The 142,899-nt window shown below is 44.5% G+C and overlaps 4 protein-coding genes across 4 annotated transcripts; 3 read left to right on the plus strand and 1 right to left on the minus strand.

Annotated features, from left to right (window-relative positions):
• Positions 1-7,565: 7,565 nt before the first annotated feature.
• EGLN1 (egl-9 family hypoxia inducible factor 1) lies at positions 7,566-44,903 on the plus strand. Its single transcript, XM_082049237.1, has 5 exons — positions 7,566-8,987; positions 36,191-36,310; positions 38,597-38,733; positions 40,184-40,251; positions 42,215-44,903. Exons 1-5 carry the CDS (start codon positions 8,052-8,054, stop codon positions 42,277-42,279), a joined length of 1,326 nt encoding a protein of 441 aa, XP_081905363.1. The 5' UTR covers positions 7,566-8,051; the 3' UTR covers positions 42,280-44,903.
• Positions 44,904-54,443: 9,540 nt separating this feature from the next.
• On the minus strand, positions 54,444-63,659 carry SPRTN (SprT-like N-terminal domain). Its single transcript, XM_082047326.1, has 5 exons — positions 63,324-63,659; positions 61,782-61,881; positions 60,880-61,008; positions 59,813-60,080; positions 54,444-59,523 (listed from the first exon to the last, which is right to left on the minus strand). The coding sequence occupies exons 1-5, from the start codon at positions 63,584-63,586 to the stop codon at positions 58,793-58,795; spliced, it is 1,491 nt and encodes a 496-aa protein (XP_081903452.1). The 5' UTR covers positions 63,587-63,659; the 3' UTR covers positions 54,444-58,792.
• Positions 63,660-63,872: 213 nt separating this feature from the next.
• Positions 63,873-69,774, plus strand: EXOC8 (exocyst complex component 8). The gene is made up of 2 exons (XM_082049668.1): positions 63,873-65,458; positions 66,062-69,774. Exons 1-2 carry the CDS (start codon positions 63,938-63,940, stop codon positions 66,668-66,670), a joined length of 2,130 nt encoding a protein of 709 aa, XP_081905794.1. The 5' UTR covers positions 63,873-63,937; the 3' UTR covers positions 66,671-69,774.
• A 23,767-nt stretch (positions 69,775-93,541) lies between these two features.
• RHOU (ras homolog family member U) lies at positions 93,542-101,110 on the plus strand. The gene is made up of 3 exons (XM_082048167.1): positions 93,542-94,077; positions 94,850-94,908; positions 97,999-101,110. Exons 1-3 carry the CDS (start codon positions 93,744-93,746, stop codon positions 98,452-98,454), a joined length of 849 nt encoding a protein of 282 aa, XP_081904293.1. The 5' UTR covers positions 93,542-93,743; the 3' UTR covers positions 98,455-101,110.
• Positions 101,111-142,899: the final 41,789 nt, after the last annotated feature.

Consider the following 142,899-nt stretch of genomic DNA (forward strand, 5'->3'; position numbering starts at 1 on the left):
ACTAACTAGCTACCTGGGTGAGCAAGGAACAGGTTCGGGGTAGCAATTCTAACAGCAACAAACTGATGCAGCATGATAGCAAGACTCAGATGCAACCCAGTCCTAATTACAGCTCTGTAGCACGTACTATCACTCCAAGAACAAACCAAAGATGTCAATAATTCATATTCAGCTGCGTGCTTGCATGAACTCCTGGTAAGTTTAATTTTCCGAGACCTAATATTTAGGTACTGCCTTCTAAAAGGTGTTCAGCATACAACTCCAGCATTATGTTTTATTGGATTCATTAACAGCGTTGCACCATCTGAATGTCTGTTGAAAGAGAGAAAATGAATAGTGTCAGTTTAGACCATGTAGGGGGAAAACAGCAATTCATACTAATATAGGAATTTAAATTACTATGTAACCACTACTTGCATTCCTGGTTTAGTAAGTATCTGGCCTTGGTATATGTTACTTGGGAAGTGCTTTAAAACATGCTGAAATGTCTTACTCTGGTACTAGACTATTCGCACAGAGGATTGTGCTTGTTAGCAGAGGAAACAAGAAGACACACAACACCACCATAATGACTGTGCATCAATATCACAATTTTTAATACCACATTTGTTTGGTTCTAAAATCTCAAGAACTATTTTAATAAACAGGCAGAACCTCTCAACTGCTGGAAATGGGAAAACAAAACAAACAAACAAAAATGTACAAAACTCGCAAAATATGAGTCCCTGTCATGCTGTTCACAGAATGAATAGCCTGGAGCATCTCTCCCTAGATTCTTAGACAGAATCAGCTGATGCCAGCCATCATCCTGTCTTGGTACAGAATCCTGCACTTTGGATCTGCTGATTCTCCAAACAGAGTTTCAAAGGGAAAGGCTTCTCTCTCCATTGAGGAGAAAGTAGAAATGGGTCAAGTTATGTAATACGAAGCAAATAAGGTTGAAGTTACATGACATGACTGAGTCAGCTCACCATTCTGACTTGGGTGGTCCTGCCTAACTCCCGGTCTTACTGGTCCACACCCTCTCTTGCACCACATCAAACTGCTGGGTAAGCTGATCCATCTTGTTAAGCCTATAGAGAACTCTTCTCTTGAACTGACTCACCAAAGGGCTTGACAAATGTGGTGCTGAGGAGCGTGCTGCTGGACGGAGCAGAACCACCCCTTTTGGTGGGCAGCAACTCAACACTGTGGCTTAAAAGTAGCACAAGTGGAGAAAGCATTGCAGAAAGGCCCAAGAGGAGCACTGAAGGCAAACGGAAGGACATGGGAGTAAAAGCCTGTGTCTTCAGGAAGGATGGAAATGAAAGAAAAGGCATCATGAAGCCCTCGGGAGTAACAGAACACTGCATCCTGACGTACATCAGAGTGGTGCACAGGGAGGCACCGGCACTGTCCTGGCAGAAGGGGAGTCGGGGGTGCAGGGGAAGATGAAGCTCAGCTGTACTAAGTCCATTGAGGTAGCAATGGCTCTGCAGGTTTTAGGCTCACGATGCTCACGTACGTGCCTGTAGCCAGCTGTGGCAAAGGTGAGCTGTTCAGGACAGATGTGTTATCTTGATATTATAATTTAACAGAATGTGAGCTATAATATTTTATCCCCATTGTTCAAGAAAAGGGGGAGGACACCATTGTTCACTTGGAAAACAAACAAAAATGAAGCATGTCCCCATGCTTCTTGAGAAATCACCTCATCAAAAAAAATCAAAGCCCTAAGTCTTATTGAGGAATAACACCTAGTCAGTCTTATCAGGTCAAAAACACTTTCCTTCCTCTCTTAAATTACTGAGACAGGTTTCTCCTTTCATAGCAGCAGATGTTTTAAGCCTGCTATTTTCTTAGAATCTATCTTCCTGGCACAACTGCCTCAATAAGAAAAATAATTTAGAGATAACAGAAATTGTGCTAGCCAGCTGCAGAAAAAGAAACTGTATCTCCACCCAAAACGTCCAGTCTTTTAACAAATACAACTTAATGGTTTCAGGAGCAGTTCTTGAATTCCTCTCTTGAGCTTTGGGTAACGGTTTCTAGGACATCGGGAAAAAAAACATGAGACTGTGGCCCATTAAACAGCAGGATATATTGTAATGCTTGAGATGAGGCACTCTCAAGCTTCCCAAACCAAGGGGCACAGAGCAAACTGCCCACACCCCAGGGCAACCCTGTTCTCTTTTCCAAATGCAAGGCCAGGCACTGGCAGAAGACAGAACTACGTGCCTGGCAGCTGAAAGACGAGGAAAGAGAAAATATGATGTGCAATAAATCAGGTACGTGCAAAATAATCGTGGCAGGCCACACCATCTTAACACTGCTCGGCATTGTTTCCACCTTGATGATCTTTCAGCATGTCACGATGCTGAATCATGATGACACAGGGGCAGGAAGCACATATCAGATGGAAAGTGAAAAGGTCATGTTATGATTGCGGACCTACGGAGTGCTGGAGAGACTTTCTTTACATTGGAGTCCCTTGTTCATATGCTGGAAGACTTATCTGCATTGAAAGCAAGAAAAACTTCCGGAGCAGTTCAGATAAATTTGACTTACATATAGATAAACCAGGATTTTTATTCTTTTTTTCCCCCCAAAACTGCTTATGGCTGTATCAGTGTATGGATTTCACACAGTGCTTCAAAAATGTTCTTTAAAAGTAACTTTCTGTCCTTAACTAGACTTCAAGCACCCTGAGGGCCTGCTGGCTTGCTTAAGTTAGAGGCCAAAAATGTACGTAATTGTCAATCTTTAGCAAGACAGGGAGTTCTTTTCTAACCAAAGCCAGAAATACTCCCTCTGGAAAAACCTCACAAACAATGTGGAAAAAGCTTTTGAACTTTCCATGGTACAAAGTTTAAAATGGGGACAAAACTGGAATGAGTCAGTCTTGAGCATTTTCAAAGCTCTGCTGAATTTCCATAGCTTTACAGATACTGACATCTGGTAGCAGTATTTTCAGTTTAAAAAAAAAAAAAAAGACATTGTCTTGTACTTCCTTAGCATAATTCATTTTTCTTTAAATAAGAATAAAATTATTAAAACAGTCCAATATTTTTGTCTGCATAAATCTCTCTGGATCAACCCCAACCATATTTTTTATGCAATAAAAAGAGGCTATGTTCCCAGAGAAGCAAATTTCAGACAGATTCAGGGACAGCAAAAAAAATTTCAGTTTAAGAGCCCAGAGGAATCCTGCAATATTAAATGCAATATTAAACATAAGTTTACACAAAGTAATTGAGAATGCTTCTCCTTATAATTTAGCCCAACACTTATAAGCTCAGGGTATAATGGAAGGTTTTCCCTTTAAACATTACACCATTATGTTATCCAGTGATAAAGCACTAAATTCTGTTACTTTAATTTCAGCAAAAACTTTTAGGGAAACTATACAATGGCATCAATAAGCACTAAGCAGGATGAGAGATGGTTCAGGGTGCTGTGGATTATTTTCAGGGCTCTAAGCCAAACTCTCCATTGTCTCAAAGCTCTGTGCCACTTCATATTGTGACAGAATAGCCAGCTCTTGGCGTATCAGAAAGCTGAAGCCTGGATCTTGAAAGCTGCTGAGACCCCTTTGGCTGTGCTGGCCACAACGACTTGACAGGTCCACACGGTTGCAGAATGAAACCGAGTGTGCTCCTCTGTGAGCAGCAGCACAGCCAGTCAATAACCCCACACCTTCCTCATCACCTCTGATGGGCGACCCCTCCTGCTCTGCCGGAACAGGGGGCAGGAGAGGTATTTGGGAGATGAGTAAACCAAGCTAACCCTTTGAGCACCTCAGGAAAAGAGCGTGCATTCAACAAAGGAACACTTGCATAGCCTTGTGGATGTACTCTGTACAGTTTGTCCTGATTAGAAAGGAAGTGAGTTTAACGGAGAATCCAACTCAGACAAACAGTTCTCTAGTTTTATTTGGAAAAGCTGCAAACCCGTTACAGTTCACTTGCTAGTATGAAAAGCAAGCTTGAAAAATGCCACTGTTGAGATCAGTGAATAATGGTTTAAGTGAAATAAGGGCAGTCAGGCTGAAGAACATGGCGGACTGGTCTGAGGGGGAAGAGAGCAAATGCTACAAGCTCCCAAGTTCTGAATTTTAATCATGACACTCTCGTGGACACACTTCTGTCCGGCTCACGCCTTACACTACAACCAGCCTTGGGAGCACGTGTAGCTTTCCCAGTGGCCTTCTGGTAGCAGTGAAAAACAACCTGGAATCTCAGGGACTTTCTTCCTGTTCACAGCAAAACTGAGGAAGATATTACTTCTTATTTAAACTTCATTTCTAAGCCAATTCTGTTCTGAGAATTAGACTTCTCTAATCTTGTTATTCTGCATTCCTCTCTCTTGTGGTGCTTCAAAGATTCTTTTTTGGTTGCTTATACAACCTTACCACTGCAGTACTCAAAATATATAAAGCATGGTAGAAATACAGCTATTATTACTACTTAAAGAAAACAGAAAAGTTATTAACTGACCAACCTTTGTTTTTTATTTCTAATAAACATATCAGATCCATATCTAAATGGTGACAAAAACCTGTGACCTTGCATTAAGTTTATCCCACAACATCCTCATCATGACTGGTATTACTTTAAGGACTTTTCATCTGCATTCTCTGCAAAGCAATGTCTCATCACTAGCACCAGTCAAGTTCTTTTCCAACACTCACTGACACAGACAAGATATTAGCTATCTCAGAAACGCGATGCTCAGGGAGCAAGTGAAGAGTAACCTGCAGAAAAGAAAGAAGTCCCTTCCCCCTCAGTTTTGGCAACCATCATGTTGGTCATTTTGCTTTGTACACCATATGTTGCTTTTCGCTGTTCTTTGTCCTTATGCTGTCTTTTAAGGAACAAGCTCTTTGGTAATGAATAGAGTCTTTATATGCTTGGAAAACATTTCTAGCATGTTGTAGACACTATTGTAATATAAATACTCATTGTCTTCCAGAGTATCCTTACCACTACCACAACTCTTTTCTGCAGCTTTTTCACTGGACAACAACCTTCATTAACTTGTTTTGTGCTGCTGGTAAAGTGCTGTAATCATAAAATATGGCAAATGCTTCATATACCCGAAGATGGATTTTGCTGAACTTGTTATTTCTGTTGATCACACTGGGGAACAGTATGTCAAGACAAACTGAAGTAGCTCAGTACATTAGCAAAAGTTAAAACAAAACCCAAGACATTTAATTACATCCCAAAAGATGTGTGGGAGAGGGAAAGAACAAAAGACTTTTGAAGCCAAATTAGCCCATGAATTAATAACTATCATTAGGTTTTAGTCACACACCATATTCTTACCTTGGTCCTTTTATTATTTGTTTCATAGTTGGACTATTGAGTTTTGAGTCTGTGACTTTCGTTTCCCTTATGTTTGCTGAAGGAGTACGCAAAAAATGCAAAAGGTCTTTAACTCTTCAGTTTCTTTCTGGCAGAACATCATTGTTTGCATTTCTGAAGTTTTTGAAAATAAGAGTCTTGACTCCCTTCTCATTCTCATTTGGCCCAGTTTAACAATGCTGCAAGTCCATGGAATTCAGTTGCATTCATCTCAGTTTAAAGAGTGAGAGGAATGTCTAGCCTAGTATTGCTGACATAACTCATACTCCTTTAGTTAAAGAACAACTCTCATTAAACCTAGATTAAAAATTTGTGCCCTTTATGCTCTGGATTTAAAACGCATTTTTAGACCACTTCCTTCTGCCTCCACTGCTGTATTTTCCTCCCTTTAAGAGCAATGAACAAATAGATTACTAATCTGCAACTCTGTTTTTAGTTCTCAGCTTTTCCAGTTCATTTGGCTTTTTTTTTTTTTTTTTTAAATCAGCCTTGGATCTTGCTGATCACGTTGTTCACCTTGAAATCTCATCCTTTGGGCTTCCATGACCTTGTCCTCTCAGTACTCCTTTTGCCTTTCTAATAACTCACACTGTTTTGCTCTCTCATTTTCTGTGTACGTACCACAGGCATCTGTAGCCTTGGCACATTTTGTTTCTCCTTTTACATCCCTCACATAGTACATGCAGTGCCTAACATTCCTCCAACTCCCACTGCGACATCAGTTAATTTTAAATCCAGTTCTATAGAGAGAAGAACCAAATAATTTTAATTGTGTACATAAAGCTACTTCACTATCATAAACTATATTGCAGTCTAGGGCCTCACAACAGCCTGTGAGGAACAAAAGTATTACTAATCCTTTTCTAGTGGCAAAGAGAAACTCATTTATCCAAAATCACAGAAAAACTTGTGGCAGCATATGATTTACCAACCAGAGGAATTCATTTCACCTTTCTATCTCCAGATCTGTATAATGGCTAATGCATCTGATACTTCTTGGACTTCAGAAAGGATTTTCTTAACTTACAAGCACTGCACACCAACGGCAGGTGCTGCCCCTCACCAGCCCAGCCCCTGAACTGAATGCTTGCTGTCTTCTCACCAAATGGTCCACCGAGGGGGTGGGAAGGAGAACCCCCAGCACAAGAGGAGCCCTTGCTCTGGCTTACCATGAGGCTCTGAGGCACCGACCACCATGTTGGGCTGTGTAACAGGAAATTACAGAATACACTCCACTTTCCTAGCATCTACTACAAGCAAGTAAGCAAGGCCACGGTTAAGCCAGATCAATTGGAGTTTTCACATCAACTCAGAGAAGCCCAGATCCTCATGTGGCTTCTGACAGCTGCTGTGACTGTCTCAGGACCTTCGCCCCTCCACCAACACTGCTTTGCCAAAAGTTTCCTTTTTCCTGTCAGGGGCTTTGCCATGTTGATCACAGCACTAGGCCCAACTCCTCCTTTTGGAGGCCACATCATCTGCTCTTTCTTCTTGCATTCTGCTTTTTTTCTTAATGGGGCGAACTCCAGCCTTCCTTACCACCTGGTTAGGTGGGACACAAGCCACACGTTATTTATGAAGGAGCCAGCACAAATCCAACTCTCCCAGCTATCCGGCGAAGATATTTTAGGGCCTACGGGAGTGACAAGACCTGGCCCTCCACCGCGGCTGGGTGCCGCAGCCGCCACACTCCCTGTCACTCAGGGCCACAGTGCCAGGTGCCCATGTCAGCCCGGCTCCCCTCCTGCTCCTCGGGGTTCCCGCCCCACCTGCCACGGGCCTGCACGCCCTCCCTCAACCCGAAAGATGCATCTCGCTGCTGCAGACAAGGACAGGGGCACCCACAGATTAGTCACCCACCGCCTGTCCAGGGTCGGCCGGGGCGCCTCAGGCAGCCCAGATCAGCGGCAGCCCAGATCAGTGACACCCCCCGAGCTGGGTCTCCCCCATTCCCTGGCGGCCGCATTCCTCGGGAAGCCGCTTTCGCCCGGCCGCCCCATCGCCGCCACGGGGCCACGCCGGCCGAGCCCGCCCGGCGCGAGGCCCATCCGTGCGCTCGGCGCCGGTGCTAGGCCGAGGCCCAGGCCCCGGCCCCGGCCCCGCGGCTGCGCCGGTGCGGTGCGGCGCGGCCGATCAGCCCTTCCGCGCGCCGCGGCCTGCTGCGGCCCGGCCCCGCCCGCCTGGCGTCGCGGCCCCGCCCGCCTGACGCGCCGGCGGCGCTGGCGGGCTGGAAGTGGCGTACGTGCAAAGCGGGCCGGGAGAGTGGCGCCTCCTCCTCGCCCCGACACAGCGGCGGAGGCGCGGCGGGGAGAGGCGGCGGCTGCGCCGGCCCGCGCACTGGGCAGAGAGGCCGGCGGGGAGCGGAAGGCAGCCCCCCCACCGCGCCAGCCGGCTGCCCCCCGCCGCCGCTCTCCTCCTCGGCCGCGCCGCCGGCGGGGCGGCGATGAGGCAGCGCTAGCGGCATTAGCAGCGCAGGGAGGGCGGCGCGGGCCCCCGCGGCAGCTCCGCGCCCGGCCGCCCCGAAGGAGGCCGCAGGCCGGCGGAGGCGGAGGGCGGCGGGGGCCGCGGCGGAGCTGGGCGGCCATGATGCAGTGAGCGCTCCCTCCCCGCGCGGCCGGGCGGGGGCCCGTGTTAGCGCCGCTCCCGCCCGCCTCCTTACATAACCCCTCGGCAGCGGAGCGGGGCTGCGGCGGCACCACCAGCGCCATGGCGAATGACAGCGGCGGCGGAGCCGGCCAGGGCGGCGGTGAGAGCAGCGGCAGCGGCGGTAGTAGTAGTAGCAGCAGCAGCAGCAGCAGCGAGCGGGATCGGCAGTACTGCGAGCTGTGCGGGAAGATGGAGAACCTGCTGCGGTGCGGGCGCTGCCGCAGCTCCTTCTACTGCAGCAAGGAGCACCAGCGCCAGGACTGGAAGAAGCACAAGCTCATCTGCCGCGGCGGAGGCACGGCGGCAGCGGCCGCAGCAGGGGGCGCTGCCGAGCCCCGCGGTGGGCACCCCCCGCAGACCCGCGCCCACAGCGCCGGGGCCGCGGCGGGAGGCGGCAGCCGGGCGGCGGGGGTGGCCGGGGCTACGGCGGCGAAGGGCGCAGCGACACCGCCCCCGGAGGCCTCCGCCGAGGCCGCCCCGCTGACCAACAACCACATCGCCGCCGCAGCCGCCGGCGGTAAGGCGGAGGCCCCAGCCGCGGCCCAGTCCCCGTCCCCCTCCGGGGAGGCGGTGCTGCTGTACCGGGACAAGTCGAACCTGTACCCGGGCGGCGTGCAGGCGGGGCCCGGCGGGGCCGCGCTGCGCCCCAACGGGCAGACGAAGTCGCTAGTGCCGCAGCGGCTGGCGCTGGAGTACATCGTGCCCTGCATGAACAAGCATGGCATCTGCGTGGTCGACGACTTTCTCGGCAAGGAGCTGGGCGGGCTGGTGGCCCAGGAGGTGCGAGCCCTCCACCACACCGGCCGCTTCACCGACGGGCAGCTCGTCAGCCAGAAGAGCGACTCCTCCAAGGACATCCGCGGCGACAAGATCACCTGGGTGGAGGGCAAGGAGCCGGGCTGCCAGACCATCCGGCTCCTCATGAACTGCATGGACGATCTCATCCGACACTGCAACGGCAAGCTGGGCAACTACAAGATCAACGGCAGGACGAAAGTGAGTGTGGGAGCCGGGACCCCCGGTAAACCCCTCCCTGCAGCCAGGGGGGGCTTTGGGGCGGGAATGGGGCGGCGGAGCCGGCATTTCCCCGGGCAGAGGCGGGTGTGCGTGCGTGTGTGCACGTCCGTGTCAGTGCGTCTGTCTGTGCGTGCGCTCGCTGCCGCCCCGCTCCCCGGAGCGGCCTCCGGCCCGGCCGTGCCGGGACCCTCAACCACGGGCCCGGGCCGGCTTGACCGCAGCCTCGGCGGCGGGTGGGTGTTGTCCGCTGTCAGCGCCCGGGCATTGCTCTCGACCGAGGAGGTGTGAAAGGGTTTATTTGCCTCTTTACTTTTCCAGAGCAATTATAAAAGATACATATATATATATGTACAAAAAAACCCGGCGATCTCATTTATAGCTCTGCATTTTGTTAAAACCTTGACCTGGAAGCTTACTGTTGGGCGATGAATATAGGAATGAGAGTTCTCTCGTGGTCTCCCAAAAAATGCTGAATGCAATATACTCATGGGCTCCTGAAAACGGGGCTTAGCATGTGCTGGGCACCAGCTGTGATGCCTTCCTGAGAGGAGCAACAGCGCACACCTTACCTCGAGCAGCACTTGGCTGAGTAGTGTGAAAAATTCTGTGCATAACTTTTGCAGGCTCGCATGAATGGGCTGGGTTTTGGTAAGTCCCGGCTCAGAATGTGGCCTGCCAAGTACTGGGCTTAAAAACTGGGATAGGAGACTAACATTGGTGGGCGAGAGCTCTAGTGGCACTGTACATCTGTGGGTTACAGTGTGACCCACACTCTGCCAGTTGATGCTATAGTGGGCAGGGGAGTCACAGCCGTGAGAGGAGCAGGGTGGCTTTGGGGAGCATTTATTTTTTTTAATAATGATCAAGTCTCTCTTCTCCAAAAACCTTATTTTGAGATCAGGGAACTGAGTCAAACTCTCCCATTGTATTAGCCTAATTTGCAATTCCTTTCTAGGCCTTTAAATAAAATTCACGCTCTTGGTGAAGGACTAGCAATGAATATTCATCAGTATCTTTTCAATTTAAAAAAAAAGAGAGGAGAGGGAAGCCCTTCACAATTTGCTACCTCTGTTAAAACAGAAGGAAGCTAGTGAATTGGTAGGAACCATCCTGCCGTGGTGGTTGCACTCTCACAGACAGACTCTTGTTGCTGCAGCTGCAGAATCTCAGCTGGTAGGAAGCGGGAGGAGGGGAGAACTGGAAGGCAAAAAACAGCCTTGGATTTGTTTGAGGCACGGGAAATTCAAACTCCTCTGATAAAGAAAAGTGGGTGGGATTTTTTTTTTTATGTGGTTTTTGCTTACCTTTAGTTGAAACAGTACTGTGCTAAAACATTTTAGAGGGAATATGGTCTGGATTCCTACTAGATTCCTGCTAGCTTGGACTTTTTTAAGCCAACTTATCTTTCAGACAGTCCTAAATCTCTTTAAGTCCCCAGTACTTCAAATTTGCACTCTAAAAATATCTGTGGCTTTGCTGGGTTTCAGTTTTATGCAGTGAGGAGGAATACTGCTTCTGTTTTTATGTGCAGTGGTGTGCTTCTGTAAATAATATGTGCCAGGGCTTTAGAAAAAGACTTTTAGAACTGTAATCCTGAATCACATGTGTGGTTCCTGGACTACTGTATCTTATGTTTGTAACTTTTGCTAATTGTGAAAGACAGAAAAAAATCTCTTAATACTGCACATTTTTGTGGAGGAGCAGTAAAGCAGTGCAGATTGTTTAGCCCTACTGGTTTTCAGTCACTGCTGCAATTCCTCTGTATTTGGGGGATCAGAACAGGTAGAGGGATCAACAGAAAAGCATTAGTCTTCTTGCATTCCCTTGCTTATCGCCCCACAAAAGCCAGTGCTTGTAGTGCTGCAGGAAAGCTTCGTTCACTAAAATTTCAGCAAGAACAGAATGAAAACTGTCAATCACTCTTACAGATTCACAGAATGAACAGAAGCAGTTCGTGAGAAGAGATGGACAAGCCAGTGGAAGACTTTGATCTGTTAAAACATGGGGTTTGTCGGTGTTTGGGAGTGGTGATTTGTAAAGTCAGTAGGGATAGGAGCAAACACTTCTCTCTACTTTTGTGTCTGTGGAGAACTGCAGCTTTCCTCTGTCGTTAATGTTACTAAGTTGAATTGAAGGGCCGTGGTGGGGTCACAGTCTCACAGTGGAAACTTCTATATGTTCCTTCAGGGCTCCTGGGTGTTTAGAGAGGAGTGGGAGAAAGATGTAAAATAAACATGGAAGCATCTCTTGGTTATCTGAAGTCTTTTTTTCTTCACTTGCACATGGTTTTTCTGAGTCGAGGTTTGATTGTGTTGCTGTAGGAATCCTGGTATACTTTTTGTTCTTGCCAGCATAGGTGAGTTTGCAGTGGTCTGTAATAGCTACAGCAAGTCAGCTCTGGAGCTTTTCTGTTTAGTGCACTTTGTATGTTGACAGCTGCTTAGTTCATTTAGTCAAATACAGTCCACTTTCAAATCTTGATGGGTATGTTGGATTTGCATTCACAGCAAAGACTTAAGAGGAATGATCCATGTCTATTATTTATTTTTACTGGTTTCATTTCAAGTAATAGGACCAAAATGCGTGGAAATGGAGCACACGTTGACCAACTGAGCTCTTACAGAATAATTTTATTACTCTCCTGTGTGTATGTTGCAATACTGTGGTTTGCGTAGTTGGTATGTGGAGAACTTAGTGTACCTTTTTACCAAACGTGCTAAATAAACCAATTTGCAGTGTCACTGGTGAGATTTGTAATTCCCCAGCATCAGAACCAGCAAAATAATTCCAGCCCTTGGGGGATCTCTCTGCCTGCCCTCTCACAATATGATGGGTTTGCCCAGTATTAAATGGTTGTGGTTTGGTATGGCACCTCATGCAATAGGGGACCTGCTAGAGTTGGGCTGTGTTCATAAATGTCAGGGATGTAGCTGTGCTGAGGAGATCTGGGGTGGTGAAGTCTAGGAGTTTGTGTTTCCTCAAAAAGTCATTGACTAAGAAATCAAAGGTGTGGTGTTGTAGCTTTGAGGGAGAAGGTGATTTTATATTAAGAGTTCTAAAGGTGTGTTGGTTTGGGTTTTTTAAGCCTATTTTTTTTATTAGACCTTTACACAAAAAACAAGCAAAAAGCCCACCCCAAACCGCCTGCAGCCAGTTATTTAAAATATTGTTGTTGGATTCACTGCCGTGTCTTCTTAGAAAACCGGCTATGTTTTTGAATGTTGAGCAATGGTTGGCATTATGTCACAGGAGTCACAGGAGCTTTTATTGAATCTTTAACCTTTACCAGATCTAGTTCAAGCTCTGTAAACAAGCATATCCTATTAGAGGGAATGAATCATAAATAAACCTGTTACATAGTGTACTGAAATTCCTACACTCTTTCTATTACTGAGTCTTCAAAAACATTTTTGTTGGTTAAATACGCCTTTAAAAATCTTAAGAGTTTTATTCTCTGTGCTCTAACTAGCATCTGGGTACTTTTATGGAAGTGAATGGATTATTGATTGAAGGTTTTAATGATGCTCTTGATCAAGGCTAATTGTTTTTGGTGTTGGGGGTAAATACCTGTAGATAAAATGGAAGAGATGATACCTAGATTATCACTTCAAATTTAGTTAAGGTGGAACTTGTATACCTGTTGGTGTTATCAACCTGGAATCTGCTATCGCTTCTACAAAGTGTCTAGAAGCAGTACATGAAAAGGGGAAAGGAAATGGGTCTTGAGAGATATATATACTCTGCATCTCTTAGCCAGTAAAACTACCTATCAGGGAAAAAAACTAAATTGTTTTAATGGAATCTCTTTTAAACTGATTGACATTCACCAGGACTTGTCTCTTAAGGTAAAGGACGTGAAAGAAGGTAAAATGCTAAGCGAGAAACCCAAGATTTTACATTTTTAAAGTCTCTGTTAGGGGTTTCCTCTGGACTAACTGGGCTACCTAAAATTGGTCTACTCAAACTGATGTGGTTCTGGTTAGACCTGATCATCAGTAGATTACTCTCCAGCCTGAAAGGTATCTATATAGCAGTAGATATAAACTAGACAGCTACCTTTGAGGTGGATTGACAGTACAGCAGCAGGTATAAGAGAATGGCTAACAATTTACTCAGCTCAGAAGTCCTGACTTACTGCATTCCTTGCTTTTGTTCTTTTAGTCTTTTTACAGACTTTGCTTCCGTCTTTAGCAGTTGATGGCACATGCTTGCGTACAGGAGCTATAGCGTCTTTCTCTTACTTTTTGTTATTTTCTAGGTTTTTTCTTCTTCCATCTCCTCCCAAAATATTAATTCTCTTTTTTCTTTCGTCTTATCAGTTGCCACACCTGTAGATGCATGTATTTCTGTTTCCTGTCTTAGATAGCTGGTGGAGTTATAAACCTGCTCATTGAAGTCAGGGACTGAAACACTCCTGAATCTCAGCCAGGTGAGAAGGTTTTTCCTCCATCCCCACACAGCAGCTGAAAAGGAGGCAAGGGAGGGGGCAGCTTTATGATTTTTCTGCTGGGTTTCTTTTTCCCCTATTGTGGACTCTACTGATCATTTACAATTTCATATAAATCCAAAGTTTGCATCTTTTACTGGTATTGGAAAAAATTTGGGAGATCCCAGTCATGGACTGGGTTCCTAATAGCTGTATAAATGGACGTCTCATCTATCAGCCATTTCTGCTTTGCTTCCATCACACCAGGTGCCACCCATCTCCTAACCCTATCCTGTGCCTCTTTGTGGTAGGAGATTGAACAGACAGTTTGACAGTCCCTGTTACATCCCTTTGTTTTTTGCTTCATTCCCACTCCTTTGTAACAGAAGAGATACAGTTCAAATTGCTCCATTTTAATGCTCTCCCATCTCTACCAGTAGGCCAGTGGCACCTGCTGCTTCTCAGCCACCTGTGGCTTAAAAATTTGCTCTGTTGGCACCACATTGTGCAAGCCTGCTTTTGTACTTTTTCGTAGATTTGCTGAATTACACAATTGCTCGTTTCTTACTCTCTCCCTGCCTCTAGTCTCAAAATAAATTGTTTAGCTGCTGCTTATAATTGCCTGGATGCTCATCAGTTATCAATATGATGCTGTGTGCTAAAGTATCCTGGAGTTTTCTGAAGACCTAGAGTGCTCTGGATTCAGACTAGTCCAACTATGCCCAATTAAATTAGCTTGTTTCAAAGTCAGTAATGCTCCTTTAGAGAATAATCCTCTAAGAGTGAGTGGATTTCTCGTGCTCTGCCGTTAGCTTTTCTGGAAACTGGAAAGAAGAGGCTCTCTGCTCTGGCCATTTATTTATGTAGCAGTTTTTCTACAAACGTGTTGGATTAACGTTGCCAACAAAAGAGGAATATAATTAAGGAGCAGTAATCTGCTGATAGAGCTAAAGCTGTCAGCAGCCATGTAGCACTGAGAGGGGGTAGAGGGAGCATGCGAAGAGGGTAGGTCATTCTGAGTTTTGCAGCTGCTGTTTAAAATAATATACAGGAGACCCAAACAAGATTTCTGGATGTTCTGTTATATCTTAATCTGCAAAATATAACCATGAGTGTGCGTGCAGCAATAAAACGACAGATAAGAGGTAGAGAATAAGGGCTTGGCAACCAAGTGGGTACTGGCAAGTGATGATGGTGGCAAAACACTGGTGGAGGGGAAATGAACATGGAGGTGGATGTGAGGGTCTGCTGCAGCTCAGGTGAGTCCTGTTCTCCTTGGAGGGGCCCAGAGATGAGGTGAGGGATCTAGGGTGAGGAATGTTGGTGATGCAGGGGATTTCCTCTCAATTTTTGCTTGTGCCATGCCCAGTTACAGAGATCCTTCTCTATCACCCAGTGTTTGGTTTTTTTCACTATCACACCCTGAATTATTTTTTGGTTGAAAACCTGCTGATCTAATTGGTTCCTAATGGGTGACTGTATGGGTTTGAATTTGTCACTGAGTTGTGAGAAGGCATGGCTAGGTCTTCTCACTTGAGTTGCTTGACCTTGATATGACTGATATCCTTACCAATTCTTTTCCTGACAGCAGCATTTCTGCTGGCAATGACATTTTCTTCTAGATGAGTGTTCTGGTCAGTGAAGGATTGTATGGTGATTCATGGATACTCAGTGGCCCAGAGTTCTTATATCCCTGTTGGGCTAGAGCCCTGACACATGATGAATAGTTTCATTTGTTGTTCCTCACGTACAAGCATTTTGGGTTTCAAACAGAACAGGTGATCAAAAGGCTGTCTGGTTTCTCCAATGCAAATGATCTTTCACACAGAATCACAGATCGGGAAGCACAGCATCCAGAAAATACACTTGTTTATGGCTACTGAAAATGAAAATGCGAACATTGCTGAGATTCTGGCAGGTTCTTCTACCAGAGAGAATTACAAAGATATACTAGTTTCTGAGGGCAGCTGTGTGGTGATTGTAACTTTGAAGCATGTTATGAATACAGCGTTTCTGAGGGTGAGAAGCACTGCATGTGGCTGCTGAGAACTTTTCCATGCCCCTGTGTCTTAGCCTGTAGTTAGTGAACACTTGGCTGGTGCTGTCAGAGAAGTAGTCACTCTTCTTTGCCAGCACAAGTATTTACATGGCCATCCTGTGAACTGGTTTGGGGAACCGATCCATCTGAAAAATAAACTGGCAAAAGAAGTGCTCCTGGTTCAGTGTTCGGATGTTTGTGCTGGCACAGAGGACTGGCAGATGGTGAGACTTACTTTCAGCAGCAATGCAAATTTATGCCAGCTTAAAGTGTTTGCCAATCTGCAGCCTTAGTCTAACACTTAGGGACTGATTATTCCAAAATTTGCTTGTGAAAGTTTGAGTACAGTTTATGGAATCTTGGATAGCTATGTATATTTTCTTCCATAACATATCTTTTCTTTGTTCTTCCATGTTCAGTGTGAGACTCAATTCTTGCCATCAGAAATGCATTCTTATGTCCTTCAAGGATCTTCCTTATGATAGTTTTACACAGAAGCTTTGCTGGTCTACGCACCATGTGATCCCATGTAACATGCCCAAGGAAAACAGTATTTTCTCCAAATGAGGACTTTTTTTCTTTCATCTCTGCACCAGCCCAACCCTTCTCAAGCTTCAAAACCAACCTAATAGCTAGATTTCTTGTGTGTGTTTGCTGTCCCTGTCCATTATTCTAGAGTTTTATTAGCACCAAAGATGTTACTGATTTCTCAGTTTCAAGACAGAGCTGGCCTGGTGTCCTCTGTGCTGAACGCTGTGCTGCAGTTTGCTGCTGGCTGTTGCTGGTAAGGAAGGTCCCTGTTCAGCCGCATCCCCTTGTGCTGGGTTCCAACAGTTGTCTTGCTTCAGGGACTCTATCTGAAATGGGCAATTTAAGTACAATTTCATTTTTCTTCTCCTGTCTTGTTTCCTGGTGCATTAGGACAGCCCTGTGAAATTCTGGGTTGGTTTGTGTGTGTTTGTTTGTTTTTTCCAGTTGACTGTGCAACTGCAGTTCGTTTTTGAGTTGTTGCTGTTCTGGAGATTAGGAACCCATAGCCTTGTGGTTTGTGCACGTCAGTGATTTCAGTACACTGTGGGTAATTAATTTCATTTTCCCTGTTGGTGGTATCAGTGATTTTTCTGTCTGTGTTGTTGCTTTGATGGATGTGCTATGCTGTCTCGCCTGTGCAGGACGGGCTTGATTCAATACCGCCTAAAAATCAAGATGATCCGCTTCGTAACTGTACAGCTCAAGAGGAAGAGCTGTCTTCCCCTTGCCAGTGGCCTCTTGGACTGAAATTCCTTGGAAGTGATGTCCTGCCAAGTCATAGGACTGTCTGAACAGCATTCTCAAATCTCTGGGTTATTTGTATCAGTAACCTTGACTGGGTGTTTGAGAGATGTTTTCCCTTTTACTTGGTGATGCTTAATTTCTGAATAGGTTGCTAGCGATTTTCTGCAAGTAAATGAACAGCGTATTGTTCTGGTTTGTGATGTTTACCTGCTTTCATGATGTTTGTAATTCAGTTGTGGTGTTTAGACTGTCCTTGTTAGTATCTGACAGCTTTTGACTTGAACAGGCTAGGTTGCTATTGAAAGTTTGCAAAACGCTGTCTTACAGTTCCATGTCCTGCGCTGAGTGCTAGTATGTATGTATGTATCTGTGGTATGTACATCATATACTTGTAGCTAGTAAGCTACATTTAACCTGGTAGTTTAAATTAAGGCTTTCTGCCACAGCCCAAAGGAAACTTGTTTTATAGAAGGGAAACAGATACTCTGTATAGAGCAAAATTTTCTTCTTGCCCATCCAGAAACTAAATTGATTTTCTTTAGGCTCCTTGGAGAGCTCTTGTACAAAGATAGCACTTTTTTTAGTTCAAAATGAAGTTTGGGACTGTTGTGAGTGGGTTGCTTAGTTAATTCTTCAATGGGACACTTGTGGGGCTCCCCGTCTCTTGAGCTGCTGCATTTTTTTACTTGACACTGTTGGAGTGGTGATGGGCAGTACAAGGACTGCGCAGGTGTTTTTTGAAATAAACTTACTCAAAATATATCAATACAAGATCTTTAATCATTGCTACATTTTTTACACTACACTAAGGAAATAATATTTTGAAAACAGTATTTTCATTGAGCAGGGCAGTAAAATTATTTAAATCTGCAGCTACTACTGAAGGGAATATTGTTATTTATTTACACCCTTTTTGTCTTCCATGTTGTGACTTGCTACTGAGACCCCATCAAAAGTAGGACTAATGCTGGGCTTTGTTGCCTTTTGAAAAAGTCGTTTGGTACTCCTTAAATCCTTGTAAACTTCTTTCAGTTTCTGAAGATTGTTTATGAATGATAGCTGATCAAGCATATTTTCAGTGCAGGCTTTTGTCAGAATTAGCGGGTAAGCAGCGGTCATAAGCTTCAGGTTGAAAGCAAATTCACTTGCTGTTCCAGGGCAGTGTCTCTCAAAACCAGAGCAATGCTTTTATGCACATAACAGCTGCGTACACTTGAAGACTTGTTCTTTGGTATTTAACTTAAAACTACTTGAGTATTTTTGTTAACATGCAATGTTATAAATAGGAACAGGGTAGTAATGTGCATGCCTGCACGTCTGTGTGGACACTGAGTGTGAAGGTGGGGTGGTTGTGTGTATGTTGCATGCATAGTGCTCTAATGAAGAGATGTAAGGTAGTTAATGGGGCCTAATGTAAAAGACTATTTTATATCCAAGGATTAATATTATACATTCTTTAGGGTCAGACCAGCTCAGAGCACATAGTTTTACCATAAAGGCATGGACAGCTTTGAGGAGATTCTGCTCATGCTGCTGAGCAGCGAGCAGAGCCTGGGACTGCCTTGCCTTGTTTCAACAAAAACAGGGATTTTTTTGCAAGTGATACAAGGTGAACACAGTGAAGGAGTTCAGGAAGCTGCTCGCCTTTTGATCCTGACAGGATGGAGGAATTGTTGCGTTGGTTGTCAGACGACTAAAGTTTTAAAATGCAGTAAACTGGCTGAAGGCTTGAGGGGTTTGTAAGTATTTGCTTGGTTTGTGTGGTGTTTTGTTTTTTTCTGTATATGTAAAGATATTTTAAACCTATTTACAGGAGGAGTTTATATTGTCAATTCACACCGCACTGTTGATAGCTCAAAATTCCTGGTGAAGTGGTGGAGGCTGTAGGCTTCTCTGCTGGGCATGCTCTTGCTGTGGCTTTCTGACCTTCTGGTGTGCCAGGGTCTGTTATCTTCCTGCTTGCGTAGTTTGGAAGGCTGCAGCTATGTCGTTAGAGCAGTCCTGATGTTACTAGTCAAATGAAACCAAGAAGTTACGAAGGTAGACTAGCCTGACTGTTGTGATAATGTGGAACTTAAATTGCTATATCTCAAAAATTTGGTCTATACTAATTTTGAGGCAGAAATCCTTATATGTTTAAGTTCTCTGCACTGTGTAAAAGACCAGGCATGCACATGTGGAAGGCTTCCAAAGCAGTTTATAGTTGCTTAATAGCAAGTCTCTTATTGCCACTCTTTGTCCTGTTGCAGCATCTGTTCCAGCAGGTAACCCTCACCATGGATGCCAAGCTCTGCAAACAGTTTCTGCTGTATTGAGCAGCGTGTGGTCTCTGCTCAGCTGCAGGCATCAGGCCTGTCCAGTTCCAGTGGTTGCTGTGTTGTTGTTTGGGCAGCTGGCACACAGCCTTCTGCTGTGAGAAAGGAAACTGTGGCCAGCCGATAAGGGCATCTTGAACTGACTTTGTTTCAGCTGGCATATTATATGATGCCCAGTGAAATAGATGCTGCTGATTGTATCTCTTTGTGGCTTATTTGTGTCTCCTTTGGGCTCTATATGATAGAGCATCAGTCAGTAGCACTCTTCTTCACAATAGTGGATTCACTTTTTCAGGTCATACAGGGAGAGGCTGAGAGAGCTGGGGCTGTTTATACTGGAGAGAAGCAGCTTTGGGCAGACTATGCCAGTTTGTGCAGGTATCTGATATGGGGAATGAAGAAGGAGGAGCCAGGCTCTTCTCAGTGGTGGCCAGTAACAAGGCAATGGACACACACCAAAATGTAAGAAATTCCATTTGAATGTAAGAAATGCTTTTTCCACTGTGAGGGTCATCAGAGCGCGGTTGCCAGAGAGGTTGTGGAGACTCCATCCTTGGAGATATTCAAGCCCAACTGCTGGTCACCCAGCCTGCTGTGGGTGACCCGGTTATGAGCAAGTGGCTGGACCGGGTGATTTCCCCCTCTCCATCTGCCTGCCAACCTCAGCCTTCCTGTGGAAAACAAGTACTGCATTTTTGGAGTGTAGGAGGTACAAAACAAGCCAATTTTTGAAGTCTCTCAAAATAGATTTTTTTTTTTTTTTTCCAGCAGTGATGTAGTCGGTAGTAAGTCCTGCTTATTGAACTTCTGAGTGAAGTGACCAGAAGTCTGTGTTGCTATTATCAGTGATTTGCTTCTTAAAGGAACATTGTGGTGAGATACGTAAGTAGTGTAAAAGTCTAAAATACTTCTGGCTTGGATCCCTTTGGTGGATTTAAGTGGACACTTATACACTTGGTCATCCAGGTGTTCACTTGTACTAAAATTTGTGCTGCTGCCTCTTCACTGTTTTCTCCCATGTTGCCTATTTTACAGTTCATTTATGTTTAATGCCTATTATGCAGTTCTGTCCTAGCATAGCTTGCTGATTTAAAGCATGTGTATGCTTAGCAAGGCTGATTTAACCAAAAGCTTAGGGAAGTTAAAGTCAATTCTTTATTGATAAGGGAGTTTCTACTTTCTCTCCAAAATTATTTTACAGTTCATATGATTTTCGGACCTCTCCTATAGTGAGAAGGCATAGTACAGCAGGGATAGCCATCTTTTCTTTGCTAGAGAGACAGGTGAAACATGCTGTTCCAAAGCCACAGACTACCGAAAAGTGCTTTACTTTAATATTTTCTGTATTTTTACTTGATGCAACAAATTTGTAACAACCATCTGGACAAAAATATTTGTGGTATGTTTTAGTTTTATTTTACTTAAGAAAAATGCCACCTGCATGACATTCAAAACAGTCACGGAGAAGCATGAGAAAGGAACCTTTGAACAAGTAAGAGACAGGCTCATATATTTTGTCAGGCTGTTGTATAAATCAAAAACTGGCAGCTCTCAAATTACAGTTCTCACCCCCTGTTTAACTCCTAGTTGTTCTTCTTCCATCTGTATTTCCCACATGTGCTTGCTTCTCCTGCCCACTTTCCTCCTGCCTGTGCTTCCCTGGAGACCTCGGTCTGGAGAGGTGGGTTCCTTTGCTGTTGGGAGAGGGAGCAGGCACCGAGTGAGACGGGCTGCCCCTGGCCGGGGTGCAGGAGACTGGGTTTGCCTGGGTTGCTGCTCTCTGCCAGGTATTCAGCAGTTGCAGGCAGCCTGTCAATGGACAATCAATCCTCTGCAAGGACTGTGTTTGAAAGATGAGAGCCGCATGCTTCTTGGGAGATGCCAGTTTGAGCATCCATGCCCTGTATCTGGTCACAAATTGAAGCCAGATGGAGTTGTGCTCATCTGAAGTGACCTTCTGCATGAACTAGATGCTAGACCATCCCTGAATTGTAGGTTAAAGGTGTGTGGTTTTGAAAAGTATCCAGTCTTACTGTAAAAAGAAATTTAAGAATTCAGTGGAACAAAGTATAAACCAGCTGTTGTTACTGTTCAAATGCTGATGACCCACTCTGCTCAAGACTTATCAAGTTTTTGTACACTGGCTAATTAGATTTAGATTCCGGCAAGTTGCCTTCTCATATTTGCTAGATGAGAGTTCTTCCTTATCAGATGTCTCCATTCCGCAAAAGTATTTGTCATCTATGTTCATACTGTTACGTATTTGTTGTAAAATAATCAATAATTGGTGTGTGTATGAAGCTTCAAAATGAGTATAAACTGATGCTGTTATATACCATCCACCTGCTGGCGATTCAGGAACTCTGAACCAGAGGTTGCATCTGGACCACTGCTCATAATACACACAGGTGGACGGACATATTTGCCATTAATTTGTGTAATCTTGTTTCAAAAGCCATTTGTACTTTTGACTTATACAGTATCGTGTAACGAGTCGCGCAGTTTGATTAGATGCGAAAGGAACTTCCTTTTGTTTAAAACCTTCTGCATGGTGATTTCAGTGTCTTCTAGATTCTCTCTTGTGAATACTTGTTTCCCACTAGTTTTACTTCTAGTGGCTTTAAAAGACTAGCATTTGCTTCTATGTATTTTTTTTAGCTGATACTCTTTCTTAAACTGAAGAATTGTAGTCTTTTCAGTATGTCTTCGGATGAGTGCTGTGCCAGGTTTCTGGTCATTCTTGGTGCCCTTCTGTGCAGCTCCTCTGATTCTGCTAAACTCTCTTCCAGGTAAGGCAACCAGAATTGCAGTATTTAATGAACAAGTACATAATGAATATGTATGCTGGCACAGTGATCTAGTCCGTGTCAGCTTTCCCTGTCTGGTGCTTTATGACACTTTAGTTGCCTCTTCGCTGCGCTGAGATGATATTATTAGGAGATATTATTCAGTGTTTTTCTAAAATAATGCTATCCAGTTTAGAAGACATCACTGTGTATAATGAGGCTTTTTTTTCCCCCAGAGGGTATTCCTTTGCACTTACTCTTTCCTGAATTTCACTTGCCATTTTATTGTCCAAGCACTTGGTATCATTTTACCCTTGTGCGCACCTTCTGCAGTCAGGGCTAGGATGGCTTATGCAGCATATTTCAGTATTGCATGGGAACACACTCACTCTGCTGCTCACCCCCTTTTCCCAGGTCACGTATGAAAAGTACAGGGGGTCCTCCTGATAACTCCTCATTTTTCATTGAAAGGAGCTTAGTTTGCTGTAGTGAAATTCCTGTTGCAATTTCCTATTGTGTTGCTCTTGGCCTGTTCCAGTACTTTGGAATACCTTGGATGTAAGGTCCATGCTTAAAATGCTTTATACTTAAAAGTTCCTAATTTTTGCATAAAAATTAATGCCTACAGTAAATATTTATTAAATCTCCATTATAGCTTGGAGCAAATGACATGTAGTGGCTCCTCAAGGCCTCCTAACACCTGGCACAGATTCAAGAACAACACAGGAGTTCCTAGGCTGGGGTCCTGACTTTGTCATTTTCCTTAGTGAAAATAGAAAATGGGAGTGGCCTTTCTCATGAGCCAAAGGCTACACCACAATTACATTGTAATCTATATAGGTAATAAGTGAAACATATTATTTTTACCTATTTAGTCCTATAACTTTATGAAGACCTTGTAAACATGAAAAATAATATTCCTCTGCAGGACAAGAAATGTAGATGAAGATACTGTCAACTAGCTTTATTCTCAGTTTAGTCTTTTCACATAGCAACTTGAGTGTTGCAGAGGCGGTGTTTCTGACTTGCACTGTGCATTTTTCTACACTTGCATCCTACTACTTTGAAGTTACACACCCACTGAAGGACAAAGGTTGTAACAAATGATCCTTCCTCACCATTGAGGCTTCAGCTTCTACAGTTCAACTAGTAATAGCTCCAGAGAAAAACTGCCTTTGAGTGAGTGAAAATTCCAAACAACTTTTTTTTTCTTCCCCACCCCCCCAGTTTGAATACAGCTTTCTGGAGAGAGCAATGGTATTCTTCAGGGACTCAGTGGGGAACAGAATTTGCCAAGGATGGGAAAATGGAGTCCCTTTGAGATTTCTCCCTTTGAAAAATCTGTTATGCTTTTGTTTATCATCTGTCCTTCATTTGCAAGGAAGGGTTATCTTGGCTTGGGAACCCTTAATTAAGGTTGCCTTTACAGAGGAAGTAAATTCTTGTTTTCTGGAGTAATTTTCAGTCATCTTGCTGGTAGCTGCATAGCATTGCTTGTATTGATCCTAGGAATAAAACATATTGCAGTCTTTTTTCTGGCACTTCAGAGTTTGTGTGTGCCAAGCTGAGGGACCAGCCGATGCACTTGAGGACAGAGGTGCCATTCAGAGAGATACAGACAGGCTGGAGGGAGGTAGCTTTTTGCAAGGCTGCTCCATGTGAACATTTTATCTGGGAGACAGATTATGTGAAGAGCCCTCTGCACATAGTGGGTGGATGCGAGTATGATAGTACTGTGCTGTGCATGGAGTGGTGGCTTTTTTCTTATTTTCAGTTGCAATTTTGTGTGCTAAGAGTAAGTTATGATGTCTGAGATGTTTTGTAGTGCAGTTGATTAAGGGACTGGAGGACACAGAAGAGCAATTATAGCTGAGGCCTGATGGGATATTTCAGTCATTAGTGCTTTTAGCTTGATTTCATGGGGTTAGTAGCAGGGCAGTTGCAATTAAAACCCGTGCTGTGGAACTTGCTCCCTTCATTATCACAACACATAATTGGCAAGTGCCTGCTCTGTTCATGGGTCCTTACAGACTCCTCCTCTTCCTCCTCCTTCCCTTCAGCCTTTTTCTGACTTCAAAATCGGTTTTCCTCTTCTTTGGTTGCACATCTCAGATCTGGTGAAGACTTAAGAGAAAAAGTGAGTTCTGGGTTCTGTAGTATCATTGGCGTATTAGTGTATCATCATTGTATTATGTGTAATGACACACATAATACAAGTTAGTAAATCAGCTGGCTGCCCACACTTGATTTCCTGAAATTCTGTCTCCTATTCAGAAACTACTAGCCACTGTTCATATACAATAATAGGTACATGTTTTAGAAGATCCATTGTTTATCTTCAGTAATGATGTAGAAATATAATTTTAAAGTATCGCTGAAAAAATACACTTCTGCCAACCCTGAAATCTAAAGTGATTGCCTGCAGACTTGAAGAGGAAGTTGATTTCTTGTACAGAAATCTGGAATCCAGTATTTTGCAAAATTCGTTGCTGTTCCACTTGTTCTGTAGTTCTCAGGGTACTCAGCATTATTTTCCCTTTACAGTAATGCAGTCTGCTGCCAGTGCTGCTGTTCCTTTTGGTGCCTCCTTCTCTTTCTTCATCTTCCTTTCATTTCACTGTATATCATCTATCCATTAGTAATTTTCACTCCTGTTGTTTAAGATGATGATTTTATGTCCTTGGGTTATTTCAGGGTGTTTGCAGACTGAGGCAAATGGTTTTTCATCAATTATGTTTTTGCATGTATTTTTTTATTTTATCTTTATGAGTTTTTGGCCATAACTTAAAGCTGGGAACAAGCTTTGAAAAGTAAAACTTAAGCTCTGCAGATCTTGCATGTAAGTTGCACCTAAGTATGTCCTGTGGAACAGTCCTTGTGGTCTGACATGACACCTCTGATCTAGGCTACTATTGCTAATGCCTGCAATCTCTACCCAGTGGGTATGGTAGATTGTAAACATCTAGCTGCCCTTTTGTTTACCAGAAAAGTTCCTGCTGATTTGATTTTTAGGGACATACAGAAAAACCTTTCTACAGAAACATGAGAGAGTGAGGTGTGCGTGTCCTGTCTTGAAATCCATCGTGTCTGGGGGGAAATGTGGAGCAGTATACTTTCTTTTTTACTAAACACGGTGCTTTTAAGAAGGTTTTAAGAGTATGCATGCTAACCCAGCCAGTGTTAGGATTTCTTACTCCCGTGTGAGCATTTGGGGAGGGAGGTCCTGGTTCTGTTCTCTTCTGAATGCCTTGAAAGAGGAAAAAAAAAATCTCAGTGACAAATTGTTTCAGAGAGGCTTTCTTCTTGCACCTGTCAGGTTTTGTACACTATGGCTTTTCTGCCTATGTCATCGCTTTGTGTGGCGTTTGGGTTCTGCCACCTTCTGATTTTTAGAGTGGGAAAATTGGATTCTGAGATTAGCATCCTATTTCTAGCCACAACACTTGTCAAGTTACAGGCAGTCATAGCAATGCTGATTGACAGGACCTTCGACAGATACCATCAACAGGTTTTTTCTTTAGTTGTTGTTCATGGAAAAGGGCTGATCTGTGGAGAAGCCTACATGCCTTTTAGGAAGGGTGAATAATTTGATGAATATATGAAATATAATTTTTGTTATTGAAGCAGAGGTAAGGAGGAAAGTAGGTAACTTTTTTGCCTGGATTAGTTGCTTTCATAGCAGTTTCCTAATGCCAAGTATAAATGGACTTGAAACAAACCAGATGGGTTACTTTTAATCAATTGATAGGTAATGGAGCATGTTTTTTCCCAAGACATGAGGGTGATTTTTTTTTTCCATCATACTGGTCACTTGGAGCATGAGTGGTTGGGACCAATGGGGAAAGTGGGAGAAGCACTAGTTGGAGCAGCACTAGGGAGTTAGTTCTGCTCTACATAGAGGTCCTAACCTAAAGATGAGCTTGTTGCTGCCATGAGCATAAATTTGTTGCGGAGTCAGTTGAATTGGTGTTTAAGAAGATTGTGGGGCTTTTGCATCAGCTGGGTGAGGACGGGCAGTTTCCTGAGGTGTTTCTCGCTGCCTGGAATCAGTATTGGGTACATTCAGATCTTTCTTGTGCTCACAAAGCCACGTACTTCTAGAGCAAATACATTGCATTCCTGAGCCGCCCTCCTCTGGGAGTTTCACCAAGCTGACACAGCAGAATGTGTCCTTAACCTGAAATACGTGGCTGGCTCTGCTGGGACATACACGGACAGAGGTTTGGGTTTTGGAGTCATGTTTTCTTAGTCTCATGCCAGCATCAGCAGTCTTGCTCCTGGTGTTTATGGCCAGCCTTTAGCTCTGCATGGCCACAGCTCTTCCTCAAGGCTTTCCCCAAGCGCTGGTGGGAGGCAGTGGATTTATGCAATGCCTGCTTACATTGGATCTGGATGCACTGGGTGATCTGTTTAAAACCAAAAAAACCCCAAGCGTTGTTTATACCAGCTGGGAGAGAGGCCCTAGTACAGTGCAATGGTGAGGTTATAAAGAAGGGCTTGGACGGAGACAGTTTATATGTGAAAGCCCTCAAAAAGCAGTATGGGCACAGTCAGCAATTTTTTATTTAAATTGTAGGTGACTTGAAAGTGTATTACAGGCTGTTTGTTGCTATTCGGCTTTAAACCTTAGTCAGACTTCTGTGCAGTATTAATATAAATTAAAGCAGTGCTTCGTCTATTAGCATTTCAGTGCCTAGTTATTCGTTTTTTTTAATTTATAAATAATTTCAAAGAATTGTCTGGACTCTTAATAGTAGGAGTGAATGCTATAGTGTATGGTGTCAAGTGTGGAATGCTGTGGGCACGCCGAATCATGTTTGCCCACTTGCAAATACCATTAAAAACTATTTTAAAAATCATTTTTCTCAGTGTGCTCTTTATGGTAGTAAATCCTCCTGTGGTTAAAAGTCTAGAGGTAGTAGCTGAGACCTTAACTTGGACACTTGAGTAAATGTTCATCTAGATGCAGTAAGCTTAAAATACTTAAAAACACAAGTACTTAAGGTATCTGGCTAACCAGAGTACTAAACATGCAATCCTATTACCATGCAGTTTCACAACATTCTTATATAAAAAAAATCTTTCCTGCCAACTAAATTTCAGTTATGTGGTTATTTTTTGCCTTAAAGCTGAAACAAAATGGTAGTTTTTAAGTAAGTAATGAAATAACTAAAATAATCCTTTTGTCTGTCTGTCTATCTATCTATCTGTCTATCTATCTATCTGTCTATCTATCTGTCTATCTATCTGTCTATCTATCTGTCTATCTATCTGTCTATCTATCGGTCTATCTATCGGTCTATCTATCGGTCTATCTATCGGTCTATCTATCGGTCTGTCTATCTATCGGTCTGTCTATCGGTCTGTCTATCTATCGGTCTGTCTATCTATCGGTCTGTCTATCTATCGGTCTGTCTATCTATCGGTCTGTCTATCTATCGGTCTGTCTATCTATCGGTCTGTCTATCTATCGGTCTATCTCCTAGTATTTAGCAAAACTATCATGCACTGTTTCTTATCTTCTATAGGGAAGAAGGTCCAGGCTTCTCAAGTATGTGTAGTTTTGGGGGGAGAATGGTAGTGGTGATGGATGGTATTCTTTAAATGGCAAATCTCTCAGCCATTACTTTCACAGATACTACAGTAAGGTTTTGTTTAAAAATAAATAAAAGAAACAACCCCCCTTTGCCCACCCTTCATCCTTAGGGTTTCTTCCTCCCACCCTCTCCTGGTTTTAAGCAGCATAAGAGATCTCCAGTTTTGAAGTTTGGGCTAACGTGCATGCTTTATTTTGAAGGTAATGTAAGTTCAGTTTATCCAGTAGGTCTCCAACAACTAAACAAATTGCCTGATCATATGTAGTGATCTTAAAATAGATAACTATGCTTTTTCATGTGTCATCCATCAGTGTGTCTGCTGATGTCATGTGGCTGGCTCTGGAAATCTGGTGTGCACAAACTACTGTCAGAATATATTTTAAGTTATGTAGCTGAATGAGATTTAACTTCTTACTATTTTAGTGCACTGTTGTAATTTTAGTGTTTTGTTATTTTTATTTCTTAAAGATGTTGCTGCTTTGTGCTCTTTCTGAATGGTTAGTTATGAAACTAGTAAGTTGACTAGTCTCATGCGAGAGCAGAACATTCTGCCCCGTCCTGGGGAAAAAAAGTTTCAAAGTACTTGGTTTCTAAAAGGTATTATTCATTTCAAAGAATTTATGATGTTAAATTAAAACCAGACTGTTAAAATTTGTGTTGATTGACTTACTTCTCTGTCAAATTTTTTTACAGTGCCAGAACACTGAGTCACCAGGCTGCTTCTCTTGGAGGGAATGGGGAATTATCCATGGAAGGCAGCCAGTTCTACAAACACATTTTACATTTTTCAACGGTTGTTTGAATCTGAAGTGCATTAGTCAACTTATTTAATCATAATGTAGACAGATTGAGGCTGACACAAATCGAAGTATGTTTTAAATCCTTCTCAGCTGTGAAGCTAAGTGTTGTGTTTGTTCTGAGGCACTTGAGAGAGAACTTTCTGCCCCTGGTGACAGTGGTTTTTATCTACCTTCTTTGGGAAGCCTTGATCAGGTATATGGGGGGGGGGGCAGCAGGATTTGTTTGTTTGTTCTAGGTCGTTGCCTTTTCTTTTTCTTTTTTAAGCTTGTATTAGACTTTGATATCACAACTATCAGAGGATGTCATGTTGAGGTTTAGAGGAGCTATTAGTGCTTTGAAGCAGTAACATAGCATGGATGTACTCATTAATTTTTTTTGGGGGGAGGGGGTGCAGGTGGTTAGGCTTGAACACATCGTTTATTTTCAGAGATGTATCAGGTGAACTTTACTTGTTTGTTTTTTTTTTTTTTTAATATCCTGTTTTAGCCAGTGCATAACTTTCTATATATTTCTTTAGACTTTAACCCAGTTTTATTTTCCTAATAAGCAGTTAGATTAAGTTAAAGGAAGCTAGGCCGTTGTAAGATTGAAGGACTGCAGTTTTACTGGTTCAGTTTTAAAACAGCACCTTTTGGTTAAACTGGCAGAATTTTTACAATAGGCATGTCCTACCTAACTTGGCTTGCAGCCTGAAAAATGCCAGTGTGTTAACTATTAAGGAAGATACAATTTTTATTTTTACCCCTGAAGCTTGTAAGCTGACTCAGCGATCTCTTTGCCTTTGGAGATTTGAGACTTGCAATTTTACAAGCCCAGGTACAGGAGAGCAGAGAGAACCTCATTAATGTTTAAATGTTGTTATCTCAGTTTAGTAGCAGTGGAGGCTGCAGGACATCAGCTGGGAGTTAGGAAGTGTATTTTAGGTCTTCCTGTTATGTCTGTCTATAACACTGTTTTCAGTCACTCATCAGCTCACCTTTTGAGATGTGTTTCTCCAGATTGCCCAGCTTTCCTCAAGGCTTTGTTAAAGCCTCAGTGTGGGAGATGTGCCTTCTGTCTCCAACCCCACAGGGAGAATCTCTACCATCTCCCCTAGGTTAATGGCTCTTGCTTGATGGTTTCATGGGAGCTTCTCTGTCCTACGTGAGGTTTTTATTTATTAGATGCATTCACCAAAGTGTGAGAACATCCCACATTCGCAGTGATTTCTGAGTATCAGCCATAAGCAATTGCAGTGCTGGGTTTTTTTCCTGTGCCATGTAGAACAGATGAATTATCCAAACTTGTATGTACATCTCTTCAGCAATTCAAGAGCTCATGGTCATTTCTTAGAGCGTGTATGCATGCATGAATTAAAGGAATGATACTTGGAAATCAGCTTCATGTGATCTTGCTGTTGAGCGCAATTAGAATTGAACAGTAAAGAGGGAGTACCAAACTTTATGTAGCTACAATGAACAATACCTGAGCTTGTTTGCTGAGCGGCACCGTGGTTATATTCAAGGCATTTGGATCGAAACTCCATGTGGATCTTCTGGCCCTGGAGTGCTGGGCTGAACGTGGCCACTGAACCAGCATGAAAGGTTCTGCCTTCTGATTTGTGTCAGTTTATCAGGATGTGTGAAGTGCATGTTGTCAGCAGGTAAACATCATGTAAAACTGAAGACCAGAGTAAAGCAGTGAGTTAATTTGAAGAGCCTGCTGCTGAACTGCTAGGTTGGCAAAGCTTTCTCTGAACTTCAGTTTGAGAACTCAACATATGATTGGCAAGTTAGAAATAAGCAATGTAGTGGAAGTATTAATCTGTTGTGCCAAACTTTTGATGATATGATCTGTTGCTTGATTTTTGTATGCATATGAAATGCAATTCTGTCAAAGCAAGTAGAAATCTTGTATCCACTGTTGCATTGGGTCAGGTTACCATTAGTTTCCAAACTCCTTAGAAGCTCATGGAAGATCTAATCCACATACATAGCCACGTGCTGATTTTATTTATAGTGTAAGCATCTATGTCAACTCTCAGTTTTTCCTCTGTCCCTTCCTATCTGAGTTCATTTTTCATCTCAGTTTTCAGTTCAGTTTGCCTTCCCTTTGCCAGCTCAAGAGCTGGCAGCTTTGCCAGCCCTGCTTGCCTGTTAAAACTTGTGCTGCTACCTTCAGCAGCCACAGGAGAGGGGTGGCCCATGCTTGTTGTCATTGCCTACAGTTGTGTTTTCCTAGAAGAGCAGCTTACTCTGTGCTTACCAGAAGATGACCCAAATAGCTGCTATCTAAAGTAGTGGTTGGTTTTTGTTGTTTTGTTGGTGTGAGGTTTCTTTTGTTTTTGTTTGGTGTTGATTATGTTGTTGTTTTTAATCTGAAGCTAGGTATTTTACCATATCTGCAGAGGAAAATACAACAGAAAATAATAGCTTAAACTCCTTTGCTAATAGATAAATTTAATTGCTGTAGAGGTAACTTAGGAGAGAGAGCTTAAAGAGAAATGATTAAAAGCTGCTGCAATGTTCTTTATGTTAGCTTCTAACTCAAAACTACAGGTTTTCCTTCTCTCTTGGGGACATGTGAGCTACTGCATTGTTCAATTTTTAAGCCCACAAGTAGAGGTTTGCTTTCCTTTTGCAGCTGCTCCAGTTGATGGTGATTGCAAGTAATGGATTTTTAATGAGGGAGTCTTTGCAGGGGCTGATATTTCCCTCCAGTGTGTCTAGTTTCACAGTGTTGACTTGTGTGAAAAGTTGGTGCTCTGGCCGTGTTTACTAGATCCTAGAGAATATCAGCATGAAATTTTAGTCAGATGAAAGTTTGTATGGAAATACTTGGATTAGCTGTGTCCCGAAGAGTTTATCTTACCTCTTTTGGCATCCTGTGTTTGGGGTAAGGATGATAGAAGTTTCTCCCTGTTGATATTTTCTTTCTGTTGCAAGTTTCTGTCTCTGCTTATTAAGAATTTGTAGAAGAGTTTTAAACCCAAGCCAAGTTTTACCATGTTAACATGTTTAAGTCAGTAATCTTGACACTGCTCACACAAGATAGTACCAACAAAGTCTTTTTTCCTTCAATTGGATTGTTATTTTGTACACCTTGTCAGAAATCTTACTGACATGCTTAAACTGGAATGTATTTTGTCAGGACTGTTGTTTGTCAGAGATGAACAAATTCTTGAACTGGAACATCAGAGACGAACCAAATAGGGACAGGTCAGATTTATTTTTTCTTTTCTTTGGTTCTTCATTGCAGTGTAGTGTTTGGGTTGTTTCTTTTTTTCTTTCTTTGAATCATCTGTCAGATGAGCCATGCCAAGGATTTCCAGTGACGTCGTTGTAAAAGCATCTGATAAATTTTCATAGGAAGTAATCGGTCTCGCATTTAGACATTTTGTTTTGCTCACTGAGATTTGCAGTTCCTTCAGCAAAGAGCAAAAGTGACATCTCATTGACTGATGCGGCTTTTTTTAATCTGAGCTAAACAAAGTTGTTTTACATTAACAAATATGACAGAACAAATGTCCTCTCTTCATTTTATGTTTGTGGTTTGGGTTTGTGATTTTTTTCCCCATCTTGAGGAATTTTACATTGTCATGTAACTGGTATTTTCCCTGTTTCCTCAGAGTTTGCTGTTATTGCTTATTTTTTTTTTTTTTTTTTTTTTTTCCTAAGGAACAATATCTAAACTTGCAGGTATCCAGCTGTGTGAGGAATGGAGAGGGTAGAGGAAAAACCTTCAGTCTTAACCTATATGTCTTCCTTTTTTGTATATGGGTGAGGTTGTCTTCCTTCTCTGTGAAAGGAGGTCGAGGCTGCTCCCATATGAAATCGTATTTTCAGCTGCACTGGTGTGCTGTGCCTCCTAGGGTTGAGTGTCTTTAGGTGGTCCCTCTTTACATAGTGAAGAAAACAGTATGGTTATGGACTATGGATTATTCACTCAGAATATGTTACCTTTGTGCATTTATTTGTTAATTAGAGTAGTGGCTGGCACGCTAAGGGTGTCCATGCTTAGCAAAAAATCTGTGGTTTCACTTACTTCTTCGGTTGCTTGTTTGGGCTGATGGCCTAGAGTTAGTTTTCCAGCATTAAACATTTTGCAAGTACAGCATCCGTATGTGAATGAGCAATTGACAGCTTCTTAAGTGTGTAAGTACTTGGTTTTGATAAACACAAGTTGGGTGGATTGCAGGGTGGCTGGGGCACTCTCGTGCTTTCTCAGTTACTCATGAATTCCAGAGGGTATCTTAGGACAGGGCTCATGTGCTAGGCATGAGTGCTCAGACTGAAAGAGAATGCTGTTGGGTTAAAGAAGGTTAACATTAAAAGTGTTTGCAAAGAAATCCAGTGGGTGAACAAATCCACTGTGTGACTTAAATATATTCTTTGCAAAAATTAAGATTACTGAATGCTTGAAAATTGTAATGCCAAAGAAGCACAAAAGGGGAGACCTCCTTGTCTATTAAGAAAATGCAAGTAATGCCTTGAATTGAATGAATTGATTACTTTTATGGGAGCACTGATGAGACAGGTAGCTCTTTGTTTTGGAGAGCTAACAACTTCATTGTTCATAGTCCAAACTGTTAAGGAATCTTGGACATTCTGGTCTCAAGTGCCTGGCTCTCTTGACTGCCATTAACAGTGGTGGGGGGTTTTTTGGTTGGTTTTGTTTTGTTTTGTTTTTGTTTTTTTTTTTGTTTGTTTGTTTGTTTTTGGTTTTTTTGTTTTTTTTTTTTTGGAAGGTAAGCCCCAAACCTAAAATGTTCTCTCTGCTTGGCATACGTGTGTTTGCTTGCTTATTTATACTGTAAAAGGTTATAACAACAACAACATCAAAAGTATGTGACTTCATTATTTACCTGAGTCACTTTCTTGTTCTTTCCATGTGGATAATCTTGCAGTACATGAGAGTTTGACACGAACTCACTTTGTGTTGTTTCACAAAGCAGTATATTTCCCGTGTCCTGTTAAGTTTCGTGACTTTCCTTATCATAGTTCAGTTGGGGAGAGGGAATTGTCACACTAACTGGCAAAAGCAATGTATATTATGCTACACTGTCTGATTTGCAAATTTGTTTGCTTTCCAATTTGCCGCTAAAGGCTGAGTCATTCTTACTGTTGTAACAAATACATATTAGATAAGTTATCGCAGCAAAACTGTTTCTCGTCTCTTGCAGTTGATGATAGCAGAATTTTCAGACTCTAAACTCAAAAACAAGGGCTTTTTTTTTTTGAACGCTGACTGTATTTTAGACCCAAATGATTGTATGAAACGCTTCTGATGTTGCATGTGGCTGTTTTTTATATGAAGTTTATGACAACTGGTGTTTCCCCAGACATTCCAAAAATGCTGCTGGTCCCCTTCTTCTTCAGCAACGTTGACGTTAAAGATTCCTTTCTTGATTTCCCTTCAGCAAAGAGAACAAGTACCCATTTCAGTACCTTACAAAGGAAACTATAGCAATAGGATGCAAATTTATGCTTCTCTAAAATTATCTTTTCGAGGAACAGACAGCAACCAAGTGTGCCCTCGGAAAAAGCCCTGTATTGACCAGAGAGACTTGGGAGCTCTCCTAAACTTTTAACACTTGTTTTTTTGGCTCAGTGGCAGATATTTAGGTCATTTATGTGCCTGAAGACCTTTTAATATCTGAGTCTTAACTCCTCATTATTTCAGGGAGAGTTGACATTGCTCTAGCTACTTGATACCAGTGTTTTCTTCCTTTTGAATGAATTTTAGTAGCTGTTTCACATAGATGTTGAGCAACAGTTAATGTCAGGGCTTAATTTGCATTATGCTTCTCAGCAAAACCCATTAAATTGAAACTTTATTAGCAACGCTGTTACAGGATTGGACCTGGATCTGGTTTCAGCACTGTTCAGGCTCTATGAGAGCTCGATAGGGTTTATGTGGTACGTTGGATTTTTTTTTTTCCAAGAGGGTTGGCTTTCAGCGGAAACCAAATATCTTCCTCTTCCAGCCCAGCTTTGCTTTTTTTGTTCCTTTTTTTTTTTCTGTAAGAAAGGAAATTACGGAACCCTTATTACATTATTTGGTATCTTTAACTCACTGTTTTGATTTTTGTGGGTTTATCTTCCTGCAGCAAAACTGATAAGTAATGACTTTGCCAAATATTAGGTCACATTATGTTTACATATTACATATCTCAAGTAGTGTGAGACCTGTAATGATGACTACACTATGATTACAGTAAAGGGATTGAGAAGCTGAAGTGTCTGATCTGAAAATTACAAGGGTATTTGAATTTTGTAGTTTTGACTACTTTTTATGCAGTATAGTCACTTCCATCTCATGTGAATGAAATTTGGCTTAATTTTTAGTTTTTTTTTATATTAACACAGTGCTGCTATTTGTCAAACACTGTGTTCTGATTTCTTCCTAGAAGGAGCTACCAAAAAATTGCTTCTTCCCTTAGTAAAGAGTAAAGATTTTAAAATGTTTGCTGCTATAGTGAAATCGATTCTGCTTATATGTGATATACAGTACTTTACTGATTGAACTGCAAGTACTTTAAACGATTTCTCAGCCTGCTCAAAGCACAGTTTCTTGCAAGTAATTCAAATTATGTAAAGCCTTATTTGTTAACATTTTAAAAAGAGGGAAATAAGTTAAAATTATCAGTATAAAGCCAAAAAAATACACTGAATCAGTTGATCTGAAGTACTGTTAATCTGATGGGTTACATTTTCACAGTTAACACTTTATTGGGAAAATTATTTTTGATGTTTTATGTAAGAGAGGTTTAAGAGTTTGCAATTCAGAGGTCTGACTTAAATTATTACTTAGTGGGGCTAAATGTAGACAGGAATTATGGCACTTAAAAGTTTTTAGGTTGTTGTTTTTTTAGACAGCAAACATTCATTGAGGTTAGGAGTATATTGGATTGTTGGTAGAAACTCTTTTGATTTTATTTTAATGTTATGACTTCTTGCAGATAGGATATTGTCACTGCAGACATCTGAGTGCTCTGGATGACTTGGCGTGGGAAACTTTGTTCTGATCTCTTTCAAAAACCTGAAATGATTACTGTTTCCAGCAAATGCATAAAGTTATGGGGATGTGTCATGCAACAAACATGGCACAGGAACTGATAGCTAATCAAGCTAATCAGGCCGTCCCTTAGCGAGGTGGCCAGTTTGTTTCACACACACATCCGCATGTCTGAAGACTCAGAAACTAAACCACCTTCCAGGGGGCTTTCAAGTCAGCTGAGCTAAGTGCAGCATGGGAAGTTAAATATACTACTGTACTGGGAATTGTTTGATGTCAGAAGGTTATTGCAGATTACTGCTCGGTGTCTGTTTTCAGTTTCTCACTTCTTGACTAAAAAGGATGTTTTTGTTGTACGTGTAGGCTTGTTTCAACAAAAGTTCAAAGACCTCCTATGTACAGGACAAAACACAAGCCCAAGAATGCACTTGGTGTGATTGAGTAAGATGGGCTGATGGTCTTGTCTAAAAAGTCTCCTAAAAATAAAGTTTAACACTACATTTTGAGGAAGAATTGGAAACACAAGGAGAAAAAAAAAAGATAAAAAGATAACTGTCTGTGAATTGAGTCTGGAAAACAAGGAGTCTTATCACAAGGAGAAGCACATGTTACTTAATTATACACAAGACATTTTCCTCTCTCCTATTTCATTCAACGGAGGGAAGTCTGAAGGATTAGTCACAACATGGGAGCAGCCCCACCTTCCATACCTTAATTAACAGTGTTCTTCTCAATGTGTTTCATGCCTTTGTAGACATCTGTTTGTATTCAAAACCAGTTTTTAACTAGAAAGAAAACACAGATTAAAAATTCTTTTCCCATTATTTCTAACTTACTTTTTTTTTTGCTATTGTATGAATTACTTAGGAATTAATACAGATAAAATGTAGACATTTTTTCCGTACACACAGTTAAAATTAATTACTATGTTTGATTCTTTGGCTCTAGGCTATGGTGGCTTGTTATCCAGGCAATGGAACAGGATACGTGCGCCATGTTGATAACCCAAATGGAGATGGAAGATGTGTTACGTGTATATATTATCTTAATAAAGACTGGGATGCTAAGGTATGCAATAATTTCTTTCTATAACTTTTTTACATATGCTTTTTAATTCACGTTTGCAACGGATCTTTGTTCCTGTACTTCTCTGCCCTAGTTGTGTTCTTACGATATGTTAACGGCAGGTATTTTTTGCACTCCTGATTCTGCTGTTAGCAAGAGCGGATAGAGATGAGGCATTTTTTTCAAGGTTTTGAATGATGCCAGCAAGACCTCCTTGACAGTGAGACTGAAGGAAAGTTGCGTGTTTTTTATGTATGTTTCTTAATTATACATGTATGTATTTGCTAGTATCCAGGTTTCATAAATACCTAATTATGCAATTTGTTGTACATTATTTGTATGGTAAGCACCCACACATACACAAAGAGTAAATAATATTTGAAAGATAATGGATATTAGGTTGCTCCTCCTTATATTCTTGTTGAATGTTGAGTTTACTGTTTGTGTAACTACTTTACTTACATGAATATGCTTATAAAAAGAAAGATGCTGTAGCTTGGGAGCAGTTTAAAATAAGCAAGCGTTATGGTTCAAAGCAGCACAAGTCTTTGTACCATTGTAAATACAGGGTGTAGGATAGATGAGGATTTATAACAGAGTTTAAGTGGTCTACAGTATTACTACCAGTGACTTGAAACTTTCCATAGATGTGGTGACTATGATAAAGTGATTTTTTTAATAAGGATTTTTGTAGTGATTCAGTGGGATTTGGTGGATTTGAAGAATGGAAGCAGCTAACTGGCTGTATTGAAAGCATGAGAGAGTAATGCGAAGATAGCTTTGTTTATTCCTTGATTGGTGTGCAGTTAGCTATGGAGAAGTTTATTCCCATTAAATATGGGGCGGGGGGGGGGGCGCGGCGCGGAAAGGAAGGTAAAACTACTGATATTTCTGTTGTACATAGAAAGTAGCATATGGAAGAGCATGTAAGCAGTAAGTTTCTGTGAACTGGGTGCACCAGAGGTGGATAACGCAGGTTGCAGCCGGGAGTTTGTTTGTTTGTTGTGTGGGGGGTTTTTTAATTTTTTTTTTTTATTTTATTTCCCCTTTTCCCTTTTTTGAGTGCTGTCCATTTCTTATAAGAACTGCATGAGACAATGACACTGATAACATACTCACATAAAACTGGTAGATAGGAAAGCTGAGTCAGAAATGGATGCACTTGAAGCTTTCTGTTTCTGCCTTGCTCTTTGAAATGTCAAATTTGATCCTTCCGTTAGAAAATAAGTTACTAGCCTTTTTTGCCGTTATAGCATCTACACATATAAGTGCACTGGTTGGACTGAATATCTTAAAATGAAGCTTTGGGGCATTTTCAGTTGCTTTACAGTTTTTCTCCTGGAAAAGAATGAATACATATCAGAGTGTAGAAGTCAAGCGATTTGCATTTTTAAAATAACTGTGAAAAATTTACTAGCTGGATATTTAATTTAGGAACCAAGTGTGTTTCATTACCTGCAATATCTATTTCAAGTTACAATTAGTACATTAGCAAGTATATTGTTTAGTAAAGAAAGAAGCTCAAACGTTCTTTAGGAGAACAAATTGATCTAAATTGTGACTTCTTGTCTACTGATTAAGATCACAATTAAAACAGTTTATGTCCATTTAGTTTGTTAGTACTTGCACTTTTCCATGAAGGCCTAAGTTGGCTGTCTGTAGTTAGATTTTAACAACATCAATACCATCAGTAGGAAGAAGTTAATGTGACTTAAAAATAATGAACCTCACCTACCTGTGCTGTTTTGTAGGCATGCATAGGTAGGTCCAGCTGTTTTTCAAAGCCTGGAAGAGATCTAAATTGACCAGGAGCAACACAGATTCAAGCTTCAGTTTAAAGTTTCCTGGTCTTTCCTCATCATAATTACAGAAATGTGACATAAACTTGTGCGGTTGTTAAATGAAACAATCTCCTAATTGAGAATGTTTCTCTCATCTGTATTGGCATATTTTAAGCCACCTGTGTAATATCAGTCAGTCTTGTCTATTTTTTGCAAATAGGTAATGCAGCTAAGAAACAACCAGTTGAAACCACAGTTTTTTACTTCAACATGAATGGAGGTTTAAAATTTGCAAACATTCTGAAATTACCCATGAAAAATGTGTAAAAGGTTTTGTTAAATGAAAGCAAAATGAAAAAGCCATAGATGCATAATTTCTGTAGTATCCCTTAAAGGCTTTTATTTCAGTTCCAAATCTATGAAATATTTTCAAATGTGATATATTCAGTACTTCGAAATACAATCAGGTGTTGTTTTCAAGCACTGGCTTTAAATATTTAATTTGTAGGTAAGCGGAGGCATCCTTCGGATATTTCCAGAAGGTAAAGCCCAATTCGCTGATATTGAACCCAAATTCGATAGACTGCTATTCTTCTGGTCTGATCGCCGCAACCCTCATGAAGTACAGCCAGCATTTGCTACAAGGTAGGACTGATGGAATTTTTATATTGCGTGATGCCTCTATTGTCAATAAATGAGCAAATCCTAATGAGAAATGAGTGATGCTGTGAGTTATGACATGATCCCAGGTCTTTCCATGTACAGTTTCCATGTGCACTTGCACTATGATAAGAGGTTCTTTTCTAGATCGATTAGGCTTCTGCCGTGCTGCTGGGTTTTTTACTGATGTCTGCTCTCATATTTTGGAGACAACATCCTCCCAGGTGGATAGGAAGGACTGGAAACACCAGAAGTTTCTGGGCGTGTACTTGGCAGAGCTGGGTAGGAGCACTCAGAGCCATAGCAGCCCCCACCTTAGCCCAGGGGTGTTGTCTTCCTTATTTCTCTGTAATGGCTTTATGTTCCCCTCCTTTCCCTTTGTCCTCAGCACCTTACAGTGTTGCTGGAAGATTGGCTAGGTACTTCAATTTTATGTCACCTCTTGTTGGGAGGGTGTTGTTAGAAAATAGTCTTCTTCAAACCAAGCCCCACCACATTCTAGTTTGGGAATTAGGAGAGCGCCATGGGGCAAAAATGATGGCTGATACACGAATCTTTCCCTTCTCTGGGGAGTCCCAGTCTGAGTCACAGGGGGAACTTGATATCTCTTTTGTCCCTCAGTGTAGTGCAGTGGGTGATGCTGAAGGTACCTGCATTCACTGCCCCCAGTCTTGAGTAGCATTTCCAGAGAGTGTTAATAGGTAAATCATTGGAGTTATTGATCCAGACTTCCTGTTGCCCCTGTCACAACACGTTTGGATGGCCAGAGTACTGAAGGTTGACTGGAGCTGTGAGTTAATACATGTACCTTTGCAAGAAGTAACTTGAAACTACCATCAGCTGCATCCTCTTGCAGCCTTTCTGGAGGCTGTACTGCTCTCCCCTCCCACTTTGTGCTCCAAGCAGAGTCAAAGGATGAAATTCTGTTTACTAAAGCTCCTTAAAGTCTTTCCTCAATAGCTGGCATTTCATATTTAAATCTGCGACAGGCAGTGGAAAACCAGAGGAGCTGCATAAGAAGGGGTAGTAAAATTCCCTTATGGCAAGTGTCCAAAAAGAGAGGTTCTTGCAGTGTGACTCAGTGATGGACTTGACCGAGTACAGTAAAAGATGAGGTCACAGGGCTAGGTGATAGGGACAGAAACTATATTATTACAGGTTCTGGACAAGAACCGTAATAGGAACTCATCAGGACAAATAAGCATAAACTTAAAACCTCAGTGTCACCCTTTCACTGACTGTTCAGACAATACCTTCTAATATTAAAAAAACCCAACCAACCAACCAAAAGCACCAAATCTGTTTGCTTTGTGTTTTATTAAGTCTTTTGTCAGACTGCAGAAGTATAATTTCGTTTAGGTTGTGTTTCATGTCAAGTGCTTCATTTTGTTTTTTCTTCATAGTTCAGGAGTTCTTTTTCCATCTATTTCCTTAGGTACGCAATAACAGTGTGGTATTTTGATGCAGATGAAAGAGCACGAGCTAAAGTAAAATATCTAACAGGTAATCTCTTGTTAATGTCTACTGTATTACTATTTTTTTTTTTTTAAGAATAGCTATGTAGTCCAGCCTCATGTCCTTGGCCCACCCTGTGCACAAAAAGGGGGAGAGAGTCAGGTTTTACAGGGAAGGTGACCCAGTAGTTGAGCTGCTGGGCAGTGACTTGGGAAATCCAGGTCAGAGCCTTGTCCTGCTCACACTTCCTCTGAGACGGCTCAGTATTTCTTTATGGGGGATGCAGCTTCTCCCTAGTAGGGGAGGAGAATAAGTACACCAGAGACTGTGAGGCACTGCAGAACGGAGAGCCCTGGAAATAGTTTTGGTTGAATATAGTGATTCGACAAGTGAATACAACTTAACTTGACTACAGTCTCTATACTGGAAAAACAAAAGCCTAAAATTAAAATCTGAAATCAAAGAATGGAGTTACTTCCTCAATTTCCAATTCCACATATCTAGCATCTGTTTTCCTTTTCTGGCTTCTCCCTCAAGAGGAAGTTGATCTAATTTTCCTGTTCAAATTAGCATTATAAGGAGAAATGGCCTAGGACTTCTGTCATGCTTTTAACTGCCATCATGATTTTGTGTTTTTTACAGTAGTTTAAACCAAAATCAGGTGTACGAGAAGAGCATGCATGCACAGGGCCAGTTTCTCCACAGTTTCTTAACGAGCTCTGAAACTGATGATGCTGAAGACGTGTGCCACTCATTTCAAATGAAGTTTCCACTCATTGCTATTAGGCATCCAAAGCTCATAAGTAGCCCCAGAACTAATTAGCTGCAAAAGCTGCCGTTTGGCTGAGTCTGCCTTGGTGCAGCCGATAACTGTGCATTTTGGGAGTGATAAGAGCAATGTAGCTCCTGCCTGACTCACAGGGAAGCACAGGGAGCCCTTGAGCTCTGGCCGGGCAGGCCGTCCTGCTGCTCGCTGACTTCCCAGGTGGGCAGGAATGCTGGATAACGCCCAGCTAGCCTCTGCAGGAAGCCTGTCTGTGTGTCTGTCTGTAAGCCGGGCAGCTCCTGGAGCCAGCCTTGCTGGATCAGAGCTGTTCTGGTTGTCTCCATGCAGCTTTGGCAGGGAAGTGTTTAGGGTGGGCTTGTGCTCCCTCTGACTCCCCTCCTTCTCCAGGGTCATCCTAAACTGCAGGCACTTGAGGAATAAAGGCTGGGTTGGAAGGATTTTGGTATCGGTTTGCCCTGTAATTGATTTATGTTATCATATTGTTGTGAGTCCAGATTCATTTGCAATTAGAACTGCCACCTTTGCTCTGTATCTACAGCAAGAGTTGTGCAAGATGCTCTTTATTTTCCATTGATGCCAAAATATGAAATTATAGAATAAAATGTCAGAAATAGAACACTGTTCATTTTGGCTTAATGTCAATCTAACTAAAACTATGCAGAATATGTGTGAATATTTCCTGAATATGGGTTACTGTGTCTGAAATGTTAATAGTCAAACTTTTGTGGGGGTATCTGAAGGTCATTTTTCAGAGAGAAGTGCAGAAGAGGTGTGAGCTTGGTGTATTTTTTAGCAGCAAGTCAAATTGAATGTTCAATTTTAAAAATCCCTCAGTTTTTTTTTTACAAAGGTAAATACCAAGAACCTCTGGATATTCTGATCCAGAATAACGGACAATACGGTCAGATTCTTAACTGGCCATTCTTAAAGCTTACCTTTACATGTAAAGGCTCAAATGATGAATTTCAAAACTGTACATATGTGAAGTACCCAGTTTTCTACTTGGGCAGCAAAGTAAACACCTGTTTTTAGAGATCATGACTAACCATGGCTCATTAACTTTACAGAGCATGTGTACAAAAACATGTATCTTGCTAGGTCGTATGTGCTAGGCAATCTTCAAAGTACTCTCTTAAAAGTAATCTAGAAAGTGATGTAGCAATTATATAGACTATACTTTGATAAATGCTGAAAAATAATAATTTCCTTTTCGTATTTCTGCAGGTGAAAAAGGTGTGAGGGTTGAACTTAATAAACCTTCTGACTCAGTTGGGAAAGACGTTTTATAAGCCTTTGATTTAGCAACTCCCCTTGGCTATTCTCCCTGGTAAATCTTGATGCTATCTATTAACTTTTGAATGTGAATAACAAGATAAAGGAAAATCAACAACAAACCAACATTTTAATAAAGAAGCAGTGTTTCAATGTTGCATCAAATAGAAGATTCTTTGACGGCTGAAGCATTGTACTATGTGATTGTGACTCCAGGCCTGTGACTGCTTATGTGAAGAAGATAAGCAATCAGTAAGAAACAGCATATGCATCTGGACATAAGTGCCCTACATAGAATTTGTCCATCCTTATATTTTGCCAGACCTGCCATCCAGCTGAATCCAATTCATCTCTCCCTTTTTTTATATGGTAAAAGTTTGAATTTTGGGTAATTTTTGTATGACCAGGTACAGTTTATCAAAATTGAGTCTTAAAAAAAAAAAAAGAAAAACTGAAAAAAAAAAAAAAAAAGAAAAAAATTTACAGTATTCTCCAAAATAACATGGATCTATTTTTGTAAAACCGTTCATACTGTTCTCCTCTGCCATGAAAGACCTAATTTAATGTAAGGGTTGCCAGTAACTGATAATCACTTTAATTTTCTTTACACCTTAAGTCATAAAAGGAGCACTTTAATTACCAGCTAAAAACCTGATTGTTTTATATCATATCTCACACTAATCTTAACTTTTAAAGATTGCTGCTGTACTGTTTTTTTACTATGTCCTCTTGAACCTTATTAACAGAAGCAAATCAGTATCTTGCTATTAGTAACATTCAGTTTGTGGTTTTGTGTTGAATCCACAGAGGGGAAGTTTCTGTCTCTTCTTTGGTTTTTTTTGGTTTATTTTTTTCTTTATTTTTTTCTTTTTTTTTAAGTGACTGGCACTAAGTGAATTTGACACTATCGGTTGCTGTCATTGGCTTTGGGGACCTGGTGAATACCATCAAGTTACAAGAATATACAAGGGCTTTCCTAGGCTATTAGAGGTACCCAGAACCTCCTTACGTACTTGACAGAAAATTTTGAGCTTTCTCCCTTTTCTAAAGAATACTTGCCACCCCCTTTTCCTTTGTATATAAGTTAATAGAATATGTAAAATTTACTTTTTTTTTATTTCCAAGTGTTGGTGTCCCATACGGCCTGTAAGTTGACACCTTGATCTATTATATAGTATCAAGGAGATGGTCGGCACACTGAAGCTGAAGTGCATCACTGTAGGCTCCTTGTGCAATACATCTTTAGGTTTTCACTGTGCTGAAGGATTTCCCCAAAAAAGGCACTGCCCTTTGGTCAATACTGAGGTATATATTGAGTAAGAAAAGCTTTATTTTCTTTTACATTGTTTTCATATTATCAAGGAGAGGGGACATCACAGGATAAAAGTGATACATGCAGAAACTTTGATATTCTTATTTTTAAGAAACTGATGTTTAGGACACTGATTATTTTCTTCTTCTTTTTTATTTTTTTAATTTTTATTTTCCTGAGCTTTAAAAGCTTGAGAAAACAAACCTATAAAGGACAGCATTCATATTTACAGGAGTTTGGGGGTTGATCAACTTACCCACTGCAGTTTTCTATCTGTCCCTTATTTCCTTACTTAGCCAAAACAATGTGAGTGTACAGAAATATTTCTGTATATATTACAACCTGTGACAATTTTAGCATCTGTATAGTTTGTATTCAATTAGAGACCTTTTCTATGGAAAGCTCAGTAATTTTTTATTAAAAAGATTACTATTGTTCATGTAAAACATGAAAAAGCTAATTGTTTAGTAACAAACTGACAGAAAGGGGAAAAAATTCAGTATTGGTGTATCATTTAGGAGAACCAACAGAAATCCCAGTTTTGTTTTGATTTCGCTTTTCCTTTTGTTTAGTAAGTTCTTGCCCTTTGCAGTTTTCTTCCTCTTTCCTACTTTCTTCCCAGACAAACAGACAGGATACCTTTACTGTAAGTGCCTCTGCCAACCTGGCCAAGGAGTGCAAATCGTCATTACTGTCTGGTCTGCAGTGCATTTAGGCTACCGATGAAACAAGCAAAAAAGCCACCTCTTCTACTTCACCTTCTTTAGTACTACCTTAACAGAGGTTTGGTTGGTTTTGTTTTCAAAATGTAAGCATAAGCCTTTAAACTCATTTCAGTCCCTCTGTAATTCAAACTTCTGCAGTTACATGGGGCGTATCAAATTCTAATCACACTGTAGGTTTGTGCTTGCCAGACAGGTTTAAAAAGTGCTTAATTTTTCACTCCATGTAAGTCATTACAATAGAGTCAACAAATCAGGTCAGCCATTTCTTCAATGTCCTTTAGACTAAACTGTTCATTTCATGTCGGTTGAATATTCAGTCTTGAGCATCACCAAGCAGGTCCTTGTTTTAAAACTATTTTTTAAACTGTCTTATGATCTGTATGTGTCTAGTCCTGGTTAAAGATAAAGCTTCATAATGCTATTTTTATTCATGATGTTAGCCAGCTGTAAAATATGAGACCTTTATCTATAGCAGGCAAAGAAATTCAGGATTCATTTACAGGTTGCCTATAAAGTTGTGTAATTTGAAAAGCAGTGTTTCATTATGAAAGAGCTCTCAAGTTGCTTGTAAAGCTAATCTAATTAAAAAAAAATGATGTATAAAGGTTCTTGAAAACGATGTGGTTATTTGTGATCTTTGTAACTTGTAAAACTACTCCATAGCAAGTCATTTATAAATGCCCCCTGATAAAGGAGGCATGTGGATTTGAGGGAGAAAGGAGAGCGGGGTGGGGAGAGGAGTTATTTTGTTCTCTTATGTGGTTTATTTTATTTTTCTTGTATTATTAAAATCAGAGCTATTTCTGCTCTGGAGAAGAATCTGGGCTTTGTTTGTTTGTTTGTTGGTTTTTTTTTTGAAGACTGCCTATGGTTACCTGGGTGTGGTGATCATTTTCATGATTATTTTCTCCCTCAGAAACAGGACCAAGTTTATGCTGACCAGAAAGTGATGACAGACACAGAGGCAGCTCTAGTTTTTTCGCCACTTTCTGACAGGTATGCGAGTTGCAAATCCAAAGTCCTTTTCAAACAGGATTGTAAATGTTTAGTGGAAGCTCTTTAGGTTTACATGGCTCCAAATAAATTATGAGCCCTTTGAAGATGGCAGAAGAATGTCTACAGATGCCAACCCATATGAGATGCCACACAATTTCCCTAAGCTTTTTGATGAGCTTCGTAATGACTGTACCGTAATCAAAGAAACATCTGTCTGGCTTTGCTTCTGCCATGGCTCTAACTCTTGTGAAGCCCACCTGTGTGTGCTTGTCTGCCTGGTGCTGGTTCAGGATGAGTCTGCCAGCCTTAGGGCACCTTTCATGGCACTTGGGTAACTGTTGTGTTCAGTTGTGCTGTAAGGTGATGGTTCTTGTCCTTGTGTTAGGCTGAAATAGAAGTGCAGCACTACTGAGCTCATCTCAAAGTGCTTTGAGGCATTTTCCATGCTTTGGTGCTGTGTAACTTCTTACATGTTCTCTTGAAATACAGTTTTTCTCATATTTGTTTTACATTGAACAAGGAAGAAGCCTGTCCAGCACTTGCAACTATTCTATGTAAACCTGTTTGGTTTTTTTTTAATCATATTATTGAGCACAGTATGCAGGGGGATGGTTTTGCTTAGTAAAGTCAAACACTGCACCAGGGAAAGATGAAGTTTCTCTTGGGTGTTTCTCAAATAAACGACTCTTGCAAGTCTGAGAGGAAGCTAGCTGACAATCTGTATCTTACATAAAACATCTGGCTGTGCTGACCACTTGAAAGTCAGTGGTGAAAAGATCCCATCTCTAAGCCATGCTGATCAGTGCAATCAGTCTGGAAAGTACTGTTCTCCTCCACTTCTCATCAGACCCTACCTGGAGTACTGCATCCAGCTCTGGGGCCTCCAACATGAGGATATGGACCTGTTGGAGTGAGTCCAGAGGAGGGGCATGAAGATGATCAGGGGGCTGGAGCTCCTCTCCTGTGAAGACAGATTGAGAGAGTTAGGGTTCAGCCTGGAGAAGAGAAGGCCCCAAGGAGACCTTACAGCAGCTTTTCAGTACCTAAAGGGGCTCTACAAGAAAGCTGGAGAGGGACTTTTTACAAGGGTGTGTAGTGATAGGACAAGAGGCAACTTTTAAACTGAAAGAGGGCAGACTTAGATTAGATATGAGGAAGAAATTCTTCACCCCAAGATTGGTGAGGCACTGGAACAGGCTGCCCAGAGAAGCTGTGCATGCCCCATCCCTGGAAGTGTTCAAGGCCAGGCTCGATGAGGCTTTGAGCAACCTGGTCTAGCGGAAGGTGTCCTTGCCCAGGGCAGGGGAGTTGGAACTACATGATCTTTAAGGTCCCTTCCAACCCACACCATTCTATGGTTTTTGTGCCTGCTGAATTCTTAGATGAAGAGGAGAGGCTGCTGAATTACAATAGCAAACTTTGAGTCTCAAAAGCCCTGGAAGTCTGTTGGGAAGTCTAGCCTGTGCACCTTGCCTGCAGGCATGCAGATATCCAGACAGCTGCATGCACTTGCAAATACATAGTGGGAATTTATGAGTACTGAGCAGCAAAGACTTCGAAGAAATTCATGGGACTTAACTGGATTTGGATTTCATCTGCTTTTTTGGGGGGGATGGGTGGGTATGGATGTGCAGGAACTCGAGTCTCCCAGAGTCACCTTTCATATAAAATATTCACTTACCTTTTTTGCAGACGTAAAGTAAAGCTTGAATATAAGTACTGCAAATGCCTTGAAGCCTGTTTGTGCTATTACACCACTGCCGGAGCTCTGTTCACTCTGGAGCAGCGTCTGCTGAATCTGAGTTGCCTGACCCTGTCTGGTGGGGGTGGATAGCAGCTGACAGAAGCAGGTTGAAGGTCCTCTGTCCTGCCAGACAAAACCAGCTCCAGAGAATTTGCTCTGTTGACTTTTGCTACCACTCACTCAGTTCCATCAAGCTTTTCCCCATAGCTTTGAAGTTGAGTGAATATACGGTACATTTATCCCTTTCCTGAAAGAATAAAAAAACCCCATAGCTCCCAAACAGATGAGCCAGGTACTAAGAGTTTGCTCTAAAAGTGGAAGGAGCAGATGAGATGCAAATCACCAGCCCACTGGGGATAGACTCAAGTCCTCAGCACGACAAGGAGGAAGGGATGAGTTGAATAGAAATGGTCAAGTAGAATAGGAAGAGACCAATGGATGAGACCCAAGATTAAACACGTGTGTGGGATGAGTATAGGGAAAATATGCTATAGGTGTTGACTTTAGAGAGGAACATGAAGTGTGAGGAGAAAGAATACACACTGGGTTGGCCTCACACAAGACAATTGTTGATGTGTCCCATTCACCTTTCTCTTCATGGATGCGTGTTGTAAAATAGCATATTTTTTATCTCTGAAGATTAAAAGGTCTGGAACTTTTTGTTTGAACAAGAAGTTGATTTCCTTGTGTCCTCCAGTTGTAAGCTGTTGGACTTGGGGGATTTTTCCCTCTCATTAAATGTGCAGCTCAGGATTAAATTTCCTATTATTAAATTTATTGGTAATAGTTTATGGGCTCTTCTGGATAATTTACTACTTTGTATATAACATGATAATAAATGTCCAGCTCAGCCTATAAGCGCAGCACCAGCATCTTCACATGGCTAAATGTTTGCAGGACATGCCTTGCATCTGAGTGGGGTGGGATGTAAAATGCACAGATGGACTAACATCATACCGGCATCACACACAGCTGACTTGCTGCTTCGGGGCAGTGTTTAAACTGGAAACCTGTTCTTTTTCAAATGTAGTTGGGGATGGCAAGTAAAATTCATCTCTGAATATTCACCGTGTGGATCCAGAGCTCCTTGTGGGCCTGTCTGTGTGTCAGTGTGGTTTACCAGGGTGGAACCAGTTCCTCTCCTGGGTTTGTTTCAAGAGCTGCTGTGGTTCAATTTTATTTTTGCTTTTAAATAAAAGATGAATCCAGAATAGCCAAAATGCAGAGATTTGACTCCTGCTCACAAACAGAAAGCCTACTGCCTGAATATTCCATTGTCTTGTGACCTAGTATTTCACTACCTAAAGAAAGCAAGGGTTGAACAAAAAGCCAAGCAGTAAAAGTATCAGCTCTAAGAAATATAAGGAAACTAGAATTTTGGAACCTGTTTAACTGCTTTTGCAATCCTGAGAACTTTTTCCATACAATGAACATGGGAATGAATGTGTCAAAAAAAAACCCAAAACAAAACACCAAAAACAAAGTCAAATGCCCTAACCAGCAATAAACTAAACACCACTACCCCTGAACCTGAAAAGTGCGGTCTTAGCTGTTGGTGAGTGCAGTACCTGGGGTTAATGGAACAGAAAAATATTTCAGAACTGTTGTTATTTAAGGACTTGGCATCATCTTTGGACATAGAAGAGAAAATATTTCTCTAAGGAAAATGTGATTGCAGACACCACTAACGTTTGGCAAAGGGAATTGGGGACATGCGTAATAACCAGATCTGTTTTTTTGAGATTAGAGTCCAGTTGATGGTGTTCCTGATAGCGAAGAGCAAGATTTGAGCTGTCAGATTGGGCATATTTATTTTCCCTTCATTTCCCCTTTCCCAGCCACAACACAACAGTGAGTAATAGGGCGCTGAGCACGTGTTCTGCAGTCGTATTTTAATGAATAAGCAAAACCTGTAGTAAATTAGGTCTCTTTGGTCCTACATTTCTGTTATATGTAGAAGTCTCATGACATGTAGGTAGCAATTTCTAAACTACCTTGATTACTTTTATTTTTCCCCACCCATGGTATGAGAACATTGTAGTTTGTTGGGGTTTTTTTTGGTTGTTGCTGTTGGTTTTTGTTTTTTTAAAAAAAACATTTTGTTTAAAATAGCGCAAGTAGGAAGCAACTGTATATAGTTAAAACTTGCTGCAATTTCATAACCATGCAATGTTATGCAACGACATAAGCAGGGAGGGCATGTATTTTGCGGTAAAAAGGAGGCTGGTACCAGCCCAGGAAGCCGGGCCGGGTGCGGGGGGTTGCGCCATCCCGGGGAGCGGGAACGGGGCCGCAGAGGCGCTTCGGGAACCTGCTCCCGGGGACAGCTGGAGCCAGGGCGGGGGACTGGGTCCCCCTGGTGTCCTCACCGGGACACAGCTTCCCCGTACGAGGAGAACACCGTGTTCTCAGTGTCCTAGGGACGACAGATAGGACAAAGCGCTTTATTTTAGGCGGAGAATGCGCTGCACAAACAAAAGTTATTTTAACCTGTACCAATCAAAGGACGTGTGTTTTGGTTGGAAGGTGAGGGGTTTTTGTTGATTACGATGGTGCAAGCTCTTGTTTAGATACTTTGAGGCAGCTTTATCTATGACTAAACATAGATGAAGGAGCAGAGCAAGTGGGAGACGGTTGGTTACACCCCCAGTGCTTACAGTAGGTTTGCAAATTTGCTCTATTTTCCTCAGGCGAGAGTGCACAGAGCCCAACAGCTCTGCTTCCTACGTCCTCCGCGCCCTCCCTTTCCACTTCTGCTCCCACACATGCGCGGGGGCTTCTCCTGCCCCCTCGCCAGCCCAGCGCTGTCACATCCTTCCAGGCTGTGTCGGCTCCCCAAGCGCTGGCCCATGTGTCAGCCAAGCCGCAGGCTTTTGTGCCACACCCCTTGTTTGGGTGGTGGATTAAATTATAAAATGCTTGGCTGAGAAAAATGTTTGGGGTTTTTCCTCTGAGATGAAAGCTGGCAGCACCCTGCTGCCTGCCCTTCTGAGTGGTCAGGTGCTACCTAAGCCCTTGGCTGAGAGTTGCAAAACATGCCGAGAGAGGAGTGGTGGCCAAGTCGTGGCCAGCACTGCAGCCTCTGGCTGCTGCTTCTACCTGCCCTGAGTTGGTGCTGCTTGACAAAAGCTCAGTGTGGCAGGCTGCTGGCTGTGTCAGGGACACAAAATAATCTTGAATTGCTGAGGGGGCTCCTCATCTTTTGGCAGAGGTGGCAGGATTATACATGAAATAGCTGAACTGTGGCAGTTCATGGGACATACCCTTTGGCCAGCACTGAATTCAGTGTATCTAATCATGCTAGCATCACCCAGGAGCAGTTTTAGCCAGCAGGTCGACGGAGGTTCTCCTCCCCCTCTACTCTGCCCTGGTGAGGTTGCATCTGGAGCACTGTGTCCAGTTCTGGGCCCCCCAGTTTAAGAAGGATAAGGAATTACTGGAGGGACTCCAGTGGCGGGCTACGAAGATGATTAGGGGCCTAGAGCACCTTTCTTATGAGGAGAGACTGAGAGAGCTGGGTCTGTCCAGGGACGATGTCAAGAGGATGGGACCAGACTCCTTTCAGTGGTGCCCAACAATAGGGTGAGGGGCAATGGGCACAGACTGAAGCACAGGAGACTTGCAGGAGGTTCCGTCTGAATATGAGGAAAAACTTCTTTACTTTGAGGGTGCCAGAGCACTGGAACAGGCTGCCCAGAGAGGCTGTGGAGTCTCCTTCTCTGGAAACATTCAAGACTCACCTGGACACATTCCTGTGTGATCTGCTCTGGGTGAACCTGCTTTAGCAGGTGGGTTGGACTAGATGATCTCCAGTGGTCCCTTTCAACCCCACCCATTCTGTGATTCTGTGATTCACACCAAGCTTGGGTAGACTTTCTGTTGAAGAAAGGAAATAGAGAGATACGAGGAGACGGGAAACTAGTGCAGGATTTACAAACAGGACATCTGCTTGTCAGTCTCCTGAAAACGGTGTTGCTTCAACACAAATCCACAGCCACGTGTGAAAATACACTTGGGGCTGGCATCAACCCGTCATGTAACATCCCAAAGCCGAGTGAGGATGCACTTCTGCAGACCTTCCTGCAGAAGTTAAGGCAGCGTATCCCTCAGTACTGCCTGCAGAGTGGGCACAGACTGACCTATGTGTGGTTCAGTACCTGCACTGCTAAGGGTGCAAAGCATTAGTTTAGTGTGCAAGCACTCCACTGCAGAAGATCCAGAGGGAGGGTGATGTTTCTGGAGCCTGTAAGGGGATTATGAGGAATGCTACATTAAGGCAACTTCAGGTGTTTCCCTCCAACCTCAGGTCTTCTTGTTCCTTCAGGGAATGCTCACGTCTGTAACACCTTGCAAAAAGCTCCAACATCACGGCATTGCTTGCTGCTTGGGACGTGTGTCTGCTTCGACTAAATTGCATTTCAAGACCCAAGCGTCAGCCCACATGTTAGCGGTAAAACATCCTGGGTGGTGTCCTCTTAACTCCACCAAATTGCCTGGGAAATGTTGCCAGCTAGCTTAAATAGTCTTTGGGGGTTTTGCAGTGCCTGAAATACCTCCTGTTTCCTGTCATCAGATGCTTTTCCTGCTTTCTAAATCTCCTATAGGTACATTCAAAGTTAATTACATCTCAGCTTTAATTCACGTCATCTGCAGGGCTGATAATCCTGACCTCCCCTGCTGTGTGGCTTGGCCAAGAAGCAGCAATTAAAACCTGCCTTTCCGGGGCAGGCCGTGAGAAGCAGTGACAAGCTACCTGCTTGTCTGCCTGGCTTGGCAGGGCACAGCTTCCTCGTACCTGTCTTTGTGTCATGGCACATGCCCAGCTCCTGCCTGATGTTCCCCAGTCTTTGATGCATGGGATGGGGGACTTGTCCCTCCCAGACACAGCCTGGGTAGTGGCAGTGATGAGAGCTGCCCATGCCGAACTCTGCAAGGAGAGGAAGAAATGTGCAGCTGGAAATAAACTGATGGCTGGAGGTGAACTGAGCACTCCTGGGCTGTGTCAGCACAAGGGCAAGCAGATGGATCTTAACTGCCTTCAGCTGCAATTTCACTCTGTCCTGAATGCTCATGGTATTATGCAGAAACCCAGGCCTGCAGAGGTAGAAGGGGCTCCAGGAGATGGTCTGGTCCAACCCTTTTGCCCTCAGCAGGGTCACTCCAGTTGGAGTTTGAGCATCTTCAAGGATGGAAACTCCACAACCTCTCCAGGCAAACTGCTCCTGTGTTCAACCACCCTCACTGTAATAAAGTTGTTTCTTATGTTTTAATTAAATTTCCTATATAGATATTGCTAAATGCAAAGCTAGAGACTGATCCAAATAACTCTTAGTGATACATCCTGCAGAAGACAGCAGACTGGAAACTGAAGTCTCCTACTCACAGCTTTCCATACCCCGCCTGGTAGAGGTGCCACCCTCCCTGAAGCCCCTGGGGTGTTTTATCCTCAGGACAACTTTTCAGATACGTTCACATTTGCCATCTGCCAGAACAGCCCAGACTTTGTACCATATCCTTCCATGGCCATGTTATCTGGAGCAGCCCATGCCAAGTTGTGTGGTCCTGTCACACAGTAAGGAGTTTGTCTTGCTGTTGTTGAAAAACAGTTGGTGTGAGATGTGCTGTGCACTATAAATAGCACGACCCTACAAGCCCTGGAAGTAATGCCTGTAAAATAGCAAGTGTGTGCTGGGTTACGCATTAGACAGGCCAAAACTTTTGGACTTGGTACATTGTGCTCCAAAGGAAGTGACATAAAAAATACCCTGCTCTGGTCAAATTATTTCTTGCTTCTGAGAAGTGCTGCCCTTGAGCTGAACAAAACAGCCAGGGCTTCCTCAAGCCAGGTGTGGGTGCTGCGTCCCACCCTGCACCGGCTGCAGGCAAGTGCTGTGGAGACTGCACCAGCGTCTGCAGGTGGGCACCCTCCAAGCAAACGATTTGCGCAGGTTTTTTGCTTTGTGCCTCTCTCAAAACACAACCCTCACCCTCCTGGTGAATCAAAATCTGCTCATAAATGGGTGGCAACAAACCCACCGAATGGACCCTTCTGGGAAGAAAGCAGATAATTACAGGGATGCTTCTGAGAAGAGAGCAGGGTGGTCAGTGGGAAGGTCAAGGCAGGGAAGTGAAGCAGGGGGGAGGAACTGGAGCAAAAGCAGAGAGGCCCCTTGGCTGTTCCCCCCATCAGTAAGTTGCTGAATGAAGCTACTAGAGGAATTAAAAACCCCAACTGAACTATATTCTTGTAGGTAAGGTGCCGTACTGGAACTTTACTAGTCTGCATTTTACCCCAGACTTTGTGCAATTAGTAACACCTCTAAAGAGAAGTTACTTGCAGTGAACACACAAATTATAGTCCAGAGATTGGTGTCATTTAAAGAAAAATAAAGTGTTTACTGCTTCTAAATCAAGCAATGGGGTAGCCAACTATTTGGCTTGTTGGTTCTTGTTCCTTCAAATGTTCTTGGTTATGCAGTTTATGAAATGTCAGGTCTAAGACTTATCAGGACAAAAAAGTGATGAAATTATGAAAAAGATAGAGGATGGTTGAGACAGCGACAGGGTGAGCTATTCAGGCCAAGCTGCTGCACCTTCTTAGAAACTTAATCTAGTCTTAAAGCAGCCTGGCCTGGCAGAAGCTAAAAGGGAACAGAAAGATTAAGGCCATGGCCATCTCCCTTTTTTAGCTTTCACACCTACAGCACACTACCCTCCCCTCAGCCCGTCACACCCCTCCAGCTCCTCAGCTTAGCCAAGGAGCCAGAGACAAGTTTTGTGTTTTATAAACCCTTCTGACTTCCTGCCACTCCATCCTGACTTTCCTGAGGAGCTGGGCTGATGGCAAGTGGTAACAGAAAATTAGATTTTTCACTGCAATGGATGCAAATGGTGCAGTACACTTACACCACAAAAGTATGCCTTCAGGGTTATTCACTGAGCCCTGAACTAGAAAAAGGAGCTACTGGCTCATCTTCCAAGTCCCTCCTGCAGCAAAGTTAAAAGAAACACTCACAGAAAACCAAGATAGACGTAATTTCTGCTTCTCGGCTCTCAGCTAGTTGCAGATCTCACCCTACACCTCCCCATTCCTCCTCTTTAACTTGTTTTATGGTCCAGTCGGGGGTTCCTGCTGATCCATCTTCAGCCTGGAGTGCAGGTGTAGGTGAAACACGAGGCTGTTAAGTCTGCACTTTCTGTTCTTTTCACTGTACAGGTAGGAGAGGAGGAAAAAAGTGTTCCTGAAGGACAAGGAGTGCCACCTAATGGCCTGTTGAAGAATCCCAAAGGTCCACACAGCCTGGTGTCGGTTTTTCTGTGCACACAAGTACCTGAAAACATGCAGAGTGTATTTTCAAACATACTGAAATACAAGTCTTTTTCATAGCCTGTCTACCCATAAACTACAGATTAAGGGTAATTTAACGTGGAGCCTTTACAGTCACATACAATATCTTATACATGTACATTTATTTAAGCTTAAGACTTCAAAACAGCTGTCATAATCCAGATGCAAGTAAGAATTTGGGTATTTTTGTTTGAGGTGTAAAATTCATGAACACTGGCAGGTAAGCAGCAGCTGATGGAGAGCAGATGTTTCACTTTTGTCACAGTGTCAGGCAGCAACAATCATATGCTCATAGGGGAATTTAGGTCAGATGTAACCTCAGGAGGTCACCCAGTCCAACCTTTTAGTGGCCTTTCAATTTAAGGTGGCAAAATGCATCAGCTGATGCACAGACACCATAATCAAGGATGACTGGTGGCAGCCAGAGCAGTCTGTGTCACACTCTCATCACTATGAATTGTTCCAAACCATGCAGAAGAGATGGCAACCTTGCTTTTCCTCAGACACTCAACTGTGTTTCTTGTGTTATGCTTCAGTACAATGTAACTTGCTTTACTTTAAGGATGTGTAGGGATGCTTTGTAAATAGAAAATGCAACAGAACCGAGGCGCTCCAAAAGAACACCCGAGGAATAAGAAAAATTCTTACGAGCCACTTACTCTACAGCATATCTTGCTGCTACTTTCTCTTGCTACTGCAGCAAGAGAAGCTTGAAGTGACACTTTGCATTTCAGGAATTATTCACTAGTTGTCCAGTTAGGACTAAACCCTCTCTAGCCTTGGATTTTGTACCACATTACCTGGTGTCCTTTATTACCAACACTGGTACAGTGGCAAGTAGCGCAACATAACATAAGCCCTTCTGTAGGTTGCTCCAAATGAATAACATTTAGTTGTTCTCTTGAAAAATGTTCCTAGAAAGGAGGCTCAGTTAACTAATTCCTACAGTTTGAGCAGCAGCACCTTACCTGCCCGAGACATGTACTTCCACCTAGACATAAATAGCCGCCTCATCAGCTTACACACAGGAATTAGGATTGAATTTGCTGTAAGAATACACTTCCCATACGACCTAGATGCCCCAAGTACATACAATGAGTGGTTGCACTACTGGAGATGGTAAAGCATAGAGGAATGGCAAACTATCACTTTTAAAACACGTTATAAAGCAGACTATTACATATCTTCTTGAAAGATACTGATTTATTTTTATTAGTCTGGAGAAAAATGCTACTTCCAATTTCTTCATCAGAACTCATAAAGTATTATGAAAACTTTCTAGATAACATTTCACTACAAAGTAAAAAACACTTGAAAATATTTGACTTTCAAGCTTTCTTGCCCTGCAACAAGTTTCAAGGCAACTTAAGAGCAACCTCTTTCATAATAATGAAATAGCTAGGTCACCTCCATTTAGGTAGTTTAACCTCTAGAAACATTATCTCAGTCATTCTGAGCAATTCCAGTAGATCACCACAGAAGATTGCTTTTGCCTTTAGTTTGCATAGCCATTTGTTGACCTCTCTCATACCTCATTTATCTCGAAAGTCAAGTATATTAACTTTTTTCTCAGGTTTCCAGTTAGACAACTTATTTTGCAGCTCAGTGAAGCAGGTTTGTTCAAAATCCATTACTGGTTTGTGTTACAGACAGTATCCAAACTCACTTGGGACAAAGTCAACTGATACAGAAGGTGACACTTCTCACCTTTGACCCAAATTCACCAGCATATTTTAAAAACATACTAGTAGTCATTGTTATAATTGTAGGAAGGACACTCTATTCAAGAACAAAATCTTACAGAAACAGCACTCACAGTAACATAGCCAAAAGCCACAGCCCTGACCTGTTTATTGCCTGCAATAGGTGACAACTGCAAAGCCTATGCACCCAGCTCTTTGTCACCTTTATCTCTGTATAAAAGAGATCTTGACATTATAATACTTAACTGGAAAAACACGCATGGGCAGAGGTGATGTTTTTCCACAGCTGGTCTGAAATGGCTCAAATTCTTTTGAAAACAGACCTGTTTTAGGACACTTGTATATTTGAGACAGGACTTGCCTATAGCTTAAGTTTCTCCCCTCAGCCCCTGAGCAGGCTATACTATCCATTGAATACTAACAGGCCAATTCCCACATTTGTTTTCTATTTGTTGTTCCAATGAGCACTGTTTATGTAAAAGAAGACATTGTAAAAATCTATTTGAATATGAAAATGTATTTAACAATACCCCCTTCCTGAGGCGATCCTTTACTCTCTTCAGTTGCAGCGGGAAAGACAAACCAGGAAACCAATGGGAACAATAGTAAGGGAAATATCACTCAAAAATGCAGTGCTTTATGGTGCATTCACAATGTGAATCTAGTCCTCATCTTAAAAGCCATGTGACAGTACCAATACTTCTGAGTAGTACTGTCCCTGTAAATGTCAAGTTTCACTAACACTGACAAATACTGCAGTTTTAAGAAGGAAGTATGGAAAATTAACGTGTCACATCACATTTTAAAATTGGTATTTGTAAATTTTTTTCACAGAAATGCAATAAAAGTGAAACTGTACTAAAAATATGTTGGAGAACACAGAGATTGATGCCGTCCATATTCACCAACATCTGTTTTTACAGGGAAATTTAAGAAGGAAAAGTGTTAATACAGACATGATCTACTAAACTAGACTGTTACTAGATATCTAAGTGAGCCCACTGGTGAATGATGCAAGATGGCTACCACTGCCATGTGAAACCCAGGCTTAATGAAAATTTAAAACTCAGTACCAATTTATTCAGAATAAGCAAGAACAATCCAACAGTTGTAGTGCCATTATTTGAAAAAATACATCAATGTTTAAAAAGAGTAAAGGTATCATTTGCCAAATGCCATTGCACATCAGTTTTATTTCCTAATTTCAAAAGAGAGCAGCAAGTAAGTAATTATATAAAGGCAAACATATGTGCATCTGAGGCTAATATAGCCATTTAAAGTTGTAGTAACAATATATGTAACAGCATAAGTATTTTTTCTTTTTATAAACAAAAATATTTATAATCAGTTTTACCAGTAAGGAATCAAGCTGTTAACTGTTTAACCCGTTAAATACTTTCAGTGCAGCAAGAGAACTGTTAACATTTCAGAAAGTTTATAAAGAAAACACATCTGCTCAGCATTCAAAACTTCTCACAGCACAATGGTTTTAGTGCTCAACTGACTGGCTTGTTGAACACTAACCACCAAGCTGGCTGGCTTCCAGAAGAAGAAAAACAAAGACTGTCAGCTAATGTCAATTTAATGCCATTTCGGCCCGTAAAACACTGGTAGATTAACTGAAAAATCATGAAGGCTTTTATAATACAGCCAGGAACAGTCTTTACCAGTATTGCCACCAATATTCCTCACAATTTTTACTTACTAGTATCAACATATGGAGGTCCATTACTCATGCACATAATACCTATATACTAAAAACTAGTGAACTTTCAACACAGAATTTGAGCAAACCATTGGAAGAAGTGGGTGGAGAGTCTGGCTGGGATCCTTGACCAAAAGACATGTAAGAGACATGTTCACTAGCTTCCATTTGACCACTCCAACTGTTAACAGCATATCTAACTTCTAAATCCTTTTTGAAAACAAGTTCCTCAAAATGATTTTTTTTAATTGAGCCCTTCAGTGTAGGGCCTTCTCCTCATCTACCAAGTGTCTTGTGCTTGATTTCCTAGCAGCTTCATCACCTTTCTAGATTTTCTCGTCCTGCCACAACCCACCCATTAAAGCCAAATGGATGCCATGCTATGTTTTTGATGCCTACGCCTCTCCCATCTTTGACAAAAGCCCCTATTTGAGATTCTTACTCTCATCTATCTTTTCTGAGAGGTCACAGGCAAGAAGGACCACCTGAGACTGTAGTTGTGGCTTACGCAAAATATTTACTATTCCAAAAATACCTGGCACTTAATTGCACTAAACAGAAGAATTCTTTTCTATTATAGGTGTTTAAGAATGGCAAAAACACTTAAAAAACAAAAAACAACACAAAGGAGTCTTAAGAACAAAGATAAATTAGTAGGATTTAAAATGACTTAATTTTAAAACTGCTTGAAAACATGCAGTTTGCCAAGTATCCACCTTCTCTTATATTACCCAGGTTCTTCAGCAAGAACACTGGCACAAACATCCACCTACTAAAGCATGAGTTTTGGTTCTTTGGAACCCAAGTAGCAGCCAGCTTCCTAGTCAGCGCTGACACGCAACCCCACAAAGGTGTTGTTCAGTATGCTGACAGTAGTTTAAATTCCAGTTCAGAACAGGCACACATGGAAGTAACCACAGCTAAGCAAACCCTGAGTAGTTTTTAAGCAGTGTTTTCAGCCCTGGTTTATCTTTTTGAGACAGCTTTCTGAAAGGTTTTATGCAAGACATGAATCAAGGTGTTCATTTATTTTAGACTCTAAAACCTCAGTCTGGCAAACAGGACAACTGACTTTTTTATCCTGCCTTACAGCAGTGCTGGAACTTGCAGAGGACACTGTATTTTCAGCTTTGGTTTTCATAGGTGTATTTAAAGTGACATCAGTACTCCCTTTTTTAATGAAATAATTTTCAAAGGCAGTTCTGTCTTCCGTTTTCGGCCACTGCTGCGCTGTATTAGTACACTCAGAGCTTTTTTTCTCAGATGCCACCTGAGCTGCTGTCGTCTGCTCTAAACAAATTTGTTTTGGTGGCTTGTTATAAAGCGGTATAATCCTCTTGCCACTTGCAGAACCTTGGTTTGGCTTTTCTTCCATAACACGAGCAATTTTAACAGGTGATCCGCTAACATTCTTGTAAGCTTTTGTATTAGCAACAGAGAGTTTAGGAAACTCACGCTTTGAAGCTAAGTTGATTTTCTCGCTGGCATCATCAGTGTAAAGTGGAAAGAAGGTGCCACTACGGGGTGATTTTTCAAATTTTATCTCATTTTTAGGGATTGGTATTGTCTTCACTGCTGAACGATGCTGTGAACCAGGTGTTTCACTGTTTCTAACACTGCTACTGAAATTTGTGCTATTTTCTGAGAGTACCCTCTCTCCTCCTCCAAGCCGATATCCTTTTCCACTAAAAGGCATCAGATCTTGCATATCGCTTGTTTGTGTCTTGCCTGCAAAATAAGAAGAGAATAAAATGAGAAAAGTTAGTAACTTTTTCATGTATAAATCATGGGCTTAGTATTTTACGTGCTTCCCCCGAAAAAACTGCTGCTTGAAAACAGTGTACCAAACTAAACCTTTAGCTAACAGTTGAGAAGGAGCCTAGAAATGCACGAATAAAATGGGTGTTCTTTGCTATATAACAGTAATATCTAAACAAATCTCAGGTAGTGGTTGATCTGTCAAGGAACTGTTTGGACAAAACCTGTTTGAAATTAAGAAAATAATTACTTAAAATACCTTTGTTAGCCAAGTCAGAATTTGAACGTTTTGCTGGCTGAGTTTTCTCCTTGGATTTCTTGGAGAAGTTCTCTGGCTCCTTCACTTTTGTGAAAGTACCTCCACATGTCTCCTGATGCTCAACCCACCAAAAGTCTCGTGCAGAGGGTGCTCTATTCATGGAACGTTTCACGTATCCAAAGTAAGGTTTTCTATTTCGACAGGGGCCGTTGCATCGCCACCAGTGCTGGCGGTACAAATCCACCTCATCATGAAAACTGTGATAGATCTAGGTTTAAAAACAAACAAAAAAAAAAGGCAGTCATTCAGAAGCTTCTAATTTTAGATCGCAAGCTCTATTTTTTAAATTTATTATCATTTCATTCCTTCCATTACAGCTGTGATTTTCACGTTACCAGCTAAAAGAGCTGAACCTGGATAAAATTAACATGATTAACACTTAGATACCACTGAAACAAAGCTTTTTTTTCTTAAAAAGAAAAAAAAAAAAAAAAGACAGGATGTGTAGGAATATGTCCTGGCTATTTTGTTTGAACTGCAATAAAATAACTTTGAAAATCTATCTAAAATTTCACCCTAAATGATGTACTGTTTAGAATGCACTGTAAACAATACTAGTATGGTATTCTCCCTCCAGCTATTATCTTAACTGAACTTACCCGACACATTCTTTTAAACATCATCAAACCACTAACCTTTACTGATGTGTATCTTAACTAAAACAGACTGCTCTTCCCCAAATATTATTCTTAACATGAACCTATGCTGTCCCTGGTATCATTAAGTTGTTTCAAGTTTAAAACAAAATTTTAAGGAAAAATATTTACAGAGGGTATACTCAAAAGCTATATGACTAAGAACTCAGCATATCTTCCTCAACCTGTTCCCACCATTCTCCCCAGCAAAATAACTATGGAACTGGCACACACTTCAATGCAAATTTGTATTAGTGCGAACTGTGGTGTGTCAAAAAAGAACAAGTGTATAACTCATAACACACCAGGCATGCTGAAAAACAAAATCAGGAAAAATCCTCTATTAAATTATGTTAAGTAGATAACACTTACTGTGACATTAGCTCCAGTCAAGCGATTAATGCGACGCATGTGTTTGCAGAACTCTGGTCCATGAGACTCACGATCTTTGTCATTATTAGTAACAAAAAGCAGGGCATGGATCATTTCATGCAACAATGTCTGAAATAACACAAATCATTAGCTATCCACTGAAAAGCATTACGTATATTTTCAAAATAAAGCTGAAAGTATTATGCTCCTTTACATTTACCTTAGTATTGATCTTATTTTCATGCATCAGTATGTTCAGTATGGGTCATAAAAACATAATACTTGTTCTACCTGTCAAATCATATTACGTCTATTGCCATACCACCAAAACATGCTGGAGAATATTACTACAGTAAGTGACATTCCAAACAAGGGAAATAACCCTCAGACTTAAGTCAGGTCTTTAAAGAGATCATCCTCTCTGAAACCAAAGAGAGATACACTCATGAGTAGGTTGTAACTCTACTGCATTTCTGTCCATTAAGCACATCTGAATGTCGAGCCAATTCAAACAAGCACAAGCAGCAAGACCAAGTTCTGTTTACAGTCATATACTATATCTTTACTTTCTGTTTTTGGCCTTTTGAGCTAGAAGATAAAACCATAGCCATTTTCTGATTGTGCTTTCAATCCATGTTTGGTTTTGATATTAAAAGATAATTTTCCTTTTTAAATAAACAGTAAAATAAACAAGTTACTTCAGATTCCTACTCAGAGTTGTCCATTTGGAAACATAAAACTGGAAGATTATCATAATGTTGCCCACACAAGCAGCACAAAGAGAGCAATAAAGCCACCACTATTTTATGATCTACAAGTCACCGTATAGAAGAATGTGTGCATGGGGTGGGGAGAGAGGCACAATACATTTTATGTGCAAATTCATGAGCAATGTTCAATACCTCAACAAGATCCTTCCTTGGTCTTAACTTTAGGAGTGGCTCACTTAGACGAATGGAACACATTCCACCTTTTCCTTCATATTTACACACTCCAGCACAGCTAGAAGAGACACAGAAAGAAAATATGAAAAGCCACTTGTTTCTGTAGTACATGAAGAAAATTGAGAATTGGAGTTAAAATGCTGTCCCTGTCCAACACAGGCTAGGTAACTCAGAACACGAAAAAACACTTGAAAAACTCAATATAATTAACCAAGAAGGAAAAAAAAAAGCCCACAAGTTCCTTAGAAGGAACTGCAACTAAATTAGCAAAAGCAAAACTGTAATTTATTAGATCTCTTGCAATCACTTAATTTAAAGCAATCAATTATAAAAACAAAGTCAGTGGACCGTTCCAAGCTGACCTGTTTAGGAGGCAAAGGACTGTTTTCATTAGAACTGACAGTGAAATATATAAAACAGCGGCTGGAGATTCACAGCAGTCAACAGCAACTTAACCCCCAGTTGCTGCAATTTCACCCCTCATCCTCCCCCAGCTTTTTACTCTGGCTGAACCTTTATATATCATCAGTTATTCTTAGCAATCCAGCAGAAAAAAAATCATTTTTTGTTGGTTTGTTATTGAGTTATTCCTCTACCAGTCCAGTATCGAAATATTTTCAAGTGTCTAAGGGGTACTGCAACCAGCAAAGGACAGAAGGGGTGAAGACTCCAGCAGCCAGTAATTGCATCAGCTGATCTGCTGCAGAACTGCAGCCTGCACTACAAAGCTTTTTTTTTTTCAGTTTCAGATCTCTTGCATATTCCTCTTCCTAGTCCATTCTAAGTCTTGTTAATATTAATGCTGTTTCATATTTGCCTTTCTGCCATGCTTGAAAACCATCATAAAACCAGAGAACAACAAAACTGACAGCAATACAAGTATATTCTTTTAAGTTTTGACATACACACTTTAAGATCAAGTTATCTGTACCACTTTAACATCTCTCCAGTTTTGCCCACACCACGGGAAAAGCCATTGATGTCTGCCAAAGGCAACAAATGACGGACAGAACAGAAAATGACAGCGACCAACCCACATCCTAGAGTGTGAACTATGTTAGAAAAGCAGGACATTCAAACACCTAGAATCGAAACTGTGGCACTAGCGCATCGTCCCTATGAAGGCACAGTTAGGAGCAGCACAGAGCGACAAGTGACAGCTTTTCCTGCCCCTCCCCAAATCCCACAGCTATAGGATGAGACAAGACATTGCTCACCTGACGAGTCACCGTCTCTTCCGACAGCTCGGACACAGCCTCTGCACACTGCTAGGCCCCTTCCGAGGCACGGCAGCTCCCGAAACCTGAGGCCGGTGAACGCCACCCGGCAGCGCTCCTCGGCAAGGATCGGCTTCCCTGCCGCCTTCCCGCTCTTGGCGAGCGCCCCCCACCCCGCATCCCCCGCCCACCCGGCCGCTGCCTGGCAGGAGGCCGCTCGACGGCCCCTCCCCACGCGGGGCCGCCCTCCGAGCGCACTCCCCGACCCCCCACCGTGGCGTACAGGGTCATGCGCGGGCTCCACGACACCTCGACGGCCGCCAGGCGCCCCCAGAACAGCGTCTCGTTGAACTGCACGAAGAGGCCGTGCACGTCGGGGCTGGGGTCCAGCAGTTCCCAGGCCTCGTCCACCACCGACAGCGGGCGAAGGGGCGAGGGGTCCGGCGAGGCCTCGGCGCACGCTGCTGCTGCGGCTGCCGCCTCCTTATCCTCCGCCTCCCACAGCTCCTGCAGCTGGAGCGCCAACACGAAGTCGCTGTCCTCCATCCCGCGCGAGGCCGCCCCGACAGCCCGAACGGCCGCCGGCGAATCTACACTGCGCTGCTAACTCCAGCGCCACCACCCGCTTCCGACTACGCATGCGCCGAACGCGCTCCGATGCCCCCGGCGCATGCGCACGGAGGTATCCGTGAGCGGCGACTCCCCCTCCCGTCCCCGTTCGAGGCCGGCGCTGCCCCAGCGCAGCGGGGAGGGGGTGCTCACGCATGCGCGATCGGCGCAGCGGTGCTGGCGCAGGCGGCGTACGCACCGCTGCGCGCAGTCGCAGTCGCGCTCTACCCGGCGGCAGCAGGGTCGGCGGGGCCGGCGCCGGGCAGCGGGGCGGCGGGAGGTGCGGCCATGGCGCTGTCGCTGGGTGAAGGCGGCGGCAGTAGCCGGCTGCGGCGGCAGCTGGAGTCGGGGGGCTTCGCGGCGGGGGAGTACGTGAAGCAGCTGTCGCAGCAGTCGGATGGGGACCGGGACCTGCAGGAGCACCGGCAGCGCATCCAGGCGCTGAGCGAGGAGACGGCGCAGAGCCTGAAGCGCAACGTCTACCAGAACTACCGGCAGTTCATCGAGACGGCGCGGGAGATCAGCTACCTGGAGAGCGAGATGTACCAGCTCAGCCACATCCTCACCGAGCAGAAGGGCATCATGGAGGCCGTCACCCAGGCCCTGCTCCTCCAGGCCGACCGCGATGACCCCGCCTTGGGCGCCCGCCGCGCCGCCGCCGCCGACCCCTTCCTGCCGCTGTCGGCCAAGGAGGCTGCGGCCAGCGAGGAGGGGCGGCAGCGCACCCTCACCACCCTCCTGGAGAAGGTGGAGGGCTGCCGCCACCTCCTGCCCGAGAGCCCCGGCAAGTACCTGGTCTACAACGGGGACCTGGTGGAGTACGACGCCGACCACATGGCACAGATCCAGCGGGTGCACGCCTTCCTCATGAACGACTGCCTGCTCGTGGCCACCGCGCTGCCCAACCGCCGTGGCGCCTACCGCTATGATGCCCTCTACCCCCTCGACAGGCTGGCGGTGGTCAACGTGAAGGACAACCCGCCCATGAAGGACATGTTCAAACTGCTCATGTTCCCAGAGAGCCGCATCTTCCAGGCTGAGAATGCCAAAATCAAGAAGGAGTGGCTGGAGGTGCTGGAGGAGACTAAGCGCAACCAGGCCCTCAGTGAGAAGCGACGCTTGGAGCAGGAGGCCCTTCCCCGGCCTGCCCCGACACCCCCCGAATCCACCAACCCTTTTGAGGAGGATGAGGAGGAGGAGGAGGAAGAGCCTTCTGCTGAGGAGGAGGTGGTTGACCTCTCACTTGAGTGGATTCAAGAGCTGCCTGAGGACCTGGATGTCTGCATTGCTCAGCGGGACTTCGAGGGGGCGGTGGACCTCTTGGATAAGCTCAATGAGTACCTGGGGGACAAGCCTGTCAGCCAGCCTGTGAAGGAGCTGCGGGCCAAGGTGGATGAGCGGGTCCGGCAGCTTACAGACGTGCTGGTGTTTGAGCTGTCTCCAGACCGCTCGCTGCGGGGAGGGCCGCGGGCCACCCGCCGAGCTGTGTCCCAGCTCATTCGCTTGGGCCAGTCCACCAAGGCCTGTGAGCTCTTCCTGAAGAACCGGGCAGCCGCAGTGCAGACGGCTATCCGACAGCTGCGCATCGAGGGTGCCACGCTGCTCTACATCCACAAGCTCTGCCACGTCTTCTTCACCAGCCTTCTAGAGACGGCAAGAGAGTTTGAGACAGACTTTGCTGGCAACAATGGCTGCTACTCGGCCTTCGTTGTGTGGGCCCGCTCTTCCATGAGGATGTTCGTAGATGCGTTCAGTAAGCAAGTATTTGATAGTAAAGAGAGCTTGTCAACTGCAGCAGAGTGTGTCAAGGTAAGAGGGTCCAAAGTGAGTGGTGTGACATGATGGCCAAACCAAAGGCTGCAAAACTTGTAAATCCTCTTTTCTAACCCTAGGTTAGTTGTGGACTCTTGAATGAGTCTATTGAGAGGTTTCCTGCATTGAAAGGTTAATATTCAGAGGAAAGCATTAAGACGAAAATACACAGCAAGAAAACCCCTGCCTTTATCAGGGATGCAAAATGTGTTTATTTTTAATTTTCCCTTAGCTAGCAGGAGGTCCTAAAATTTACATAAGCTACATCTGAATGTTAGGTATCTTGAAGACTTTTTGTTTGTTTTCCTGGACTACATTTCCATAATGTATTGCAAGACTAACTTTCTCAGGTTATGGTTTGTTTCAGCTGCTAATAGGGGGAAAAAAAAAAAGCGTGTGTGAGTGTGTTGTCATGTAATTGTCTGGAGTATTTTTGACAGGCAGGGTTTATCTTTTAGCTATTAATTTCTCATTAATAAGGAATTTCTCAAAGCAAGAGAAATAAGTGAAGTATGACTAACACTTCCCTGTTTTCTGAGAATTATGCATTTGGTAAATGCGCACACTAGTAACACCCTTCACTTTTTGTTAATACCCCAGGTAGCTAAAGAGCACTGCAAGCAGCTTAGCGAGATTGGACTGGACCTCACCTTCATCATTCATGCCCTTCTGGTTAAGGATATCAAAGGTGCTTTACAGAGCTACAAGGATATAATCATTGAGGCCACCAAGCACCGCAACTCTGAGGAGATGTGGAGAAGGATGAACCTAATGACTCCAGAAGCACTGGGGAAGCTCAGGGAGGAGATGAGAAGCTGTGGAGTGGGCAGTTTTGACCAATACACGGGTGATGACTGCTGGGTCAACCTTAGCTATACTGTGGTAGCTTTCACTAAGCAGACTATGGCCTTCTTGGAGGAAGCATTAAAGCTTTACTTTCCAGAGCTGCATATGGTTCTTTTGGAGAGTCTTGTGGAGATCATCCTTGTGGCTGTCCAGCATGTTGATTACAGTTTACGGTGTGAACAGGACCCTGAGAAGAAAGCATTCATTAGACAGAATGCATCCTTCCTGTATGAAACTGTCCTTCCTGTTGTGGAAAAAAGATTTGAGGAAGGAGTTGGAAAGCCAGCCAAGCAGCTACAGGATCTGAGAAATGCTTCAAGATTGATGCGTATAAATCCGGAAAGTACCACCTCTGTGGTGTGAAGTGACCCAACTGTTCTTACAAACAGAGTGTGAAAGCACTTAATGAAAATGCTGTACATTGAATATATGAACTAAATGGTTTTTTTTAGTCCCTGAAAAATGCAGAGGTCTAACTGCTGCATTCCAGAAACTGAAGACTTCCGATCAAAGCCTGCAAGGATGCATTGCTTTTCTTGGTGGATAGCGGGTAGGGGAGTGAGAAGTAAGATCAAGATCACATGTCCTTGAACAGTATATCCTGTAAGAATGGCTTGTGTAGTGTTCGTGGCTTGGGAAATACTATGAAATACAACTTTCGGCTAAATGTTTGTGAAAGTCTTGAATATACATACACCATATGGCAGGAAAAGATCACTTCTCTTCACGCTTCTGTAGGAATTCCTTTTTAAGGCAGGGTTCTGGTAGGAGGGGAAGTGCTGAAACGCTCGCAGGGTGTGGTATTTGGTGAGGCACGTCCACCATCCAGATGTGACTCAGCACTGCAGAAAAACAACATGGATTTGCACAGTCTGATTTGTTTGGTAGCAGTGCAGACTCTTCAGTTTCTCCAACATCCAAATTCTCTTTGTTAATTTCAGAGGCAAATCTAAATTTAAAATGCTCTTTTGTATAGATTTTTGTGTTTGAGTGAAGGGGCTGCTTCTATTTAATAAGTTGGTCTGCCAGCTTAATTACAGCTGTCTGAAACAAATCTGCTGTCAGAAATGTTTGTTCCCTTCAGAGAAGTGAGAATATTACTTTCCCCGACGTGTTGCGCTTCCTTGTTTTCTTGTGGATTTCATTGGGGTCAAGTCTGTTTGAAGAAGTATGCACTCTTGCTTGAGGTGCTGTCATAAATGCATTAAGGGCCATTAGCTACTGGTAGAAACCATATTGAAGAGGCAGAAATGCTCTTGAGATGTGCAGGACAGGGAGAGGGTCTGAAAGTACTGTTTTGTTTGGAAGAGGCAGGATGCTAGTTTTGCTGTACAGAAACAGCAGACTAGCTGTGAGGCTTTTTGTAAATGAGACGATCTTCAAAATACACATTCTGACTCTGCTGCAAATATTAGTATTGTTTCATGTAATACAATGACAACCAAGAAGAACTATCTGCAGAAAACGTAAGGACTGTATTTGGTTGGGAACTCCAATGTAAGTGGGGAAGTTTATGCAAATGCTTTTTTGTTTGGATTAAAGGTGATGGCTGTCTCCTTCAGTGTCTCTGAAAATAAAATAAGCCAGGTTTTGTGTAAAGACTGGCTTTAGAAAGCATCACCAGCATCACATTTTAAGCCGTGTAAACTTCTCCTTTATTGCAGACTTCCTTAATTGTGAGAAAATCATGTTACAGCCAAGTAACTTTGTATTAGCCTGTCAATAAGTGTTCTTAACTGGAATAATTAAGTTTCCTATTTCTCTCATTCTTTCAAGTAAAAGCTCTTGCAATTTGTATCATGGTAATGAATACGTTGTGACTGCCTGAACAACTGAAAGATAAAGCTAGTAAAACATTCTGCATAACTGCTTATGCTGGAGCTGCTTCCTTTCTCCCTATTTACACAGTGCTAGTTCAATGCAGTTTTCACTTCAGTGGCCAGTTTTCTTTCTCTTGCTCTTTGGATGCCTTTTGAACTGTCAGATTTTGAAAAGCATCCTGCTCTACTCTCTCTGCTCACTTGCTCTCCAGTGTGTGAGGCTTTTGCCAGCAAATCGCAGAAAAAATGTACAAAATGGTTTTAAAGGGTTACTCAGTGCTTTTAGCTAAAACAGATTGCAAACCACCAGAATACCTATGGTTTTATTTTAAGGCACAGGGACAGTGAAAGTTAGAACTTGCGACAACATGTTATCTCCATGAGAGAGTCACACACTTGTTATTTCACTAGTGAACTATCTTTAATACCAGAACCTAGTGAAGTCTGCTGAAATAATATATTCTCTATCATCTGTTTAAAGTGGGCAAAGGTAGCAACGTGGCCTTACTTAATTTGAGAAATATTGTCAAGTGAATGATAAGTGAGATCTCTCCATGGTGATGGGTATTTTAGAGGAGGAAGAAGCTAGGGCTTCTTTTTCTCTGAAGGCAGGATATTTTTTTATTGTTTTCTTTACAACAGAAGAAAGCATCTTGTGAGTGTAGAATAAGTATAGATGAGCTTTATGGTTTTGGGGTTTTTGTGGTTTTGTTTGTTTGTTTGTTTTTTTCCTGTGCAAGAGAGGGGTAAACTGTGGAACTGTGGCTCAAGACTCTGATTATTGTGATGCTTGAGAATTTTGTATAAGAAGCTGAATTGTATTTTCCCAATTCCCAGCTCTGGCATAAGACTGAACAGGAGAAGAGCCCTGTTCATGCTTCTGTTGCAAGCTGGTATAGCACATCTTATCCTCTTCAGGGGATAAAATTTAGAATGTAATTCTGCCATGTACTCTGCTATGCCTCGGTCACTGCTCCCTTCATCAGTCTATTTATGGAATGCAGGACCTACTGGTTTTGTCTCTGCTGTCACCCGTGGAGCATTGGGCTTAGGTGGATGTTGGTTTTAATGAATCAGGGAATCTGGCCTTTCCTTTGGGTGATCAATATCATGTTTGTGTGCCTGTCACAATTGAAACACATGTGGATTTGTATGAACTGCTGTAGATAACATTGATATTTTGTAACTTTTGAATCTATTCATGTCATAATAAAAGAAAAACAATTATTTAAATAAAATGGTGTGCAATTAAATTAAACACACTTTGTATGTTAATTCCATTAACAGAAAAAGTCACCACATGCTGAGAGCCATGGTTTGATAAATTTCAGACTTGCAGATGGTAATTTGGAATGGCACTTTTCCTGAGCTGTACACTTGTGGGGATAGTGGTGTTCAAGTTGGGATTTGCAGTAACTACTGAATAATACAATAGCAGTTTTGTTGATCTGGGGAAGAGCTAGTTTTTGTTTTGAGACAATTGCATATAAAATCTGTTTTCCCTTAGCTGCTGTGTCAAAATTGTGATGTGTAAAATGAAGATTTTTTTTTTTTTTAATACAGATGAATTTATGTATTATAATTTAATGCAATAACTTTTCTGAACAGCAAGGACCATGTATTAAAACTCCTGGACATACAACACTAGTGACGTGTTTCTGTTTTTATTACATCATCATCAGAAAGGTGATGTTGATTCAAAGTTCAAATCCACTAATAAATTTCCAGTGAAGTCAAAGATCTTCAGGTCAGTTGTTTGTTGGGGACACATGAAGAGGCAGCCAGGTGGTGAAAGCCAAGTGATGTCACTCCAGTTACATTATTACATAGTCAATGTCTGGCTTAATAAGGTGAAGTTGGAAGAAAATGTTTCTCAACGTTGTATCTAAGTCAAATTGAGGAGAGGCTGTACTCTGCTCTAGTAGGACTTTGGGTAGATACGTGAAGCCCCATCAGCATCTGGGCAGCGTAATGCTGTAGGGTTTGTTACCTTCCAGAGACGATTTTGTCACCGAAGTCCCTTCATACCTAACTTGAATGCTGAATGTGCAGTGCAGTCCCTCTCCTCACTAGGTGGCGTTGTGTCTGCTGAAACCTCAGTGTGCTGTGGGCAGGCACCGATGTTAAATCTGGGCTGCCTCGCAGTGTGGCTTGGGATGTTTTTGCAGCATGTTGCACCAAACCATTCAGATGTTAGAGTCAACTTTTTCCTCCCTTCCTCCCTTCCGTTTTTCTTCTACATTTCCTAATTTTTGTATTGTTAATTTCTTAATTCTTCATGTTTTCCTGCTGTGTTTCTGTACTACCGGCAGGCATCCTGCAGAGGATCTCAGCTTTCTACTTTTCCTGGAGGTATGTACCAAGATGTGACTTGTTCTTTCTGAGAGACACTCTGCTAGACTGCAAGCCCCTGCAGAGATGTGAAAAGCCACTTGTCCCAGCTTCAGCTGCCTGGTGTAAGATGTTAAGCCTAATGGCTTCTCAAAGTCAAGCTTGTGTGACCTCTTGTCATTTTACTTCAATATTGGTCTGAAATTCCAATGAGACCTCATGCTCCTTACACAGTTTTGCACTCCAGCACAATAATGCAGAAGGTCCCCACCACCAGTCTTCATAATTTACATACTCTTTACATTCCCTTGGCTGCACAACTCTTATATTTTAATTGGGTTACCTTTTACTTAAAAATATCAGTAGTTCTGCAAACTCTCAGTATGTTTTCTCTGAAGAAAATCGAATCCAATATGGGGCTTGTCTGTCAAGGAGGTTTGTGAGCATAGCACGTAGACACAGCTTTTCCCTCAGAGATTCAATAGTTGTTCTCTGCCTTCAATCCCTACAAACTGAATGGCAGTGAAGAGCGAAACACCATAAACTGTGAAAGAATGTCTCCCAGTCTTATGTAGTATACTGTTTTTCTGAAAATAGATTTACGCTCTTTATAATTACCAGGGATGCTGACTAGCATATATATATTACTATAGATCAGAATTTGACTGAACCACCTTGGACACAAAGTAATTACTTCTTGAGTATTTAGGAAACTTGCTAATACAACTTCAGTGGCCACATAGTGTCCTGTAATACAGTTCTCAGCTCCAGGGTTTCAGGCTGAACCAGATTCCCTGCCACAGATGTGCTCTGTTTGACACAGCAGAGAGAAGGTACTAGCAAGAAGCCTGGCCTGTGCTGACCGCTGAGCAGTATCCCCCTTCCTGGTGGTTTAGGTGACTGATCAGGACAGACTTAGGGCAATTTTGGATGACCCTTTTGCGTGGTATTCATCCTCTCTCCCTCCCCATGCAGTAGCTGGGTCACAGCTGCATTCCTTTAGATGGCCTGAGCATCTCACTTCCCACCCAAGCAGAAGATGGGGGAGGATGGAGAGAATTTGCTCCCCAAATCACTTGAGGAGAGCTGTGATGGCACACGGTCACCAGTGGGGGTCCCACAAGAGCTCTGCATTGATGAGCATCGCCTCAGCCTGGGGAAAAGACGCATCCACTGTATATACAAGCAGATATGATTGCATTCAATTTGTTCTCATAGAACAGTACAAGAGCTAAAAGCAGATGTGAAAGTGGAGTTATTAATCTTTTCAAGTCGTGGCACAATCTGGACTCAGGGGCATTGGCTTATATTACCCAAAATATAAATTTGGCCCTGCAGCTGTTGGGAATCTTGTTCAGATGTGCTAATATGTTGGCACATGATTATTGAATGTATTGCATTAGGGTGGTGAACCAGAGAGAAGTGCATGTAGCATTAACTGCACTGCTGCTTGGGAAGTCCTTGGAGATGCTTGGATTAAGGATGATTTCAAGTTACTAAAAAAACCCACACAAAACAACAAAAAACAAAACAAACAAACAAAACCAAAACAACAACATCAACACAAAACAAAAGCCAAACCCACAAACAAACAAAAAAAACCCAAACCCAAAAACATGCAGTTCTTCAGCTAGTTGCACTAACACACCGTTATTTCTCTGTCCTCCTAGAAAGCTGATCCAGTCAAAACCAAAATTCTCATGATGCTGAGAGTTAGCCAAATCCTTTGTGATATGAGACATGTGCATTTAAACACCTGCAAATGTGGGCAAAGTTGACATCTAAACTTCAGACACTGCCCCAGCCTGTCTGTGGACTGAGGGAAAACTGCCTCAAACACTTCCAGGCTTCAGGCTCTCTGGGCTTTGAGTCATTCCTACTGTTTCTAAAATCACAATTCAAAAACAACTATCTGTGCCAGACAGATTTATTAAGATTAGCATGATTTTTTAATTTTTAATTACAGCTTTATGGCACTGCTGCAGTCCAGGGACTCCTGTTGCTATGTTCATTTTCAGCTTTCTGGACCCAGTTTTCACAATAGGAAGGGGTCCAGCTCTCTGCCTCAGCGCCTGCAGGATGGGTTTGTCAGAAGGGTACTTGAAGCTCTGCAGAGCATCCTTCCTTCCTCAGGATTCAGTGAATTTTCCTCTCAAAATGTGGGTCTCTGATAAGCAGCTCCTGTTCTGCTTTTTTTCCCCCCACTAACAATTGGCAGGATTGTTTGTTTTCCCACTCCACAATGTAACTTCTCCAGCAGAGGTGCCAGATTGGCTTTGTGGAGGAAAGAGGTCAAGCTGCATGTTGAATTACAGTCTATGCATCTGTTTTAACATAATGCAGGCCACATACCTCCCTGCTTGCTCTCACTAATGATAATGTACGTGGAGAGGAGGGGGGATTGGGAGGGTTGCAAGGAAAGATCTGTAACCTTTTTCCCTCCAACTTCCATCCAGCAAGCTGCTTAAGCACACACTGAAGAGCATATGTCCCCCTGAATTTGAAAGGCCCCCTCCTATACTCAGAGTTAATTAGATGTTGAAGTGCTTTTCATGTGTGGAGCATCAGTAAATTTCTGGTAAATTTAACAAAACCATTTGGCAAAGAAGCTACAAGGAAGTGATTCTAGAGCAACAGCAGCACATGAGCAAACAAAGCGTGCATTTCTGTGACACCTCAACTCTAGTGTGACAAACTGTGGTCCCAAACAAAGCCTTCCCCTTCTTCAGCAGGAGCAGTAGGCTCCGTAATTCACCAGCATTGCAACTTTCCAGGAGGCAACAATAATAGAGTTGGACACGCTAAAATAAAGTTGCCTCATTTGACAGGGTATGATAAGCAGCACCGCATTAGGGCAGAGGAAACCCAACGCCCTCTGGAAAACTACAGCACTTAATGAAGGGTGTGCAGGGGGAGTGGATCAGCTGCTCTTCTGGGTTGTGACTCCACCTGAGCCCAACACGGGTGTCACCCGGTGTGGCAGTCCCAGCCTACCTCCTGCCCCTCCATTCCCAACTCGTTTTACCCAAACCCAACACCTTCCACAGTGAGTGCTTCCCTCCTGCTGTCTGCCTGGCCTGAAACAGGTCTCCTCCCTCGGTGGGGTTAAACGTCATCTTGTTTGCTGGGTGACAAGTGATGTGCACAGTAGGCAGAAGGCCCCTGTGCTGCTGCCTGGCATCTTCACACCAAACAGCCCCTCTCCTGGTGTGCCTGTAATCAGTCACAGTTTTTTGTTTTGCCCTGAAGTTTATTACCATTTAAATAGCCTTCCAGTCTGAGATGTCCTTGGGGAGCTCCTGGCTCTGGTGCCTCATGCTCTGTGAAATTAATTCCCCTAGGATCATATGCTCACAGGAAAATGGTATGGGTTCAACAAAACTGGTTTCAAAACTGTTTTAAACCCACACAAGACCTTCTGTGACCCTCTAGTTTTGACTGGTGCACTTTCTATGCGCTTGGCTTGGGATATAATATACTTAGATAGCAAAGTGTTTATTCCCAACCAAAATTACAACACTGAATCCTGCTGTCTGGGGCAATGTTTTTGGCTACTGTAGGTAAATTCCATATTTAACTCAGAGTGTGGTTTTAGGCTCTGAAGATTTAAGGGCCAGACTGCAAATGCCTTTAATGAGGAAGCAATTAATTGCACAAATTTCCTCATTGCAGTCAGTGTAGTGCTCATCCAGGTAATACTCCCTGCAAGACGATGGCTCATGCCTGTGCACTACTTTTATTACTGTCTATCTCTGCTAATTAGTTCCTGTTGGATGGTAGGGCAGGTTGCTACAGGGGGTTCAGATAAAAGGTACAATCAGTTAAGATAATCTAAAGATAGCTTTAAGAAGGAAAACAAATGGTTTGTTTTCCTGCTGAGCTCTTTATTATTATTATTATTTCTGAAGAATACTCACAAACAGGATTCACACTTTAGATGGAAGTCAGGACCGGGTTTGCAAGGGTTGTTCCTAGTACCTTGCTGTCAAGCATACTTGACTGCAGCTTCTTCCAGAGTACCCTGGTGCTCATTCAAGACCAATTCCAAGTAGGAAGTGTCTAGTTTGTCTCTTTTGCACCCACTGCCAAACAAAGGATCACAGTCCTGGTTCTCCCTCGGAAATGATGTTCAGGTTAACTTAGAGAGAGGTGTGTGTGTATCAGGACAGGGAAAGCTGGGGGGAGGTTTGGGCAGCACTTACACAATGTCTCATGAAACAGGAGGGTGAGGCTTCAGCTCCTGCTCTGTCCCTCGTTTGGGTCAGGGCCATTTCCCCCCTGCTAATGCTAACACCAATCTTGTTTGCTTTTTCAAACACAAGCCACACATCCTTCCTGTCCTACACACTGGCTAGAAACTACAAACTCCCTCATTATGCAACTATTGCAATTTACTGGCTTCCTCTCTGCATGCACAACACACAACTCTTCATATTTGACTGTTATAATTGTATTTTCAAGGTTATAAATAACACGTTAGTCTGGTTTATGTGTTCATGCAAGTCAAGCTATAAACTGGCAGATGAATGAAATTAACTGCCTCCAGAATTCACATTCCTGTCACTTATTCAATTATTTGATCAACATAATTGCTCAGAGCAAGAGCTAATTGGAAAATGACATGTATTTACCCTCTCTATAGAGTAGGAAAGGCTTATCGGGTATTTTACTGCAGGCACTTTCATTACTTCCAATATTCTGAAAGAAACAAGGTTTTTAATTGGGCCAGGCCCAAACACACAAAGCTTGTTTGCTATCCAGATGCTTTCCCACCCTTAAAATAGTTCCAGTATTTTGTGGTGCAAGGGTTTGAACACGTCCCTACTGAAGCGCATACAAGTACCTTGGCACACAGGTATGGGAGCTGCAAGCCAACCTTGCCCCCAGGAGTTGACAGCACTAAACGCGTCCTTGCTTCTGTATATCTGTATTCATGCTGGTGCTGCAGCTATACGTGTTTGGTTCTGCCTATGACCAGCTCCCATCCCTGGGAGCTAATGCGGAGAATACTGGTTGTCTGAGGCAGAAGAGGCTCTCAGGAGTAGAAAAGGCAGAAAGTGATTTTTTTTTCATGTTGCTTTTGTAGAAAAGACTGTAATTCTGTGCCTTGCCAGCTCAAACCCTGCATCAAGGCCACACCTGGAAACACTGGTGCCTTGGGTATGATTTTTTTTGCCCCTTGCTTCACTCAGACGTTCTGCTTAACATTGTGAGTCTGCACACACACATCCATGCATCTGTGCACTTTGTTATTAAATGTAAATCTAAGAAGCAGGTGCCAGAGCAGAGGGGTGGGGATGGAAAGGATCGGGAGGTAGGAGACTAAAATCTGAAACTGGTCCCTGTTTTCATTATTAGTTCTAGCACTGTTTGGGGTTGGAATATTTAATTTGTTTAAGTAATAGACAAGCAAGCACTTTTCCAGGCTGTGTGGAGGGGGGAGGAAGCTCATCTATCAACACCAACAGTTTGCAACCTATTGTTTGCAGGCCCTGAGGGGATCTGTGGGTTATCTGTAGGGGAAAGGGAGCTAAGAAAATCAACCCTGTTATCAGTTGTCTTAAATTCACAACAGATGGCCTACACCTCCTCTGGAAAATACTGTGGTCTGCAAATAAAAACTGGGTAAAACCCAGTGTTTTTTCCTCATGCTGTTCATGAACAGTTTAAGCATTAAAGCTTGGCTACTTGACTCCAAAAGTGGCCCACAGAGCATGTGAGGGCTGAGAAACATGCAGTACTGGATCTCACCCCCTGAGCTCTAGCTGCACTGCTAACACTGCACAAATGGTCCAGGACAGCTCTGAAAAACTCACTGTACTGCACGCAGTGTCCTAGGGGCTGTTACTGTCTATATTTGATGAGGAGTAGTTAACCAGGTGAGTAATTTTTTAGTTCATGCAAATGGTGATGAAGAAATGAGTGCAGCACAGCCTATTTGTATTTAAACTAGGACATTTCTGAGAGTGGAGGGCTATTATTATTAGCTAGTTAGATTGGTTGGTTTTAGGATAGAAAGCAAAGAAAATGAAGAAGTAACCCCACCACGCATGGCCAGGGAGCTTGCAGTGGTCCCTGGGTGAAGGAGCTATGGGTAAGCACAAGTTTGTTGTGCTGCTTAATGAGGATGCTCTGCAATTTGGGAGAGAGGGATTCTGAGGACAGCGAATGCCATTCCTGCTTGCAGCTCTGCTACACACACAGCCACGGACAGCCACCTGAAAATGAGGATGATGCCAAGGTTTGGTGTCCTGTGAGTGACTCCAGCTAGTGCCCAAATAGCCCCTGAGCACGTTGCTGTGATTTCTAAGCTATGACTAATGGTATAAATCAGTAACCTGATGGCACCACAGGACATCTCACAAGGAAAATGCAGGCTCCTTTGTTGCCAGCTCTAGACTCAAAGGGAAAAAATAATAAGCCCCCTCCTCCCAACCTCCCCCGATGTGTCAGGATCTTGCAAACTCAGGCTGCTGCTACGGCCAAGCAAGGGCCAGGCGTGCCGGGAAGCGGCCGCTGCCAGAGCAGAGGGAGGGGCAGCCCTGCGCCCCGCCAGCCCCCCAGTCGGACGCTACCGCAGGCGCCCCGCACGGCCAGCGGTACGGGGGCAGTTCCCCGGGGAGCGCCGCCCTCCCGGCCCCTCATCCCGGCTCTGCGCCGGGATACGGTTGGGGAGATGCTCCCGCGGAGGCCAGGCTGGCACCCGCCGCCCCCCGCCAGCTCCGCCCTGTCCCGCCTCCGCTCCGTCGCCCCCAGGGCCACCCCCGGCCGCGGCGGCACCGACAGCAGGGGGCGGCCGTCGCCCCGCATCCAGCCCTGCAACTCAGCACCTCCGCCGCCCCGCAGCCAGCCCAGCAGCTCCGCACCCCCACATCTCCCACCCACCTTCAGCCCCGCCGCCCCGCATCTCCGCAACCCTGCAGCCCATCCTTGGACCCCGCCCACAGCCCTCCAACCCAGCATTTCCATGTTCCCACCACCCAGCAGCCTCACAGTCCCCCAGCTCAGTGTTCCAGCAGTCCCACAGCGAACCATGCTGGCAGACCCGCATCCAAACGTGCAGGTCGGTAGCCCTGCAGACCAACAGCCTCGCATTCAGCCTCCAGTCCCTGAATCCCAGCACCCCCAAAGCCCAGCAGCCCTGCAGCCCTACAGCCCAGGGGTCCTGCAGCACTACCACCCAACATCCCCACAGCCCAACATTCAGCGCAACATCCAAGCTGTAGAGCAGCCCCAAAACTCTGCAGCTCAGCATCCCTGCAGCCCCACACACAGCAGCTCAGCAGCACAAGCATCTCCGCATCCCTGCCCAGGGCATGCAGCAAGCATGGCTGACACTGTGCTGCTGCTTGTGGGTCAAGGTTTTATTGTGGTTTCTGATCTCAGGGACAATGACAACTGTGACCATAGAAGTGGTTGTAGTTATGCTGGGGCTCTTTTGCCCGAAGGCCTGTTATAAACTGTACTGCTACAGGTGCTGTTTCATTTCTGGGAGTTGGAAAAAATCTTTCTGGAGTGGGCTTGCCACAGCCTGAGGAGGCAGTTTTACAGATGTGCAGGATGCAGCCAGAGTGACTGGTCTACTCCTGGTCCCACCGCTGTGCAGGGCGGGAGGCAGGCATGCAATGTGGCTAAAGAATGGCAGAAGCAGCCACCTCCACATCTTCTTGGCTCCAGCGCTACAGCCTGGTACTTCACTGTGAGTTTTGTTGCCATCAGGACCAGTCCCTCTCTATGCATGGTAACAGATTTTTCTGCAGGATTTTAGCACTAGAATTGAATACTGGAAACCTGGCGCTTTTGTTACACTGAGACATTCATCCTGCTGACTGTGAATCAACATGATTGCATTTCTGCAACTGGAAAATACAATACATATATGTTTGGTTGGTTGGGTTGGTTTTTTTGGTGTGGTTTTTTTTGGTTTTCTGTTTGTTTATTCCTGTCCACTTTCTTGTCCTGCTGAGCCTCATCCTGGCAATTCCTTGCAGGAGGCCTGTAGCATGCTTGATTTGATGGAAAACTTGCCTCCTGCCTGACTTACAGCACAGCCTTGCTGTATACACGAAGCAACAGCACAAGTGTGCTGCTCCTCTATGAGCATATTCCAAGAGTACATGTCTTAGCTGGAACTTCATCCTATTTTTCACTAAGGCACAAAGCATCTGGTTACTATTTTCTGCAGAGAGAAGGCACTTGAAATGGAAAAAGTCCTTCAAGTCACAAAATGGGATAGAAAATCAAACCGTGGAAAATATTTGCAGGCAAACAATAAAAATGCAGTTTGAGTCAACGAAAATATTTAATTTCAATACTTTCAAGCTGATTTTTCTTGATCACTTAAAATTATTTAAATTGTAGAAGACATTTGAATAAAGAAAACACTATTCTGAATGTCAACAATGGAAAAACGTGATACTTTGATATTTGTAATGTTTTTCTGCATTACTTTTATTTGAGAATTGTATTGTGCATGTTTTCTTTTGTAGCTCCCACAAGAAAAACAACAGTTTTAAGGAATTGGTATATTTCACTTAGAAAATACTTTGCTGAAAACTCTGACCTGGAAAAAAGCTGCAAATAGTTAGTGTGAGAAGTCTAGCAGGAAGCTTTTAGTTCCAGATGTGTTGTTCTACTTCCCCTGGTATGACAGAGGTACTTACAATCAAAGTTCAAAGATGCAGCGCTGGTGGAACTAACTACGTATTTCCTGATGTTGGTGCCTGTTAGTGCAGTGGAGTTTATACTTCTATTTACAAATCTCTGCTTAATTCATTCTCTAACTAAAGGAAGCAACCAAACCCCCAGTGATTCCCAGGGAGAAATCAGGGCCAGTGTACCAGGGACTTTCTCCCATCTTAGTTCTGGCTGTGTTGTGTATGGAAAAAAGATGCAGTAGCAGATACAGTCCAATTCCAGCTCTCCTCTGGTGAGTCAGAGTCAGCTTCTTAGGTCTTACAGATCTTAAGTCAGGAGGGAAGGTTGGTCTTGTGGCATAGGATAAGGAATGTGAGTCAGAAGTGTTTATTCCTGAAAAGAAAAAAGAAAAAAAGAAGAGAAAAAGACTCTTTTCATTTATTAGCTGATGTCTCTAACCAGCCTTAGCAAGTTACTGCTAGAAAATTTCAGCTGTGGGCATTTCAAAGCTGGAGAGAGTAAACAAAATTCAAAAAAGAAAAAAAAAAAAAGAAGTCCAATTGTCATTTGATCATTTCAGCAGCAACATTACATTTACCCATAACCAGTTGTTCTGATAGGAAAAGGACAAGCACCAGGTTAAATACCAGAAATACCCTGATTTGGGTTTCAGGCTAGCTGAACTCCCATTGATTAAGCTGGGAATGTTGATTAAAGACCTCAAGCTGTGACCCACAACAATTCAGTCAGGTTACTCCTGCCGCTTAGCCAGGCTTGAGTTAAATTGGAAAGCAGGATAGAGCCTCAGTGAGTTTATCAGCTCTGAGCAGTGTGTTTCTATGCAGATAACCTGCAAATACCTCCCTGCTCAGCCCTGGAGTCTTACGGGGCATTCAATAGGTTGTCTACATGCTGGTAGGAGATATTAAAGTCTTAACAAAAAAAAAACCACAAACAAAAAAAAACAACCCAGCTTGGGACCAATCCTCTGGAAATCAGGCTTTCAGTCCATATTGTTAATGATCAGTTGGTGGGTTAATAGCCAAACGTGAAGTTAAGGGTGATTAAAGCTTAAAAAAATTCAACCGCTCAGTGACTGTATTCAAAGACAATATTCAGTTATTTTTTAATGGTTAATTTTCCATCTAGGGTCCCCTAAAATAGGGATATTTTAAGTTGTCAAGGCAATAGCACCATAGCAATAAAACCCTAAGCAGCGTATCAGTTTAGTGCACAGGACCTGTTTTGCCTACCAGGACTATGATCTTTAAGTGTATTTAGCATCGCCACTTTTTAATAAGTGTGGTGAAAAGGTGAAATAGGCCCTTTATTTAAGTAGAACAATTTATTATTGTCATTTAGCTTTTGAAGGACAAGCCATGCAGAACAGCTCCAGTCAGGCCTTGAACGCAATAATATTTAGGCTTGGGTTAAGAGGGAGTTTGCAGAATCCTGTCCTTATTGCACTGAGAAAAAAAAAAAATGTTCTTCTTCAATTTGTGTTTCTTCATTTTACTGATAAAAGAAATGAACTTTGATTGTATCACTTATGGTGCCACTAGATGCTGTGAAAAGTAGAAGGAATTCAGGCCAATTTTGAGGGCACCAGCTGAGTCTGTTGATCCAGCAGGCAAAGAAAGAGGAATTGCTGCAAACCAAATGGGGACTTTTTCAGGAACATCATAGAGAGATGGTATGATATAGGTAAATTATGTAATATAGGTAAGAACAACTGCTGCTTCCAAACACTAAACTGTAAGAAGCAAGAGTAATTTCTTGTTTCTGTGATCTTTCTCCAATAGAGAGCAATCTGAAATCCAGAACAGACAGCGTCTATCAGGATCTAGCTGCACATCTGACAGCTCTTGACTACTGAAAGGGTTGTCAGGCATTGGAACAGGCTGCCCGTGGAAGTGGAGGAATCACCGTTTCTGGAGTTGTTTAAAAAGTGTAAAGAAAAGATTCTTAGGGACATGGTTTAGTGCTAGAGTTAGGTTATAGTTGGACTCGATGATCTTAATGATCTCTTCCAAACAAAATGATTCCATGATTCTATCTTCTAGCAGGCTTCTGGGGAACCTGTGTGTGACTCACTGAGATGAGCAGTCCCCTGGCAACAGGCAGTGCCTGGCATGGGGAAGGTGGCCACACTTGCATGGGGAAGGGATGCAAAAGGGCTCCCGAAGGACACCCAGCCCTGTGGTTTTCAGGCTGCGGTGCGGGGACATACTATTGATCCACAGGGCAAGAGGAGGTGGTTGGTGAAGTGAATGGAGAAAAAATGAACCAAATAGGTGCACCTACTTCCACACATGTGAACAAATATTACAGTGAGGGAGCGAGAGCACTGAAATGTATCCTGGGCTTTGTCTGGTTTCCTTTCTCTTGTCAGTACAAATCATCACAGAGCCATTGCCCGTTACAGTCTTTGGATTTTTTCCAAAACCATAGTTGGAAGAGAAGCTGTCAGGAAACACCAACACATCCCAGCTCTCTAGAAATAAAATCAACTGTCTCTAACCATTCCTGATGGCCCCGGGTGTCTCATCTTGTTGGAGATGCCTCAGCCCCTGGAGGCAACTGCAATATGCAACTCTCTGTACCATTAGAAATTTTGTCCTGCCATCTGTATTGAGCTTTCCTTGCTGCAATTGAAGATTGTTATTTCTTGAATTATTACCTCCACAGGCTGTAGTGAACAGACTACTCCTTTCCTCTTCGGTGTGTCAATGCCAAATTGTGTCCAGCTTCCCGTTGTTCACACCGCCCTTTTGTGGGGGCAGCCCACCCCTCCTTTGCCTTGCTGCTGCTGGAGAGCCAGCGATGGCTGATTTAACCCAGAGCAGCGTGGGAACTGCACTCTCTGCAGCTTTCCTTTTCATTTTCATCAGTTTTACTCAGTGCTGTCCTCCCATCCTTAACCACGTGCTGCATTTGACTCTAGTTTTGAGTCCTTTTCAAGCTCTATTCCTACCCCTGAGCTCTGTTTGCCAGGAGCACCCAAAGCACGTTCCCATTTCCTCTGCACCCACTTTGCTTCCCTTCAGGCCTCAGGAGGGCTGCCCTTCATAAAAGGCAGCTCCCAAACCCACAGGGACTGCAGCACGCACACACACACATGCAACCAGCTCCACGTTAACCGAGATCTAAGATGACCCAAAGCATGAGAGAAAAAAATTAGCTCTGTGTACAGTCAGTACCTGGAGCTGAACAGAGATATTTTTCCCTTCTTACTTTTTTTGTTAATTGTTGCTCTGGACATTTTTGTTTTATCAGATGGGGAATGACACTCAAGACCTAACTAATTTATGCCTCTTGTCAATGGCTCTTTGTTTTCTTTCCTTTTTTTTCCTTATTTTTTTGCCTGATCCTATAATCATTTCTTTGTTTCCTGTGGTAAGCTGGCCACTCAGATCATTATATTGCTGCAAGGCAGGCCTGTGTTAAACCTGGCTGTATTATTATTTGTAATAGCAGCAGCATCATCGGCTGGGTTGGCAGAGATGCATGGCAGCCAGGGCTCCCTCTGCTAGGCACCATGAAAAAATCACACTACCTAGCCCTGATGTGACCAGGACAAATACATTGAACTCCAGACAAGAAAGCACCTTTTTCTTATAAAACCAGGTGAAACACTTTGGACTTTTCCCTTGTAGGTACTTTATTGCCCTTGTTAATGGCAGGCTCTCTGTCTATACTAGTGTAGACTATCAGCAAGGTACTAACAAACTAATAAACAAAGCAGAGGCAGTTGTCCGAACAGCTAAATGATTGGCATTGTCCTTGCATGAGTTTGCCCCAGACCAAGCAAACATTTCTGCAGCCAGTGCCCAGGCATGGTTTGGGAGCCAGGGTAGGCCAGGGAGGGTTCCCAGCAGGTGGTTTAGGTACAGCGGTCCTTCTCTGGGGCGACAAGCGCTCATCCCTCTGGGGACAGCTGGGCACACCAGTGGGTCTTGGGACAGAAAACATCCCCTGGCCTGTCTTATTAATTTGTGTTGTTTTAGCCTTGGTGTCTCAGCACCACACACCTTTTAATGGGTTTACTCATCCCAGCATCCCTGTGGGGTGGGGAAGCACTGCTCAGCCTCCAGGTCTGAGGGGAAAAACACACTGTGGGGGCACTGAAAAGGCAATGTGGCTCCAGAGCAGGCTCCAGCCTGCCAGGCCCTGCAGCCAGCTTGTTACCCATCCTTCCACTCCAGCCCCATGGCTCGAAGCCCCTTGGGATGGTGAGAATAAGCCATCCAAGGAGATGTGCCCCAGGTCTGGTGGGGCTGCTGAGCCACCCAGGACCATACAGGGCAAGTCAGGGCCACCTCCTCCGAGCTCTGCAGCTGAGACAAAACCCACCTTGGTGAGGCTGGGAGGCTTGAAGCACATGCCATGCAAGTCTGGTCCTGAGAAGAGGGTCAGGCTTAACTTGACCCTTAAGGACTTGCAGAAGCTTAGGCAGGGACCTGGCTCCTCCACCCCATACACTCTTGCCTTGCTGGGAAGTACAAGGCCTCGAGGCCTCTTGGAGACCACATGTCACATCCATAAGGATAGTTTATGCAGAGGAAATTGGGGGGTTAGGAAGAGCAGAGGGTGCTCAGTGCTTTACAGCCGCAGTGCCTGAACTTCCTCTGCTGAGAAAAACAGAGAGCAGTGCAGCATCATGAATTTTCCATACTAATTTTTTCCATGTCTCTTTTAACAGGGAGCTGATCTGTCTTTTAGCCACCGGATGGTGGCTAACTGGTCCAACTGGACCTTTTGACAGAGAACCCTCAGGTTTCCTGGGCCAGCTCCCAGGCAGGTGTTTAACATCCCTGCAGAGCCCTGCACATCAGGGGTGAGGATTTACAGCAGGAAGAGGGTGTTGGGAGCCACAGCTGCAACAAACCCACCCCTGGCCATAACCTGGTGATGAGCTTTCCTCCAACTATCAGCCACCCAGAGGCTCTGCAGGGCAGGGATGGATCCAGGGACCATATGGATCCAGGCTGTGAGGCTTCAGCTGTATTTATATTGGTCTTTTGTTCTTCCCAGCACACCTCTCACTGACACCTGCACATCTCCTGCGTGGTGGGAATATTTGCACATTTCTGCTGACAGCAGAGGTGCAGTGAGGGCCCGTTATCTGCACAGTTGAACCCCACTGAGAAGTGGAAGTCTGCTTATGGCCTTTCCCTAATTATTCTTCTCCTTGCTCAGTACCACCTCTGGTAGGAAGAAAAGAAATAAGAAGAAATCTTGGCCTCATTCACTCTTCTGTTAATTAGTTTTAAATGAAAGAATAAAACCAGAAAGAAAAGCAACAGCTGATGGAGGTAATCGGGCCAGGCTGCTCGAGAAGCAGGAGCTGTGGGAAGTGGGAAGATGGCTGCGGAAAGCATCGTCTTGCAGAGAGCCCCGGATTTCTAAGGTCTGCCTCTTCCCTGGGTCCCCTTTAACGGCAAAACAGAGTACATGGGGTAATAATGGCAGCTGTATTTTGGGCTGGTTTAAGAGGCTGTACTTTCCCAGCTGCCTTTGGAACACAACAGCAATGGCAGGCAGCGTCCCTGCCAGCACAGCCCAGCTGAATCCACCAAAACAAGCATCCTAGCAGCCTTCTGGAAGAACTTGTTGGGTGAATTTTGTCTGTTTGTTTTCAATGACAAGTTTCTGAGGAAAACAGTAGCACTTTAAAACACACACGTACAGCCAAAAGAGCTTGTGGACTTTTCCCTCCTCTCTAGCAAATACTTTGCTACCTCTTTTAGAATGCCATTTCTATTGACGTAAAACAAAGATAAGAAATGTTTGCCCGCTCTGCCTTGCTGGGTGTTCTATGTGAGGCTTCTGGCTGATTTACCATGTGTCCCTGCTGAGGTCTCAATCCATTTTCGACTGAAAGTGCCCTGGTCCTTGCCTGGCTTATCATGCCGACACAGCTGGCAATCTATTAATCTGCTTCTCCCAATGCCTTTACTTCAGTGGGAAAGCACTGGTGCCTTTTAGTGGTTTGTATTTACAGCTAACCGAGGCTGGTGCTCAAGGCCCCTAGGTCACCTCTCTGTGAAAACCTCTCTTCTTAATTGTTGGAGCAGGGGGAGGTCTACCAGTGATGATTTTCCCTTGTTCACATCTTTAATCTGAGGACTTCAAGACATTTTAAGAAGTATTTTCTCATCTACTGATAAACTGAGGCTCAATTTTCACTCTACAGAAGTTTTTCTGCAGAGCTATGCTTTTAGGCACATGAATTCTAGCTTGTTCCTCCCCAGCTAATAGAGGACACTAGTTTGGCAAAGTTATGCAGCAAAGGAGTCATTTGAATCTCATTCTCTTCAGAAAACTGTTTTAAACTAGGCTGGCTCATAAAAAGAAACCACCCTGGAAGGGTTTGCCTTGTAGAGCTGTGTTGGTTAGCACTGTACTGGAAAACTCTTTCTAATTCCAACTAAATCCTCAGGCAGAGGGAGGTTTGTGAGCAGGAAAGCTGGGACTATACTGGCAATTTCCTGAGTCTGGCCTTGTACGCTGGCCAGGCGACGCTCTGGCTGCTAACAGAATAGTTAGTGAGGGACTCACAGGTAGAGACACGAGGCTTGAAAGAGAAAAAATAAGTTACATTGTGGCTGGTTGCTACGTCTGATTATATTTACCTATTATGTTTGAAAAGTTCTGGCCTGGAAACCAGGGAACTGAGAGTTTTCATACCCTGCCTGAAAAAGAAGAGAAATGGAATGTCTGGGTGTCTGCTTTCTGGTATCCCAAACCTGCTTACAGTTGCTTTTCCAAAGCAGGTTTCTGGTGGGGTGAAGCACAGTGTGCTGAGGAGTACCTGCTCCTCTCCAGCTGCAGCTGCCAGCACCAGGGAGGTGGGCTGGACTCAGCATTAAGCTGGCTTGGCTAAACCGGGGATCACGGAGGCACCTGAGGGCCCCCACATACAAACGCCTGAGCCAGGACAGTGCAGATTTGGACGGTGGGGTTTGCTCTGTACCAAGGGAATCACGGCCTTTGTGTTCCTGTTTGTGTGTCACCACACAGCACAGAAAAAGCTGTGGCTTTTCTACCTCTGCTAAGCTGCCCCGGAGCCAGCTGTGGATGCTGTCTTGCAATGCCTGCCCTTGAAGTTGGGCAGCTATCAGGGAAGAACAGCCTGTTCACTTTCAATAAAACTGACACTTGCACTGGCTTGTTCCAAGCCTTTAAATGCCCACCAAGAGGGTCCTAGCAGCCACTTTCAGAAAATTTCTTTAAATGCGGAAAAGACTTTTTGGCAGCGGCCATGGGATTCTTCCAAGTTTGACACCAAGAGGAAGTGGCCAGCTCCAAAAGAGATAACACTAGGACCAATCATTGTTTTCCAGACTTCAAAAGTAACCAACTAAAAATGTGTGGGTCAAACTGTCCGCAGAGGCACGTCAGCACAGATCCATGGGCTGGAGCAAGCTTCACTGGGAAGGGTAGGTGCAGAAGCGACCACTAGAGAGTCTCTGTAGAGCAGATGGGTCTCTCTGCCACACTCACCTCCTGGCACAACTGACAAAAGTTAAGTCCCCCATTAGGAAGCTGGTCTCACTCCCCATGGAATGTGGGCTCATGCAAGGACGTGTATGGTTCAGCGAGATGTTCCCCTGTGGATATCCCACATCAGTGGGGAGGTGGTGAAGTTCTCCAGGGAGTAGTGATCTCTGTTCACCTTGGTTAGTGACCATTTCAGACCAATCTGGGCATATTTTACAAGCAGCATAAGATACCGCTCAGAGCTATGAAGGTATTTAGGGTCCTGGTTTTCTATGCCTAGGGGAGACATGGACTATCCACTCCCTTGCATTCTCTTTCCTCTTGCAACGTTTGCATTTGGGTTTAAGACATGCAAAACCATTCTCCTTCCACCCGCATCACTGCTGACTGTCTTCCTCTGCACTCTCTGCTCTGCCCCATCAGCCTGGGCTCTCACTGCCTCTTCCGAGTCCTCCAGCCAGGTCTGATCACATTATCCTCTGTCACAAATCATTTTCAAACCAGGACCTTATTCTTCAATGCAACCCCACATCCAGAATGCAAAGAGGTATCCTTGCATTCACTTTATAAATAAGTAGAAGTGTCAGCATTTTTAGGTCTGGCCTTTGAGGACTCCCTGATCCAGACAAAAGCTCTGCAGTTCCAATTGTGCAGCTGGAGTGTCCCTAGCACCTCCCAGCTCTCCCTCTGCAGGCATGGGAGATCAGGCTCCTTCATCTGTTGTGCCACCAGGATGGACATTTTGGGGAGGAAACACCAGGACTGGCAGGCTGCTCTGGAACTTGTCTCCCCTTTGAAGCAGCCCTGAGGCCTGACACTCTGGCAAAATGAGGGGTTTGGGTACAATGTGCAGATGGGGTGCATGGAGGGGGGTGATGAGTTTTGGTGCACACAGACTGCGGGGTTTCATCCCCATTCAAAAAGAGTCTGGGTGTCTAACCAGTGTGAAAACAAAACAGAAGCCTGGCATAACCCTGAGAGAAAAAACAATAAAGGTCTTTTGGCTTGTGTAGAAAAGAAGACGTCTGCCGTGCAGAAAATACCTCTCAGATACAGGCAACTTCAGGAATACAGATTATGACACTGAAGACTAGGGTAGGATTGTACACAGAGATGGTGGATTGCAGTCTAGGCTTGGGCATGAAGGCCACAGAGATCTACTTGTGGGGTCACATGAAGATCCTTGTAAATGCAGGCCACCTCAGCTCAAGCATGGGTGAGGGGTGAAGAGAGTGCTCACAGAAGGGATGAGACTAGGGCAGGAGCAGGAACCGGCAGAGGCAGCCAGCAGGGTTTCTTCCTGGGACTGCTACAAATGTCGGGAAGGCTGTGGTAGAAAAGTTATCCACAGCTCTGTCCTGACGGGGAGGGGGATGTGTAGTAGAAAGGAAAGTTTTTCCCAGCTGCTGGAAAGAGCCCCTGGAGATCAGGAGAGTGGTGGACTGGGGTTTTGACAGCTGTTTTGGGAGTCCACCTGGGGAACTGGTGGTGTTGTGGCAGCTAAGAAAAACTAATAAGGGGATTCACATAGGGGCTGACAGGCAGTGTGGCAAAGAGCATCTGTGCTGCAGACACCATTTCTGTTTTGAGTGCTAGCTGTTCTGCTTCTGGCTCCTTGGAGACGTGTTTCCAAACTGAGCTGTTGTTTCTCTGCTCAGCTCTCTCCTCTGCCACCCTCACCATCCTCACCAACGTGCAGTACACCGCCCAAGCATGCTTTCTCCTCCTCCAGCTTAGTCCTTGGGTTTGCCTCCCTCTCTCCAGATTCCATCTGTAAACTGGGGCTCCTGGGACCGATTTGAAAGGCGGTATGCAGCAGGGCAGGGGCAGTTCCTTCAAATGCTTGGCAAACAGATATCTTTGTAATTTTTCTTACAGAGACATTTATCTGCCGTCACCTAGATCTTAGCCAGTGTGTCCCCACCAGTGCACAAGTGAACTGCTGTGGCCACTGTCTGGTTCCTGCTCAGACCCAGCAGGGAGAGCCCTGGAAAGAGTGGCCTGTCCTGAGCAGAGCTCCCACCTTTGGTGCACCCAGAGGGGCATGGGGCAGCTCAAGGGCAGTGAGGGGCTTACAGGACAAGCAGGCAAATTGGTGACAGTCACACAAAATACATGACATGCAGCACTTTTCAGCAGCTGTGACCCCAGACCAGCTGAAAAGTATTTTGAAAGCAAGATAAAGGGCTCACCTCCCACTGTGGTTCCCCTGCAGAGACACTGCAGGTTAGGGTTAATTTGTTTTCTGAATTAACTAGGAATTTGGGAGGCTTGAAGCAATTGTGCCTTTTTTTTTTTTTTTTTTTTTTTTTTTTTAACTCAACAATCCTATTTGCCTGTGAGTCTTTGGTAGCTTCTTCTCAATTGGAACTTATCTGATGGGGTGGTGAGAGTTTATTGTGTTAATAATGTGTGCTGCTAACTGATCCCTTTCCCCAGGTAGTGAAAACTTCCCTGAGATTGAAATCTTGTGTGATGAAAATGTTCTTTAAAAATCCCTGGGAAAAAAAAAATATATATATATATATATTTTAAATTACAAATCAAATATCTAATAAAAGCAGGAATATCTGGTATTTCTATAGCCCTTTTCCCTTCTAGTTCTCAAAGCACAGCTTCAAAAGCACTCCTCTGGAGTCGGAGCCATCGTTTATACAGGCTGCCTTTTCTTTCCCAGGTTGTTTCCCTTTCTTTGTTCCCTCATATTTCCCCTTTCTTCCCACCTCCACTGCCACCAGCCAGCTTAGCTGTGTCACTATGATCCTGCTCTTTGGAAAATGAAGGGGTGCATCACAGATGGTTTTTTTCCAGACCTTGGGATTGCTCTTCTCAACAAAGAACAGGGTCTTGGTGACAGCCCTGCAGAGCAGGCTGTACTCTTCCCTTGAACAAGCAGCAGTGCATCACGTCATGCTCAGAGCGCGTTGCCTCACTCCCTTGCCTCTCCCCGTGTCAGGCTTTTCAAGTTTCTACAAGAAAAAAAAGCAAGCTTTCATTCTACAAGGCCAGCATTCAGTTCATTTTTTTTTATATTGCAGGGAAAATGATAAGCCAGGATATAACAATGACCTACTTCACGTCTAGATAAAATAATTTCCTCTTGCTGTAATTTTTCTTAAAGAATAATATTTGACTAACGTGAGCAAGTAAGATAGAGCAAGAACTTTTCTGTGAGCTGGCTGATAATAGACCAAATTCAGCCGTGAGACAGACAACTGCCACCCTGTTGACCTATGTGGAGTTAAGCCTGTTTATCTCCCAGCTCAGAGCTCTGAAAACAATTGGGTTCAAACCTGTAAGATGAGGCTGAAAGCTTTGGAGACAACAGCTATCTGTCACAGCATCCCTCCATCAGCGCACCCTCAGCACGGCTGCCCAGGAGCTGCTCTGACTTGCTGCTGTGGTGCAAACGGGCCCCCCCGCCTCTGCAAAACAACTGGTTAGCTCATCCTCTTACACAAAAGGCTACTGTATTTGGTAGGGTACATTACAGTATAGGGCAACCATGCCGCACTGAATCCACTCACGCCCCCCTCCCCAAGCACAGAAACAATGCGGACTGTTATAGCTATCTCACTGGAGCCTACTTAGCTCAATGCATCGACTGTATTTGTCTACTGAAGGTGTTTAAAAATGTGCATGTTGCATTTTTTTGCTTGCAGCATTTGTATGAAGAGCTTTCTCACATCATCTTTTGACACCATTCAAATGGATTGTCACCCAGTGCACATTGCCCACCCTCTCATCTCCCACCTACAGTTTTTCTTGTGGTTGTGCATCTTTCCTCTTAATGAGTTCCCATCACAACACTGATACAGGCCACAGATTTTCTATTTGTCACTGCAGATAAGAGGTACATTGCTCAGGCATCCTTGTGTCCTCAGCTGGGTCATATTCCGTCCTGGTGTCAGTGATCACTGTATGTCTGCTCACCTTCAGCTGGCACACTGTCCAAAATGGACTGAAATTCATCTGCTGTCACGGCTTCAGCATGCTATGACACGCTGCCCATGACAGCCAAAGCTGACCAGCATATGGTATTTACCATATTTACTATCAGCTTATTTACTGTCAGTGTATTTACCACATGTTGATTTCCAGCATCACGTGCCATTCCACAGTACTAACAAGATACACAATTTATGGGATGCTACTGAGAGTAAAATATAGTTAAATTTTAATTATGTTTCTCCTTTTATTTCTTTCCTTGCAAAAATGTAGTATGAACCATATCTGGTCTATTGACTTTTCTTCCATTTCTTGTTCCCCCAGGTTGTAAGTTCCTCTGGATATCTAGAAATGGAAAACTACTGCCTGCTGGACTCTGGCAGGAGAAAGGTAACGAGCATCTGAGACTCCCCTTGATAGCTCTGCTCCTCAGGTACAACAAGCCTTTCTGGCAAAGCTCGTGTGTGGGAAACAACTTTCTCAGGTGCTTCTCAGAGCCTGAAGATTAAACTCTCACAGGGAACTAGAGTCTTAAAATCTATACCTTTTCCCACTCTATGTGCCTTTTATTAGCATTGCCTTTTCTTGTGCAGAGATGCAGCTATGTATATACTCAGAACCATGCAGACTAAAAATGAGACACTGGACTGAAAATGGGGCTCTGCCCCCGGCACAGAGCAGTAGGGAGCAAATGCACCAGACATATAATAACAGCATTTAGTCTCCATGCTCTATGCAGTTCTTTAGAAATGACTGAAGAAGTTATTCCTTGTCTTGTGCGGATCCTGACTACCTTCAAAGTTTCACTGAAGCAATTTGTTTTCAATTCAGAAGGGACACAAGTTGCTGTGCAATTCACCCATTTTCCTCTTGGCCCAGTTGAAGGAAAAGAAGGACCCATAACAATTTTTGGTACTGGAACTGGTACCCGATTTTGATCAGGGATGTGATTTGTCACCTCTGTCATCCCTACACCGAGCTATGTGGTTCACCATTGAAACAGCACTGGTGCTCAAGATCTTACCACACCACAGGTAGCTACAAGCCCACTCGGCTATCACAGCAGAGTAGCGATGGAGAGGCTTCTCACCCCTTTCAGTGAAACATCTGCTGGGCTGAGGCTAATATTGAACTAAACAAATGCTGTGACTTTGCAGGCAGGTGGCTGGGGAATTTTCAGGCTTTAGGGCTCTGCTGTGGAAGGATCAACCCCAGGAACAAGTGGGACAACAGGCTGCCATGGTGGTAACCTTTCAAACAGATGCAGCTGTTTGCAAAGTGAGCCTGCACCTACACGTGTAATGTTTTTCCCTTTCCCAACAAGAATGAGCCAGCACAACTGCATTGTTACTCCAGAGACTTAGCTGCAACAGTATTGTTAAAGCAATTCAGCTTTTGTAGGTAGACAGGCTATAATTACACTAAATTAAAATAGAATGCTTTTGTTCTAACCTAGGCAATCCCAAGAGGACTTGCACCAAAATAACCAAAAGTATGAATTAAACCATTTCTGTTATTTTGGTACATGCCTGAGGGCAGGCAGGCTCCCACTCTGGCCCTTCTGGCTGTTGATCCTGGCAAAGCCCAGCTGCTTGGGTCATCTCTTCTCAAGCTTCCTCACAGGGGAATCAATATATGAAAGCACCTGACTGGGAAACACCTCCTGGTTGTAGCTGGGTGCCCTGTGATGTCTCTGGCGCTTACTCCTGTACATGGCAGGAGTCTTTGTTCATTTAGGGGAAGGTAATTCTGCAGGACTGAGCTGTCCCACAGGAGGGTCAGTGGCCCCTGTGGGTCTTGAGCATGAGGGTCATCCTGAGCCATGTGCTCCGCTGGCTGCCGTGTTCCATCCCTACCTGGCTGTGCTCCCCACAGGGACTGGGTGGGTGATGCCACCACAGCACAGGACTCCAGGGAGCTGTTTCTTCCCCCTCACTCCAAGTGTATGGACAGGGCATCCAGCCTGGGCTCTTCCAGGCTGCCTTTGACCAGGGAGGACCTTGGGTCTGGCCCTGCTTTGGAGTGCCCAAAATGTTGTCTGGAGTGCACAAGCACCAAAACTTATGAACAGCCACAGCAGCTCTTCCTATGGAAGAGCTCAGCACACACAGGAAAGCAAGATTAGCTGTACCAAGTGCTTATTTCCATGAGGGACGCACATTGGCCAGGCCTTCAGTGGTCAGAGCACGCAGCTCTGGGCTTTATAGAATCACAGAATAATTTGGGTTAGAAGGGACCTTCAGAGGTCACCTAGTCCAACCCTCTGCCATGAGCAGGGACATCTTCAACTAGATCAGGTTGCTCAGAGCCCCATCCAGTTGGGCCTTGAATGTCTCCAGGGATATGGCATCCACCACCTCTTTGGGCAACCTGGGCCAGTGTTTTACCACCCTCATTGTAGAAAGTGTCTTCCTCATGTCAAACCTGAATCTCTCCTCTTCAGGTTGAAAAGCATCACCCCTTGTCCTGTTGTAACACGTCCTTCTAAAAAGTCTGTCTCCATCTTTCTTATAGGTTCCTTTTAAGTACCGAAAGAAGCCCTTATAGAAGCAAGAGGACGGCAGCCCTGCAGGCCTGTCATTTCCAGCTCCTCCAGCGAGCACGGAACAGGCAGCTGGGGCACGACGTGCAGCTGCAGCACGCCCCGCGGCACGGAACCAGAAAACTGACGATACCAACATCTATATCCCGGGTTGATGAGAGCGCGATGGGGACACGGGCCCGCTCGCTCCCGCCGCAGAGCGCTGGGCTCGCCGCCCCGCTCTGCGGCGGGAGCGAGCGGGCCAATGAGGGGCGCGTCCGCGGGGCGGCGGCGGCGCGCACCCTGCCCGCGGCCGTCGTGGCGGGCGGCGCGGGGCGCTGTGGCGCCGCCTGCCGGGCCGGGCCGGGTCGGGCCGTGCGGCGGCGGCTCCTCCCCGCACGGCGCTATGTCACGCGGAGGCGCGGGGCTGGCGGCTGGGACTCGGTAGCGCGGGGCGAGGCGAACGCAGCGCAGGCGGGATCCGCTGCTACAGCCGCCTGCGCCCGGCGAAGAGCCAGCGGCGCCGGGGCTGGCTTCGCGGCGGTCGCGCCGTGCTTGCCGGCCCGCGGGGGCCCCGCACCGCCCGTCCGCCGCCGCTGCACCCCGCCGCCCTCCGGCCGGTGGTCCCGGGCCGCGCGCCGCCCCCCAGCCCGCGGGGCTCCGCGTCGCCGCGCGGATGCCGCCGCAGCAAGAGGGCGAGGCGGGATACATCAGCAAACCGGCGCCGGGCGGCTGCGAGGTGCCGCCGGTGCCCCCGCGCAGGGTGCGCAGCGGCCGGGCGGCGGCGGCGCTGGGGGCGGCACTGGGCGGCCGCTGCAGGGCGGCGGGGACCGGGGCCGGGGCTGCGGCGGGGATCGGAGCCGGGGCCGGAGCTGGAGCCGAGCCGCGGCGCAGCATCAAGTGCGTGCTGGTGGGGGACGGCGCCGTGGGGAAGACCAGCCTGGTGGTGAGCTACACCACCAACGGGTACCCCACCGAGTACATCCCCACCGCCTTCGATAACTTCTCCGGTAAGGGCCGGGGACGGCCGCAGGGGCGCGGGAGAGCGTGCTGCCGCCGCGGGGAGCGGCGCGTCTCGCCTGTGCCTCCCCCCGGAGCCGTGGCGGGGTTGCGCCGGGTGGGGTGTCCAGCTTCGGTTATTTTGCTATTTTGGGGGGCAGGACCCTACTCAGGCAGGACCGGAGCTGGTTGGACTTCCATCGCAACCAGCAGTACCGGCTGGTCTCCCGTGTAACGGAGCCAGGCTAGCAGCTGGTGTCGCGCCCGGCCGTACGGCCAAAGCCGGGCTTTAATTGTAAACTCTCCGGTCTAAAACTTCCAGCTCTCGGCGAGATAGGAAGCGCCTAAAAGGAAAGCTTAAATACTTGCCTTGTCTCACCATTGTAAAAGGGGAGGTTCTGGGTTTTCTCTTTGGTTCCGGCGGGGGGCTTTATGTGTCCCGGCCGTTTTGAAGATATATCAGAGGATAATAAACTGAAGCCTTTGTAGCAGAAGAATGACCGAGACCGCTTGGCTCCCTCTCCCGGCTGCCAGCTGGGGGTTAGTGCAGCCGCACACTGCCTCATGTCTTGCAGTGAAATGAATCGGAAAGCCCTGAAGGGCTTGTGTGTGCCCAAGTGTTAGCTCTACACTCCCTTCCAGCTCTGTTAAGTGGTTAAATCTAAACTAATTGAAGACTGTAAGAGCTGCGGGAGGGTAAATCTTCTTTCTTTTCTTTAATGGAAACGTGTACAGTTGGACTCACCACACTTTTCCCCGCTCCCTCCTCCTTTCTCTCCAAAGCTGTTGTGTCTGTCGATGGCAAGCCGGTGAGACTTCAGCTCTGCGACACAGCTGGTCAGGTCAGTGAAGCCACTTATTTGATTCAAGTGACAGCAGGAGGGGAGAAGTTGTTGCGCGAAGTAGTCCTGCTAATGACTTCATGGATTTGAAAGGATTCCCAGTGTTTGATCATCGTATTAAACTGCTATTATTTTCACTGCAGCTTAACCCACTGCTTTGCCTGGTGTTTGTTGAAGGGTGGGGGACAGACTCTGACTCTGAATAGGGGCTGGGCACAGGCTGCCGCTCTGCTGGCTCAAGCTGCTGCTTTGCTTTGCCTGGTTAGAAAGGCTGAACATATTGGGGATTCAAGGGCCACCTGGTTTTCTCTTTGAACAGTTGTCACTGCCTATATTTTTGCTAAATAACTGCGTGTTTAAGACTTACAGTGTTTGGGATGTATGTATGCAAAGCATCCACAGCTGTAGGTATCTGGAGACAGAGACTGTGTTTTTGAGGGGGCTTAAGCTGAAGGGAGAAAAAGTCCTATTGGGTGTTGTCTGTGGAGACTTCATCTTTGCCATTCCCATCCCCCTGCTGCCACAGAGCTGAGGTTTGCTTTAACCTAAGTCCTGAAGAGTTGAGAGTGGTTGATGCCTCTCAGCTCCTAGTTTGCCTGATGCATAAAAAGAGCCCATTTCTTACTGCCTTGTATTTTCTGCAAGTCCCTGGCTTGTACCACCCTGAGCAGCATGCAATGCTACTTGCCAGGTGCTGAGTCTGGATAGCCAAAAGTAGCCAAAAGTATTTTGCTGCCTAGCTGACATTTGGAGGCAAGTGGGAGTTAGGTTCCTGCGCAGCTTTGTGGATCTGGGTCTACACTTTCACCAAAAGCACACTGAAAAGTCTCAGTGGTCTTAACATACAAACCTATTTAGATGAGTTGTAACTGGGCGCTCTACTTAGGAAAGGGGTTTGAAGGGCTGTGCAGTCCTAGACAGCAGTGTAGGGCTCCCATGTGCCCTACAAACTGAAGCTAAAATCCTGCAAGCAGCCTTCTGCAGGTAATTATACCAAGTAAAACAGCAGAACAGTCCCATGATTTCATGTCCTGCTGAAGGGACCGGTGGCACCGCAAGGGCCTTGGCTGTGTATGTTCATACGTAGAGTGTGGCAGCTGAAATTGCCATCGAGTGACAGCCTGTGGACAGGTAGTGCCTGTGGCAACATGGCTACAAGGTGCAGGAGGGACTGGCAGGCCCAGTCATCTCTTGCCTTCGCTGTGGATAATGGTTAAGATGTTTGTTCTGGCTGCCCAAGCGCAGCTGGAATGGGTAGAGTTGCTGCCGTAAAAATGAAGTGGTTATCTAAACTGACAGAAGTCATCCTGAATAAAAGATACCTAGCTGGATACTTTGGTAAAACTGCTTTCATGAGATGGCTGCTGAAACTGCAGCTAAAAAAGCACTCCGAGCACAGGGAAATTGTATTTCAGCATCACCAGCCCAAAGAGGTGTAGAGTCCCTGCAGGTCATGTACCTACCATTGAAACTGCATGAGTATACTTGGGATATGAAGGGCACTATTTCATCTTGATAGAAACCCTTAAGATCCGGGTTTGGCTTTCAAACCCATTGCATTGAGCCCTTTTGAGGTTTCTCGTGTAGCAATTACGTGGCAAGGTGACTTTCTGTAAATGGCCCTTTCGTTCAGGGCAGCATCTCAGTAAATGCGGGGTGTCTCTGAGCCAAGACCTGAGAGCTTCCTTTCCTTTGAGCCTTAATCTGAGTATCAAGAGAGCTAATGAAGCTTACTTTCTTGACTTGTGTTTTATAAATTGCTGTCTCTCTCAGAGATGCTGCTGGAAGGAATTCATTCAAGTGAAACAAGACTTCTGAGGCTTCCAGGGGGCTTTAAACTGCATATCCTGGGCCTCCAGAGGCTTTAAAGCAAAATTTCACATCTTGAAAATTAACATGGAGCTTGTAATTCAGCGGTAAACTGCTGATACTAGAGAAATGTTTTAATCTGTGTGTGTTATTTGCACTTTCAATTCAGAGCTTTTGAGAACATGGTCTGTTTTAATTAAAATGTCACTGCTGTTGAGGCAAATCCTACCTGTTCAGGCTGCTAGTGTTACCCTGCTTTTATCCTACTGTCAGCATAAAAGCAGCCTGCCTGGAGTTAACCCTTGCTTCTTGCTGATTCTTTGCTGAGGACTAGCATGCCTTTATTACAATGAGGTGTTTGGCTTTCTTGTGGCTAGCTCCTGATGCTGGAAAAGGGTTTTGCTTTGCTGGAGTTTGCACTAAAAGGAGAAGAAAAAATAAAAAGAAATGTAGCGCTGAAGTGCTGTGAGGCCTGTTTGCAGTTTGTTTGATGTGGCATGGGTGGGAGGGAAAGGTAAAGCTCTTACTCTATGCCATTGGCATGTTAAGCCTGCACATTGTGAGTCATTATTGCAGCCATCAGATTTAAATCCCTGGGCACAATGGCAGGGAAATTATTCCCATATCCTGTAGGATGTTGTTAAGTAGTCACCAGTTTAAAAGCTGATTCCAGGAAAGGTACTATTCCAGGGAAGGTACGCTTGTTGCTGCTTGTCTGCTCTGCTCTTGCAGGTGTCTGGAGGTAGGAGTGTTAGCAGAGCAGCTCTGAGGTACACGGGTGCTCCTCATCGGAGGGGTTCACTGACTAACCCCTGTAAGAGGTGGACCTATAGAAAGTACCTTCTCCCTCCAGTACTTCGATGTTTGGCTTTGTTGCTCATGTGCTGTAACCTGCTTCCCGTGGAATTGCTTCTCTGCTGAAATGGGGCAGAGTGCCTGTGTACAAAGAGAGAAGGAAATATTTAAGCACTCAAACGAGCTGCGGTATTAGAAAATCTCAGCTATGTGGGGAAGCCACCACCTTCATCTTGCATGCCCGACGGTGGCAGGATGCCTGCTGGCTAGCAGCTGTGCAGGGTGAGACCTCAGGCTGGATACAGGTGACTTCTGCTCCAAACCTTGAGTGGTCTGGGTATTGATGTCAGGATGCTTCTCCAGTGGCAGGTGATCCTTAGCTCTTCCAAACATCAGTGGCAGGCTAGAGTTGGGAGTGTGTTGGGGCACCCTCTGGGGCTGATGTGCTCTTTCTGTTGGGTACTAACATGATTTTGTTCCATGCAGGATGAATTTGACAAGCTCAGACCTCTGTGCTACACCAACACGGACATCTTCTTGCTGTGCTTCAGCGTGGTGAGCCCCTCCTCCTTCCAGAATGTGAGTGAGAAGTGGGTTCCCGAAATCCGATGCCACTGCCCCAAGGCGCCCATTATCCTGGTTGGGACACAGTCAGACCTCCGGGAGGATGTCAAAGTTCTCATCGAGCTGGACAAGTGCAAAGAAAAGCCGGTCTCAGAGGAGGCTGCGAAGCTCTGTGCTGAGGAAATAAAAGCTGCGTCCTACATCGAGTGCTCTGCTTTGACTCAGAAAAACCTCAAGGAGGTCTTTGATGCAGCCATCGTGGCTGGTATTCAGTACTCAGATACCCAGCAGCAACCAAAGAAATCCAAGTGTAGGACTCCAGACAAGATGAAAAACCTCTCCAAATCCTGGTGGAAAAAATACTGCTGTTTTGTATAAGGGTTGCAAGGACACAAGTGCTTCTCTGAGGAAATCAAATAGAGGCTATATTAGCTGAAATCTCATTCTGTGTTGTCCCGAGTGTATAGTGTAGATCTGTATGTATGTGTATATGTTGCTACTGGATATTTCAGTTGCCCTTTCAAGGGTGGCAGAAGGATTCTTAGTTAAATAATTGCTATAAATCAGGTCTGGCATCCAGTTTCGTGACTAAAACCTCTCATTAAGGAAGAAGAGCACCATGTGTCTGTGAGGATAGAAGGATTTGTCCTAAGGATTTGGCTTGTTGTGTTATAAGGCGTATGCAACGGGGAGGAGCACACCGAAGGCCTTTGTTGCCAGGGCTTTGCAGGAGGAACACACGAGTGATGGTGGAGACGTCAAGCTCTGTATGTGGATGATCAAAGGGAAAAATAACACTGTGCCTCCTAACTGACATTTGTAGCTTTAAAACCCCACTCCTGCTCTCTTCTCTGTGTCTTCCCAAGCCAATGCTCTTGGGGATCGCTTTAAAAAGGGTATGTGAGAGGTGTAATCTATACGCAAATGCCACAATTGGAAAGGTCATGAATATACCTTCAGCACACGGTGAGGGAACATAATCCCTTATGGAGCTGCCATCTCGTTTGTCACCTCCTGACTTTGAGAAAGTCCTTTCTGTCCTCTTTCCCCTGCCATTCCCAGGAAGCTGCGTGGAAGCCCGAGGAACATGACCAAGCTTTAACTCGCTACCTCGAGCAGTGGTGATGTCCCCTGTATTTTTGCAGACATGATGACAGTTCATCTGTTTCAGCTGAAAGGAATGTAAATGCTGTTTGTTGTTTGTTTTTTGGTTTGTTTGGTTTGGTTTGGTTGTTGTTTGTGTTTGGTTTTTTTTTTTTTTTTTTTCAGAAATATGTGTAACAAATATTCCTGCAGCACCATGTAAACCACATCTGGTTTTAAGTCTTCAGCCAAGTATTTCAGGATGCTTCTCCTTACCTTTTAAGGCTGCTAAACAAATAACAAATCAGGCAGATCAAGATTTATAACAAACTAGACTCTAGAAACTGAGGCTGCTGTGTCCTCTTCATGATGCTGTTTTCAACCAAGTTAATGTTTCCCTTCTGAAGGCAACTGACGCTTGTGGTTTAACCTTGTCCAAGCTCACAGTCGTGAAATTGGCTGAGGTCACCCTGGATATTTAACTGATAATTTTTTTCCCCAGGTCAGTCCAACAGATTAACTGAAATGTGCCTAAAATGTAGCTGAGTGATCAACATGATGCAGAGTTGAGTGTGACCTACTCTCTGACTAAATCTGGTTCCTACTAAACTAAGCCTAATTCCAGCCCTGACGAGTTAGAGAGACCTGAGGGGTAACATGACCCTCTGCAAGAACCAGTATTTTAACTTATTCTGCAGAGGATATTTAGTTTGTGCCGTCTGTCTGCCTTTTTATGGCCCTGACTACTTTTATTTTTTTTCCCTAGATATTTCAAGATCAGATTTTATATATATATGTGTGTATATATATATATATATATATATATTTTTTTTTTTTTTCCCCTTTGGTCATAGCCTTGAAGTGACCTTTTTCATAGTCTTAAACTAAACTGCAGTGACAGAAAGCTGAAACCTTTTTTTCATCAGAAATGAACCAACGCCTGATATAAACAAGAACTGCGGAAGCTGTTTGAGTTGATGAAGCTGACCAGAGTTTACCTCCTGGCCCATTAAAGAAAATAACACTATGTAAATGGATTCTGGGCTGTATTGGCATAGGCTCCACACATAAACAGTATTTTTTCCTCCTCTACAATGAACTGAGTGTAGAATGGGTAATGTTCCACTGCTAAAAATTTGAAAATGGGATGGAAATCTTTACCTAGGGTCTGATTCAATAAAAATGTGTTGGCTTTTGCACTGGAACAGCCTAGAAAAAGTTTCCATAGCACAGAAGCTGAATGCGTTTAACTTGATTACATCTGGTTGGTAACGGTTTAATGTTTACTGGTCATGAAGTTAACATCTGAACCTTTATATTTCATACTCAAATGCTTTGACAGGATTTCAGATATGCAGTCATACCGACATCCAGGAGAAAAACATAGAGCCAGATTTCTCTTGAGTGCTTTGCTTCTCTGTAAAACGGCCTCAGTCAATCAAAAATGTGGGTTTGGGAGGAGACGGGCTTGAATCAGAGCAGCTTCCTTTTGCAAAAGTAGCAAAATTTATTCTGCAAGATCATACTGCTTTGTATCATGCCATACTGGAAGCAGTAGGTTATATTTTATAAGCAGCCTGTTTCATAGTCTGGAGTAGCATTACTTTAAAGTTAGCCAGCTGTGACTGTTTCTGAAAATGTGATGTATATACAACTTGTTATAGCCCTTTACTAGGTGTATGTAAACTGAGGTCTAATAACTTTATGAATACTGCTCTACATAGGGCTACACAGGGTCTAAGTTCTAGAAATACTACATTTAAAATCACCAGTATTTTACAAGTGCAAGTGAGGGGGAGATGTCTCTTTGTAGTCTATAATCTGATGTGCCTTATAAAAAACAAACACACACCTCTCTTCTGTTTTCTAAGTGTAGGCTATATTCCGAAAAAAATATTTCATGTGAGAATGATATAAATGAGGTATTTGGAAATAAATTCTGACCTCTGTATGTGTCTGCCTCCATTGCCTGCTCGGGGAAGGTGAAGGGCAGGCCTTGGCTGTGCACCAGATCAATATCGGGCAGAGAGGAGGCAGCTGTGCAGCCAGCCTGGGGCTGCGCTCCCAGCACCCTGGCAAAAGGCCTCTGGCTAAAAAATACAGATTTTTCCAGTGCTGCTGCATCTCCAGGGGGATGGGCTAGGTGGGAATGGCGGGATGATGGGCATTCTGCCTCTCTGCATGGCAGCCTCTTGCAGGCTCATCGTGCCTGGACCCCGAAAGCAGGGTGAGCAGCAGGAGGAGCACAGCCTGGCTGAGGACAGATCGGGGGGACACTGAGACTGGTGGCTGTTATTTTACCACACACGTGCCACGCATGCCCCGGGGGAGCTGGAGGGCATTTGTGTAAAAATGGAGCCTGTTCCTTCTTGGCAGCAAAGGTCTTGTCAGCCCCTCCCTGAGTCTTCTCCCTTGTGCTAGGGCCTAGACATGTGAGGCTTGAGGCTGTTTGTGCGCAGCTCCCAGGTGGCCGTGGTGCAGAGGCCATCTGCCCTTCAGTGCCAGGACAGCTGCCGCAGGGCTGTGTCACTTGAGCAAGGAGCAGCATCTAGACCCTGGGACATCCTCCTGGAGCCACTGGTCCTGCTACTAAAAACCACTCAGGAGAATAGGCTTCGCTCTCGACCAAGGTTTGTAAGCTGTCACTGTTGAGTTTTTTTTCTGGTGGAGCAGGCACACCGGGATGGCATACCAGTATGCCCTCCCATGCTGCCTATCTCCCAGGTTGTAACGGTGATGCATTTTCAAATATCAAAACGCATGCAACCTGCACGAAGTAGAGGAAGGAGGTTAACGTGCCGTTTGTCTTCTCCATGGTTGGTTCCTCACTGTCTGAAACAAAGTCTTGGCTTCTTTTCTGCTTTGTTACCTGACATGCTGGAGGCTGCTGGGTGGCTTTTTCACCTGCAGCACAGCAACCCTGTCTGAGTACCTGAACCACCAGCAGGGCTGCTTTTTGGTGAGTACTGGGTGTTGAATTGCTGCTGCCATTCCTGGTGCCTTTGAAAAATCACTTGCAATGGGTTTGTGTGCTGGGCAGTGTGAAGTTGGGGTGTGCTTGCTGGAGACTGAGTCACCTCCCCTTTGCACACTCACTTTGGAGGAAAAGGGGCCGTGCTAGCTGAGAGTCCAGAACCTGCCATTGCCAAATCCCAGTGCAAAACCCCTTCTACCTGTGAGGCATTGCTTTTCTGCTGAGGTGGGCTGCTGTCTTATGCATCCTGACATCTGGGCAGGGCTGAGGCAGTTCAGGTCATCCTTTACGCCAGGGTAATGTTGTGCATGTGTGTGCTGCTGTGATCAAAAGGCTCCTTCAGCTGCCCTGCTTGAGATACTGGATGGGGTGGCAGCTGAGGCTGATAAGAGCATACTGAAGCAAGCCTGCTGTACATAAGGTTTTCCAGGAATGCTGAAATCACTGCTGCTTTGTGATGGATGGAAGTTCCCAAGAGAGGATTTTGTTTCTTTCATATAAAATTTAAGTGCTCTATGAAAAATTGTGTTTTTTTTTTTTTTTTTAAATGGAAATCAATGTCACCTTTACCATTTTTCCCCATGTATTTTGGGCATTGAACATACCTCTAGGGTATGACTGAGGGTTAGCTAGAGCTGAGACACTAAAAAATGTGCCAGTTTGGGGAGGCAGTGTCTCTGAGGAAACTTCACCACACTCTTACTTTGCTTTTTATTTTCTTCCTAGACATCAGTTATTGACCACAGAGAGGGAGACACTGCTGCAGGAGATGGCCTTTTTGTATGACCACTTGCAGCTGACTTAATATTGTCCTATGTATTATGTTTAAACATTGAACCTCAGTGAAGCATGTGAGTGCTCTTGCAATTGAGCAACCTTTCTGAGCTCTAAGAGATAATCAATGTGCTTAGAGGTTTGTACAGAAGAGACTTCAGTCAACTTCTGCCTTTGGTGTTGCCCTGGTGTGCAGCCAGGTGGGGAGAGGGGAAAAACAACTGCTCAGGAAAGAGTGAGACATTATAAACCTCAAAAGAACCGGCAAAGGAACTCCTGAGCAATGGGAAGTGATAGAAACTACTTTTACCTACTTTAGGCATGATCAGATTAAAAGCTCAATTAGAGAAATTCATGGGGAAATGAAGAGCCCCAGGGAGGGTTGTTAGGTATAAAAATACAGACTTTTCTTTAGGAAATCTCAAAGCTGCAGATAGCTGGAAGCTGGGAGGAAATATCACTGCACTCTATAGGGAAAAATCACTCTGCATTTGCTTGGTTCTTATACTCTCTCCAAGCATCTGCGCTGGCTAGGGACAGGATATGGGATGAGGTGGATTTTTGGCCTGGCTGTCCTAATGTATTTAATGTTTTTGTAAGAGCAAGATGGGTTTCAAGCCAACAGCAAGGCCCCAAGATCCAGTAGGGCCTCCTGAAGCTTTAGCTTCCCACATTGCTGGCAGACAGTGGGAAGACGTAATGTGATAAGGGTTGTTCATTACCCATTTAGTGCAGTCCTCTATGGTATAACCTGGGGAACAAGCAGTCGTATAATTTAATGAATTTTACCACCTGAGGCAGAGTATTCTTCAGCACTACCAATTTATTTTCCCACACTGCTTTAACAGGATGGATGAATCAGTGTTGTATATGAAAAAAGGCATAAAGCCCCAGCTTGAACCAGCTTTTTTATTCAGCCCTGGTTTGTTTGTTTGTTTGTTTGTTTGTTTTTTTGATTTGATAAGGGAAATGTGTCTAGAGGATGAAGCATGAGGAACAGCCCTGCTGATATGCTGGGGACTGCACCGATCTCCTGAGGAGCTCCTCTGGCTCTTCAGCGCAGAGCAAGGAGACCTATAGCAAACACTGATTCAGACACTAGTGCTGGGTGCAAGAGTGTCCCCAGATCTCTATTGTTCTTTAGGTCTGTGCATTTTGGTTGGATTCTGGTCCTACTATTTGGAGGCAAAAGAGGAATCATTTCACCCAAGTCAGCAGAGATGCACACCTGTAAAGCTTTATGCAGCATGAAAAAGACTCAAAGAGGGATTCCTGTTAAGCTTCTGGAGTTGCAGGTGTGCTTGTAATGACATTGCCTCTGTATGGCTCTTCCCCCCTAACTTCACTGAGAGGGATGAGTATCGATCCTCTGCTCCAGAGTTTTGCTGCTCTTGATGGTCTTCTGTGTCCAGCCCACCTACCTCACGTCCCCTGTAAATTTTGGCTTGCCATTTCTGTGCATAAGCATTCATTTACCCAAAGAAGCTAGTTTCAGTGTCTCCTTCACAGAGTCACTTAGAAGTCCTTTGGTTATTGTTCATCAGAGGACATGCTTAATCACTTGGCTAGTGCAATCCCAACCCAATACATCTTGCAAATTATTTTGCTCACCCTTTCTGAAAAGTGTGTGTTTGTCACCAGTCTCCCATATACTTATCTGATGTTTCTGAATCCTGGTCCACAATTTATTCAATTAACTCCAAATGTCTTTAAAAATCCTTCTTTTTTGGATGGTAATTTTAGTCGCAGTGGCCTAATGGGGTTGATATGGATGGGATAAATATGACAAGGGATAAAGCAGGGTACTTTGTCCAGACAGTTGTTAATTTTCCTGTCACTGTGGGATGTCCCTGGCTGCATGTGTGATGTGGGGCCTCTGTGGCCACCTTGTCTGTGTCCCTGGTGCCAGCCCCTGCAAGTAGTGCTGCTTGTTAACGATGGCAGAAAACAAGTTACAGGCAGAAATGTGATTTTTATGTTTTGTGTTTCCATTTTCAAGTTGCTGATGGAGTGAGAACTGCATGCATGGAGTCCTGTCTTTTGTCCTGGCAGGCACTTGGTCTTCCATGGTTCAGTGGGGGTAAGAACACCATGAAACAGCTGCACTGCTTTCCTCTGCCTCACTACACCTTGTAGTCTTTCGGCAGAGGGGCATAGAACAAGATTTATCTGAGGGCAGTGCTGGAACAATAGCTCCCCCAGTCATCCTCTCTTTCCACAGTCACCTCTCTCCCCCCGCATTCCCCTCTCCATAGGCCATTTTCTCATTTATTCTTGATTCAAAATGATGCATTGCTTGAAGCCTGGTGCTCAGCATTTTTCTGCTCCCCGTATCCCATTCTTCCATCTTTTCAGCTCTGTCATGGCCTTTCCACATTTTAATTACAAGCTCAGCAGGCTTCAGGCTTCCCTGTACCTTAGGGCTGAGAAAAAACACTCCATTTTCCTTTCCTTTCCTTTCCTTTCCTTTCCTTTCCTTTCCTTTCCTTTCCTTTCCTTTCCTTTCCTTTCCTTTCCTTTCCTTTCCTTTCCTTTCCTTTCCTTTCCTTCCCCTTCCCCTTCCCCTTCCCCTTCCCCTTCCCCTTCCCCTTCCCCTTCCCCTTCCCCTTCCCCTTCCCCTTCCCCTTCCCCTTCCCCTTCCCCTCTCTCATTTTTGTAATTTGCCACAACCCACCTGGGTGAATCTGGTGAGAAGACGGGCAGTGTATTGCAAAGACTGAAATGGGGTAGTGATAGCAAGGAGGTGAAGTCCCTCCTGCTGCTGGTGGTTGTGGTGGGAATAAGGTGGTACTGACTGCCTGCGTGCAGGGTGGCTGTTTTCTTCTTGGGGCGTGGGCGCCCTATCTGCTGGGCTACAGGCAGAGCCCTGGCCATTTTCAAAGGGCTTTGAAGTACCCTCTGACAATCTCCTCTGGGAGATAAGAGGTTGCAGGGAGAGGAAGGAGTTCCTGGAAACAGTTTCAGCAGCACGTATGTTTACATAGGCTGGGTAACCCAGAAGGACCTGGGCTGCTGACATCAGAGAAGATATGCAGAGATTCAAGCAGAAAATGCAAAGTAATGTGAAACCTGGGGTTTTAAAAGTTAAAATAAATAATTTTTCTAGCATCTGACTCAGGCCTGCAGTTGTATGAGGGTGGATATAACCCTGCCTGATGCTTTCAGTCCCTTCTTATGGAACTGTTATTTGTGAGTTTGCCTTCTCCCTCACCGACACTGTCTGCTCACACAGCCAGCAAGGACAGTCAATCCCAGAGGTCCCACATCCTCTGTGTGAACAAGTATTTTCTTTTCTTTCTTTTAAACTGAGCTCCCGTCCATTCCATCATGTGCACCCTGGCTCCAGCATTGTAGGAGGTGGCCAGTAACAGTTTACAGGTAAGGAGGTGACCAGGTAAATGACAGTGAGACTTGATCTTCTGCCTTCTTTGTTTTTGTAAACCAGCATCATATTTCCTTTTTCCCACCCCAGCTGAAGAATCCCAGCCTTTTTTAGTCTCTCCTCATAGGAATGTCACTCCATCCCCCCGATCATTTCACTTGCTGTCCCTCTGGGTCCCCTCTAACCTCACTGTTCTTTTCCTGAGGAGTGGAGAGCAGAGACCTATGTTTTATTGTCCAGCAGTCTTCCTAGTAATGCCCAGCATGTTGTCAGGGGTGTTTCAACAACCTTTGGCATTCAGCCTTGTCAAATACTTCCTGGAAATCCAGCCATATCATGTCCCTGGGACCCCCATTACCTCCAAGCTTGTCTTTACCCCTTACATCTGCAGCAGCTTTCCAGAAGGATCTCCCCTCAGAGAAAGCAGCTGGCACTTTCCCAACAGACCGTGTTGTCCATTATTTTAGGATTTTTTGTAGTGTCTACCCTTCAAATGAACATGTGTGTAATAGCCTTTGTTGTGAGAGCGGTACAGCACTGGGAAAGAGAAACTGCCCAGGGGTTCCTTTGATCCATATTTTTCAATGGATCTGTGATCTTACCAAAGATGAAAGTCAAGTGACCACTTCCTGCCTCATCCACTCCATCTGGAGGACACAGATCATGAACATTTCCTGTTGCACTGGAGTACCATAAGGCTCCAGCATGCTAGGCCTAGATTCTCAGGTGTGACACAAGTTTTTGGCCACTTTGGTAGTTAGCTCACCAGGGATTCTTTGATCACCAACCCAGTGGAAAGCAGGTCCCTTTATAATTATTCCAGGTCTGATTGTACAAATCCCCAGTCACATTTGAAACATTTGACCTTAGGAAGGCAAAAAAGCTTGAGGTGCCTGAGGTAGGAGGCAGAGCAGCAGGGCAAAACAATATCCTCCTAACAAAGTGCTTTGAGAAAGGAGTCTTTGTGTCCTTCTTTCAAGTATATGGTAAAATGATTTTAACTCACTGGACAAATATTTTGTCCAGAATGTAACATTTGCCCAGTTAGAATGGAAACTCTATAAATTTTGTCAAAATAACTTGAAAATGTTTCCATAATAAATTTGATTGTGAAAGGTGCTTGTGCAAATATTATATTTGTAGTGGAGTCACAGAGAGCAGATTCAGCCTAGTAATTTAAAAAAATTCATAATTTTCTGTGAGGTTGTGATCCCAGGCTTTCAACAATGTATGTCTGTTATTGCTTGACTTCAGGCAAGAGGGACACTTGATATATATTGTTGCTCCAGGCTAGGAAAAAATGGAGTGCAATATTATTATAATGGCTACCTTCAGCAGGAAATGTGCAAAAGAAACAAGTATGTTGTATTCCAATGTAATTTTTAAACAGGTGAAATTCCCCTTTGTCACATTGGGAGCTTAGTGTCAGGATGTGAGATGCAGCCTGCAGAGATGGACATTTTGCCCTTGTGAATCCAGAGGAGCAACTTTTACATTCAATGCTTTTGGGAGCAGTAACATCAAAATAATGATGAGAGATGGACACGGGGCAGTTAGCAAACCTGATGACAGAAGGGTGACTTGGTAAACATGGTTACTTTTTGGGATCCAGTCCAGATTTTTGGAGTTCTTCATCCAGTGGGTCAGTTAAAACAGTCACTAACCCCTTTAAAGCGTTACAGATCAGTCCTAATTGGGACCAGGTTGCTCTCACTGGAGGCAGCATTTGCTTTCTGGTGTGAGCCACAGCTGGCTGGCCAGGGAGCAGCCCCCGGCCCTCATTGATCTGCAATGGTTCAAAGTGAATTGGCATCTCACAACAGCTTTCTTCTGAGTCCTCTGCATCCCTTTGCTGTACAGTTGAGAGTTTCAACATTTATGAGGCTTGAAATTTTGACCTTTGCTTTGGATACAGAAGATCACAGAGGAGAGAGAGGCACAGTGAGAGAAATGGAAGTGGCAGTGGGTCAGGGCTGCAACCAAGCAGTGTCCTGAGGCTGCTACAGCTCTTTGGAGCCCTGACAGTTGTCACTTCTGTAATAAATGGGATAAAAAGGTGTTTGGGGCTGGGCAGTGCTAGATCCTAGAGTCCTGGCTGAATGCAAGCCCCCATTTGCTTTGTAGTCCAAACTATTGGCTTCAGAGGGGTGTTTCCACACTGTGGACCGCAGTTGTGCAGGTTCCCATTCATTTTCCCCTGACGCTTTGTATTTCTCACCCAGGCCCTTCTGTTTCTGGTTAATTAGCCATCAGGGTGGCAAAGAGATAGCACAATCTGGTGTTTACAAATAGCTTTGTCTCAGTGGGTGGACCAGAGTGGAGGTTCTCAGGACACTGGACCCATAAAATCCCCATGATGGAGAGGCTTGGGTTGCGTTTTTTTTCCCCCTTCTCCTTTTCTTGTCCTGGTTGTCAGTGTTACTCCCAAGACCAGTGCCGATTGATAATTACCCTGGATGCTGCAATAAGACTGGGACTTCTGCTTCAAAGACTAATAATCCATTGGCTCACCCAGGTCCCCACAATCAACACGTGTCAGCTTTCAAAACTGAACACTTGAGTGGGAAAATGTGTAAAAAATGGAACAGCAGCATTGATGGTGCACTTTTGGAAATGGAAATAATCTCCTTTGTTTGCACTACCACATGTTAATGGGTGAAGTATCAGCGACATTTTCTCAATAAAGCTGGTGCTGGATTTGTCTCCATTGCCTGGAAATCCCCTTTAATCTTGTGAAATGCTATCGCTGTAGTAAGAAGTATATCATGGCTTGCATCACTTTGCTTATTCCCCTCTATTATCTTGATCCAATGTGGTGCAAATTCACAAGTATTTAGCTAGATTGAAGCACTAGGCTCGCAGGAGGAGAAGCATCATGTAATGGGAAGAGAAATAATTTATTGTATAAATGTGCTTCCAGACACCTTTTACTGGATACAGTCTTTTGGTTTTATTTCTCCTCCAGAAACCTTTGCACCCATGCAATTAAAGCTTCTCCCCTCCACCTTTTATAGCTGCTGACAAAAATTAGATGTTGTTTGGTCTTTTTGGGCTGCATGTTGCCACATTAGTTAAATAAAAAACTCATTTATCTGTGATCCATTTGGCTGTTCTTGAAGGTGGGATTGTTCTGGCTGGGTAGCTTAGGAAGACCTCAGCTTTGTGAGCTTTTCTAAGCAAGCAGATGAGGCTGCTTATGTGAAGAGCTGGAGAGTTCAGGTGAAATGAAGAGGGAAAGAGGTAGGATTTTTCTGCTGTGATCTGGTTCTTTGGGCTGCAGACTCAGGTCCCGAATCTGCTCCCGGTTATGCTGTGTAACTCTAAAGTAACTTGATTTACAATAGCCCACTCTGAATTTAACTACATGTAATTGATGGCAGAGTCTGGTCCTTGTTATTCATTCTGCACCTAGCCAGTTTAAAGGGTCAGGGAAAATATCTGAGAAACAGAACTGCCTTTGATCTTTGGTTTAATATTTCTGCTACATTTTACATACACAGAGTTATCGTGGCCTTTTTCTAAGAGTTGTTCAGCAAGGAGAGGCATAAGAAGTGGTCCCTGTGATGGCGAGGAAGTTTCTGGGACGTGTGAAGTGTAAAATAGAAATGGGTGAAGGACGAAGATGGATTTCTCTCTCTGTTATTCCCACTAGTAAGGCTATATGCAGGTAGAGGAAAGGAAAATAGTGAATACACGACCTCTTTATTAGATCTTTTAGTTTCAAATTGTTGGTTTGCAGCATCACAGAGAATGACATTGTGAACACTGTCATTGTAATACATAGTGTGGCAGTTGCCTCCAAGAATTCACATTTGCCAACATATACCTTACACTTGTGCTACCTAGTCATTATTCTAATTATAGTGGTTAAAAAAATAAAAAGGCTAAGGCACCTCAGTTCATTGTTTGCACATGCTGGCTTTTATGACATGGGTGCTAATATTTAATTTCGTCACTGTCCCAGAATGGAACAGGAAGCATCAAGAGGGTTTTGGAGAGGTGAAACATATATCTGTAACATCTGTTCTGGATAGTCACCAGGGCACAGTTAATAGGAACAAGTTGTATTTGATGCTAGCTGAGCATAACTTGCTTTTCTTCTTTGCTTTGCAACTCACCTGTAGCGAAACAACAGGATGGAGATTTGAGAGGTGCTTTTCAACACCACTCATTACAAAAAGCAATGCAGCGTGGCTTCCCTGGCACATCAACAGCTCCGGTTTTCCTTTGGGGACCTATCCTGTCCAAATCAAGTTATCAGCCATGCAGAGCAAACAGTGGTCGGAGGGTCAAGATTAGTCTGGAGAGACCATTTTAGCTGGCTTTCAGACATACCAGCAGGTCTCCAGGCCAGCCAGACTGTGGTGACTGCTATGACTTTGGCTGAACCAAAGAGGAATGAAGAACTCTATTAGAGCTGTTGGAGTTTGTTAACAGTTTGCAGATTGGGCAAATGAATTTCTAATGATCCAAAGAACACAAGATGGGAAAGACAACAGCCCATAAGCACACAGTCTGCCACAGGGACAGAAAGCCTTAGTACTGGAAAGGATGGGCTTGAGCTTCAGAAATATTTTATTTTAAATCCCTGCTCTTAGTAGGAGAAAAACAATTTCTGCTCTATGCCAAGATATCTGGGAGGGAACTGCTTGCAAAATGGTAGTGTCTGGAAAATAATATCCCATGAGCACACATTCTCAACAAATTCCTTGTATTGAGATACTTACTGTATAACCTCATCTAGGTGTTCCTGCTCTGGCAGGGGGATTGGACTAGATGATCTTTCAAGGTCCCTTCCAATCCCTAACATTCTGTGATTCTGTGATTGGAAAAAGAGTCTGTCTTTATAGACTGTGCCAGACTTCCTGAGGAATACATACAGGGAATGAAGAGTACTACAGATCTGTATTGACAATTTTACACAGTGGCACATAAAGCACTGCAGCCCCATAAAAATTCAGTATATCTGCTGTCTGTGTGCAAATTTTGTCCGCTTTTTCTATATTACTTCCATGACTTGTTGATGTCCAAGCTGATGCTGTGGAAAATTGGCTATTTTCACTTCACAGAAGGAATTAATTATACTTCTGCCATGCTGACTTGCAGAACTCATGCCAGATAATTTTCACATAAGATTAGGGAACTGAGCAAACTTATGAAAAGCCAAACAGCATTAGCCCTGAGCCCTCCACCATGTTGAGGGACAGGCAATAAGAAGCCAATTAATGTCCTCAGGAAGGTTTATACACTTTGGCTTGCATCCAAGTGCAAACGTGATAATGACTGGAAAACACACATTCATCCACAGCCTGTGCCAAGTTTTTAGCTTCAAGTCCATTAATTATTCCATGTGTCACAGGATGATAAGACATCCCCATGGCCAGACCTGTGGGTGTCCACTCACAGAGTGCTGGGTGGGCAGTGGCAGCCCTGCCAGCTGAGTGAGATGCCTTCAGCCCTGCCCGCTCATGTGCCCTCAGAAAAGATCCCAAACCTGCACAGTTCAGGAGGGGTTGTGGATGTTTAGCTATCAGTGAGATGTACCCAGCCTAAATTGCCTGGGTCCCTGGGTTACAGCTACACAGGGGATGCAGATGAGATCCCAAGCTCCCTGCTTTGGGTGCTGCCCCAGTTACACCTGGTCCCTGCAGCACGATGCAATCTGGGAGCCCTGGGGCCTGTTGCAGCACACACCCTGCCCACGAAGCCCAGGAGAAAACTGCATTGCCCCACCTGGAAATACCTGAAATACCTGTAGGCTGCACGTGCTCCCTCACTACAGGCTTACTGAGCACCCCGGTGACTTTCCCTCCCTGCGCTCCAGCTTTTCATCTCTGCCTCCTCACTTCTGGTCTTGCCTAACCTTGGCAGGGCAGGGGCCCAGCCGTGTCTTCCCTTCCCAGGGAACACACGTTTGCTCCTGGACCATGCAAGGGTTTGGGTTTGGATTGAAACTTTGCCTCACAGGCCATTCCTACAGTTTTGGAGTGGATTTTCCTTTCCCAGAATCCACTCTCCTAATACCAGCAGAGTGTAGCTATTTCCTCTTGTAATTAGTCCTTGAGACTTAGACAAAGTGCAGCTCTTTAAAGGGAAATGATTTTAAAACCCTCACTGAAGCAAAATGTCCAAGCTGACCCAATTTTGGTTTTACTGTCTCAGCAGGGTCCAATCTTGCTTCCAATGGACTGTAATATGAGATTTGGTCTATACCTACATGCCTAGAAAATGTAACCCAGGCCTTTCTCCTCACTGAATCAGAAAAGCCAAGTGCCAAAAACCTCATTCCTTCTGTGGGTGAAATGCTCTCTCTCAATTTTTTGAGCAGCAGACCTGTTCTTAGAGATACCTGATACAGATCTTAAATCAAAGCTTAATCTGGGATGTAACCTTGAAGTGTCATCCCGCAGACAGACCAGTCATGTGAGCAACATGTGTATTTTCCCTTTTGACAACAGGCAGCACTACAGCCAACTCCTACCCCAACTCACCCTGCTGAGACCATGCACATGGTTGATGATAACGCTGGCTTCAATTTCCACAGGGAGGGGCATCTGGCGGGAAGGCAGGAGCCAGGGGCAAGACAGACATTGGGGCAGTGTTGCAGAGGGAGCCCTGGCCTTTCCTGGCAGGCTGAGCAGATTCTGTTTCCCCAGTTCCCAAAAAACATCCTTCCACATTTCTCACAAGGACTTTGAACACCCTTCAAAGAAGGATCGCAGTTTGCAATAAACATGTTACGTAGGATGTTGTGCCCTGAGACTCTACCCACAATGCAAACCTGCCCTACAATCCTGAAGTTTCCATTTTCCTTTTTTAAATCTCATTGTCTGGTGGCTTGAGACATACCAGTCTCCTGGCTGGTATTGACACTTGGCCAGAGCCTGAGTGTGGAGATTTTACAGCGCTTTTTGCTTTGTAGCTGAGTATCTGTGTGATTGTCCAGGCCCTGTGGCACCTAAATAGTGTTCACAGCCCTCACAGAGCCAAGCACTCAAAGAACAAACAGCCTTCTCCAGACATTTTTGCCTTTATTTTACCAAGCAAGGAGAAAACAGAAAAAGCTAAAGTCTCCCTGAGTATGATCAGGCAAACACACACAAGTGAGTGACCCGTGCAGGAGAGTGTCTCTCAGGCCTTGCAGGCAGAAGTCGCCAGTGGTGATTTAAAGCTGCTGTCTGCAGAAAACAAGGGGCCGACGGCTCCATTGCTCAGCACACAGCAGGGAGCAAGGGAACAGATATCAGGCTCAATCAGGCCTTGCTTTGTGTCAGGAATAACCACAGGGTCACAGGAGGATTGTGTTATTAAAGAAAATAAATTTGGGTAAGTTGGGCAGTTATTCTCTAGTGGGCTGTTTGAGACTGATTGATTGGACCACAACTGGTACCAGGAACATGAGGGCTCTCTGACCGAATGCTGCTTTCACAGCCATGCTTCTCCTTCTCTCTCCTTTCCTCTTTGTTTTCTTTAATAGATGAGGACAGTAAAATGCAGGTGAACTCTGTGAACTGCAAACAATGAGAGCTCAAAGCTTCCTGAATCTAGACATTTAGGGGCAACAGAGTGTGTACTTTGTGCTGGCCGGGGGGGCCTTTAGTTCCTCTGGAGGAAAGTAAGTCACTTGTTTGGAGACTTAGAGCTTTCACGGCATAAAAGAGAATAAAATAATTGCATTTGAGAGAAAGAAGGAAAGATGGAAAGAAGGAGGACAGAGAGAAGACGGGAAGGTGGGAAGGCAGGAAGGAAGGAAGGCAGACAGGAAGGAAGGCAGGAAGGAAGGAAGGGAGGAAGGAAGGGAGGAAAGAAGGAAGGAAGGGAGGAAGGGAGGGAGGGAGGAAGGAGGGAAAGAAAGAGGTCAAGTGGGAGGCAGGAGGTCCTGGGCACTGAGATGCTGAGGAGAGCTGTCCCCTAGGCTCTGGCTGCCTCAGGACTGATGGTGGCCTTCAGTGTCCAAGAGGTGTCTGTGAGCTTTGGCTTTGCTGGCCATGAGCAGGGAAGTGAAATAAAACAAGATACTCAAAAATTTTTGTCCTACCTGACTGAGAGACCAAGAAGGATACAAAACAACTAAGAGTAAAAGCAGGTGGGAGGGAAGAGGTTACAGGCACTTGTGTCTCACAGGACACCTCCTCCTGCCCTGCATGAGCCTGGCCCAGGGCACAAAGGTGAATTTTCAAGAGGACAAAGCCTGCATCAACAGCAGGAACTGTTTGGACTCCAGTTTCCAGGCACAAACCACAGCGATTCATCATGAAGAACAGCTCAGATGCCTTGGCACCTGTGTCTGAGAAGAACATCTCTATGTACAAAATGTCAAGGAAGAGAAAGAAATATGTTCTATCCATTGTTCTCCTGACTTAGAAATAACATTTTTATGAGGTTGAAGATTGCCTGGACTCCATGGAAACTTGGGGAATGGCACTGCCGCTTATGTTTCCTCTAGATGAGGGCAATTTCCTCACTGGGAAGGGTCTGTCCTGCCCAAGCATGGGGCTGTGGACGGCATCAATCCCTGCAGCACTGGTCCCTTAATGCCAGCAGTAACCAGCTGTGGTTTCATCATTGCATCCCCCATAAAGTATTTCAGGGTAAACAGACATACGTTCACACCGTCTTGGGTATTACCAGAGGATGGGTCATTTTGGTGATGCACAGGCATTATTTCTTAATGTAAGATAAAGGGCTGCTCTCCAGACAACAGGGAGGCTGCCCAGTCTGAGTTTAGCAGGTAACGTTTATTGACTTCTATGGGAATGGTGTGTGTGGTGAACATCCAGCAGAAATCCACTGGTGAGGTGGAGGAGAAAAAGTCCTCAGTCACACAGCAGATGTGAAAGACAATTGTCACTGCAAAGTCATGCCATTTATGGCTTGAGTGAAAGACAAAAATGGAAAGTAAGGCATGATGATTCATTTTAGGCAAACAAGGTGGAAGAAATACTGGGAAAATCTAGTGGTGTGCATCACCTAGGAAAGAGTTAATTTCTATAAGACTTCTCTCTGTACAGGAACTGGGAACACTGACATCCCCCTTGGGCGATGATCAGCCATTGAGATTTTTTCCTGGTGATGTAACACTTGTAACGTGACATCTTGCATGCATATCCTGGTTGGGGTAGCTATCTGCAGAACCAGAATGATACCCCTGTGCATTACTCTGGAAGTTGCAATGGATCTCACTTGCTTAATTTTCTTTTTAATAAAATCAACTATGATTTCAATAATCATTGCTTTGTTTTGTAGCACTGTGGGCCCAATTATTGGTTTTCAGCTATACCAGCATGGACCGTTTTTATTAACATATAGGATATAAATACAAGGATCCGATGGAGGGAAATAATTCCAGCTGTCATGAAATGAACAACCCTCACCTTGTTGGCAACAGGATAGTGAATGCAGAATCCTTTGCCTGGTGTCCAAGTGACATGCTGGAAGGTCATTTGCCTTCTGCAGGCTCCTATACATACATGTATATCCCTGCCTGTCTGTGTATGAATGTCTAAGTTTAGGTAGGGCAGCTCAAAAAAGCACCAGGCAACTGTATCCTCCAATACATGTCAAGGGCCGAGATGGCTTTCCAGATTAAATTTATAGTTTATAGAGGAAAGCAATTGTTTTGTGATTGCTTTGGGCTATTTTATGTATCTACCGTAGGAGAAGATGAATTGTTTCCTGTAAATGCCTGTTTATCTCTGTTAACGGAGCCCAGGGTGTCTGGCTCACGTGTAGATGTCACTCACATGTAAAGACATTTCAGATGAACCTACTGCAAAGTCTGTGAAGAGACCTCAGGCAAATTTCCCAAGAGTACCCAAGTCCCATTTTACAAAGAGCTATGCTAATACCTTCTTGACTTTCATAGAAACCACTGAAAACTGGGCTCCTAAGGCCCGGTGGAGTGGGTGTGCAGCTCTGGCTGCTACAGAAAGGAGGCAATGGGAGTGTGAAAAGCACAGTGGAGCACAGCCAGAGTGCTGTAGGGGATGGAGGAAACATTACTGGGCAGGTGGTAATGCTGGATTTGTCCTCTCAGGGGAAAAGGAGACAAGGAGATGGGGCTGTTATAAGGCACGAAATACTTTTCTCTTGGACCTTCTGGCTAAGGACATGCAAATGCTCACATCCTCATGTCACAGTGGGTTGCTATTTGTGTCCACCTTCTGCAGAGGGAAGTGGAGAGAGGCACTGGTGTTAAGTGAGCTCACACAAAACAAAAGCAAAGCCAGTATTGGGAACAGAGCTATGGCTTCTAAGCCCTCACCCTCTACTTGGTTTGCAGGTTATGCCATATATACTAGAAGACTGAAGCTTTTAGACCACCCACATAGCACCATGCACAGAAAGACAGATAGAATTTAAGAAAGATGTGACGGTCACATAATTGAAATCAGCATTTTAAAACATTTCTTGTCGAGGGCATCAGGAAGACTGCTGAGGTGATCAGCAATTCTGAGAACAAGTGGGTTGTGCACCAGGGTTTGTGATTACAATCTGGACATGTTCTTTTGGATGGGAATCTCTGTTTAACTTCAGTTAAGATATGCCGAAGGCCTCCCACAGTACTGATCAAACTAGACAGAGTCATTGTGAGCCTTTGGTCATCCATCCTTATTTTCCTTGCAATTCTCTGTTAACTTTGATTTTTTTCTATTTCCTCAATCAGACCCATCTTATGGCACCCAAGTGTGCCTTAGTTTCCTTTCTAGGATGGAGAGATCAGTACTGCCTGACTGTGGGAAAGTGAGGTGAGGAAGAAACATGTCTTTGGTATAGTCATACCTTTGGTTTCTGATACTGAGGTTGAAAATGCTCAGACTAAAAGTCTTGTAGTTGTCGCTGGGACAGAGGTAGGGCCAAACCATTCAAGAAGTCAAGAAGGGCATCTCTGGGCTAGGATCACAGGGTAATTCAGGCTGGAAGGAACCTTAGGAGTTTTTAGACCAACCCCTGCTCAAAGCCAGGCCTCCTTTGAGGTCAGTCCAGGTTGCTTGGACTTGATCCAATCAGGGCTTAAAATCCTCCAGGGGTGGAGATGGCAAAGCCTCTGCTTGTCTAGCTTGACTGGTGGGCGAATGTGAAAGCAGAGAGGGACCCGCCAGATGTGCATTGATTTCAGAAAGGCATTGATTTTCCGTGTGGATGAAGGATTTCCTGTAACCAAACTTTCATGCCCAGTAACGCCCACTTGTCATCAGTTTCACTGTGAGACCTGTGGTGTAGCTTTAAGGTGGCTGTGGCACAGAGCAAGGGCTGGAAGATATTCCCAGCAGATATGACAGGCTACCCTGACCTCACCCTGTAACTATTAGGCCTTGCTTTTACTAGGTTGCTATTAGAGCTTGGATGTAATAGATGTATTAGGTCAAAAGTACAGTGGGTATGTCTAAAACTCAAATGACTATGGTGACTGCAGTGCAGACATGCCCTTCAAAAGAGAGTAGGTAAATATTTAGAGAAGATATGCCCCTGGCTACTGAGAGAAAATAAATGGTACATAGTGGTGTATGATGAAAGCAAAGAAATCAGATATTCTCTTTGGCTTCCTCTCTGCTCAAAAGTTTGTTTCCTCTTCTTAAATGAAAGCTCAAAATATTAAGGATTTATTCTGCAGGAGACTGACATCCTCTGCTTAAAGCCCTGAAGGCTTAAAAAGTTCAAAACCAGACATTTGTCAAGTGAAGCATTACGATCAGTTTGAAACTCAGCTTAAACGCTGTCTGTGTTATCCCTTTAGCAAGGCTTCCCTAAATCCCATTTGCACATCAGAGCTGCACATTGCTTTACAGATTATTATGGTTACTTACAGTGGCCACTGACAGCACTCCTAGTTCAACAGAGAGTATATTCTTCTTGCAAAAAGGGTGTTTTTAAAGAGGACAGAGGGAAGGAAAAATAAGACTGGAGCTGTTAGTACACTTTGGGTGCATCCTGGCATCCTCAGCATAGACTGGCACCTTCACTTGGGGCCAAAAGTAAGTCTTAAAACCATTGCCTACAGAATCTGCCCCAGGGTGACAGCCTCTCACTGCCCACTCCAGCCAGCTTCTGCCTTCTCCACTGTGCTTGCTCACGTCTCCCTTGCCATGACCAAAAATCAGCATGAGGCACAGGTTTGAACCTATGATCTCTGTGTCCAAACAACCTTGGAGTTTTGAAGAGTTTAGCTCCACGTAGATGGAAACCTGACTTCACAGCTTCCTGCCTGCTCTCTGTAAAGGATGGGGATGAAGCTGTCTTGTGCACTTCCAGCATGCCCCGGAGCAAGCAGGACCAGAAATCTCCAGGCAAACCTTGTTCCTCTAATATTGCTGTGTGGTTTTGCACATGTGAGCATCTGGCAGCCAAGCACGTGCAGCTCTACATGGTAAAGGGACCTCTTCCCATCACTGGGAAGTTAGTGACGATGAGGAGCACAGTGAGGGTCCTGGCTCTCCAAGCAACATGGTGCCAGAAGTACTTGTGGTTGTGGGGTTCGTCTCTGTCCCTTGTCCCATGATATTCAGTTTGTCATCACCGTGCAGTCCCCTGCCCTGTTAGGGATGTAATGCGCCTTGGCAGACACTTGATAAATAGCCTTCAGGGTTTTGAGGAGGGAAGGTAGAAAGAGTAATGTGTTTAAATTTATCTTCATGGCTTGGACAGCCTTTACTCCATTTTGTCCTTGCACCCAAAAGGCTCTGTCCTGGCTCCCTCGCAGTGCCTGCGTTCACAGCTGGTAAAGCCAGCTTTCCCATGCTGTAAACCCACCGCTGTGTGCACAGAGTTTCCTAAGTCTTTGTACAAGCTCACCAAAGCAATGACCTTTTCAGGGTCTTTCAAAGTCTTCACAGAACACCAAGGCAGCTAAGGCCAAGTCCTGCTCTTCAAAATTTCCACAGAGTCACTCTCAGTCACATTGTCTTTCTTGGAAATGAGTTGCCAACAGTATCTGCAGAAAATACATGTGCCTCAAATAAGTCCTTGGTCAAGGTAGAGATGGAGAGTGGAGGCATCACATTCCCCTTGAACTATAATACCTCTATAGCTATGATGAGATTTAAATTAAGGCAGGTTTCGGTTTAAGGGGTCAAATTCCTAGCTGAGCTGATCTGACCTACCCTTTCTGCTAGAAAGCTTGGCATATAAGTAATACAAGTTTAGGATGATTAGAGTCACTTACATGCTGTTTGCATGATCTTAGGATCTGAGCTTCCTACACATCATGTACAACTTTGTCTCTCCACTGGATAAATGCTTGGAGGAGAACCAGGACACTGTCAGAAGGACCAGGGCAGGAAATGGTTTCACGAGCCAAGGGAAAACTGGAGAAGGTTAAAAATTAGCTGTCTGAATTCTCTGCTGATATCAGTTGGCCTAACATAATGGAGCTGCAGTAATTTAGGAAACCATCTGACACCACTTCTCGTGCAGGACTATGCTGACAGCACACTAACCTGTCTGGGAGAAATGGGGGGGATGTCTGTGTCCCATTCAGCACTGACCCTTTGGTGCAGGCTGTTGTACACACATTTGTTGCTGCACAAACACCACAGCAACAGACAATGAGTTTTGCATATACAAAAAATATTAAGCCTGGATGTAGGAAAGCCTTTGGAAGGAGTAAGTCACACCAAATTTTCTTTGCTCTCTTCTGAATCTGGCCCAGTGTTACTAAATAACTTAATGCTCTGTAGATTTACAGTATTTGCTGAAAACAGTTTGTATGAAACTTGACCAACTGAAATAGAGTCTGAGAATATCTCCAGCTTGCAGAGCTGTCATTAAACATTAATAGCGAGCAGCTGCGTCTCCTGTGGATAACACAGACTCACACTCCTGTCACTGCTAGCAGGAGCAAGCTTCGTAAGCAGCGGGATGAAAATACACGCTGGCACATACAACTCAAACCATGAGTCAGAGGAATGGAGGAGCAATGGGTTTAAACTGGGACTTTGCCTTTGGCTGAGTGGGAGGCATGCATCCTCAAGGTGAGACACTGGCTTAACTAAGAATGAAGCTGACTCAAATGCAGCTGTTCATACTGCTTTACTTCAGTGTTTGCATTGCTTTCTGTCCGGCTCAGCACTGCACCATCGTTAGGGGAAGCAGCGACTTTGGCAGAGAGGACGTTTCACAGGGGCTCAGGTGCAGCATCAGGCAGAAAAAAAAGCAAAATAAAAAAGAGGGGTTTCGTTGATGATACTCACAATGGGAGCCATGTGACATCCCTGTGCTCGTCTAGCTGCTCTAACAAGATACAGGCTGGTGCAGACACCTTCTCACAGCATGGCCAGTGCAGGAGCTGGCCATGACCAGCCTGGTCACCTCCCAGGCTACTATTTGCAGCAGCTAACATTGCTTTGCACTACAGACCTCGTTGCTGTGGCACAGACAGGTGATAGCATTGGCCCCTACTCACACAGGACCAGAAGCTCTCCTGCCACCAGTCCTAGGTACAGGTCAGCACACAGCCATGCTAACTTCATGGAAATCCTTCAGAAGAGGGTTAGTGGGGAAAAGAGATGAAGACAGACAGAGACTTAGGGGCTGAGAACTTGAGTGTCCTGAGCTGGATTTGCCATGTTTTGATTTATTCTGTGGTGTATGTCCATGTGCACCCACTTGCTGATGGGGCAAGTAGCTCAGACAGCTAAGGAACCTCCCATCTACCAGTGCTATGATATAAACCATGAATGTAGACAGTTATCACAGGCAGCTATGGCACAGTGCCCACGGCTTTCAGCTTCCCTAGGGCAGGCAGCCATACCTCTGAGTTTGCCTTTGAAGATCCCTTTACAATCAATACATCAGGGATTGAAATCTGGGGTAGTAACTCTGCAGAGCACCACACTAAACAGTCCAGACTCCTGACCACCATCTTCCTCCTGGCCTCTTCCCTGTGTAGCACCACACATGCGCAGGGTGCAGACTGTGACTGCAAACCATGGGGCTTTGCCCACATCTAGTTATGGTGGGGGTCTTTCCCCAAGCCTCAAAAAAGATACACACCCAGCCAGGGAGGGAAGCTGTAGTTTGTCTAAATATCTTCTGATTATCCCATGTTTAGCACCTCTCCTAGCTGAGCTGGAGCCTGTTGATCCAGCGAAGACAGACCAGTGACTGATTGTCTGTGGCTCGGCCAAAGGAAAAGTTACCCCGGGTTTGGATCAGTAGATTGATATAACCTGAATCCTCCTCACCAAGCAGGATCTGCTACATACTTGTCTCACATCCTTATTCATTTAAAATACACAAGATTTGCCTGTGTACATGCAGGAGTCAGGGAAGCACCACTCAGCTCCACAGAATCAAAACGAGATGGGCTTGGGATGCACAAGTTCCGCATCAATCCCAACCCCTGCGTCTACACAGGAACTTGATGACTCTTTTTCCAAAAGACACCTCTTTCAGAGTAGATTTTCAGAGCATGGTACTGCAACCGGACAGGTAGACAGGCAATTTCAGCTGAAGTTAATGAGAGACACAGAGCTAAGAACCACCATTCCCCAAACCCAGCAGGGCTTTGAAAATGTGCCCCATCACTTTTTTCTTTTTTTTTTTTTTTTTTTTAATTTACTGGAGGTTTCTTGGAGTGTAAGACACATTTTTATAGACTAATGCATGCTTCATGGATAACAGAGGTGGTGTGTTTCCCACCTAGGCTCAGCAGCAATTGGCATTAGAGTGTACAGGGGAAGACAGTGAAACAATACACAGGAAGTCTTTAAAATACAGTACGAGAGCACTTGGACTGATGAAATAGTAATTGGAAGCTGTATTCAGCAGAGTATTTAAGCATCTGCCTGATTCTGCCCAGAAACAGTTCCACTTGCTTCACAAGACTACAAATTAATACTTTAAAACATCCTGCAGAATTGTAGACTGAGCATACAAAGCACATTAATCTGATTTTTTTTTTTTTACACATACTTGTTTCAGGGCTCTTTCTTTTCTTGCTGGAGACTCTTGCAAGAGCTTGTTTTACTGGCAAACTTAGAGTATATTTGAAAATCTTGCATGAGGAGTCATGGAAAACAGATTTTAAATGCCCATCCTTGGGCAGTTGCTCCAGGAGAGTTGGTGCCAGTAGGGGAAGAGCTCCAGTGTCATGTGATTTATTTGTCTGGACAATGTAGCTTGAATTTCATGTATCTGCAATTTAATATTTCATGGAATAAATATCCAAACCGAGTTCTGCTTTAGATACCTGATACGTACTAAATGTTTGAATAATGAATAAATCTGAAGAAATCCCAGTATTCTCCAGACTATTCCACCCACAGGGAAAAAGAAGTGAAATGCTTCTGTACCCTGTGAGCCACTCACTCAGTTCCAGTAATAATACTTCTGTTTTCCAAATGCATCTTCCATTTCAAAGCACTTTTCAAATGCTAATTAACTCTGACCATAGTCTTGCCAGAAAGGGAAATATTATCCCATACTACACAGGTGAGGAAGACAAAGACATAAAGAAGTTCCCTTCCTTGCCCCAAATCTCATAGAAACCATTTGTGGACAGAGTTGGGTCTGAAACAGAGCTCTTTTTATTTTTTTTCTTCTTCTTTTTCTTCCTTTTTCTTTTCAGTTTCTGGTCTTGTGCTTTAGCTGTTTGCCTAATCTGTGTCTAGACACTGCTTCCTCATCAGAGCAGAGCCACTGCAGGCGTCCCTGCCTTCCAGCGAGACAGAGGAGTGGGAGGTATGTCCCTCCACAGCACCAGGCTCATGCTGGGGTTTGCCCACAAGTGAGGAGACAGTGACTAAAACTGGTTTGGCTTCTGCACAACACCTGCCCCCAGCTGAGAGTAGATGGATGGGTGGGACGTGGAGCAGGGGGTTGCTGGCTGGAGGAGCACAGACCTGCTTTTCTGCAGCAATTTGGCTGAGTTGCCCAGAGTACACTGCCCAGCTTGACCTGGGGTGCCTGGGCAGCAGTGCCTGGGTGGCTCTTTCTCCGCCAGAACAAAGTAGGGACAACCGGGCACTTACTGGTTGGGTCTCCAAGCCCTTCTGGGAAGTGGGCTGCAGCCTAGCTGGGCACAGCCAGTGGGGCTGCAGCAGGTCAGGCTTCTCACCAAGGCTGGATGATCTCCAGGCTTGGGCACCCCTTGGAGAAAGAAGCAGTGATACTGGCCAGGCCACAGTAAGAAGGTGAAAAATCCTACCCCTCAGCTGCAGAAGAGAGTGTCTTTGACTCCAGACTGAGCACTCAGTGCTAGAATCGGTTCATAGCCCCCTTCTTTCCCATCCCCTCGCCATAGCACAGCCTTGCACACAAGGAAGGGAGATGATATGTGTTAAGGCCATTCACCATCGCTAGGTGACAGCCAGCAGCTCAATGGCTTGTCTGTGGTGAAGAGGGCTTGCTGGGCTATCTCAGGGAAAATGCAGCCCCATTCTGGCAAATAAAATCCAGATTGTCCTGCTAGTAGAGTCTAAACTGGGGATAAATGGGGATAATCTGTATCAGCAGCAAGATACAGTTGCCTGTATAGCTACACTAACATTAGAAAGAGTGAATGTTAGGGAGGTAATATCTTTTCCTCTTATTCTCATAAGCAATGTAGCTATACTGATCTACCTTTTAATTATACTGGTAGCACTGCCCCTGCTGCAGTGTACCTTGTATTTTCCCATTCTCTGCCCAGCAGGTTGTGAATCACTTCAGATGTGGTTAAAGCATCTCAGAGCTTTTTTACCAATGTTACAATGAAAGGCATTTTAGTTGACAGAAGGTCTCGGTGTTGCTTAAATCCCCACAGACGGGTACCCCTGACCCTGAGCCCTGTGCTGGCCCTCGGCACAGCGTGAGCTTGCCCAGAGGAAGGGCTCCAGGAGGGTTCTCCTGGAGGGACCATCCCTGTTTCACAGATAAACAAACTGAAGACCAGGAAGGTTGAGTCCTATTCCTCCAGCCAGTATCAGCACAGTGGTTACTCAGTTGTGATTAAAAATGCAGGTGGACTGAGCTACCAGGGATTATGCAGGCGGAAGGAGCCCTCTCTCCATCACATTAAGGCAAGGGGAGCTGTGCTAGGGGCTCGGTTGTCAGAAGTGGACATCTGCCTGATTACAGCCCTATCTATAGAGACTCAAATACTTCCATAATTTAATGTACAACACCAGGGGAATGAGGTACCAGGGTAGAGCAGGGGCCTGCATCGAGGTGGAGATGTGAGGTGGGCATGTGGGAACTGTATTGGGATGGGATTGCCACCACTCTGAGGAGATGGGAGCCATCCTGTAGCCTACTATCAGCTCCTGCACTGCACTTTCTCATTGTAGGAATGGAAGAGAAGTCTATGTGTGTGTTTGCTTGTGTGTGTGTAAGCCACTCATGCTGACAGAGGGTAAGGTAAATTCAGCATAACTCACCAAGCAAGGCTGCATTTGGTGAGAGTGTGTGGGTGCCATAACAGGACCTAAAAGTCGGGAAATTAGAGCATGAAAGACTCTGTGTGTATCTGTTTTAACTCCCATTTGTACAATAGGAAAATACATTGAAAAAAAAGAATGGTAGAGCATGTGTGTGACAGAAACATATTTTTCTAATATTCCTATAATTTGTGCTTTACATAGCTAAAAAAATGTTAGTGAGCTTATAGGAGAAGGTGAAGATAACAGTCTCTGCTCATCATGGACAGAGAAAGCAAATTCACTGGATCCACCCACAACATGAGGATCTTCCTGTTTTGTTTTGTTTTTTTTTTTTTCCCTTTTGACATTTACACAAGGTTTGTTCTCACTAGAAAACTCCAGAAATATTTGGCAGGTGGGTCTTAAAATGTTTATGGCTGTACTCATGACTTCACATCTGTGAAACGCTGTCTGTGCAGAAGCCTGAGGGACAACTGCAGGCATCTTTCCTGGCTGTTTCTCTGCAGTCCTCTGAGCAGATTTTGGCACCTCCAGTTTTTACATGAAAAAGCAGATGGGAGAGAGAGAACTTCTGAGAGAGACTAACACCTTCTTAGCCCAGAGATATTTTAAGCATAAATCTGCTAAGAGACCTCACGAGGCTCCAAACGAGATCTCCCAAGGCAGCAGACTCAGCTCTGGTATCCCGTGCTGCACAAGCGCTCTCATGCTGAAATGGAGAAGAAGCAGTTAGGAAGGACATCCAGAGGCACTGGGACTGCTCCAGCCATAGTGGAGTCACACTGGATGAAGCCAACATGGAATTTTACTGAGCAGAGCAGGAAAGCCAAATCCTCCACACCAGAGAAAGTACCACATTGCCTTAAACTGATAGCGTATTTGGCAGTACGAAATTGGTCAGATGAGCCTCTGCGGCTAGTCTGAGTGAAAGGAGTATGTCAGGAAAAACAATCACAGGATAACACCACTTTTCGGAGCTGGACGTCTGCCTCTGCTGTCACACAGCATTGTTTCAGTACCAGCAGGAACAGGGTGACCCCAGTGAGAAGAAGGCAGTGTGCAGACAAATCATGGTGGCACAGCGAGGAGCTGCCACCAAACCATCCGGACAACCTGTACCTGTGCTTGTGACTTGTTCCAGCTGGGTGGTGAAGGTACTTTGCCTTAGACCTCGGTGATAAGAAAGTTGTTTGTTGAGGGAGGAAACACAGAAGTGGCTATTGCATAAACAAAGCAGGGGCTGTGATCTGACCACTGATTTGAATGCACTTCCATAAGAGTGCTGTTCAAACCTGCCACACTGTTAATTTCTCCTTCCCTGTTAATGGTTACAGTCACAGGGTGGCTGTTGTCAAATCACTGTAGAGGAACTGGCTAAGCTTCTTTGTGAGCTGTTTGATAAATAGAAAAAGATCTTTCAGGAGTGTTTCAAATGGCCAGCTGCAGAGTAGGCCAGCCCCTCACTGCCTGCAGATTCCTGACCCAACACCTGCCTTGGCTCAGCACCCTGGTCCTCCTGACTGCAGGGCCAGGAAACCTGCTGTCCTTCACAGAGTCCCTTCTGACTACTGCTTAACACACAGTCTTCTTCAAGTGGAGGAGAAGCAGTACTGCTTGGATGATGTCAACACATTGCCACTTGGGGCTGGCACCGTTTACTGATGTGCTTCCTTATGTGCCACTCCTCTCTGTCTATGCTTCTGCCATACAATGACGGGGCTGGTGTCTGACCCTACTGATGTCATCTCACAGACCAAATGCTTAAATAAGTATTAACCCTTAAGTGCAAGGTGAGGTTGTTTTTTAACATCACGTATCTCCCCAGTCCTCTGCACAGTGCCTGCCCTCTCTGTTTCCAGGTTTCAGCATCTCCTGACTGAGTTGCAAGCAGCAGTATCCCAGCATGACTGCTGTTTCCTACTCACATCACCAGCTGTAATTAATGGCTGCCAAAGGAAGATTTGGACTGCCTTTCATATACATTTCCCCACCCAGTGCTCCCTCAAGCTCTACATTACTCCACCGGAGCTACACTGATTTATTAGCACAGAGGCAGACCTGTAGTCATAACAGACTGAGGAACACTTTCTGTACAGGCTTGAGATTAACACAGGGGTTCAGACCTTACTCAGAGATGGGATTACAGCATGACTAAGTGGACCCCTGGTAGATATATCTAACAAGTCCAAAAAACAGTGGCTGCAGAGATGACAGAAGATACCATGCAGAGCCCAGGCCATAGGGTCACTGCTGCTAGAGCTGCAAGCCATCCTCGGGGCACACAGCATGCCATGTCATGTCATAGGCATGGGCACTGTCCTCACAGGCTCACCCCTCTCTCCTTTGACTTCATTCGTCATCCACCAAAGCCTCAAAGTATTTCACTGTCCCCTCAGGAGGCAGAAAATGGGGTCTACCATTTCACAGGAGCATTTTCTTCCCTGTAGAAGAGCATGTTCTTATGTCCCTGTGATCACTGGATGCATTCATGCCATGAGTGTTTCCAGTCAACCCTGTAACATCCTTTGAGGAGCAAGGTACTATCTAGGAGGGGTGGCTGATAGTTTGCTGCCCTGGGTACTTACTGCTAACTTACTGCTAACTTACTGCTAACTATCTTCACAAAACCACCATCCTGTGCTGAGTTACATCATATCGTAGTGTAATGCCTTTAAATCATTAATCTGTCTTACTTCTGGACTAGCGCCAGAAAAACTGATGAAGGCCAGGCTGAGTTCAGATCAAACCAGAGGACATTGTGGTTACGTTTATGGTTTTTCAGAGGATCTCTCACCTGCAGCCACAAATCTGCCTTTATTTGGCTTGAACATGATCCAAAATTACCTCAGAGGTCAGCAGTGCACGTCTTGCGGATTTGTGAAAACTACTGACTAACCTGACGTAATGCATTATTATTATTCTTCTTATTCTGGGAAAAAAAGGATGGCTGTAGTCTGTTGTTTTGTAATAAAAGCCTAACATAGATTTTTCCTGTTTGCAAAAATAAAAAAAGGAAAAGAAAAAAAAAGAAAAGGCACAGGAGTGTTCTGCACCCTGTGTTTTGCTGAATGCTCTAGCTATTACTACAAAGAATTCATTGCAGGCGTTGTAGGCAGCACTTTAAATCTGCTTTGCAAACACACAATGAAACTTCCCAGCACCTCCCCAGGTAAGTCAGAGGGGCTGAAGTCAGCCTCCGCAGAAGCTGTGTCGGAGAGAGGAACCATGACTCAGGCCAGCGGTGACCGAGACTCCAAGGCAGGATGGTGGCACTCCTGGGATACCTGGTGATGCAGCAGGGGACACCAGTTCCTGCCTGCAGCTGGGCTGGCTCTGGCTGTTTGCTCCAGCTGCTCCCGTCCAAAGTCCCCCGGCCTCCGTGGTTAAAAGCACTGCTGACTTCCCCCACCTTGAGCTTAAGTCACCTTTGCCCCAGTTGTGTATCTGTAAAATGGATGTAATAATATTTCCCTGCTGCCCCACAGCCAGGAAGGATCTGTCATTGTTCCCAGGGTAAGAAAGGTGCAGAAAAGGGAAAGGAGAATAAATATTTACCCAGAATCAGATACAGATAAATCCATCTGTGTTATTGTCCCCCTCCTCCAACAATGTTCCCTTCCTCTGGGAGAGGGAAACTCCAGCCTCTATTTGGTTAAATCATTTACGTACATTAACGAACAATTAGGGAGGGAAGAGGGGGGAACCAGTCCAGAAAGCCTTCCACAAAAGAGCTGCCCTCAGTTGGGCTTGTTTGATTTAGGATAGGAGGGGAGCAACCTGACTGTGATAAATGAGGACTTTGTTGCGACCCTGAGCGTCCATAAAATCAAGTCTGTGTGGGAGATTTAAGGCAAAGGGCCAGACATGGTGTTGATTTAAACTATTGTAGTTTCTCTGGAGTCACTGGAGCGACAAGGGTCATATTGGGAAGGTCTGGTCCCATGGGTGCCGAAAGAGAAGGGCAGGGTTGGAGCAGCCCTGTGCTCCTGGAAGGGTTCTGGCTCTGTCAGAGGAGTTGTGGGTTTTGCTCTTGGCTATTTAATTCACACAGCTCAGCCTTGTGACAGTCCCTGAGGCGCAGCTGCTATTGAGAACTTTCAGCTTTTCACATGAGATCTATCGGTTGTGACAAGGTACACACGGGTCATACGCTGCTCTCTGAGTAAGCCACATTTTAAGTGCAGCATCACAGTAAGAACAGTAAAACCCCCAAACCATCCTTTTCACCCAAATGCAACTGCCCCACATACCAGCTTTGTTTCCAGGCTCTTTTCCGGCAGTGTTCCCCAATGGGACCTCTGCAAGAGGTCCCTCCATTGATCCTCTATGCATCTGGGAGATGGAAGGACAGTATTGAGAGTAGAGTAAGGAGCCAGTGAGTTGGCACGCTCTCCTAGTATAGACTGTCCAGAAGAGGCTAAAGCCCAGAAGGCATGTCCCTATTTTATGATTATTTGGGCTGAGTAAACAGATCTCTGTGAGCTGGAGCTTTGGTTGCTAATTCTGACTGAAGTTCATCAAAACTAGAGACATGGGTGTGCAGACTGTGAGATAAACTAGTTTGGCTTTGTGCTGAAGCAGGGCAATATAGATCAAACAAATGCAAATTCAAGGAGAAACCTTGTATACTAGAAATCTTTGTTTAAAAGCACCTTTTTTTCCTCAGAAACCAAAGCATGAGAAAAGCAAATATAATCTGCCATCCCAAAGTCTTTTCTGCTCCAAGGAATGCTGCCAAACACTTTGCAGACTTCCCTATGCAGCTCTGTTAATTTCCTACCTTGGGGGATGTATCCGAATTGTTATTTCAAACCACTTCCTCTGACCAGAGAAAACTGATAGTTTAGAAATCGGGCACTGAAGCAGGACATCTGGGACACCCCAGCTCATTCCCATCATTGCTGGATCTGCCCCTTTCCCACACACTGGAGTCAATTCACCTGCACTTTCTCTGTCACAGCAGCCCTGGGACAATCTGCCATTTTTTGGGACAAGGCTGTGAGGTCACTGGGGACATGGTGACCTCTACAAGCCAGGTGGAGATGGCCAGCGTGACTGCCAGCCTGACTGAAGTCTGCTTGGTTGTGTAGAAGACCTTTGACATGGCAAGAGGCCATAACAGATCAGAGCTGACTCAAATCCCGGCAAGTGTTTGAAGTTAAATCTCCAGAGGTTCAAATATTAGCCTACTCCATCACCTGTCCATCAAACATTAACTCACTCCACCAAAAGCACACTTACCCAGTCCCTTGGCTCACTCCTTCCCGTACCAGCAGTTTTTCTTCAGACAAATGCAAACTGCTGCACCCTGGATGCTGCTGCCCTTGCAGAAGGAGATAAGCTCCAGCCCAATTATGGGAGGACACTAACTACCATTGATTCACAGCTGGGGATTTATATCTGACTGGAGACTGAGGGTCAGGGTAAAGAAAAATAGTTTCAGTGCATCTGTGAGTTAATTTGTACATTAAATCTGCCTTCATCTTGGTAATTAAAATTGGAATGTCAATGCCAGGTATTTAAAAAAACATAAGTCGTGCTCCTAAGCAATTACAAGATTAGTATGAAAATTGTATGGTGACGTGTCCTTTTAATTGACTTTCTGGTCCTGCAGGTACTAGGATTTTGTGATTTTCATGCTTCTTATTTTGCAGGGTGAGTTAGATCTGTGCTGCTGTTCCTAGGAGTGGGGAGAATCTCAACCAACCCGCTCCCTGGGCAAAGCCAGCCTTGGGGGAAAACAGGCTACGACTCTACGACAAAAGCTGGCAGTGCTGTGCTGGTGATGCAATCTGTCCTGTCCTCTTTGCCTCCCAACATTAGCTGAAATCTTCCAGGCATCAGAAAGTCTCAAAAGAGCTTGGGCCATACAGCCCCCTAGGGCTGCCCCGTCTCACCTCAGTGAGACGTCTCACCTCTGCCTGGCCAAGCAGGTATGGAAGAAACAGGTGAGCAACAGGGTAAGTCAGTGGGGTTCACTGGAGGTGGTCTGCAAATAAAAACCTGCTCTCTCAAAATTCAGCTGGTGCCTAAAAGGTTATAAAAGTGGCAAGCTTTCCCTAATTCTTCTGCGCTGCTTATGCAGCTTCAGTCACGTCAATTTTGACAGACAGGAAACAGTGAGGTTGCAGGAGGGAGCCTTGCACTTATTCTAATGTTGGGTTTTTGCCCAGCAGTGATCAAGATTATTTCTATGGGTATTATCAAGATCATGTATTATATTCACAAAATGTTATTTTTAACCTCTATATATTGTGTACTCCAAACTCATTAATGATTAACTGAGAGGGTGTACGCCTGGCCCTCCTTCTCAGCAGCATTAGAAGGCTTAATTGAAGTGCTTTGAAATTCTGGGATGAAAAATATTGCCAAAGTGCTATGTATTATAATTATTTTGTATTTAAGAGACAAGTGATGACCATACAGTAATATGATGAATGAATGGGGATTTCACTTGCTTTTCCCTCAGTCAAACATTCTCAATGAACAGAGATTGTGGCATGAGAACCTGCTTAATACCATAAACTTCAACGTAAATGTGTGAAGCTGGGCTGATGGTGACACTTCCATCATTTTGCTGAAGGAATGCACTTTGGACTCATTTCCCTGTGCCAGGATTTAGCACCCACAGCTTCCATTCTCCGGGAGATTTAACTCGGCCACCAACGTTATCACGCTATAATATTTGAAATGATTTTACACAAGGACTGCACAAGGCTGCTCTAGCTGGGGCGTTTGAGGCGAAGTCATCTGGCTGCCAACCAGCTAGGGACAGGCTCCTTCTCAGGCAAATTGCTCAGTGATATTTTTAGCTGCAAATGTACTGTCTGATGCATTTAATATTTGGCTTGCAGGGCCGCAGGGCACATCACCATAGCTCCTGCTAGGAAAAGTGACAGACATGTGTAGGGTGCTTGCCAAGTGTGAGCTTCCCTCTTGAGTGCCTGGCCAGGAGTCGACGAGGAGCCCGGTGTCGCTGGGAGCGCTGCTGTCGGCTCCAGGAGCAGAGAGCCGTGCCAAGTGGGCTGGCAGCACTAGTTCCCATCTAGGAGCCACTTATGTTTGTGTTACAGGACAAATCGTTAGTTCCTTTCTTGGTAACAACATAATCGTGGAAATTATGTCAGATGCTGTTAATTACAGAATGAACCTTTCCAACCCCAAACAAAACACAGGAGTGGGTCAAGCTCCTTGCAGGTGACCATAACAGGGTAAAATACATCTCCCTCCAACAAGAGCATCCAGGCTAACTCCATGGCTTCAGCTACAGTGAGGGGAGCACAGACCATCCAGTGATGTGGTGACCAAGGGAGCAGGAAGGTGGCCACTGGCCTTGGGAGGTACCAGGTCATCTGCGGCTCACATCATGGAAAGATGCAAAATCTCTTCCTCTGTCCCTCTTGCCCATGCAGAACTGAAACCTGCACTTCTGCAGGGGCATGCTCTGTTTTCAAAGCATGAGAATTTTTTACAGTGTGAATGACACTGAGTCTCCCTGAACCTGTTTTTCTGGAGGAGTATCTCCAAGTGGATAATCACCCCTCCTTGTGCATGTGGTAGTGGACTGGAGCTGCAGTCAGGTGGGAGTTTACAGGATCTCAGGCTCTTCTCCTGTGGGACTGGGGTAAGAAGGGGATGCCTTTTCTAAAGAGGTATTTATGGCTAGTGGTTATTTCTTGCACTGAGCCTTTGGGCAGATTGCAGATTCCCTCCCAGTAGGAACGAACTCATTGTAGGAGGTGACAAAGCACATGAACAACACTTTGAATAATTTTCAAGTAGGTCATGGTATTTCTTGTACCTTTATCATAGCAGGCAGCCAGAAGGCAGGTGCTGATAGACCAGGTGATAAGATGCCAGCACCTGAATTACTCCTCACAGTGTTTCTGGTACATTACAGCAATAGACTCAAGATCTTCAAGCCCACAAGAGACTATAATGATGACCTAGTCGGTCCATCTGTGTAACACAACACAGGAATTTCACTTCACTTTTCACTCCACCAACCTGAATAATGTGTGGCTGAATTTTAGTGATGATTTGGAAGATCTACTCTTGAATTATACAGTCTTCGAGTGGTGGCAACGTCACGCCATCCTTCAGTAAATGCTTTCAGCAGTCATTTATCCCAGCTGTTAAAAACTTGCACTTCACTTCTTTTTCTTCCTTAGTTATTTCAATGCACATCTTCTGGCTTGACAAGTGCTCTGTAAGCTGCTGGGGAATTAAAAATGGCGGGAAAGACCCAAACCTTCCCTGTGACCACTCCAGCAGCCATCAAGAGTTGCAGCAGCAGCTGCTGCTGCTGGGGAGCGAGCTGGCATGCAGCCCTGCAGAGACCTACCAGGCCGGCTGTGGTGGGCTCTGCAGGCCTGCAGGGGCTGGAAGCCACGTCCTGCTCCTTTTAGTGGGGATCGGTTTGGCTTAGGTCTCCTGCAGGAAAACAAAACTGTTTTAGTAACCTGACCAACCCGATAAAGATTTCCACAATCCTTAGCATATAGTTTAGAGGTGAGGTGGCACATTGCTTCTTACTGCTATATACATACCTGCATATATACATATGTATAAATGAGATGTAGTCTTTTTGCCACTCATTTAAAAGATTTAAAAATCCTTTCCCCAGGGTATGTGTGGAAGCTGTCATATTTTTAACATGTTTCAAATCTGCATTTCCTATTGATCTTATCTACTCCTCGTGTGCTGCAGCAGTCTCTGTTTCACATCAGAGCCCTGGGGCCTCCATCCTCATTAGAAATCCTTTCCCAGGAGACTGGAGATGCACCAGCTGATCACAGATCCAGTAGTAACAGCTGGCGACCAAACTTGCTGAGCTGCTGAAATAAAAGCCACCAAAACTTCACCAGCCCACACTGCTCCTTGCTGTCTCTGCACCACTTACACCAAGGTGTAAATTCAGCTGAAACTCTTTTTTTTTGTAAAAAAGTTTGGGCATTAGTGAGTGTGTCCACCTCTCATATAGCCCAAACAGCTGAGTTACCCCACTTCTTTATTTCTCACAGTGCCTGTGGGCAAACCTCACTATCCTGGCAGCACAGCCCTCACAACCCCCGATGGGGGCTGTGAACATCTGAAGAGCCCAAGTTTGTAGGAGCAGGTGAACAGGCTCTGCAGTTACAGCACCAAGAGTATGACTGATGGCAGCGTAGAATGCTGGTGCCTCAGGAAGTTACCTAATCTGACCAGCCTGTCTTCACCCCAGAACTGCTTACCAGGCACTACCTGAAGTTACTGCTTTTCTTTGATGTGCCACCTTCTGAAAACATTGTGGAAAACAATTTCTAGCCTGTATCAAACGACTTCTCCTTTTTGTTGGCTTAAGCCTCACAGGTACAGTTTTCCCAGTTGCAAACTGTGCTCCTTAGCAGGGCGTTAAAACCCATGCTGGAATCAGAGTGGTGTCCTTCATTCACTTCTCTTATGGTCACAATAAGCCCTGGAGCCCTGTGCTTATACCATGCCTAACACAACAGGACCCTGGCTGAACACTGAGGATCCACCAAGTCCAATAAAAATCATACATTAAAACTTCATTTTATATCAGGAATGAGAAAGCATCAAACTTGTATCCTCTTTAATTTACAACACATGTGAAAAGTTGTGCTTTTTGAGACAGAGTTGCTGCCTACCCCTCTTTCTCACAGCAGGCAGAGAAACCTCAAAGAAGCAGGTGTTTTTCATGGCCGAGACAAGTCCCTAGTCAGTGCTTGTAGTCTGCTTGAAATGCCACTAATCTTCAGTGGGGTCTCTGCTCAGCTGTGCAAACATGCTTTCTTTTTGAGGATTAGGTCCAAATTCACATGAAGTTTTGTGGCTGTGTTTTAAAAAGAAAGATGAAATTGAAAAAAACAATAGCAGGGATTACCTTCCATTTGGAGAAACAGATTGCAAGCTTTCCCGCAATGTAGTGATGGACCAGCCTCAAGATTATATGTCCCTAGCAGCTTCCATTTGCAGTTTTCATGGTTCTTTATGATAGGGAATGTGGCAAAATATTGCAGCTTCCATGGATTAGACATGTGAGAAAAATGCCTGTCTGGCTTAAAGGATGTTCTAAGGTCATGGAGAAAGTTCTGGGCACAGCCAGAATCTGAACTGACTCCCAGCTTTAACAGGTCTGCTTATAAGCAAAGCCATCCCCCTTCCCAGTACTCCTGAAAACGGAGTGGGAAGAGTTGCCAAGAGGCTTGTTAGAGAAGCTATCTTCTGTTTCCTGGTGTCTGTACATCTGTTCAGCCCCATAAGAGGAGCGGGACAGGCAAAGTGCAGGCACAAGCTATATAAAAAGGAGAGGAGGAATCAAACCTTATACCAGGGATGAATTTTGACCAAAGCTGGCTCTTGTTAACCCCCTTCCACTGCACCCCAGTCACTTAGAATGATCAAATATCAGGGCTGTGACATTTTAAGCCAAAACCAGGTAGAATAAGCTGTTGTTTGGATTGTGCTTTACGGAAAAAGGGGTCTGTTCAGCACTCGGAACCACCAGGCAGGTTTGCCCCTTTCAGCAGCTCCTTGAAGGAGAAGAAATAGCAGCACAGTTTTTCGTGTTCACCTCTAGTGTTCAGCCCCAATTCACAAAGACAAGTTTGAATTAAGTCATTCTGGGACTGTCCCCTGCATGCAACCTTTTTACATGGGCATTTTCTCCTTGCAGGACAGCAAGGCCTGTGACTGGCGCTGCAGGGAGTAAGTGGCTGGAAGGTTAAAGATGCAACCTGCTGATATCTTCATTTTTACTACATCTAATTAAGCAATAAATGATTCTGGTGGAAGTCTGGAGGCATACAGATTATTATGCAAATCAGGCTGCTTTGCTACCAGCAGGCTCCTGCATTGCCCAAAATAGCACTGGTAGGATATTAGTGCAAATGTCACCTTTCTCCTCTGCTAGTTATTGCCTCCCATCTCACCCATTGTGCAACTTTCCAGAGGTCAGAGAAGTGATATCTCATAGATTTGGGAGCAGAAATTAATTTTAAAGAGGATTTTTAACACAGCTCCAGACACCTTCTATGAACATGTTAAGACATGCAGTACTGGAGGATGGGGAGCCTGGTGAACTGGCAAAGCTACCTGAAGAAGCCAACTTGACTTCTTCATCCAGAAATCTGTGTGAGGCCCAGCTATGAACTGGTTCACAGACATGCTCCAGACTAGCAGAGACACCTTTTTTTGGGGAGGTGGCAGACAGAGCTACCTAGAAGCCAGGAGCTGAGGGCTCTCATGGAAATCAAGGACTTTACTGACAGTTTGCTTCTACCATTAAAAAGGCAGAAAGAAGGAGTGACACTGAGAATTTTGAAGCGTGTTATTTTCCAAGTTATTTTGTCCTCCTCACTTTCCTCAAAAGGATCTTTTTTGATCTGTGTCGCTAAAATCAGAGAGCAAGACAAAAAGTGGGAGCTGCTTGTCCTATCCCTGTCACTTGCTGTTGTGAGCAGACAAAAGCTATTGTTTGCTGCCACCAGTTATTGTTCCAGCAGTAGCAGCCCCCAGCGCCAGCCCTCAGCTCTGGGCCCTTTTTGTACTTGGCACAGCACAAACAATTGCACAGTCCCTTTCCACAGATGAGTGCTATTTAAAGAGAGGAATACTTTTCTCTATGTTTTCCCACAGGCCCCAGGGACACAGAAAGTCCCAGGCTGGCTGCAGCCACCCTGGAGATGGGGGTCAGAGAGGGAGCAGTTGTCACCCACTGCTATAGCAAGTGACCCAGACCAAGCACACTGCAATCCCTCGAATAAAAAAGGGTATCACTTTGTTGGCTGCAGCGGGGTAGATCTGTCCCTCAGTCTCCAGACGAAACCCTCTGAGTTAATGACACAATTCCGTTGGGCTTACTAGATATAAAATGTACAAGGGACCCTGATAACAAGGCTGTCAGGTCATCTGGTGATTTCCTTGAATATCCACAGCACGACTCGAAGATGCATGGTGAAACCTGATGAGATTGTGTGGATTTGTTTAGATTTGTCTTGGAGTGTTGGGGTTTTATTCAAACATGGGACTTGGGAGACAGTGAGGCACATGGTCTGAAACAGAGCCAGGAGTGCTATGTGTCTCTGCAAACCAAAGGTCCCACTGCTCAATACCTCTGGACATAAATGATGTTCACAACCATAAATAAATCTTCTGATTTAGCTTTTAATTGTACTTTGCTTTGCACCAGGATAAATCCAAAACTGCCTAACCACCTCAGAATAAAATAAAAACAGAGAGAGAGAGAGAAAGGGACAAATCTTTGTTTTCCTTCTGCAGTCAACAAGGCAGAATTCAATATTTTCTTCCTCTGCCTAGACTGGAAAGAAAGGGATATTTGTCTTTTCAGATTGCAAACTGAATTGATTCTTGCTTGTCCCTTTGGGAGAAAAGGAGTGCAGTGACTTTTTAAAATGTCAGGAGACTGGTACAAATGGGCAAATCCCTTTGTCACCAGGCCGTGATGCAGAGCTGACAAGCGGCCATCACCTCCCAAAATCTCCAGCTTGCTCTTACTGCTCTGGAATTTTGAGATGGAAGACAAAATCAAGAGGAAAAGATGCAGGTTTTAGAGGGTCCTTGCTGCTCTGACAAGTTGTTCATCAAACAGCAGCAAGGCAGTTTCAGGGTTTCCTTATCTTAGTAATTGGCTTCACCCCCAGCAAGCAAGAGTACAATCCCTCTGTGCACTGTGCAACGTGAAACCGCAGTAGATTTATTTTGGGGGCTGTGTTTAAATGTAATTCACACTGGAAAGGTGCTATCAAGGAGCCTTGCTTCTGTGTCCCACCACATCTTCTTGTTCCAGGTGTGCATGGTGGGCATGTGACAGGCACAGCCCGGCTGTGCAACACCCCTGAGGGCCACATCCCCATGGTGGCTGGGGACTAAGGCACAAGCATTGTTCCCTCCCACACCCACTGGCACCTGCATCCCCCTTCCACTCTACGTCCTCCCAGGCCATGGCTAATCACTGCCACTTCATCACCGGAGGCCAGGGCTTTGCTTAGGCCCGAGGTGTGAGCTACATGTTCCTTTACAGACTGAGTGCTTTGCACCTCCACTTCTCTCATCTCTTGCCAGACACAGTAGAACAGGGGACTCCAGGACTCGAAGTTCCAGTGCTACAGCCTGCAGTGCTAGGAGCCATTCACCAACATGTGAAGAGGTGGCTGGGGACACATCTTTCCAGTGAGTGCTTCTCTCTGGCACTGACCACCCAGACAAGCCAGGAATTCCTCAAGATCCAGCTTACAGGGGGGAGCATGTCAATGACTGAATGGCTCTTGTTACTTCCTCGACACCACAATGCAGCCTGAGCCCCAGAGATTACCTTCTCGTCACAGAGGAAGCCAGGCCGGGGTTGGAAAAACAGATTATTTTTATACAGTATATATAAAACTTACGTAATAAAACATGATATACATACATTCTTGTGAATATTTGTTTATTTGTTCATTTTGTTTAATGCCTTCATTCTCCAGAGGAACCAGCTTATATCCCAAAAGAGTTGAGTGTTTATCACAGGCAGAAAATCAGACTCATTTTGCCTCAAATTTGTCATGCAGTGTAGGCTTCCCCAGACCCTGGGGACTGACAAAAGTCCCACTGAGCTGATAGCCTAGAAGGCTCTCAACCAAGGAGGGGCAGAGCAAATAATGTAGTGTGAAGCTAGCTACTATCTTGCTTATTGTGGGTTTATTAGTTCTGTTTTTCCAAATTACATTAATCATCTCATAATTTTATGGCTCTTTTGCTCTTCCTCCACACTAACTCCCAGGTTTTGCTGGTCCCAACAGCAATGATTAATCACATTTTGTTTTTTGAAACAACACGATAGAGAGCAAAACACAGGAAAAAACTAACATTAAATGAAAAAGAGGAACCTCTCGATGATGTTTCTAGTAACACTTTTACATAATCAGTAGTGAAATACTGCGAAACATCTCAAATGCTTTTCACAGTTGTTGGCTTTTTTAATCTTCTCTTGCTTTTCCTACATCTCAGCCTTGCCAATGTCATGGTCCAACAGTTTTATGCTTGTTCATGGCCCTGTGACCACGTCCCCAGTGGTGTTACACCAACACCCAGTGTGGTCACCAACCCTGAGGTCCCAACTAGACCTCTGGCTTGGCAAAAGTAACTCCCTGGTTTCCCCAAAGCTACTGCTGAACATGGTGGGGCTGGCAAGGCCAGGGCACTGAGACCCTATGCTGCCTGTGACCTTTTTATCCACCATCTCTGGCTGCCGTGCTGCTGGCCAGCTTGCTGAGCGGAGCGGAGATGCTTGGTTTTCCAGCAGCAGACCCCACTGCATGTTACTATGCCCATCATCACCATTCAGGTGCCTCAAAGTTGTATTTTTCATCTGGATTTCAACCAACCTAGCAGGTCTGAGGTAGACCCCCCAACCTGAACCTTGTCCCATTGCAGATAGGGGCTGGCCTGAAGACATGGGCCCAGCCTCTGCGGCTTGCTAGGCCTCTGAGACACAGGCCAGCTTTAGTGAGAGAGAGCACATTTTTGTTAGTTCAGCCACTGAGGTCTCCAACACTTCCTTCAGGTCTTGTTAGTATTTACCACCTGGGTCCAGTGACTCACAGTACTTAATTTATTAATTTGTTTCACAGCTCCTCTTTCAACACCTTGGGTTCTTCTGGTGCCTGATTTTTATTACCTGAGTGTAGTAAGTCTCTCCAGAACCCTCTGTGGAAAACACCAACATTTAAGGGGATCAAATACCTATTCTGCCACGAGATTGCTGCTTTGTTTAATTGCCCTGCTTCTTAGTGACCCAGTGAACAAATTTATTTCCCCATGTATTTCAAGGAATAGCTACGTTTGTATTTTATTATGATCTTGGTATTTGCTCTTCCAATTAGCCTTCCTCATTTACTTCTTTTATTTTAATGACAATTTCCTAAAAATTCTATTTTTTTTTTTAATCTAAAAATTCTAAATTCTTTCCATACTGTGGGAGCCTGATGCTAAAATCAAAGCTGCCTTAACAACCATACACCTTGTACCTCTCCAGGCAATGCACCTTCCTCACCCAGCAACTCTTCAGATAATCCATCCAGCCCCTGCCTCCTGCCCCGGGACTCCTGAAACTACTTGTGACCCTCACTCCCAGCTACCCAGGGCACCCTGTACAATGCACATGCTGAGTCTAATGAGCATTTCTGGCAAACTACTGCATACATACATATATACGCATATATGTATGTAAGTAAAATCCACTTAACGTAACTCTGAATAATTATTCGTATCGAGTGCCTTTAAAAGAGCCAGGGGTCAAACCGAAACCAGCTGTCAACCTTCAGTCAATCCCAAATTAATAATGCAATGCAAGACAGGCCTCTAAAGGTTTTTTAATGTGTTTATATCTCGACTTGATAAACACAGTCAAGAAAGAGAAGATGGAAGAGGCAGGAAGCTTAGCAGGGTTACTTTTCTGTAAAAAACAACTTGTGAAAACATCTGTGCAGCCCGTAACTTCCCAGATGTTCTCTTTAACAGAGCACTTAACTTGTTTACATTTTGCCTAACACTGAAATCGTGGCAGATTATTTTTGTTGCGGCATCTTTGCAACATTATGTAGGTGGTCTCGTAAAAGAGAGCAGATATTTAACCCCACCACCACCTCCTTCTCCTTTGCCCTGGTTGTTTACACAGCGGAGCTTGGTACCAGTTCCCTCCGATAGCGCGTGTGTGGGGGGCCTGGGGCTATCGCTTTTTTTTGCACCAGCATCGTTCCGTTGCCTCTACAACAAGGTCTGGAGACTGACAACGGTGAAAACATGAGATGAGAAGATTCAAGCATTCGCTTCAGCCTGGGATGTCTGAGAGATGGCTTGAAGTTGTTTTATGCTGCCTTTGACTCGTTCATGCCAGTAGCAGTGGGGCACCATCTCAGATCTGAATGACTTGTCCCTCTGAAGCCTGTGGGATGTCCTGTGTCAAAAAAAGAAAAAGAAGTGCCAACAGAAGAAGGATCTGATGATCAGAGTCTATATATACAGTGAATAGCAGTGTGTTTCCTATTTGCATGGGCCTGAGAACCATATATATGTATCTTTTACTATATATAGGTATAGCTTTCAACTGGGAGTATTTTCTTTTCCTTAATCCTGACTATTTTGCCATGTTTGCAGGAGATACATCAAACATCTGTGATCTCGCCAGGTCCAAAGCTTCTTGGGGGTCTGAAGGGTTTTACCACCCCCCAAAATCCCACCTCACAATCCCATTTCATATGGCACAGTTGCAGATCCACAGGCTTTCAGATGGGGTTGCATCTCCTGCTCCTGGCCAGACTTCTCCACTTGAGCAAGTCTGGACTAATTCATGATTGGATCAGTTTTTGGATGAAAGGCTCTTGACGGGAAACTGAGGGGCTGCAGAAAATGGTGTGGGCTGTTTTTTATGCTTAGTTTGTAGCTCTGACTGGAGCTGATGCTCTTTGCATCCTGCCCTAAAGAGCTGTTTCTACAGCAGGAATACATTTATGGAAAGCTGTTAGAGCATGGCCCAAAGCGATGGGCAAAGTGAGGCTGGATATGTCTCATGGGGAACTTGCACAGCTGTAGCTGGGAGCTCAGAACATTGCCCCCAGAAAGGTCAAACAGGATTTACCATAGGTGTCTTATTGACATTAAGGCCTTAGAAAATCTTTTTGAACATGTCTACGTGATTGACAGGCAGAGTTAGGTCACATAGGCTGAGGACTTGGGAAATCTTATATTACTTTAATCCGTTTCTTTTCTATTTTTTTTTTCAATTTAAAAGGAATTAATCCTTACTGCACGGGGCAGATTTAAATGAAAGATACTGTAGAAATATTCTACGTTTTCCAGTGATGATATTTGGAAGCTGTGCTGAGAGTATTCCATTCCTCTGACAAAATACAGACAGTTATGAGAAGTCATCTCTCCAGGGCCTTCTGTAGTTAAGTGCCTCAATGCTGGAGTACAGCTGACAATAGTATATATGGCTAAGATACAACTTAGTATATTGTCTAATGTACTCTTCATTCATGCTTTAAATTCAAAGTGTGCACTGAAGACTGTGTGCAGCCAACTTTGTACACCCATGTGCACAGTGTTAGCTAAATCTACTTACTGCCTCTCCGGGTTGATTTTTCAGACTGGTTCTCTGTGATTCATTGGTTGTTGTTTTGTTCTTCCTTTTTCCCTTTTATAGCCACTCCGTTTGGCTTTCGCATGTGTGGGAAACACATTGACTTTCAGCGCAAAAAGCCGCTCTGTGGGGAATGGTGCCTAACGCACCATATGGTGCAGGCAAAACATGTGTGAATCTCTGACGCTGCAGTTCTGCTTCATGGGCCTGGGGTGCATTTCACACACGTGCTAAGGAGAAATGAATATGACACAAGTATTTTTCAGTGAACCTTGACAGATGAGAAACAGAATGAGTTTGCTAGAGGAGACTGTAAAAAATTCAGAACGCTACATTGTGCTAAAACAATTTTCCTAATGGAACTGTATTGCCCTTATTACACTCCCTTTCCTGTTAAATTGCAGTATCTATTTTCTATTGCCATCATGTAGTGCTGAAAATAAATCTCATGGTGAATGGAGACGGCTCATCTTACAACTTGTAGAAAGGTTAATTAAATGGTGCGTGGTGCTGGCACTTGTTCACTGCAGCCTGAACCCAGGGATGACAGATTACCGGTGGTGTGCTCGCAGCTTCCTCCTTCACCCTTATACAATCCATATGTCAGATAGCTGCACTGGGGGGTGCATCCCGAGGCTATGTCCGCTTGGCAACAATTCTCCTTCTACAGGTAAAGTTATTCACATCCACACGGACTTTCTGGAAAAGAGATGTTCCTGTGTGTTTCAGGCACCCAAAATAACATTTCTGTGGTCTTTTTATGACTTTTCAGGAGATTCATCAGCCTGCTTACAGGTGGACTTTTTTCTGGACTTGTCAGGAAGACCTTTTGCTTGCAATGGTCCTGGTAGTCTGCAGTGATAGCAGTGTGGATGGACACTCAAGTGGAGACTGCTGCACACTATAAGCACCATCTCTCCTGCAGCTTCTGGTTCTGCCCCAGCGTGCTTCTGCCAGTCTGTGTGCAGACTTTCTGTGACAGACCTTGTGCAAGTTGCTGAAGAACAGGTCACAGAACCACAGAATCACAGAATGTTAGGGACTGCAAGGGACCTCGAAAGATCATCTAGTCCAATTACCGCGCTGGAGCAGGAACACCTAGATGAGG

This window comes from Streptopelia decaocto (assembly GCF_964273445.1).
Source record: "Streptopelia decaocto genome assembly, chromosome: 3".
Taxonomy (NCBI): Eukaryota; Metazoa; Chordata; class Aves; order Columbiformes; family Columbidae; genus Streptopelia; species Streptopelia decaocto.

Excerpts from the sequence above, each read along its gene's own strand:
- EXOC8 (XM_082049668.1), top strand. The coding sequence starts at position 63,938 with ATGGCGCTGTCGCTGGGTGAAGGCGGCGGCAGTAGCCGGCTGCGGCGG. Across the intron at positions 65,459-66,061 it reads CTGCAGCAGAGTGTGTCAAG|GTAGCTAAAGAGCACTGCAA; the intron begins GTAAGAGGGTCC and ends TTAATACCCCAG.
- EGLN1 (XM_082049237.1), top strand. The coding sequence starts at position 8,052 with ATGGCGAATGACAGCGGCGGCGGAGCCGGCCAGGGCGGCGGTGAGAGC. Across the intron at positions 8,988-36,190 it reads AGATCAACGGCAGGACGAAA|GCTATGGTGGCTTGTTATCC; the intron begins GTGAGTGTGGGA and ends CTTTGGCTCTAG. Across the intron at positions 40,252-42,214 it reads TAAAGTAAAATATCTAACAG|GTGAAAAAGGTGTGAGGGTT; the intron begins GTAATCTCTTGT and ends GTATTTCTGCAG.
- SPRTN (XM_082047326.1), bottom strand. The coding sequence starts at position 63,586 with ATGGAGGACAGCGACTTCGTGTTGGCGCTCCAGCTGCAGGAGCTGTGG. Across the intron at positions 61,882-63,323 it reads TGGAGCCCGCGCATGACCCT|CTGTGCTGGAGTGTGTAAAT; the intron begins GTACGCCACGGT and ends TGTCTCTTCTAG. Across the intron at positions 61,009-61,781 it reads CAAGGAAGGATCTTGTTGAG|ACATTGTTGCATGAAATGAT; the intron begins GTATTGAACATT and ends GTGTTATTTCAG.
- RHOU (XM_082048167.1), top strand. The coding sequence starts at position 93,744 with ATGCCGCCGCAGCAAGAGGGCGAGGCGGGATACATCAGCAAACCGGCG. Across the intron at positions 94,078-94,849 it reads CGCCTTCGATAACTTCTCCG|CTGTTGTGTCTGTCGATGGC; the intron begins GTAAGGGCCGGG and ends TTCTCTCCAAAG. Across the intron at positions 94,909-97,998 it reads TCTGCGACACAGCTGGTCAG|GATGAATTTGACAAGCTCAG; the intron begins GTCAGTGAAGCC and ends TGTTCCATGCAG.